General features: G+C 32.2%; 2 protein-coding genes and 1 long non-coding RNA gene across 3 annotated transcripts; 1 reads left to right on the top strand and 2 right to left on the bottom strand.

Moving 5' to 3' along the window:
* Window positions 1–16,826: 16,826 nt before the first annotated feature.
* On the bottom strand, window positions 16,827–43,187 carry LOC143062777 (endoplasmic reticulum junction formation protein lunapark-B-like). Its single transcript, XM_076234555.1, has 11 exons — window positions 43,030–43,187; window positions 41,739–41,780; window positions 40,869–41,056; window positions 39,756–39,814; window positions 36,849–36,889; window positions 36,539–36,625; window positions 32,148–32,187; window positions 20,957–21,145; window positions 19,864–20,037; window positions 18,685–18,801; window positions 16,827–17,224 (listed from the first exon to the last, which is right to left on the bottom strand). The coding sequence occupies exons 1-11, from the start codon at window positions 43,054–43,056 to the stop codon at window positions 16,974–16,976; spliced, it is 1,215 nt and encodes a 404-aa protein (XP_076090670.1). The 5' UTR covers window positions 43,057–43,187; the 3' UTR covers window positions 16,827–16,973.
* LOC143062094 (uncharacterized) lies at window positions 23,008–24,723 on the top strand. The gene is made up of 3 exons (XR_012974541.1): window positions 23,008–23,357; window positions 23,676–23,757; window positions 24,669–24,723. It is a non-coding gene; the product is annotated as an uncharacterized LOC143062094 (long non-coding RNA).
* Window positions 43,188–59,454: 16,267 nt separating the features above from the next.
* LOC143062776 (dolichyl-diphosphooligosaccharide--protein glycosyltransferase subunit STT3B-like) lies at window positions 59,455–80,962 on the bottom strand. Its single transcript, XM_076234554.1, has 17 exons — window positions 80,784–80,962; window positions 73,295–73,403; window positions 72,451–72,560; window positions 71,060–71,148; window positions 70,516–70,604; window positions 69,242–69,307; window positions 68,368–68,467; window positions 66,124–66,222; window positions 65,605–65,751; window positions 64,769–64,972; window positions 64,242–64,456; window positions 63,151–63,338; window positions 62,542–62,713; window positions 61,847–62,020; window positions 60,849–60,962; window positions 60,124–60,327; window positions 59,455–59,796 (listed from the first exon to the last, which is right to left on the bottom strand). The coding sequence occupies exons 1-17, from the start codon at window positions 80,951–80,953 to the stop codon at window positions 59,716–59,718; spliced, it is 2,331 nt and encodes a 776-aa protein (XP_076090669.1). The 5' UTR covers window positions 80,954–80,962; the 3' UTR covers window positions 59,455–59,715.
* Between the last annotated feature and the right edge of the window lie 25,571 nt (window positions 80,963–106,533).

Raw genomic sequence — 106,533 nt, 5'->3', positions numbered from 1 at the left:
TTTTAATATAAATAAGGCCGTTAGTTTTCTCGTTTGAATTGTTTTACATTGTCATATCGGGGCCTTTTATAGCTCACTATGCGGTATGGACTTTGCTCATTGTCGAAGGCTGTACGGTTCAACCTATAGTTGTTAATGTCTGTGTCATTTTGGTCTCTTGTGGACAGTTGTCTCATTGGCAATCATACCACATCTTCTTTTTTATAAGTACGAAATTCGAGTCCGATGCACTACAAGACAATATATTGAAGATTTTTGAAATTATTATAAAATATTACATAGTATTTACTTTTACGTAGAATAATCCCAATAGAAGGAATTAGTCGACCTAAGAATTAACTAAATACTGGAAAATGTTTAACAAAACTTGACTTATCCGGCGAAAACAAATATTGATGTGTTCAAGAATAGATACGATGACTGGATGATATATTCATGTTCAACTGACGTAATACACGATCTTTTCGCCTCGACCATTCACGACTCCTTGGGGACTCCACCACGACTCCAACCCGACCACTAATTGAATACATACTCGATAATTCCAACCAATTCACGATCTTTACTCGACTAGCTAGACCACATCAACTATACTCGATCTCAGCCTGATCTCGGCAAGACCAGATCGACTTGATCGCATATAGGGGTCGTAGGGAAAGTCGGGCATCGGTCGGGTATGTACAATTTCAGTATGAAAACGTCTCAATTTTTTATATCACTCGCTGCAGCGGATGGGGCATTTTAAGTAAAATAATAATAAACATAACAATAATAAATTCTTTATTTAAAGAGGGCCGGTTTACTCAAATAGAACTAGTCTAATTTTTATTGAGGCCCTCGATGTTACCCTTGTCCTTCCATAAGTACGTATACGTACATCCCAACAATTAGTGTCTGTTCTCTAATTTTATTTTGCCTCAACCAAATTTTATGAAACGTATACACAATGCTCAATACCATAAAACACAGATCAAGTGCGAATTTGGGTGTTGTCTCTTTATAACGTTATATGCAAGCTGGGGCATTATCCGTGTCCCATGGACACATTCTCCTTTTTTTTGGGGTTAGATTCAGAAGTGCACAGAAGGTCTGAGTAAAATTATACATTTAAAATATCTACATGGAAATAAAGCAGTTGTATTATTTGGCAAGGTGGTTAGAGCTCAGATAGACAGGTTTATACATGTAGCTGTGACGGAGCTTGAAGAGAGCGTAGAAGACGAACAGAAAGGGGTAGACGGCATAGGGAACCGAGAAATTTAGGTTATGCAGTGGCTGACAGGGCGACCACTGTGTCGGCAGTATAAATTATAATCACAAAAATACTTTAACTCCTAGGAAAATTCAAAACGGAAAGACCCTAATCAAATGGCAAAATCAAAAGTTTGAGAAACTCTCAGGAGCTCAACAAAGAGGACCCCAATGGTTATAAAAACTTCCTGTAAGTCAAGTAGGATGCTGATTTGTTATGGGATTTTAACTGCTCTTTTCTTGAAAAAGACACCACAAAATGAGATTTGTCACTGGATTAGTACTGATGTTTGATAGCAATATACATAAATGTTACGATTCCCTTTTCCTTGCTTTCTTGCAAGTTTTAAGTCTACTGTTCGTGTCAAATATGTTCATATGTATGTAATCAGTATTTTCCACAGATCTGATACCCAGTAGTTGAATGGTTGAAGATATTTCTTTTTGGTGTATCCATGGCAACAACCTGCTTAATTGTTTTTCCTAATAATATTGCAAAAAGTGGGTTAAGGGGTAAGATGTCACATTTTCCCAAAATTTGACTAAAAATAGAATTTCAATCCCCTGGATGATGCCTTTTCTGAAACTGTTCACATATATCTATCACGAATTCAAATAAAAATCATTTGTCTTTTGTCTCATTTTTTTATAGAATTGCGTCAAAAAGCGTACAAAAAAGTGTTTGTAAACATTCGACCGTACGGTGACATTACTAGCAGTTGTTAATTTCTGTGTCATTTGGTGTCATGTGGAGAGTTGTCTCGTTGGCAATTACACCACATCTTATTTTTATACTACAAAAATTTCTGGACTTACAGAAAATGCGAACAGTCAAACAAAAATAGCTTATTAAACAGGTAAAATATAATATTGATGTTCTAAAAAACTGACTTTGAAGGCTAAATTAGCCAACAGCGTCTAATAATGAATTTTAATGCACAATTACTTTCATATTCCAATAATACTCTGGGGACAAAATGCAACACCACATCAATGAGGGGGGGCAAGGGGGTCCCAATAACAGCAAAACAGCAAATTGATTTGGCTCATAACAGATAACAAGGAATTAAAATGGACAAAAACAGATAACAGTAAATGAAATATTAAAATAATTCGGTCTTTGACAAATCAGTATTTCTTATTACGATATAATCCTTTGTAATGCATTCCATTTTTTATGATTATGTTTTTAGTATTAATTTATGTATCTAGAATGTGTTTAAATTACTACTCAATATATTATAATATTTTTTATACGCTCGTTTACGGAACGTATTATGGTATACTGTTGTCCGTCTGTTGTCAACATGTCGGACATTAACTCAAAAACTCTTTAACCATTTGCATTAAACTTTGAGGAATTGTTTATATCTATTGACGTGAGCTCCCTTTGTTTTTTTTTTTTTGTTTTTTTTATAAATTTTAGATTTTAAGTTTCTGGGTAATGGGTTTTTATTCAATAAAATTGGTGTTTTTTTTCAGTTTTCTGATAATATCTCAAAAATGCTTTCACAAAGCAAGGAATTTTGGTGAATTGTTTATATCTATTAACATGAGGTAACTTTCAATTTTTATAAATTTTAGATTTTACGTTTCCAAGTTAACGAGTTTTATTAATTAAAAAGGTGTGATTTTCCAGTTTTCAGACATTAACACAAAAATGTTTTCAGCAGTTCTCATGAAACTTTGGTGTATTGTTTATATATATTGACTGAAGCTCCCTTTGTTGCTAATAAAAAAAGTGACCTAAAAGAGTTTGAATATTCTGACTTTTTCTAAATGACCATTTAATGAGGTGTGTGAATTTTTCTTAATAAAACTATGAGGCAAAGTGGTATATAGGGTAGAAAAATCAAAAGCACCAATTATAAGCATGCAATTTATCCAGTACTTTGAACGAATTTTGACACTCTAAAAGCAATTCATTCCACTATTTTCAAAGGCCTTATTTGAACAATTTTTTATCAGCTGAGGTTTTTGATTGTACCAAGTGTACTAGTAAGTAGAATACATAGTTTAGTAGGGAAACAATGGCTTGAAACGAAATAAATCTTTGTTTGTAATGAGTTATGTGCAGCTTCGGACCCAAGAACATGGTTGGAACTTTCATTGTACAATGCATTTGGGTCTGCTTTGAAAAGAATTACAGAGCTGAGTCTATGTACCATATTATATAAAAGGTTAAGTGGTTGTTAGGACCTAGTCCTTAATTGAGATCCTTGTCAGATATTCCTGGCCATATGTTTTCCTTTTTGTCATATTAAGAATTGTTTTAATTTAATATGTTCGTACTAAAAACAAGGAACATTATTCTCATACAAAAAATTAAGATAATTCTAAATACACATTCATAAAATAAAATGGAATTTATTACAAAGGATAATCATAAGATATACTTGAATTGTCCTGGACCTCACTTCTGTGATGGGTATATGTTAATGGCATCCTTCTCTGAATACGGGACAGACATATTAGTATTGGTAGACCCCAATGGCCAAAGTTCTTCAATTTATACCGAATATTGACTGTCAAAAAAAATGCTAACATTCCAATTTTCAATAACAGTTAACAGCAAATACATTATCACAATAACAGATAACAAAAAAACTAAAAGCCCAATAACAGCTAACAAAGAATAAGACAATAACAGCTAACAGCAAATATATTTTCAAAATAACAGATAACAAAGAATTAAATTGCCCCATAATAGCATAACAGTTAAACCCCTTGCCCCCCCTCATCAATCAAGGATCACCCCAGGTTTTATTTGGTTTCGTGTTGCTAAGTTTTTAGTTTTCTATGTTGTGTTATGTAGACTGCTGTTTGTCTTCTCGTCGGCCTTCGTTTTTTCGCTGTGGCAGAGGAAACTAAATAATTGCTTATAAAAGAAACCGGAACATATAATTGCTTTTCAATGAAGAAATACAATTGTTGACTATAAACCTTAAAATAATTAAAATGTGAGATCATACACAAACGTACAAAACTTCTAATGACTAATGAAGCCACACTGTGATATTATTTAATTCCTTAAACAAGACCGTAACACTATAAACAATGTAAGGGCTTATGGGTGCGTTCGGAAGCTTTTATTAAGACACAAGGGGCAATAATAGATATTTTTCTTATTTTCTGATATCAAAAAATCATTTCTTGATATCAGGAATTCGAATTTTTGATATCAAAAAATAATTTTCTGATATCTGTATTTCTTGATATCAAATAATCGTCAGTATTATTTGATATCAGAAAATCAATTTTTTGATATCAGAAAATGGATTTCTTGATATCAAAAAATGATTTTCTGATATCAAAAAATCGAATTATTGATATCAAGAAATAAAGATTATTTTCTGATATCAAAAAATGGATTTCTTGATATCAAAAAATTGAATTCCTGATATCAAGAAATATTTTTTGATATAAAAAAATATTTTCTGATATCAAAAATTCAATTTTTTGATATCAGGAATTCAATTTTTTGATATCAAGAAATATTTTTTGATATCAGAAAATGAGGAATAAATAGTAAAACGGCGCCTCATAAGTTTGCACTATAATAAATTCTTTTTCTTCTTCTTCTTCTTAGCTTGTATAGCTAAAAATAAATCATTGAGATACAAGTTTTGTCTATTTATATCTTGAAACCACCATAAATGTAGAAAATATGAGAGGCAGAAATGTTCAGAATGATGAGATTACAAATAACTGTCTGATGATTTCTTAAAGGAATTATTACCTTAAAAAATTACCATTTAAAAACAAAATATTACCTTGAAAATTATAAAAGATAGAAACTTCTGTTGCAAAAATAATGAGCAAGACAAGATCTACAATAAGTCAACATGGTTGAAATTGTCTGAAGACTCAGAAGAGTAAGTGTCCTGTAATGAAATATTTTACACATTTTCAGTGTTCTCATAGATCTCCCTGAACAGCAGAATGTGAACCAAAATTTATGAACCAAAACATTAACTGGATGCAGATATAATACAAATTGTGCAATGTTTCTTGCATAATTTTTGTAGCAAAAACATGGTGAGACCTTGCAGTTTTCACTTCTTTATTCTTTTTTTTCTCTAAAATTTCTATAGACATGGATGCCATTTTGACATCCTGGTGTCCTCTGACCAAGTTTATTTAGTCTGCTTCACACTTAGCCACAGGCCTAGCAGCCCAGGCTTTGTAAAAATGCTTTCAGCCTGAAAAAACATCTATACAGACCAACAGAATCGAGCTGAAATTTTCCAAAATTTGAGCACATGGCATTTAGATTTAAAAGTTTAGCTTGAAGACTTATATGGTGACAATATTATTTGGTCAGCAAGGACACTAGAATTAACAGGAATATTAACTTGGATGAGAACTGTAATGAACCAGAAGTATGACTCCATATCAGAATGTTGATGATAGGTAAAAACAGTCAATTGTAACTTTTATCTTAAACACATTTATTTTTCTCAGTTTCCTTATTTTTTAAGGCCTTTTTACATATCCCGCCATTTTTAATTGCCGTTTATTATAGATTTTTCTTGAAATAAAAAAAATCTACTAATGTTTTTTCCTTCAAACTTCTGCATTAGTTGCAGCTTCAGGGGAGATTTTAAAAGCATTAATAAAAAAGGGGTGTCACCGATGTTTTAAATCCGCTACAATTTTTTTTTTATTATTTTTTTTTATATAATAATGTGGGTTTTTTTTAAGGTATTTTGATTATTCATTATTAAACATACAGTAACAGTTTATTGAAAAGTAATTGTCAAAGTTGGAGTCATCTAAATTTCTTAATTGCATTTGTTGTATAGGAAAAACTAATGTGTGCCTCATGCCGTATTAAAGAATTAATTTACGGCTTGCAGATTTAGAATCTTCTACTTCGGAAGATTGAGGGTATCTGGGCTGAAAAGTAACACGTTCCATTTAGACTACAAACAGAATAAATTCTGTTCTAACTTGTCCATTGCACCAGGAATATAAAACCCGAAATGCCGTGTTTAAAAAGCCAAAAACTCAGCACTTTAAAAAAAAAAAAAAAAAAAAAAGCCCTCAATGACACCGTTTTCGGAAGAAATTTAAAATTGGCTAACATTTCTGTTAGTACACAACGCTCCATAATCGACACAAATTTAGTTCGAATTCCAGTTTTATTTTGTTTTCGAATATTTTTTTCCAGTAAGAATTCTAGTTTAAGCTCGAGTTACACTTAGAAACTCCCTGAGTTATACTGTTAGATAGAGTAAAAATTCTGGTAAGAGTTTAAATTTTGAGATCCGATGAAATTAAAGAGTAAGAATGTGGTTTCTATTTTCTGTTGGTGCACCTCTTTTTGTTTGAATGTATATTCTTTTATCACATTTATCTGTCATAGTGGTAAATGCACCTATTTTTGCCAATACTGATTAATGAGGGGGCAGGACCTCTTTCGGGACGTCGGGATCAAGTGATTGACCCTTTCGGGATCCGGGATTTTTTTTTTCGATGTTCGGGATGTCAGTTTTTTTTTTTTTTTTAATTCTGGACCTATTTCATGTTTTTAAGCCCGGGATTTCGGGATCAGGACCCCTCTGAACCCCCCCCCCCCCCAACCCCTCATTAATGATAGTTAATTTGAAAATAATTAATTGAATTTCTGTGCCAATATTTAAGCACTCTCTGATATATCATGTTGGCTATTTTTGTTTAAAGAACCAAAGAATAAAGAGTAAAAAGACTGGATGTCCTTTTCAGTCACTGTCTTTTATCACTGTCGACAGTGATCACATTGAGTGATCTAAACTCGAACCTACATCTGAACTTTTATTACTATTTATTAATTTTTTTACCATTGTTTTCTTGATTTTTGAAAAACTTTCAGTGGCAAATATTACATGAACATCAGCACAAAACATTTCTCTATATGAGTGGAATATTCTTTCACCAGACGGACCATTAATGTGGGGGTCTCATTGAGGGGTTCTGATCCCGGATCCCGCTTACTGTTTTGTCAGATTCCCGTATCCCGCTTACATTATGTACGTAAGCAATTCCCGTTTTCACGGCACAATAATTTGATTTTCACGTGTCACGCTTACAAAATATCGGCAATTCCGCGTCACGCTTAGACCCCAATGAGACCCACTAATGTGTTTGTTACAGTTTAGCAGTACTCTGTGATACATGTGTATATCTCTACATAAATACATGTGTGTGTGTGTGTGTGTGTGTGTTAAATATTTCTCTTGTTGGAGACTAATAAAGCCAAATGTATAGTACGTGTTGAATTATTATACGCCCGGTTACGGGACGTATTATGGTATACATCTGTCCGTCCGTCCGTCGTCAACATGTCGGACATTAACTCAAAAACGCTTTAACCAATTGGCATAAACTTTAAAGAAATTGTTTATATCTATTGACGTGAGCTCCCTTTCTTTTTTTTATAAATTTTGATTTTACGTTTCCGAGTTATCCATTAAAAAAGTTTTTTTTTCCAGTTTTCGGACAATTATAAGTTGGCTCAATATCGCTTTCATCAATTTTCATACAACTTTGATAAATTGTTTATATCTGTTGATGTAAATACCCTTTTGATTTTCATTGACATTGAGAAGTAATGAATCTTTCTGAAATTGTACCACAAGGTTCCATATCACAAATGAAAATCTGAAATTGATTTAAGGGGTACATGTTATTGCTCAAAACGTTAAGGAATTAGGGGCCAGAAACAAGCATTTTACTAAAATTACTATTTTACAATAACTTGTGTTATGGATCTATCTAAAATTATACTACAAGGTTCCATACCACACAGGGAAGGCTGGGATTGAGTTTGGTGGTAATTACTCCAAGAGGGGTGGGGGTTGCGTTTCATTTTTTTTTTTTGCAAATTTTTCGAAATATCTCAAAAAGAAATCTCCAATTGCAAAGTATTGCACAATAGATTTTTAATACCTTTGACCACATTTTTTTTGTGTCAGAAACCTATATTATGTCAAAATTTTTATCACAATCCAAAATTAATTAGACCGCATCAAGCTGTATCCAAACTTGCCCCAACTGTTCAGGGTTCAGATGCGGTAGATATCAAATGAACATTTGGGAAAGATGGACGACACTTAGATCATTTCTGTCGTCACATGTGAAATAAATAACGATTTCAAATAGGACTTCACACATTTACGTCCAGTGGCAAGTTTAGTGCATATTCAGAACTAGAACATATGAATTTGACTCTGCTTTGTAAAAACCCGACAGGCTGAGCCGGATAAATACTTATATGAAATGAGATGTTTGATGAATTATTTATACATGTAGTATAGAAGACTAGTAATACTTATGACGTTGCATGCATGTGATATGAGAAAACTGTAAGTTGAAACTGATTATTCTTATTTATAACCCTCTTTTGAACAGAAAACTACAGATTCCGATAGCTATACGCTAACATGCTGGTACACTTGGTCTATATGTACCCCCCCCGAAAACATACGCTGAACCCTACATACTGCATCGCGGCGATACGCTGACCACTTCCGGCTATTTCTTGCCATACATTTTGTCCATATCGAGTAGCATTTTCATTTTTGCACTTAAGGTCAAGATGAGTCCATAATATTTTTGGAAATTTAGAATTCAATTAGATATTGAACATATACATCAGAAAATTTAAAAAAAAATTATATGTCACCGACTTCGTTATCGAGAAAATGGTCGGAGAGGGTACTAAGTTACATTGAATATGCTATGAATTTCCAACGTTCTTAAAGTTGATTATGCATGATGATTATGTGTTTTGTATTGGTAGATCCTTTTTATCATAAGGGTCTGGATAGTGGGTCATTCATTTATTAATGTTTATTTTGTGTTTCCAATATTTTTTATTCTTTATATTTTAGCACCTCATCATTCAATCTTTTTTTTTGCCTTTTATTCTGCAGTATTTGCCCATTATTTTGTATTCCGCAGGTAAACCCCAATACAATCTAGAAACTCGCTAGTACAACATATCAGTTGTAAAAATATTATATGTCCATTCCATAATCATTTCTCCTGCTTTAGTGGAACATCCCTTCGAACGTTCGCTTTTTCATAAATTAGCAACCTTTACGGCGGAATCAAAAACGGCGACGTCATAATACAGTTACGACACTATGGCGGCGCCGAGAGCGATGCGTATAAACAATAGTGTGATTTCCCTTTAAGTGTCTTCTGTAATACTTCTTTTTTAATAAAGCCATTTTTTTCAAAGAGATGGTCAAAGTGATTGTTAAATCTTAAACTTCTGTCAGGTGAGGGAATGGCAATATGTATAGCTCTTACTGGCCTTTACACCAGATTAGCAAATAAAATATAACAATAATTGTTTTTTATATGTATTTTTTGTCAACAAAAATTACAAAGCGCACAAACAACATTATTGGAATGGAAATACATGTATATAAACAAATATGTATACTGTTTTATATCAATAAAATCCTCTTATATAGATATAGCAAATTGATGCTAAATCAATCTCCTAAACTAACTAGTGTTTTATCATCCTCACAAGAAAATTACATAATTACTCCATACTGACATGACTGACAAAAAAGGTTTCTAAAGACTTGTAGTTAATCTCAATCATATAAACTGTAAAATCTTTATCAATATATGTCTGCTGATGAATTTCATTGGCAAATTGTTCCAACAGAAAATTTACAAAATATCAAAATTATTGAAAAATGAATGTAGATTCCTCCATATGCTAGTTTTTAGAAACCTAAAAAAAAAACAAAAAAAAAAAAAAACAAATTGGCAAAAAAATTATTTCTGGATTTTTCATACAAATATTGTGTAAAAAAATCAATTAAACTGAACAAAAAAAAAACAGAGTACTTGCAAACATTTTTTTTCAATGCACTTCCTATATATCAAGTTGTTTCAACATTTGTTGACAAGAAAACATTTATATAATAGCATTAGAATATAAAAAAAATTACATCTCCCCATCTAAACAAAGGAGACGATCCCCTAGTAATAACCTGATTTATGTTTATTAGAAACTGCCCATTATATTCAATCTACATGCTATATGTGGAGTTGATATTAGTCTTTAATATTTACTATTGAATTTCAAAGATTTCTACATGAAAATAAAAAGTGACAATTTTCAATTTATTAAACATTCACATGATGTTAACTGTAACTTTTGACATCCAATACGAAAGTTTTATGAAAAAGTGCTAGATATTTAACCTATCCAACATACACAAAAATCCCCCAAAATTTGTAGCTCTAAACTTGGTTTAATTTTAACACTGTGCTTGAAATCGAAGATGTCTTACATTCCCCAATATAAAATATATTTAATTTGATGGTATAACTTTAAAATTCATAGTCAATCATTAAATGAAAATTCAACTAGTAATCTTAAAATTTGCATCACAAGAACTTGAAAAATACATGACATAAAATTCATATTAATCAAGAAATATATGCATGGAGTAAATTTTATGAAGAATTTTAACCTGATATATATGCATCTCTGAGTATACATTTTCAAATATGAGTGTGCTACCTATTCTTGCAGTATTACTTAGACAATATCCCTGAAAGACCATAGTTAGCATACACGTTACTGTTAAATAGATACAAACAATAATTATGATTTGAGACATGAAGGACTTCACTCTTGCTTATTCTTTTCCTTATTTGGCCTAAGTAGTTGAGTGGTTTAATAAGTCAAACTACTGTATTACTAGCCTATCAAAACTGAAGTTGTTACTTTGAATCCCCCAATGGGCAGGTCACTCAACTCCAATCTTATTTGACTAGGATTGTCAGTATTCATACCGAGGTTTGGTGGTTCTCTCCATGCACTCAAGCTACCTCCACAAATAATAACTGACTGCCAGGAAATAGCATAATAGTATTGAAAGTGGTGTTGAACACCAATCAATCAATTCTTTTCCAATTAACATGCTGTGGACCATAAATTATTACAACTTAATTGTTGTTTTTTTTTTCAATATCAAAAGTAATTAATATCAATACAAATTTTGAAAACAAGAATTAATATCAACTTTATCAAAAATCTGACTTGGCAAGAAATTTTCACAGGGACTCAGGGAAGCTTAAAAAGTAGGATTTTTCAGTACACAGATATAGATAATATACTGCACATAGCTATTAAACAAAAAAATATTGATAAATATATTAATAACTTAAAACAAAAAGACTGGAAATTGATTTTTTAAATATTGATTAAGTTCTGAGTCTCTGTTGAAATCATATATATTTTAAAGCAATTTAATAAACATCTGCTTTTAAAAACACTGAATATTTAAATTTTAAACAAAAATATGATTAATGCATTTGACCACAATTATATAATTTTTAAAAATGTTAAATGAGACAAGATAAATAAATGACAGAGTATTGAATTTTAAAATCATTAAAATAATGTCAAAATGTGGATAGAAAATGTCACAGTTCAAAACTTATGCGGCCTTTACATACATATTAATATATCAATGAATACACTGCTTAGATGAAAATATAATTTCTATTTTTTTTTTTTTAATATATTTTGATGAGGCCAAGAACAAAACATGTTGTGATAGCATTAACAAATCTGAAAATTTATAGGGTCTGGTGGATATTTTCATAATTTAGCATAAATTTTTATTTTTATAATCAAACTATAGAAACTCCAAGTTTTTTCTGAATCTAATATTATCGAGGTGAGATCTCATCCTCAAAATAAAGTAAAATTACAATAACAAAAATCAATGTTTATCATAAAATAATTATAGAATAACTAATCGAAGAATTCAAATAGAGAAAAATATTCAATGAGTGACCGAACAACACATTAATTTACGAATGCGCATGAGTTAATTATCAGTGCTGTTCAATCACGAGTTGAATATTTTTCAATATTTGAATTCTTTGATTAGTTGTAATTCTTTTTATTACATTGGCAAATAGCTTTTTTTTATGAAATTAAAGTAGAAAATGTAAGGAACTATATCTTTTTCTACGCATTCACAATTTATTTTGATCCGACGTTATCCACGTCTTGACAATGCCTATTGTTGTACGACATCAGAGGAGTGAAATAACCACGTTTATTTCACATGTGAAATTATCAGTTTTTATTTCACTGGGAAATCAATGTAGTTTATTGCAAACCAATGTAATAATGCTGGATATTGAAACTGATTTGGCAGATAACACATTGACCACAATGTCCAATTTTCTTTCCATTTTTCATAAATAAAAAGGTAATACACAAAAGTTTGAATGGGTGGTGAATAAAAGACCGACATACACATACTTGTACCACAACAATACTTTTCTTTTGTCTTAAACAACACTGTCAAGAATTACTAGGCCAAAAGATAAAGTTGTAGCGATACCATATACATGTACATTCATCACAGACTTAAAATTTTCAAAATCTATTCATTTTACTTGCTTAACTAAATAATAAAGAAACTAATGGTTTACAGCAACATTTACAGAATTAGAGAAAGACAATATCATTTATTACAGTTTTTTTACAATTCTTTAAATTTGTTTCTATATCTGTTTCTGGTGGGGAAATACTTTAACAAGTTTTAAAATGAAACATCTTCCCAACTACATAAGTTAATCAAGCATACATAATTAACAGAATGTATTTGTCTCAAAATGTTTTTGCAGCTGCCATACTTTCAACACTACATGATTAAAAGCAAGGTAAATGTGATGCACAACTACAAGCTACAATCGTGGATAAATTACTACGTCATCACAAAGCAAAAACAGAGGACAAATAGTTAGGACATATCATTGCATAGAAAAATCAAGACCATACATCAAATTGCTTTATATTATCATTCAATAGGTAATTTTCATGCACATTAATTCAGAAAAAAGGCAACCTTCTAACATTCAGACATTACTATTACACATAATTGTCATGCAGTCTGGTTTTATTAGTCTGAATCTAAGATTCCCATCTTTACTGTTTGATTTCTCATTTTTTAGCATTGTTGGCTTTTTAAATAGTTGTGGGAGGGTACAAAGGGATTTCTTTAATACCCCACAAATATTTTTTTTCTCTAAGTAAGTTTACATTTCATCAAATGGACTTTCCACCATAAATGACCCTTGCCCAAACATGAACTTTCCTTCATATTCTAATGAAATAATAAATATTATTTTTACAATTAATTGTTATCACCATGTTTAATTCTTTTAACCCTTTCACCGATTGCTGCCCAGACAGAAGCTACTCTGAGACGATGGCTTCCCTGGCTACTTTTACTCAAGTGGGAGATCTTCATAATAAATGTCAATAAAAACTTGTTTGTAGTTATTTGTGTATTTATTTCATTCACTAACACCATGTTCACAGTTTTGTTTATGTTTTGATAATTTTTTCTTCATAAAATATTCAAATTTTTAAATTTTCGGCATTATATAGGTGAAATTCTCAAAATTCTGCTCTTTGACCACAAATCGTAATTTTTTAACCCAAAACGGCAAAATTTTGAAAAATTTTATGAGGCTGTACAAATTCCTCACACTGAACGATGTCCATTCCAAGTGTTTTGTACATAAAACGACATTTTATGTCAAAAAAGTATACTAGTTTGACTTCAATTTTTCCATATTCTTTCAAAAAAAATGTTCCCTCATTTCAAATTCTCGTAAATTCCGTAAATTTCCTCTGATTTTGACACGGTTTTCAACAAACGGAACCACCATGTTTACACTTTCATCCGGGTATTCATCAAAGAAAGATAACTCATGTTTGCACTGTTTTGAGCGGGAAATATAAAAGATGTATTCTGATCCCGGTAAAACGGGACTCGTCGTCAGCTGTCTGAAGCGTGAATCCCGGTAAACCGGGACTCATCTGCGAAAGGGTTAATATGAACTGGGTATGTTTAAAAAATCAAAAAGACATGAATAGTTTCTTGTGATAAGTATTCTTATACCTAGGAATTCTTTCATCATATCTAAAACAAAAGTACGGTTAGAACACAACATAAATTGCACTCGGTTAGCACTATAGACAAAAACAAAATAAACACAATAGTAACAGCACCAAATCTCCCTAGTCATGGCAATAACATAAACTACTATTTGTTATATTGGTAATCTACAATGCACACTAAAAACTAGGTCAATCCACACAAAATAAATTTTGGTAAATGGGTTACATTAAAAATAAAATGTTAGTGGCATGAGTTTCTAAATATGTAAAATTGTTAAATCAAGAGTGAGAGAAAGACTATATCATGAATATATGAAATAGACATTTGATTATGATAAATCTTATTTTAAAAAAAAATTATGGGCAACTTCATTATGGTGAAATTCATACTTTTTTGTTAACTTTGATGACAAATATTGTTCAAAATATTATTTTATTGCTAGAGTTGTCTTTTTATAAAGAAAAAAAAACACACTGAAAATCCAAATCATTTCAATGATATTGATGAAAAAAATAGTTAATTCATTGTAAACTACTACAAAACCATACACATGGTCCCCAAATTATAATATCTACTGGATATAGCAAATACAATTCCTGTAAACATATTTATTTAATGTACTTATAAAAGAAAAATATGAATGTCAAAATAGATATAATTTTAACTTGATTTATGATGGACACATGAATCTGCAGTAAAAATCTTCAATTTCTTGCCTGAAGTTCAACTTAATGTACAATTGCTGCTTGAACCATATTATGCCTAACATTGTACAGACATATATGCATAAGTTTTGTGCACAAAAATGTAAACACATTATACAATAATAAAATAGTGGAATTTCACAGATTCAACCCTGAATTTTATAAAAATATCACAGTTTAAGCAAACACATGTTGTTTCTTCAAATGACACACCAACTGGATTAAAGGTGGGACTTGTGTTACAAAAACTGGCTAGGTTAAAGGTTAAACATGTGTAGTTTACATCTATGCAAACAACTCAAAATCAGGGTATTATAAACATATTTGTCACTGAAACAATAATAAATCTGAAAAGTTGGAAATAAATAGACCACAAGATGTATGTATACTGTAACTTGGAAATTTACAAGGGGTGAAAGTATCCCCTTTTGTTTATTTAACTTTTGAGGTAAAACAGAATCAGGATAAATTAAACCGAACAAACAGGTTTAGTCATATAAATCACCAAAAAAAAACAATTATGCTAAACAAACTTCATTACCATTTAAGGAATAGGTTTAAAGTATTTTTAAAAATAGATGAAATATGACTGTTTGCGTCTATTGATGAATATGACATACTTTTATTATGTAGTACACAATATAACTTCACAGACTTTTATTACATAGTACACAATATTATTTCAATGATGTGGACAAACAATAGGATTGGTATGTATTAAATAAATTTGGTTTTTGTAATCCATAACTTAGAAGGCATTTAATATCATATTTATACAAAACAAGAGTGCACACGCTGAAATGTCTCGCCTTCTTTACCAATCATTGATATTAATATTTTGATAGTCCTGAATATAAAGATTTATTAAAACTGTTGCATAAACTTAACATTAACCAAGAAAACTAAACACTAAACACTGACCAATGAACCATGAAAATGAGGTCAAGGTCAGATGAACCATGCCAGACCGGCATGCACAGCTAACAATTCTTACATATAACATGTATAACAAATATAGTTGACCTATTGCTTATAGTTTAAGAAAAACAGAACAAAACACAAAATTTTAACACTGAGAAATTAACTGTGAAAATGAGGTCGAAGTCAAATAAAACCTGCGCCAGTGACATATAGATCATAAAGTATTTCCATACAACAAATATAGCTGACCTATTGCATATAGTATTAGAAAAAAAGACCAAAACTCAAAAACTTAATTTTGACCACTGAACCATGAAAATGAGGTCAAGATCAAATGACACCTGTCAGCCAGACATGTACACCTTACAATCATTCCATACACCAACTTATAATAAGAGAGAATTTAACATTACAAAAAATCATAACTTTTTTTCAAATAGTCACTGAACCATGAAAATGAGGTCAAGGACATTGGACATGTGACTGAGGGAAACTTCGTAACATGAGGCATCCATATACAAAGTATGAAGCATACAGGTCTTACACCTTCTAAAATATAAAGCTTTTAAAAAGTTAGCTAATGCCGCTGCCGCCAGATCACTATCCCTATGTTGAGCTTTCTGCAACAAAAGTCGCAGGCTCGACAAAAAATCACACCACGTATATAATATACACATTTCAATTAAGAATAAACTTGGGATAATATGTCTGTATGTTATGACCTTATGAGTGAACCATCTTCCTTTAAGCACATAGTTATTAATCAACTCTATTTCTCAATATAAATTACAAAATAATAACACTAATTCTCAATATTAGCCATAATGAAAATATCACCCACATTTTCTTGTTATACAAGAGTCCGGCGTAAAGACAGTTACATTCTAAATATCAGAACCATAATGAACACCTACATTGTTTCAAATGCTATGCATTTATCATATCATTATATAGTGGACTATTTTCGTATGTTTGTAATAAATAACTAAAAGATGACACCAATATAATATCATTATATAATGGACTATTTTCGTATGTTTGTAATAAATAACTAAAAGATAACACCAATATATGTTTGTATGTATAATTGCTGGACTGGATATGAAGTGACTAGATGGTTTAACTGGTTCCTGTATGGACCAACTCATCTTCAACTGGGTCTGGCTTCTTTTTCAGTTTCTTCATCTGTATTGATACCATTCACTTGAGGACAACTCTTTTTTGCATCACTGTCAGATTGTCTCCCCTTATCTATATCTGCATTTGATATACCACTGTCTCTACTGTTATCAGGGGCTGCACTCCCTGTTTTATCTTCATCACTAGGATCCTGATCTTGCTCCGAATCTTCTTCCTCTTCCTCATCACTTTCACTTCCCTCCTCGATTGTACTTGACAGCACTGAAAAAGTTTGATATTGTTAATTTGATTTTCGCTTTTTGCAGATAAATGTAGGTACAAGATTCATGCAATGAAAACTGTCTCAAAACAAGTCATAGTGTACAATATAGTGGAAGGTATACACTCTATCTCATTAATAGTCAATGATTACATTAGATGTATGTTTCATTATAATACTTAATTCTGATTGGCTACACTGCAATCTCACGTTATTCCTTAATTAACTTCATTACACAATAAAATTTATCAGTCATGATGACAGAAGGTCCCACAATAAAGTGCACAGGTAAATTAAATAAAAACTTCATAAAAATTGTGTTTTCATGATTCAAGCTTAAAAATGTAATTATAAGCATTGAATGCTTCTTTTTGTAACTTCATAGGGTTGTAAAAGCGTTGACTTTGCACACATTTTTAGAATTAAGCACTTATGCTTACACCCTTCATACAAAATGTACCTAGGTCAACGCTTTTACACCCCAATGAAGTTACAAAAAGAAGCACTCAATTCTTAAATAATTAACCTAATGAAAAATTTCATTCCCAGTGGGTATAATAAAAATTTAAAGCATCATCAAACATATCAAACATGTAGCGTGTGTCTGGCAGATCAGGAATTACTTACACATTAAACTTTTAAAATATTACAAACTTCCAGAACAAATATCAAATGGTTCATCAATTTTAAGCACAAGACTAAAGCATCTCTTATATAAGTAACATTAGTTTTTTTTTCAACTTTTTATGCATGTACTATGCTCTTGAAATAACATATAGAAGAAGAAGATGCTTTTTTTCCATAAAATGGGCTCACAAGGAGCATAATATAATATTATTCTATTACAAATATAATAAACAATACAGTATACATAGTTACAAACACAAATAAGAAACAACAGTTTTCATATATTAGTTATATATAGGAGTATATATAAAACCTTCGTCTCAAGCACACCTCTAGAAAGAAACAAAAAAGAATACTGTGAGTAGGCTAAATATATCTAGCTGAACTGCAGGAGGCACCAAGGGACGGTGCTATATGGCATGGTGGGTGCATATCAAAATGTGTATCAGGACATTAATGATATGGTAAGATATTGTTAGAAGTTGCAAATAACTGGTATGTCATCCTCGTGCCTGGTGCAGAGGAGTTAGTACTATTTAAAGTGACACAACTGCAGGAGGTATGTGTAGTAAAATGCTGTTATAATTCCCTTTAATCCTGTTTTAGGTATATCAGGTATATTATTGTAGAGTCAAGACCTTCCACTTTGAAATCCCTTATAGCTATTTGTCATTTGATAAAATGAGAAATGTTAGGGGATGCAATCATTGTCCTTAGCATGGCATGTAAAATACTTATATCAGAAAAGGGTTCTGAAAGTTCTAAATAATATTTATAGGAAAGATATTACAAAGCAATAATTTCATAGCAAACATCTATATATATATATATTTACCAAGTTTATTTCCAGAACTTGTTGACATGGTTGATGGTGGAGGCACTTCTAATTTAGGTGCAAAAGGTCTCTGTTTCTTAGCCATGTTCATCTGGTAGCAGTAGCAACACCTAAAGCCTATAGACAGTATATAGAAATATTAGAAAATATTGACAATATATAGTAACATTAGAAAATATTGACAATATATAGTAACATTAGAAAATATTGACAATCTATAGTAACATTAGAAAATTTTGACAATATATAGTAACATTAGAAAATATTAGGAAGACCAACTCTCATGTTAAAATCTTGAGATCAAAGTTTTCAAGGGCTTTAAATATTCTAAAATCATCTATAAAGTTTATTTCTACAACCAAAAAAAAGGTTACTGTCGATTACTTTTATTAAATTTGCAACCAGAATTTATCATAGGCATGCTAGCTTTCTCAGCAGTTAGGTTTTTGTTTTATTTTCATATGAAATAGTGTTATACATACAATTGTAAAGACATTAAATTGGCTGCTATTTTAAATGGAAATGTGCACTGTGGATTTATTTATTTATTTATGGTTACCAATTTCAGAATATTGAACAAAACTTGTATTTTCGATTTTGTTGTTCTGCATAGAAGCTTAAGGTGGTACCTAACACTACAGGGAGATAACTCTGTAAAGTCAGCTAAACGTTTTAATTATGTTGTGTTGTAAAGGGAATATTAAGCTTCTCAATGATCAAAATTGGTGTTTGTCAAACTGCTATATAACCAGTGTAATTTTTCTGACAAAACAGTTGGTTCAAAATTTTTGAAATTTTTATATTTTTGTTAAAGGGTCAAAGTAAATACTTTGTCTTTAATTTTATTAAAATTAAACGAGCCAAATTAATTTTAGTGAAAGTGTTAGGTACCACCTTAAAGAGAATTCGTAATTCTTTTAACATTTAAATCATTGGTTCGCCTCTACCCATGAAAGTTGGTATTTAACAAATAAAATGAATCCACAGTACTTGAAAAGTATTGTTCTTAAAAAATAAATTTTAAGTATTCTTATCATGTTTTCTTAAATAATGTCAAAATTTACTCTATCTTTATAAGTGTGATATATCAGGCTTGTGATTGTGTATATTTTCTTGATATATATTGATAAGGACCTCGGTAAAAATACCTATTTGACATTCATAAAGAAAATTACTTACTTATATACTCAAATTCTTCTTTTAAAGCCATTCCATTATGAGAATGACAAAATCTACATATGAGGGCATATCTGTTTTGTGGTCCGTCTCCAACCAGGTATTCTAACACTTTATCCATCGCTGACCTCTCACGAGGCAGTATTGGTCTTGGTAAAGGTGGTCCTCTAACCTGATCTATAAAGAAACCATCATAGTGTAGTACATATATAAATAGATACAAGAAGATGTGATATGAGTGCCAATGAGGCAACTCTCCATCCATGTCACAATTTATAAAAGTAAACCAATATGTCAAAGCATGGTCTAAGACTAAGACTATTTTCCAAAAAAAAGAAATCTGATAGAATGGTCATGAATGCCAAGTAATTTTACTCTAACACCATTATTTTGACATCGCATTTTTATTCTGATTTTTACTGTCTAATAAAAAATTTATGTTCTGATTTTTAACCAGTTGACCCTTGCATAATGGCAAGATATAAAAAGCAAATTTGGGATGATATCAAAATGAGATATCACTACTGTAAATCGCTTTATTAGATAATTGAATTCCAATACAATACCAAATTGTTTATTACAGTGACATGTCTTTTTATTATGTTAAACAATATACCAATAAGCCATGGCAATAACATTTTTCAACACCCAGCCCTTTGGACATATAAGTAACTTTAGACATGTACACATATAAAAAGAATCATTTAACAACAGTCAAACTCAGAAGTCCGGTTTGATTGTCCCTATACAAAAAGTTTTTTCTCTTATTAAATGCATTGTTAAAAAAAATAGCAGTTTTTCTATGATGTTTGCAGATAAGCACTTTAAATTGCTCATCTTTTAGAGAGGTCTTCAAAAGAGTGTTCTATATTCAGTATTTATAAGTTGAATTCTTAAATTTCAGTAAAAAATTATTCTGTTTTTAAAGTACTATAAGGGCTGTTCCAAATTTTTCAAATTTTATCTCTTATTTTTTAAGTTTTAATAAATTGCTCACCATATATAATGGTTTACAGTAATCTACTGTTACAACTGTTACTTAGTAAAGACAAGACCTTAAAAAAAGACAAAATTTTTAATTATTGATATTATATACCATAATTTCCATTCATCTGAGGAGTGATAAGAGCTCTTGGTCTCATTCCAGAACTTTGAGGATGTCTAGGTGTTGATTGTGGAGTTTCCATCCTTAATCTAGGAGTACCATGTCTTGCTGGAAAAGGGGTGGCTGGTCTCATCTGTGGTGTGGGTTTAGCATTGGTAGGTAAATTTCTCTGTCGTAAAACTGAAAACAGAATTATATATGAATGCATTTTTCATGAGAATAAAACAAGAATGTGTCCATAGTACACAGATGCTCCACCCACTCACACTATCCTTTTCTATGTTGATTGGACTGTGTAGTTGGGGTCAAAACTCTAATTTGGCATTAAAATTAGAAAGATCATATCATAGGGAACATGTGTACTAAGTTCCAAGTTGATTGGACTTCAACTTTATCAAGAACTACCTTGACTAAAAACTTTAACCTGAAGCGCGACAGATGGATGAACAAACCAATGCACAGACAGAAAAACATAATGCCCCTAATTCTTTACAAAAGATTTCAAGAGATATAACGGATTACTGGCTGTTATGACTTTTTAATATACATATTTACACTTATGGGTATTTAGCTAAAGGAGTAGGGGCAATAAGGGCCAAAATCGGCCCCAATTTTCACAAAAAAAAAAAGTTCTTTCACAGTTATATATTACCAACTAAAATAATCATCATAAAGTGTGTTTTCAGAAAACATGTTATTTTCGGCAAAAATCACGTTCTGTGACGTCACAATAGAACATCGAAAACGCCATGATTTGTAATTATTGCTTAAAAAACAAAGATTTTCAGTACATTTTACGAGAATTCGTACCCTCCGCAGGTATGTGCCAAAATTTCCTTTAAACGATAAACGGAACTATAAACAAACAAAATAGTAGCAAAATATTGTTTTGGCACATGCATGCGGAGGGTATTAATTTGTTGTCAAAAGCGGAATCGTTTCTTCTCGGGAGGCATTGAACGCCTGACGTTATACCCCTTTCAGATAACCAGTCTACTCGCAAATACAACTTAACTTCCACGTGATGCAAATTAATATTATGCCTCTGAATGTGGATTGTTTTAAAACTTTTTTTAGTCGTCTTCGTCTCTTTCATGGTTTATTGTAGATATGAGTGACTGTGGATCAAAATAGAGAGGGCAAACGATGTCCGGTAAAAAATTGAAAAAAAAACCATAAATTAAATTAAATTAAAAAAAATCAGTATAGAACTTAATTCTACATTGACTTAATTGATTTGCGACATGTAAAATATTTAGATCGTCTAATCACTTTATATAACATGATCATAGAAAAGTAGTTGCGGAAATTTGAAAAAGCCGGTTCAGACGATTGAAGACCTCTTTTAGGACAACCACAAAAGAAAAGCGTCTATAGTTACCAGCAGATCTACTTAGCTCAACTTATTTAGAGAATAGCTGTGCAAAGGATTATTAATTTCGATTGCAATTCAAAAGGGTATGTTGATTATTTTACTTATCTAAACAGAAATATGCGGGGTTCCGTACAACAGTATTGTATTTAAAATATTAATCTTCTCACGGTACATATGAAACTGCAAGAATTTTCACGATCATTTCAACTTAAAAAACTTACATGAATCCGTAAGAAAATCAAAAACATACCAAAAATAAATTGGTATTTTGAACAATAAAATTTAACAGTTCGTAATATTATATTATTAATATTGCCGCGGACGATGCCAAGAAAAGAAATCATTTACGGAGTCTGAAAACTACTTGCTCTAAGAAACTTTTTTGAGTTTCTTTTCTATAACGTTATATTATAAATATATACATTATAAATAAACAATGAAAAGATCACAATTTATCCTACAATTTGAAGTTCTAGACTAAAACAGTGTAGTTTCTTAGATATCGTATGCTCAAGGACGTATATTATGTTAGTTATACGTCCTTGGTATGCTCAAGACATTTTTCTAACGTATTGTTGAATTTAAGTACCTGTAATTTATCTTCTAATAAGCAGTTGAAGCGATAGCCGTGAGGTAAACAATAAAGATAAAAAAAAAAAAAAAGGTCGTCAGTTTTGAAGTGCGAAGATACCGAGTTCGAATCTCGCGATTTTTTCAAAAATTTTTTTTTGGCAAAATTACTTTTTTAATATTGTCATAACGTTTTAAAGACAATAACAATCAAAACCAAGGAGTAAACAAAGACTCACAAAACCAAAGGACATTTACATCAACAGTTATAAATAATAACTATTGAAACAACACGAACTCCACTAAAAAGAATGATTTTTAATGATGAGATTTTTTTATAGATATTTACTGAAGAGCAGTAAACATGTGATTTTGAAGAGAGACATTATACTTCAACTGAATGTACTAGCAGTTGTCACTTACATACTTAATGGTCCCATACTTTAGGTATTACTTATCTTTTTTTTCTGATTCGTTTCTCAAAGCATTTGTGCTCGAATAAAGAGTTTAAACCTATGTTTTAATGATGATTAATTGATAACATTATATTATCATGCACAGAAACGAAAAAGACTACTTTTTGACAGTTTATAGTGTGCGGCTATAGAAGTACTTATCTTTTATTTTTAAATTGAAAAAATGGTTATTAATATTTTCATAGTAATTTTGATAAACTTTCTAAACATAAAATGTTTACTTAATACCCTGTCATATTCAGTTCAAAATAAAGAATACATTATTTTGATTATCTTTTTTTTTCAACAGATTTTAAGCTGGTTTAAACAATGCAAGTGTATGATGGATGGAAGGAATACGTCGGTTCCTGATAGGAACTCTTGATCTTAAGGTGAGAATAGAATTAAGAGAAATTGAATGCGTGCTTTAAATTCTAGTAATTATGATAAACGTAATTTGATAAGAGCATGTATTACTTGCATTTCGAGAACACTTAAGAGCTTCGCATATTGAGTAGATACATTTTTGTTTAATATTTTATGTTTCCCTCTGTTTGTCTTTGTTTGTGTGTGTTGTTATAGGGGTGGTGTTCAGCAGCTGTCCTATGAATGTTTATCCGTTATATCTTTGTACTCCTGTTTTTAGGTTGTATATCTAATATGTGAAGAGTTTAAGATTTATTTATTATCATTAACTATCCGTGATTTTTATACTGACATAAACACTTTTGTTAGTAGGTTCCATTTATAGCTAATTTCCTAATACATGTAGAGCAAGACTTTGGCTAGCTTGTTTGCTTTGTTTTTAGATTATGTAAAATTGCAATTGGGATAATGTCCAATCAAATTTAAAAAGTAATATATACATGTTTAACTACGTCTGAGTATATATATACATGTATATTGTTTGAAGATGCTAATTTTTATTACAAAACTTGATTAAATGTTTATACAAACATAGCAAGCAAGCCAACCAAAGTTTTATTCTACACGCAGTAGGAAATTAGCTGTAAACGTTAAACAATAATTAAGTATGGACAATCAGGGTTGAATACCGCATATTCTAAAACTGATATTTCGTGAAGAAATTGACATGTATTAAACAAAAAAGTAAACACACACACGTGCAGAGACAAATACACACAACAAAACTAAGAAACGTACGCACCATGGTCTTTTCAGGCTAAAACAATCTATTTACGATATTGTATTTTATGATTTTAAATCACACTTTGGATATTCTGCATGTTATTCTGATTTACCTCATGCTAAGTGTTTAAATATTTCCATTTCTAATTTTCAGAGAATGTCAACGCCCAGAAACTATAATTGCATTTTGTGTTCAAAAAGACCAAAAATTTGTAAGGGTTCCGCGGAACCCAGTGTCTCGCCTATTTTTGCTGTAAATTGCAGGCTCAACAATAATGAGGAAAAAAATCAATAAAAATATTCCTCTTGTTACTATTTTATGATTGTAAGAAAATCTAAGTCCATTTAAAAGTAAATTACAGAAAAAATGGAATAATCTTTTTACAAACTTTACTTCTGGATACAATCTAATATGATGATAAATAAGCCTCTGTCCAAGTTTGGTACAAACCCAGGATAGTTTAATTAAGAAAGTTATTAAAATTTTAAAAACTTTAACCACAGACGGCCTAGCCAAGATCAGATGTGCATTTCATATTGGGTCTATGTTATAGGCTTGTAAAGACAAGAAGATAAACTTTACATAAGTAATACATCTTTGAACTGAAGAAGAGGATGTAGGGTTTCACAATGAATATCAAATATCATGTATAGGTGTTACCGTTTTGAAAAAAAACACTAAAATACACGCTGAAAATGGGCAAAATTACACGTTATGTTGTTTCATTTAAAATTTACCTTTTTTTATCAATTGATAGTTAATAATTGAACTTAATTTGAACTACATTATTGGTTCACTGTTATAGACAATTTATTCTTCTTTCTTTTACTGGTTGTTGCAACAAAAAATCTTCAGTGGTTACAAAGTTATGATAAAAAGTTGAATACTATGCGCTCGTTATGCAATTTTGTACTTTTGTTTTTAACTTGCTCAGTGTAGTGATAAAAGAGAAAAATAAATTAAATTTATGCTATTATGTCTTTTATTTTCTCTTCTAGTATATACATTATCAGAAACTACCTCATTTATCAAAATTGCAGTACCCTAGCTGGAGATATATGCCATCAAAGTTGGATATACAAATAAAGTGAAAAAATGTCTTGTCCGTAGACATGCATTCCCTAGTAAACTGGAAGCATAATTACATTTATGTTGCATTGCTAAGTTCCTGTTCTTTTGTAGATATGAAAACACTACTAACATTTTTTTCTACCATCTATTAATAGAGGAATAAATTCAAAAATATGTCAGAATGTCTTGTCCGTAGACACATGTCTTGTCCGTAGACATGTCTTTTTATCAATATTGCTTGGCTTTATGGGTCTTAATTAGTCCTATGTGTTGTTTAAACTTAGAAATATCTTATTTTTAATAAATGAATGGTAATTTAAGTGTTCTCAATTTTTGTAAAATGACTTTACGGGAGTGGATTTTAAAAAGTGTCAGATTATCAGTCATAAAAAGCATACCTTATTTTACTTCAATATTGTTTATTCCAGTTGATGCATACCTTAAAAGATTAACTAAATCAAATGAAGAAAAAGTATTTCTCTCTCTCTAACTTTATCTTTTGCATTTCAGTATTAACAGCAGATGAGGAAGTGTCTACGGACAAGACACTTGTACATAACAAGTATTAAATTCAATTATTTGTCTGCTATGGAACTTAAATCTTATTTATAGGTGATAAAAGTTATCTATTCAAATTAAAACTCAGTATTTTCAACATGAATATAGTCACAATTAATTCTAACAGATTTTTTTTTTAACTGAAATTGTCTTGTCCGTAGACATTTACCACAATATATTTGTATCCAATTTCCTTGATTTCAGCCTAATTTGATAGGTAAAATGTATGTTATTCTTTTAAGAGAACACATTCAACTATGTCAAAATTGAGTTTTAATAATAGTTTGATTGTTTTAAACAGTCAGATATATGTATTTCAGTTAAAAGAATGTGTCTTCAGTTTGGCTTAATCAATAAATTATTGAGATATGTAAAGAATTATGGGTACATTTATGTATTTTCCAAAATTTAAAAAACACAGCTTAAAATTTAAATAGTAACTTTTAATCTTAACTTTAACAATCATCTTTGAAAGCATTTAATTGAATATCAATAAAATGTCTTGTCCGTAGACATTATCAAAATGTATGTGTTTCCATTTTCCTCGAAGTTAAGCATCATTTGATAGATAAACCTGATAAAATGTATGGTTTTTTTTTTAAGAGAACACTTTCAGCTGTATCAAAATTAGGTTTTAATAATGCATTTCATTAAATATGAATACAATGTCTTGTCCGTAGACAAAACATATAAATTGTATTGCTAAGTTTGATTGTTTATTGTAAGAATATGCATCAAGTTATTTTAATGTTCTATACACCAAAAGAAAGGGTTTTTTTGGAAGTTTTGTTATTTATAGATAATTTTAGATACAGTTTTATCAGATAAGATTAATGATCATAGAAAGCTACTGTTGTTTGAAATAACTGTGAGTTAAACATGTTCTTGTCATTTTTTTTTCAATTAAAATGTTTGATATTCAATAATTCTAAACATATTTTGTTGTCTTTGTCATTGACCAAAAATCTGACACTGGTGACCATGTCTTGAAGCCAACCATTAAAGAAAATTATACAGTTTTTAAACACCATTTATTTAATAAAAATATTAAATATTTCTTCCAAAAACTGCATGTAATTATATAAATGCTTCCAGTGTTAGCCTAACGATAGCAATTTTTCATAATTTAAACCATTTTTGAACCAAAATATCAAAAGAGTTTTTCCCTGAGGTGATACTCATTTTTGACCTCATGTGAAACACAAAATGCACATCTGATCTTGGCTAGGCCGAGAGTGAATGTAATGGTTCCCCGCAGAAAAACTAAGTCCATTTAAAAGTAAAATATGGAAAAAATGGATTTATTTATTTACAAACTTTACTTCTGGATACAATCTTATGATCGTAAATAAGCTTCGTCCAAGTTTGGTACAAACCCAGGATAGTTTAAGAAAGTTATTAAAATTTTAAAAACTTTAACCACAGAGTGAATGTAATGATTCCCCGCAGAAAAAACTAAGTCCATTTAAAAGTAAAATATGGAAAAAATGGATTTATTTATTTACAAAATTTACTTCTGGATACTATCTTATGATCATAAACAACCTTCTGTTCAAGTTTGGTACAAACCCAGGATAGTTTAAGAAAGTTATTAAAATTCTAAAAACTTTAACCACAGAGTGAATGTAATGGTTCCCCGCAGAAAAAACTAAGTCCATTTGTAAGTAAAATACGGAAAAATGGAATTTTATTTTTACAAAATTTACTTCTGGATATTATCTTATGATCATAAACAAGCTTCTGTCCAAGTTTGGTACAAACCCAGGATAGTTTGAGAAAGTTATTAAAATTCTAAAAACTTTAACCACAGAGTGAATGTTTTGTTTCCCCGCAGAAAAAACTAAGTCCATTTATAGTAAAATATGGAAAAAATGGAATTTTATTTTTACAAAATTTACTTCTGGATACTATCTTATGATCATAAACAAGCTTCTGTCAAAGTTTGGTAGAAATCCAGTATAGTTTAAGAAAGTTATTAAAATTTCAAAAACTTTAACCACAGAGTGAATATTTGTTGACGCCGCCGACGACGCCGACGACGACGGAATGTAGGATCGCTTAGTCTCGCTTTTTCGACTAAAGTCGAAGGCTCGACAAAAACCAGAGACAGGCGAAAACTCATAGGACCCAACAATAAATCACTACGTAAATGTTTACAACAGAAGTTTTTCATTGAACATGACAAAATTAATCACGCTAACAGTGTTATATGTAATAAGTGCAGAATACGATGCTCTCGAGAAATTGACACAAATGTAAGATGCCCCATACAAACTACAATATCTGAATCAATTAATGATGACACAGAGTACGTCCCTCCAGCAAAGTATGCTAGATGTCATCCATGTAAATCTCCACCAAGTATCGCACTGCCTATACCATCAGCTGGAGGTGGCCACTCGCAGTGTGTTGTGTGTAAACGCCGAGGTCCAAAGCTAGTAGTTGTCCCAACAAACGCTAGATTTAATATATTTTTGGATAAACTCATTATACTCACAGTTGGTGCCAGATGTTGTCCAGGACACTTGTGCAATGACATATTTTTACCTGATGCACTTGACAGAATTTCACATTCGCAGTCTTCGTCCATTTTCAACCGTACTGATTTAATGGACCTAATTACGCAAATCCGAGATATGGCTTTGAGAGGAAGCAAGCGGCGAATAGATTTTGATACAGAAAACGCACTTACAAGCTCAGACATTTTAAATCTAACAGGCCTTTCTAAGGAAAACTTTAATGACCTATGTTCAATTGTCCAAAAGGGTAATTTGCGAGATTCTCGGACTCGAAGTGTCCGGACATGCATTGGAATATTTCTAACAAAATTGAAGTCTGGTTTATCAAATAAACTTTTATCAACACTTTTTAATCTTGGTAAAGATTCTGTTAGACGTGCTATTGCATCAGCTAGAAAATACTTGTCTGAAAATTTTGTTCCCTCTAATCTAGGATATAATCATATAAGTAGGGAAGAGGTTATAACATCGCATACTCGACCTCTAGCGCAATCACTGTTCGGAAAAGGAATGTATCCTGCAATTATAGTCGCAGATGGCACTTATATCTATATCCAGAAAAGTTCACAATTCAAGTTCCAACGTAAATGTTTTAGCATATGCACAAACATTGACCATTGGTTAAACCAATGGTCTTTGTAACAACTTCTGGTTACATAATAAGTGTAATTGGACCGTACTTTAGCGACGGCAAAAACAACGATGCACAAATAATGAAGCACATAATTCAACATGACATTGAAGAATTTAAAGAATGGGTGACTGAGGATGACATAATGATTGTCGATCGTGGCTTTAGAGATGCACTTGACTTACTGCAAGAAATGGGTATTCAAACAAAAATGCCAGCTTTTAATAAAAAAGGGGAGTCTCAACTTCCAGTTGAAGACAGCAACGTAACAAGACTTGTTACAAAAATCCGTTGGGTGGTAGAGTCCGTTAATGGCCGCATTAAATCATGGAAATATCTTGATAGAGTTTTACCAAATAGCCATTTGTATCTGATTATGTAAATATTGCCTTTGCAATCATGAACAAATATTTACCAGAACTAAATACAGGTGACTTAGAACAAGATGAACAATTGGCGTCTAAAATGCTTTATCTTTCAAAGCAAAAGAACTTACTCCATGAGAAAATAATAGAGAAAGGCCTTGACAAACGTTCTTGTAAATGGCAAAAGATTGATGCTTCATCCGCCCCTACTTTTCCTCGTTTATCAGAAGAAGATATAAGAAATATTACTGTTGGAGTCTACCAACTAAAACTTGCTCCATGTTATACCAGAGAACACCTAGATGACGATGGTAATTATGAAGTTTTTACATGTGACCATGAAGAGAATCTTTTGTGTGCTAAAATTCAGTCAAGACATATATCATCAAAACGCTATCGTGTATGGGTTAAATATGATGACATTAGTGTCGTGGGTTGGTATTGCCAGTGCAAAGCCGGAAGTCGGGTTGTAGGAACCTGCTCCCATGTTACAGCCTTAATTTGGTATCTTGGTATTGGAAAGTACACGGATAACATTTTTGAAAACTGTCGTGATTGGAGCAAATATCTTCTCGACGCTCTTAACCTGCCAGATCCAGTTACTGTTGACGAGAGTGACAACGAGGAAGCAAATGATGAAGAGTGAATGACATGAAAATTCATAATTTGTTTTTTTCAATTTGGAAGAAATAACAAAACGTTTAATTTCTTTTTTAATCATATACTGTACATATTTTGTCAGCGGCCAACCGTATCAAGTTGTAGTTTGTGGTTTGTTTTTTTTTAATTTCTCAGACAATAACTTCATGTTTTCTAATATGTTGATTTACTAGTTCAACATATTTCTTCATATACACGTTTTTCATGTGACTATTTCTAATCAATTGTAAAATTTAACAAATAGTACCTCATTAAAACTTATGTTCATGATAAAGCATAATGACAGTGTATGTTCTTTATAGCTTTTGACTTGGGTATTTAGAGTATATCCATTCCTTGCTAAAGGAAAATTCTGGACAGCAGAAAATAAAGAATGATTTGTCACATAATGCAGAATTGATGAATATTTTACAAGATTCTTTGATAAAAATACTGTATGCATATGCCTATTGTTAATTCTATTTCCAGTGTAGATGTCCACATTAAACGGGGTCTTATGAAAGTTCTAAGTGAGAACTAATATAGATAAGGACCCAATAACAAATCAATTGATAAAAAAACAGATATATTTTTTTTTTCGAATTGGTATACTGTTCACGGTAGATCTGATTCTTTTTCTGGGCATATTTCTGGGCATCTTAGAAAATAATCTTGGTTTAAGAATATTTTAGAAAGTATCATTAACAAACAAGACTTGAAATTTAAAATTGCTCCTTTTCAAAAATTAAGTGTCTTCAAGTGTATTTAGAATATTTAGAGAGAATTATCATTTTCAAATGATCATACAGAATTTTATAGGACAATTTGTTGTTGTTTTTTCTTCATGGAAACAGGGCCTATTACTGACATTTTGATTTGATGTTTCTGAAATATTTATGAAAAACAATTTTCTCCTTTAATTTTAAACAATTCTATTATTGAATTTTTCCTCAATAAGGAAAAAATTGGTTTCTCCTATTTAACCTTATGAAATAACTGTGGTTTTGTTAATTCCAATAATTTCGAGAAAAAAAACTAAGGTCTATGACCTAGGTTTTACCATGTTTATATTGAAAATCGAAAATATATTGATCCAGAGGTCTTAAAAGAGAGAGAAAAATATATCGTCCAACATTTAAACACCAATTCCAAGCTATCTCATGTATCTGAAAGCGCTTATCTAGGATTTGATTATTTTTAGGTATGTTTCTGTTGCCATAGCAACGGTAACTATGTTATTGTAAGTTTATTGAATTGTAAACAAATATTATAAAATAGCATTTGTACACTGTATGAGTTGAAAAATAGCATTTCCTTAATCAACTGAATGTTAAAATAGTATATGCTACATTGAAACTTCAAAACGGCTACAAATAAAAATATTCCATGAAAATAGAAAATATTTTTATTTATCTGTCATCAGTTTTAAAAGTTTCTTGCGCAAAAACGGCTTGAGATATGAACAAAATCTTTTCTGTTTTATAAATTGGATAGTTTAGGCATGATTTTCAGAAAAAAATGAATTTGTTCTAGGCTGGGGCCGATTTTGGCCCTTATTGCCCCTACTCCTTTGCACTTAATGACCATAGATCTGTCTCCGAATAACCTATTTGAGTCATGTTATTACCACTTTTTTATTATGACATCAAATGTTTTGAATTGTGATACAAAATTTTGCAGGAACTTGTTTGACTTTGAGTAATGGCAGAAAAATTACATACAAACATAGACGCTTTTACAAAAACACATTTACCTCCATTCTCACATTTTATCTTACACAACAAATACTTTAAGATATACATGGTTCCCAGAGTATATATTTTCTAAAGAAATGTTAATATTCACTTACCTGATCCCTCACTAACTTTTGGTGGCGATGGTCCAGGGGTCTAAAATAAGCAAAAATATGTATACAGATCGGTAATTTATAAATACAGCAAGGAACAAAATTTCCATCTACATTCACAAATAATTTATTTTATCTTTTTTTTTATCTTGCAATGCAGGTGCAGGGGACATAGAAATTATGGAATATAAAAATTATGGAATATAAAAATAAGAGGATGTGATGTGATTGCCAATGGGACAACTACCCACAAGTGACCAAATGACACAGAAATTAATACTGTAGGCCACCATGGCCACCTACTGCATTCAACAACAAGGGGCTGTCACAACGACAGCAAACCGGATTTATTAACATTTATTTTTGTCCTGGCAATATCACAAAAACCATAACTGATGAACAGTGAAAGTGAAAATCGTCAATATATAATTTGACCTCCATTTTGTCATCAGTACCAACATATTAAAATTTGAAAAGCTTAGGTTGAATGGTTCATGAGTAAATGCAACAACATGAATGTAAAAACACCATTTTTCGATCTTTCAAGAACCATAACTCCTGAACGGTAAAAGTCAAAATCAACATTATTGAACTTGATCTCTATTTTGTCATCAGTAACAACATATGAAAATTTGAAAAGCTTTAGTGGAACAGTTCACGAGCAAATGCACGGACACTACTGGAAACGCCATTTTTCAATCTTTCAAGAACCATAACTCCTCAACAGTAAAAGTCAAAATCGTCATTATTGAACTTGACCTCCATTTTGTCATCAGTAAGTAACAACATATTAAAATTGAAAAGCTTTGGTGGAATAGTTCATGAGTAAATGCACGGCCACGACGGGAAACAACATTTTTCAATCTTTCAAGAACCATAACTCCTGAACGGTAAAAATCAAAATCGTCATTATTGAACTTGACCTCCATTTTGTCATCATTAACAACATATTAAAATTTGGGAAGCTTTGGTTGAACAGTTCATGCGCAAATGCACGGACACAACTGGAAATACCATTTTTCAATCTTTCAAGAACCATAACTCCTGAACTGTAAAAGTTCAAATTGTCATTATTGAACTTGACCTTCATTTTGTCAGAAAAAGAAATGTAAGCCATGTAGTTGAGAGGAAAAATAAAGAACTGAAGAAGGCCAATGGCCGAAACGTCTTAAAAAATTGGTTTATTTATACAATTATAACTAGAGGCTCTAAAGAGCCTGCGTTGCTCACCTTGGTCTATAGATGTGAATATTAAAGGAAGCAGATGGATTCATGACAAAATTGTGTTATGGTGATGGTGATGTGTTTGTACATCTTACTTTACTGAACATTCTTGCTGCTTAAAATTATCTCTATCTATAATGAACTTGGCTCATTAGTTTCAGTGGAAAATGTTAGTAAAAATTTACAAATTTTATGAAAATTGTTAAAAATTGACTATAAAGAACAATAACTCCTAAGGGGGTCAATTGACCATTTTGGTCATGTTGACTTATTTGTAAATCTTACTTTGCTGAACATTATTGTTGTTTACAGTTTATCTCTATCAATAATAATATTCAAGATAATGACCAAAAACAGCAAAATTTCCTTAAAACTAACAATTCAGGGTCAGCAACCCAACAACGGGTTGTCCGATTCATCTAAAAATTTCAGAGCAGATAAATGTTGACCTGATAAACAATTTTACCCCATGTCAGATTTGCTCTAAATGCTATGGGTTTTGAGTTATAAGCCAAACACTGCATTTTACCCCATGTTCTATTTTTAGCCATGGCGGCCATCTTGGTTTTCAAACTACTAACCCAAAAGATGATTGTGGCCAAGTTTGGATTAATTTGGCCAAGTAGTTTCAGAGGAGAAGATTTTTGTAAAAGATTACTAAGATTTACGAAAATGGTTAAAAATTGACTATAAAGGGCAATAACTCCTAAAGGGGTCAACTGACCATTTCAGTCATGTTGACTTATTTGTAAATCTTACTTTGTTGAACATTATTGCTGTTTATAGTTTATCTCTATCTATAATTATATTCAAGATAATAACCAAAAAGAGCAAAATTTCCTTAAAACTACTAATTCAGGGCCAGCAACCCAACAATGGGTTGTCCAATTCATCTGAAAATTTCAGGGCAGATAGATCTTGAACTGATAAACAATTTTACCCCATGTCAGATTTGCTCTAAATGCTTTGGGTTTTGAGTTATAAGCCAAAAACTGCATTTTACCCCATATTCTATTTTTAGCCATGGCGGCCATCTTGGTTTGATGGCCGGTTCACCGGACACATTTTTCAAACTACCAACCCAAAAGATGATTGTGGCCAAGTGTGGATTAATTTGGCCCAGTAGTTTCAGAGGAGAAGATTTTTGTAAAATATTACTAAGATTTACGAAAAATGGTTAAAAATTGACTATAAAGGGCAATAACTCCTAAAGGGGTCAACTGACCATTTCAGTCATGTTGACTTATTTGTAAATCTTACTTTGCTGAACATTATTGCTGTTAACTGTTTATCTCTATCTATAATAATATTCAAGATAATAACCAAAAACAGCAAAATTTCCTTAAAATTACTAATTCAGAGGCAGCAACCCAACAACGGGTTATCCGATTCATCTGAAAATTTCAGGGCAGATAGATCTTCACCTGTTTAATAATTCTACCCCCGTGTCAGATTTGCTCTAAATGCTTTGGTTTTTGAGTTATAAGCCAAAAACTGCATTTTACCCCTAAGTTCTATATTTAGCCATGGCGGCCATCTTGGATGGTTGGCTGGGTCACCGGACACATTTTTTAAACTAGATACCCCAATGATGATTGTGGCCAAGTTTGGTTTAATTTGGCCCAGTACTTTCAGAGGAGAAGATTTTTGTAAAAGTTAACGACGACGCCGGACGCCAAGTGATGAGAAAAGCTCACTTGGCCTTGTAGGCCAGGTGAGCTAAAAAGTATGTTCCCTATTGGAATTTTGAAAACAAGGATCTTCATTTTGTTGTCAGTAACAACATGTTAAAATTTTAAAAGCTTTGGTTGAACAGTTCATGAGTAAATGCACAGACAACAGTTGGTTACCGCCCACCCTACCGACTGCTCGACCGCCGTACATCCCCAAATCAATAACTGACATTTTTGTCACAAAAATCTGGTTAATAAAACCAATACCACATGGTCAGCTATAAAAAGCCCAGATATGACAAATGTAAAACAATTCAAACAAGAAGACTAAGTATGTCTCTCTAATCTTGTATGTGCTCTAAAGTCAGTTTTTAATGATTACGAAGCAAAAGAATGATATCACTTGTATGAAAAGGAGTAGGGCCTGGGGCAATAAGGCCCTTATTTAACCCAAAAATTACTGCAAATTTAAAAGTTATCATATGTATTCTTAAATAACTGAAAACCTTGCTGCAGTACAAGGTACTCATAGAAACAAAACAAATTTGACATTGAACAAGTTTCCATGGCAACAAATCATGATTTATTTTGCATATTTTGTAAAATTTCGTGATTTTCCTTGTTTTTCATCAAATTTTATGTATATTTTAGATTGAAAAAGTATGTGCGCACCCAAGAAACAACTTAATATATGGTGGGATCATGTCAATAATAATAATAAAGCTTCTGTTAAATTATTTTGTTGTTTCTTGCCTGCGCACAATGTTTTCATAACAGAAATAAAGATGAAAAACTGCATAAAATCTTTTTTTTTTATATAATAGTACATATTATGACATAATTGTGACATCATCAGGTAAAAATCTTTATGTTTTTCTATTATATTTTTTGAACCTATGCATTTCTAAACACAATGTGCCAATTTGAAATAGATATCAAACATTTATTTTTTGGGGGCCAAATCCAGGCCTTTTAAATGCCCTTACTCCTTTGTATTTAATCATTTTCATATCCTAATTTCTTGTTGAATTTTTAGGCAATTGATCTCATGGGTTTATAATAGAAAGATCATAGACAAATTCCATATTTAGTGCTGATCAACCTTTTTCCCTTTATTTTTACAGAAGTCTTTGCCCTTGGAAATAGAAATTATAAGGAAACATAGAAAGAGATCGTGTGCCTTCATTTTAGTAGGGCATTTATGAAAATGTTAAAAGAATAAAATAAATTGAAGTTATTGCCCTTGGGCAGATAAAATATAAGCTCCACATGCAATGGAATTCTGTTCTTTTAAACTGACTCTTTTCTTTATCATGTTTATAGAAAGTAAATACAACATTAAATTAATTTGCCTCTTTGACAAATAACAAGTACCTACACTGTTTAAGTCATGAGTTGGAATCTATGGATGTACACAGTTATTTAAAAGAAGCACTTTTGGCCAGTATATGTTTCCCATTCAATTTTAATACCTTGCCTAGCACATTATTTACCTACCTCTAGTTGTTTAAATCTAGCAGGGTCATACTTTTGTAGTATTTCTCTAGCCTTTTTGTAAGTTTCTTTTTCCATAACATCTTCAAGCTATAAAAATGAAATAAAACCATTTGGTTAACTGTTTATTAATATTGGTACAGTATAAATCAGGCAAAAACAGTTAAACAGGGATTCCTCAGAATTTTTTACTATCCCTCTGTATATAAGACTTTTGCATAAAAAAAGTTGTTCATCAGATTTCTTTTTAAGGTTGACTGATGACTTGGAACTTAGATAATCATAAATTTTTATGAAGAGAATGATAACTTACAATTTTCTTCTTATTTTCCTGTAGTTCATTTAAAGCCAGATCTGAAAAGGTCAAAAGTTTACAAATAAATTATATTGTACAAATCTGAATAACTAACTGCAAATATAGTATTGAGTGAGACATTAAACCTGTGTGATTATCAGAAAAATAATTTGGTTTCCAAATGTTTAGCCTAGAGCATCACTAAAGAGACATTTATTGTTGAAAATCTGCATCTGGTGCAGAAAAATTGGTATCGTTAATGTTATTAAAAGCAGTGCTAGAACATCTAAACTAGAGGCTGTAAAGAGCCTGCATCGCTCACCTGTATTTACTGATGCTTTGGAAATCGTGTAAAATAAGGTTAAAATCATAATTCATAGTATAAGATATTATGAGATACTATAATAACATCTAAGATAATAGCAACCAGATGCTCCCAAGGGCGCAGCTTAATACGACCGCAGAGTTCAAACCCTGAACAGTTGGAGCAAGTATGGACACAACATTCAAGCTTGATACAGCTCTGAATTTGGCTAAATAATTGAAACAACATACGGTAGGTTTCTGACACAGAATGAATGTGGTCTAATAACTTAACTTAAGAACTTAAAAATTCTAAATTGGACATTTACCTATTATGATCCAATATCCAAAATCTAAATACATGGTTAGATTCAGCATATCAAAGAACCCTAAGAATTCAATTTTTGATGAAATCAAATAAAGTTCAATTTTGGACCCTTTAGACCTCAATGTGGACCAATTTGATAACCAGGCCCAAATATCAAAAATCTAAATACATGGTTAGATTCAGCATATATCAAAGAACCCCATATATTCAATTTTTGTTGAAATCAAACAAAGTTTAATTTTGGACCCCAATTTGGACCAACTTGAAAATGGGACCATAATCAAAAATCTAAGTACAAATTTAGATTCAGCATATCAAAGAACCCCAAGAATTCAATTTTTGTTGAAATCAAACAAAGTTTAATTTCGGACCCTGATTTGGACCAACTTGAAAACTGGGCCCAAAATCAAAAATCTAAGTACATGTTTAGATTCAGCATATCAAAGAACCACAAGAATTCAATTTTTGTTAAAATCAATTTAAGTTTAATTTTTGTCCCTTTGGACCTTCATGCAGACCAATTTGAAAACGCGACCAAAAATTAAGAATCTACATACACAGTAAGATTCTTCATATCAAAGAACCCCAATTATTCAATTTTTGATGAAATCAAACAAAAGTTTAATTTTGGACCCTTTGGGCCCCTAATTCCTAAACTGTTGGGACCAAAACTCCCAAAATCAATCCCAACCTTCCTTTTGTGTTCATAAACCTTGTGTTTAAATTTCATAGATTTCTATTTACTTATACTAAAGTTATTGTGGGAAAAACCAAGAAAAATGCTTATTTGGGCCTTTTTTTTGGCCCCTAATTCCTAAACTGTTGGGACCAAAACTCCCAAAATCAATCCCAACCTTTCTTATATAGTCATAAACCTTGTTTTTAAATTTATTGATTTCTATATACTTATACTTAAGTTATGGTGCGAAAACCAAGAAAAATGCTTATTTGGGCCCTTTTTTGGCCTCTAATTCCTCAAGTGTTGAAACGAAAACTCCCAAAATCAATCCAAACCTTCCTTTTGTGTTCATAAACCTTGTTCTTAAATTTCATAGATTTCTATTTACTTATACTAAAGTTATTGTGGGAAAACCAAGAAAAATGCTTATTTGGGCCCTTTTTTGGCCCCTAATTCCTAAACTGTTGGGACCAAAACTCCCAAAATCAATCCCAACCTTTCTTTTATCAAAATGTATATGGTCATAAACCTTGTGTTGAAATTTCATAGATTTCTATTTTCTTTAAGTATAAAGTTATAGTGCGAAAACCAATGTGTCTTCGGACAACAAATGACGACGACGCCAACGTCATACCAATATACGACCACAAAATTTTTTGTGTTCATATATAAAACTGCAAAATGTATGTAAACTCAGGGGCAGCAACCCAACAACAGGTTGTCGGATTTGTCTGAAAATTTCAGGGCAGATATATCTAAATCTGATGACCATTTTTGCCAGCAGTCAGATTTGCTCTAAATGCTTCAGCTTCAGAGATATAAACCAAAAACTGCATTTTACCCTATGTACTATTTTTAGCCATGCCTGCCATCTTGGTTCGGGGGAAGGATCATCATACACATTTTTTAAATGAGATACTCTTATGATGATTGTGGACAAGTTTGGTTACATTTGTCTTAGTAGTTACAGAGGAGAAGATTTTTGTAAAAGATTACAAAAATTTAAGAAAAATTGGTAAAATTGACTATTTTAAGGGCAATAACTCCTTAAAGGGCCAACTGCCATTTTGGTCATGTTGACTAATCGTAGATCTTACTTTGCTGAACATTATTGCTGTTTACAGTTTATCTTTATCTATAATAATATTCAAGATAATAACCAAAAACGGCAAAATTTCCTTAAAATTACCAATTCAGGGGTAGCAACCCAACAACCAGTTATCCGATTCATCTGCAAATTTCAGGGCAGATAGATCTTGACTTAATTAACAATTTTAATTTGTATCAGATTTGCTCTAAATGCTTTGGTTTCAGAGTTGTAAGTCAAAATCTACACTTGTCCCATATATTCTATTTTTAGCCATGGCGGCCATCTTGGTTGGCTGGCTGGGTCACCGGACACATTTTTAAAACTTTATACCCCAATGATGATTGTGGCCAAGTTTGGTTAAATTTGGCCCAGAAGTTTCAGAGGAGAAGATTTTTGTAAAAGTTAACAGATGACGCTGGACGACGACTGACGCAAAGTGAAGAGAAAAAAAATTAAGTCTAAATCAATTCTGCTGTTTATACATTCAGAGGAGCAACAGGAAAAACCTCTTTTGAAAAAACATACCATTCTTTGTGATTCGTTTCACATAATACCAATGAAGGAATTTCTTCAATAACCAAATCCTGCAAAAAATGATAAATTAATTATAAGTTCATGGCACATATACAATGTATAATACATGTATATATGTTAGTCTTGTACCCAAATAATATGTATCTTTAAAGTAACTAAATACTAACTATACATCCCTTCTTCAAGTCATCTACAATTTGATCCTGCAAACTTATATCTAACCTTATTCTTTTCTATGTACAATGATGTATATTACGGATTACAAATGTGTCGAGGTTTCTGATTGGATAACAACACAGAGATGTCAGTATATATTCAGGAAACTGCCGGGGTATATACGACGTTTTTATCCCCAATTGGAACCTCAAAAACGTCATCATAACACCGGTTACTATGTGACGTAGTCATAAGCTATCAGACTGTGAGAGGTTCACAGAGGGAAAATAATGACGTGCTTCAGTCAATAATACATTTTTGATACAAAATCACCCAATTAACACTTTTAATACTTGAATTTGATGTTAAAAGTGTTATTATAAATTATTACAAACTGCCTTCGGCTCAGGGGATATAAACTCTAAGCCGGGAATGTCACAGTATACATGTATACCCTGTCTGAGACCTGAATAACATATAATGTAATAATTGCTGCTCATCGCTACATTGAAGACCTCTTGGTGACCCTCTGTTGTTGTTTTTTATTTGGTCGAATGGTGTCTCTTTGACACATTCCCCATTTCCATTCTCAATTTTATTAATATTTCTACTATATGGTTATATATCATGCATGTCATAGTACATGAACATATAAAGCATTTTGATAAAAAAAAAAAACAAAAAAAACAAAAAAAACAACATTTGAATGCATGTATACCTAATATTAAATAACAAGTCCTCATCACAAAAATCAGAAAATATTATCAAAATTTCTCCAATCACTAGACAAAGTTCTAAGCTTTCTGTTTGAATAAGCTAAGAATCAAATAGTGTTTCCGATTTTTATTGCGCATTGAAAGCTTCATGTGATTTACATACATGTACAGTTCTTGTTAAATTGAAGCTACAGGTACGAGTTACTTCGTCTTATTCTAAACATAAACTTACAGAATTGGAAATATTAGCAGAGGTGATGAATATATCAGCCTTTTTGTCCATGTGGGTGGTAGGTAGTAGAAGTAGAAAATCAGAGCTGCACCAATATACATCAAAATAGAATACAGTATCAAACGGCCAATAAACTTCTTTTGTCTCTCTTGGTTCTGTCGGCGAAACTGCTGCAAACTGCTAATTTGCTGTAATGAATTTACAACATTAAAATTAAATATTGATCCAATGATCCAAGCAAGTTTAAAAGAATTATGTGCAGAAACAAAGCAATTTCTGACACTATCGACAAAACCATAGAATTCACCATAAACGGTTTTTTAAAACCACAGAAGAATTTTCAATCATGTCAATGGGAAATCATTTCTTAATTTTCAATCATGTCAATGGGAAATAATTTCTTAATTAGTAATTTTTATCATACAATTTAAAAATATGTGTATGGCTGTATGACATGTTCTTATATCACGCATAAATATCATAAACATTACATGCATTCGTGAATGTGTTGTTCGGTCACTCGATTAATATTTTTCTCTATTGAATTCTTTGATTAGATATACATGTATATGCTTTAAATAAACCTCATAAAATAAACACTTCATACACAGACCACTTTTGGGGTTTTACTCTATTGCAAGGTTGCTTTCTAATTTATTGATGTATGAATACCCAATAGCTCTATTTAAGTAATATAAAGTTCTTAAACATCTTCACTTTTGCATGTGTCTAAAGACATGAAAGATATTGGTCATTTGTATGGCGAGACAATAATAATAAAATCACATAGCAATTTTGACAGTTTCATCTTCCATCAGTAAGGATCGATATGACAGTTATGTTCATACATGTAGTAGACATAATATTTACCTTGTCAATATCATCTAATATCTCAATGGTAGATTTCTTCTTCTACAAGAAAAAAAATACAGTTAATTATTTGTGCAAGTCTTTTAATGTTTTTTATAGTAGACATGTACCATATGCCATCTCAAAGTAATGTTAGCAGAAATAGCTTAGACCTATGTTTCAGAACATTGTAGAATGAGTCATCACTTTGATTTATATAAGATCTCAGACATTTGACTTAATTCTGAAAAATGAAGGAATGTTTGATTATTTTTAACTGAGGGATCAGACAAGGGATATTATTGTTGACGGCAAAAGGATCAATACTAAAAGTTTGATAGCACAGGGCTAGATACATTTGTACTGTGCACAGCATGAAAACGGCCTTGGGAGTCAACTGTCTAATACTCATATTATATTTTGCAGTGTGAAAGACTAGGAACAGTTAATAGTGCCATTAGTGGTGCCTTTGTTCATAATCTGTTACATGATGACTGTGAAATCATAACCAGTGGAAATAACCATTTTTTGACTCACAGTTACGAAGGACAACTTTTTCAAAATCCAATTTTTTAAATACAAACATGACAAATGAAATGCATGTATCTACACATGTATATAAACTTGCTGGATACACATGTGACAACAATTATCACAGGAAACATCCTCAAACGTTTGTTCTTCAGTGTCCTACATGTAGTTGCAGAAAGTTCTTAAAAAGATTACCTGTCGCTCAAACAAAGGTGAAAATGAAGACATACAGCAGAATCTCTAATGTTACCATACTCCTGTTTAATATTGAGATTTCCACCTGCATATTGGTAGATTTTCAATACAAACATTGTGTAGCGTAGAGTATTGTTTGGTTTCAAATTCATGTTAAAAAAGAGACGCAAAAGATACCAGAGGGACAGTCAAACTCATTGATCGAAAATAAACTGACAACGCCATGGCTAAAAAATAAAAACAGACAAATAATAGTACAAAAGAAAAATCCTAGAAAACTAAAGACTAAGCAACACGAACCCCACTAAACTTCACTTAAACTTCCTTAATCTGTTGATACTAATACCAACCCCCCTTTTATCTTTCTGTCCAACACCTAATACCCTAAAGTGAATCAATCTATAGTATTTCTATATAAGTATTGAAATGTGGCCAACGGAAAGATATCACACATTAAATAAGTAATGTTGGATGATATCATTTCGATAAAATTTCAAAATAGATGAAAAAGAAGTAACATGTTTTCTGACAGATTGTTCATTTTCTAGAGTTTTCTTGGATTTTAAGGAAAGACGACACTACATACTCTGAATCTGGAAAGAAGGACACCCATTGTAACCTCCTAAATTACAATTTATGTCTGTGTTATTCAAGTTGTCATTTATCTATACGAAATTATTGGTCCAACACACTGCACATTTCCCGTTTTCAATTTTGTGGTGTTGACGTGCTGCCCTCTGTGAGGAAACGGAAGCAGTGACAAATTGTAACATTTTGATTGGTTAATATGAGATAATGAATAACAATTAGCCATGTGGTTTTGTTTACACTTTCCAACTTGGAAAAACTATTGCCTAAGTGTCTTATCTTACATTTGATTTGCCAGGACCAGTGTATGTTTGTCTCTACCAGGACAAACAATTTAAACAAAAAAGACATATGCGTTTATTATTCCCCCTTTCGTTCAGATAATATTACTTGCAGATGTAATCGCGTGATAATCAGATAATATCAGACATGTGAGTGTAGACATGATTAATGCATGGACATTTGGTATTATAGAATTGGCAAATTATCATGCACCATAGAGACATATATACTACACATATCTATGAATACATCAGCAATTCGCTGAAGGAACTTTTTTCTCGGTTTAATAATGGTTCGGTGTTTTACATATCATTAGTATCATACCTGCCAAATGTCGATCACTATTATTACAAATAACTGAGACTACTCAGGAGCATATATATTAAGCTAGATATACTGTTCCCAGACTACTATAACACATAATAGTAGTCTCAGCATCTAATATCTATAAAGCAAAACAGGATAAAGAATTCAGTTTGATTCATAATTTTTTTTTTTTACAACAACAAGAAAAGAGATTAATTCAGTTGAGGTACTAGGTTAAACCTACAGGAATTTACTAATAAATGGTATTTTACTTCAATATTCGGAGATATTAAGAAATGAGTATGATTGCCATACGTATATGATCTTGTTGTATGAAACAATACTACTTACAACGTACAGTCACCAATATAAAAATAATATGATGTTGCACAGTGTACGTCAATCTTGCTTTCAGTAACTGCTAGCATTCGTTGATACAGCAAATATGAAATATGAAAATTTCAAGGAGAAGATAACAGAAATGAACACCGAAGAGTACCGGACTCTATTTAAAACTCACCTTTTTCAAGCAATGGACCTACATATACCATCCAAAAATCTGACATCGAGATTTAACCTACCTTGGGTGAACCAACACATCAAGAAGATGATACGTAAAAAAGAACGACTATATAAAGTTGCAAAGAAATACCAAACTAAAGAGCACTGGGATAAATTCAAGCAATATAGAAAAGCAGTAAAGACAGAACTTGATATATCACATAAGAAGTATATATTTGATATGTTAGAAGTAAGTCCATCAACATCAGAAGCTTCAACAAACACACAAGACCAATACAGAATAGGGAAAAAATACTGGAAATACATCAAATCTAAAAAGAGAGAAACAGTGGGAGTATCAACACTCAAAGTTAATGGAGAAATATTAGACAACAGCAAAGGAAAAGCAGAAGCACTTAATGCACAATTTCAATCAGTGTTCACGATTGAAGACTTTCAAAGCTTCCCTAAGATAACTGAAAATGAAACATCAAAAATACCAAGTCTACACATTAGTACAGAAGGGTTAATCAAACTATTAAAGGGAGTGAACCCAAGCAAGGCAAATGGTCCAGACAATATATCGTGCAGAATATTGAAAGAGTGTGCAGAGTCAATATCACCATACTTACAGTTAATCTTCACCAAAACACTAAAAGATCAAAGCGTACCACAAGACTGGCTTATTGCAAATGTCCTCGCACTATTCAAGAAAGGGGATAAGAGTCAACCAGTCAACTATCGACCAGTATCCTTGACATCAGTTCCATGTAAAATAATGGAACATATTATATTTAAACACATAATGAACCATCTTGAGAAGTATAATATACTTGTGGACTTCCAGCATGGCTTCAGAAGCAAAAGATCGTGTGAGTCACAACTAGTCATAACAGCAGAGGATATAACTAGAAATCTGGACAATAACCAACAGGTAGATATGCTAATATTAGACTTTAGTAAAGCATTCGACACAGTACCACACCAGCGATTGTTGAAGAAACTAGCATCATATGGTATCAATGGAAACATACTTGCATGGTTAGAAGCTTGGCTGACACAAAGAGAACAACAAGTCACACTGGAAGGAGAAAGATCAAGTACTGCTAAAGTAACATCTGGCGTACCACAGGGAACAGTGTTAGGACCATTGCTGTTTCTCCTATACATAAACGACATCGGGAATGACATAACATCAAAAATTCGCCTGTTTGCAGATGATAGCCTACTCTACCTAGCAATCTCGTCAAAGGATGACTGCAAACATCTACAAGAAGATCTCGACAAAATGGTAAAATGGACAAAAATTTGGCAAATGATATTCAATCCTTCAAAATGCTATGTCCTTACAATAACCAAAAAAAGGAAAACCATTAACTTCAACTACAACATCAATGGTCATATCCTGGAATCAGTTGCATCAAACCCATACCTAGGAGCTGAACTCACTAACACCATGTCATGGGACAAACAAGTTAACAAAGTTGTCACCAAAGGAAATAAAGCACTAGGCTTCATACGAAGAAATGTTGGATCATGTCCAGAGGCAGTTAAAAAACAAGCCTATCTTGCCCTTGTCCGACCGCACCTTGAATACGCTTGCAGCGCATGGGACCCTCACCTACAAAAACATATTTATCAGATTGAGATGGTCCAACGCCGTGCAGCACGCTTCATCAAAAGCAATTATTCAAGGGAGCCTGGAACAGTAACAACTCTTCTAGAAGAATTAAATCTAACACCACTAGAAATAAGAAGAAAAGTAGCACGTATAACACTCTTTCATAAAGCCATCCATGAAAGAGTTGCTATACCTATTCCAACACACATTATAAAACCAAGAAGAACGTCGAGACTCCACCAACCGAACACTAAAAGATATGTACAAATCAGGCCAAACAAAGATATCTACAAATACAGCTTTTTCCCTAGGACCATCAGAGACTGGAATAAACTACCAGATGAACTATTAGAGATCGAGAGCAGTGAGGAATTCAAGACCAAACTCACCAAGCTCCTCTGTAGTGGCTAGCAACACAGACAGTCGATACTGGTAGAAAATGTTTTTAACCTGCACCTGTATATAAATTTTTAGCACAATTTTGGAACCATTGTTTGTAAATATAGAAGTTTATTGTCATGTTGGAGGACGTCAAAAGTTCAAACTATACTTGAGTGATGGGTCGAAGTACCCTTTTCAGGTGACGACATAGCTCCGCTATGTCGTAGATGTAGATGTAGATACAGTATTGTTTGTTATTGTTTTCAATTTGTATATGCTTGTCACCTTGTGTTATTGTTTTGTCTATCGGCATATCGTTATCTGGAGTTGGGTGCTTTTTCTATACTAATTGTTATTGTAAACTCTGTTCTTTTAGTATTTTCTGAAATGAAAATCTTTGAAACAGAAATGCAAATAAGCAGGACATACTTAAACACAAATCCAAATTATAATAACTCTTTAATAAACAGTTAATAATCAATATACCAGGTACAATAAATACATATAAACATGTTGGGTGTATTTCAGTCTTAATGCTGTCTAATTACCTATCGAGATGACCTCCTAAAACTACCAACGGACACATTACACGGTATAATCATTAACTAAATATTAAAAGATAACAACATCGTGCAATTGATTTTTTTTTATGTCTGTTTGATTTCATATTATTATGAGAACAAGAGTGCACACGCTGAAATGTCTCGCCTTCTATACTAATCATTGATATTATGTTGATAGTCCTAAGTATAAAGCTAAGCTTTAATACAACTGTCACATAAACTTAACATTAACCAAGATAACTAAACAAAGACCAATGAACCTTGAAAATGAGGTCAAGGTCTGATGAATCATGCCAGGCAGACATGTACAGCTAACAATGCTTCTATACAACATATATAGTTGACCTATTACTTATAGTTTAAGAAAAATAGACCAAAACACAAAAACTTAACACTGTGTAATGAACCGTGAAAATGAGGTCACGGTCAAATAAAATCTGCGCGACTGACATAAAGATCATAAAATATTTCCATACACCAAATATAGATGACCAATGGCATATAGTATTAGATAAAAAGACCAAATCTCAAAAACTTAACTTTGACCACTGAACCATGAAAATGAGGTCAAGGTCACATGACATCTGCCCGCTAGATAGGTACACCTTACAATCATTCCATACAACAAATATAGTAGACCTATTGCATATAGTATGAGAAAAACAGACCAAAACACAAAAATTTAACTATAACCACTGAACCATGAAAATGAGGTCAAGGTCAGATGACACCTGCCAGTTGGACATGTACACCTTACAGTCCTTCCATACACCGAATATACTAGCCCTATTGCTTGTAGTATCTGAGATATGGACTTGACCACCAAAACTTAACCTTGTTCACTGATCCATGAAATGAGGTCGAGGTCAAGTGAAAACTGTCTGACAGACATGAGGACCTTTCAAGGTATGCACATATCAAATATAGTTATCCTATTACTTATAATAAGAGAGAATTCAACATTACAAAAAATCTCAACTTTTTTTTCAAGTGGTCACTGAACCATGAAAATGAGGTCAAGGACATTGGACATGTGACTGACGGAAACTTCGTAACATGAGGCATCTATATACAAAGTATGAAGCATCCAGGTGTTGCACCTTTTAAAATATAAAGCTTTTAAGAAGTTAGCTAACACCGCCGCCGCCGCCGGATCACTATCCCTATGTCGAGCTTTCTGCAACAAAAGTTGCAGGCTCGACAAAAACTAATAAATTTTCGATGTATCAGAATGATTTTTTGTGGAACGAATCAGTTAATTAAATAATTTACCTTTCTTTCACTTTCAGTGTTTACATCCTTTCTTATAATAATTGGACACGCATTAATCATGTGTAATCCATCTTTAGCGAAGGGGTTAAACTGAAGTTCACATGAATACGGATTTCATGAAGCCAAATTATTCATGCAGGTGAATAATTCATAATCAATGTTTCTTAGCTTATTTTGAAAAAAATGAATCATACTTGCTGCTTAAAGCGTATTATTATTATTTCACTATTTCACTTTCATTAATGTTTGAAAAAATAAATCATAATGTAATTTTTTTTTATCTCTTTCGTGGCTAGTTTCTCTTTAAAATCTAAAATCATTGATCTACTAACCAATTGACGAATTACTAGTGGTACCTCTCTCATTGGAGCATATGCTCAAGCGTATCAAGTTTTGTGAAGGTTGAACAAATCGATCAATAAATACCATTTGTAAAACAAATTTGCGGCTCAATTTAAGTGTATCCATTGCGGCATCAAAATCGAGAGGGGTGGTTGTCATCTCATGGAGTATTATCTAATCAAGTTTAGAAAATGTTTGTCATAATTATGATTTTAAAGATAATATCTGGAAAGCAAATTTTAGCAGAAATATTAGTGTAACAAAAAGTCAATAGGAGTCGTTTCCTTCCCACAAGTCATCAACAAACCAAGTATGCTAAAAGTTTGATGTAGGCTTAAGGGTTACACAAGTACAACTGGAAACCCAACTTTTAGTCAATCAATGCCTTGTGTGAATCTGACCTTATAAACATCGAACATAAAATCAAAAGGCTTCGTCTCCTTCTATAGCCTTTAACAACTAATTTTGGTAAAAGCTTGACATATGGTACACAAGGTCAATACCCAGCAAACTTTAGGTCTAAGGTCAGTCTAATTAAAACACAGAACTCTGATTCCGCTATACTCCTATCTAAAACACAGAACTCTGATTCCGCTATACTCCTATCTAAAACACAGAACTCTGATTCCGCTATACTCCCATTTACAAAACAGACCTCTGATTTCGTTACACTCCATATGAGTATAACTAAATCAGAAATCTTTGTTTTAATCAGACTGTGTTTAAGGTCACAGTACGAGGTAACTGTGGCAACTCTAAGACATTTTCTAAAAAATCTAAAGGCTTTGCCTGAAAAGTTATTTGTCATTGATTTTGTAGTCTATCATTGCCCATAATCCGTGTACAGAAAATGTCTCAGTCGTCAAAAAATACGAAGAAAAAAATAACAGTGGTCTTCCTGATTAACAGAGCCATAGATCGTTTTGATAAAATATTTGTTGTCTTGTGACTGTAAATGTTGTTATACGGTATCTGTTTCTCATCTGCTGTTTTCTTTGTTTTAAAATATGTTTTTAAATCATTTTCTTATCTGTTGTTTATTCAGTTTCTCATCTGTTGATCCATCAGTTCTCATCTATTATTTCATAAGGTTTAAACCCGTTGTTACATCATTTTGTCATTTGTTGTTTTATCAGTTTGCCATCTACAGTTTCGTTTATTTCGCATCTGTTGTTTTGTATGTTTCATATTTGTTGTTTCATCAATTTCTTATCTGATGTGTTTTACATCTGTTGTTACATCAGTGTGTCATCTGTTGTTACATCAGTGTGTCATCTGTTGTTAAATCAGTTTCTCATCTGTAGTATCATCTGTTTGTCATCTGTTTGATTTATTTCTCCTTTGTTGTTTCATCTACTTATCCCCTGTTGTTTCATCTGTTGTTTCATTAGTTTTACATCTGTTGATTCTCGTCTGTAGTTAATTGTTTCTGTTTTTCATCTTTTGTTTCAATTGTTTCTCGTTTTTTGTTTCAATTGTTTCTCATCTGTAGTTTCAATTGTTTCTGTTTTCATCTGTTGTTTCAATACACCTTATCGCTATTTGTCCGCCATTGCTGGAAATCACACAGGTTCCCGTAAAATTTTGACGTCATAAAACAAAATGTCTGACGCCACAATGGAAAAGTGATTGTTGTTGACGTCAAAAGTTCAAGCGGACGGGTCAGCCGGGAATAGCGATAAGGTGTATTGTTTCTCGTTTGTAGTTTCAATTGTTTCTCGTTTATAGTTTCAATTGTTTCTGTTTTTCATCTGTTGTTTCAATTGTTTCTCGTTTGTAGTTTCAATTGTTTCTCATCTGTAGTTTCACGTGTTTATCATCTGTAGTTTCAATTGTTTCTCGTCTGTAGTTTCAAGTGTTTCTCCTCTGTAGTTTCAATTGTTTCTCGTCTGTAGTTTTAATTGTTTCTCATCTGTAGTTACAATTGTTTCTCGTCTGTAGTTACAATTGTTTCTCATCAATAGTAACAATTGTTTCTCATCTGTAGTAACAATTGTTGCTCATCTGTAGTTACAATTGTTTCTCGTCTGTAGTTACAATTGTTTCTCGTCTGTTTCTCATCAATTTCTTATCTGATGTGTTTTACATCTATTGTTACATCAGTGTGTCATCTGTTGTTACATCAGTGTGACATCTATTGTTACATCAGTGTGTCATCTGTTGTTACATCAGTTTGTAATCTGTTGTTACATAAGTGTGTCATCTGTTGTTACATCAGTGTGTCATCTGTTGTTAAATCAGTTTCTCATCTGTAGTATCATCTGTTTGTCATCTGTTTGATTTATTTCTCCTTTGTTGTTTCATCTGCTTATCCCCTGTTGTTTCATCTGTTGTTTCATTAGTTTTACATCTGTTGATTCTCGTCTGTAGTTAATTGTTTCTGTTTTTCATCTTTTGTTTCAATTGTTTCTCGTTTTTTGTTTCAATTGTTTCTCATCTGTAGTTTCAATTGTTTCTCGTCTGTAGTTTCAGTTGTTTCTCATCTGTAGTTACAATTGTTTCTCATCTGTAGTTACAATTGTTTCTGTTTATCATCTGTAGTTTCAGTTGTTTCTCATCTGTAGTTTCAATTGTTTCTGTTTTCATCTGTTGTTTCAATTGTTTCTCGTTTGTAGTTTCAATTGTTTCTCGTCTATAGTTTCAATTGTTTCTGTTTATCATCTGTTGTTGCAATTGTTTCTCGTCTGTAGTTTCAATTGTTTCTCATCTGTAGTTACAATTGTTTCTCGTCTGTAGTTACAATTGTTTCTCATCTGTAGTAACAATTGTTTCTCATCTGTAGTTACAATTGTTTCTCGTCTGTAGTTTCAAGTGTTTTTCATCTGTTTTTTTCAATTGTTTCTCGTCTGTAGTTTCAAGTGTTTCTCATATGTAGTTTCAATTGTTTCTCGTCTGTAGTTTCAAGTGTTTCTCATCTGTAGTTTCAATTGTTTCTCATCTGTAGTGTCAAGTGTTTCTCGTCTGTAGTTTCAATTGTTTCTCATCTGTAGTTTCAATTGTTTCTCGTCTGTAGTTTCAAGTGTTTCTCATCTGTAGTTTCAATTATTTCTCATCTGTAGTTACAATTGTTTCTCATCTGTAGTTACAATTGTTTCTCATCTGTAGTAACAATTGTTTCTCATCTGTAGTTACAATTGTTTCTCGTCTGTAGTTACAATTGTTTCTCGTCTGTAGTTACAATTGTTTCTCATCTGTAGTTTCAAGTGTTTCTCATCTGTAGTTTCAATTGTTTCTCGTCTGTAGTTTCAAGTGTTTCTCATCTGTAGTTTCAATTGTTTCTCGTCTGTAGTTTCAAGTGTTTCTCATCTGTAGTTACAATTGTTTCTCATCTGTAGTTACAATTGTTTCTGTTTATCATCTGTAGTTTCAGTTGTTTCTCATCTGTAGTCAGTGAAAGTGACACACGGCTGGAAGCACATACACTCATCATAGATACCAGGATTAAAATTTTATATTTACGCCAGACGCGCGTTTTATCTACAAAAGACTCATCAGTGAGGCTCGAATAAAAAAATGTAATATTATATTTATAATTACTCTAAATATCAGCACAACAATGTAAAAACTGCAATATTTTTTTTATCTTCCCTAGCCTTGATTCAAACTCATGCTAATGTGATATCGAGGCAACACCACCTACACTATGGTCAGCGCTCTAGACCACTCGACCATCTAGGCTGAACTAATAACTCAGCATTCGATAGACGAGTGTTACCTTTCCTCCTCACTAGAGTTGTACCATTTAAAGACATATTATCAAGTCAAAGTCACTGGACAATGCCCTAGCTAGCAGGGCCTCAAAATAGTCGTCAAACTGATATGTACTAGTAGTAATGTATCTTCTAAGTAAATATCACAACATTGGCGGATCCAAGGAGGGGGGTGTACCGGGGGTCGGAACCCCCCCTTTTTTTTGGACGATCAATGCATTTGAATGGGAGCATATAGTTGGAACCCCCCTTTACTCTGGGTTGGAACCCCCCTTTTAGAAATGGCTGGATCCGCCCCTGCACAATTAGTTCCAATCAAACTAACTTAGGCAAAAAACTTTAAAATTGTTGACGCTGGAGCTGAGGCTGCGACATTCATCAAAGGAAAGACAAATACAACACATGGAATTGAAATAAAATTGAGAATGGAAATGGGGAACGTGTTAAAGAGACAACAACCTGACCATAGAACAGACAACAGCAGAAGGTCACCAACAGGTCTTCAGTGCAATGAGAAATTCTATTTATGATCACACATAAGAAGAAAATCACAACTTATTTTCATGTCACTTCCTTAGCCCAAAGTTACTAAGATAAACTGAATAGTGAGCAGATAAGTCTTGTGCTTTTATTTTTGCTCCAACTCTATGTATTACAATAAAAAAGTCATGCATATAAGTCATTAACACATATTTTCTGTTTTAGTTTTAATCCTCAATAAGTAAACAACAATTACATACAGTTTCATAGACTTTACACAAAACAACTAACAGTCTGCATTAGATCATTAAACATACAACTCTTGAAAAATTATCTAATAAAAAGAACCATATTTCTCATAATCAGGTATCCATATGTCGTGTGCTCAACCAATTACATCTCATGGCATGTGCAGATAATGGCAGATAAAACAAATGTAAGGTGTATAAATAAGAGGCAGCAGAAGTTTAATTACTTGTGTTCAAATATATACATAATTGTTATTGGGCATTTTCAAAATTCAATTGGTAATTTCATTGTTTTTATAAACTGAAATTAAGGTTAACCAAAAGGTATCTAGAATTTAATACTTAATAAGTGGCAATCATAACATTTTAGTGAAAGCCTTTGAAAATATTACCCAGAAAGCATCATATTCTGGAACAATGAATTTGGCATAACAATTTTTTGAAGAGACAGGTAGCTCAATACAAAAGAAAAGCTGGTTATACAAATGTTATTTGACATATATAAATGCTTGCCTTTTTTTACATTCTTATATTGTAACAATCATTGATTATAATCCTATCATTACAAAAAACTATTTATTCTCTTTGAAATTAGATTTTTACATGATTTAAATCACTCTAAGTTCATTAATTTCAACAATCAATCAGATTCTATAAACTACAGGTCTTAATTATGAAAAATATAACAAAAATTTAATTGCAATACAATAAAGTTTACTTGTCCTACTAGACAAGGGTATATATTAGCTAATAAACATTTAATTTTTGGTCCAAATCAATTATTTGCAAAATCATGAACAAAATAAATAATTCATTTATGGTCGCTCCATAGGGGTTTACCTGATCAAAAAAGGTGCCAGATAAGAGAGAAAGTTTTCAATACATTTTACCAATGTTACACTAAGAACTTCAAAATATCTTCTCCACCACCAAGATTTTTTTTTAAAGAAAAAGCCATAGACATGATAGAACAACTATTTTGTCATTTACTGTGCAGGTGCTCTTTTCACCAAAAAATGTTACGACAAAAATCATAACTCGGGACTTAAAAGTAAATTTATAATGGAAATAGATCGTTGAAAATTGCCTCTTCAAAATAGTAGTAGACCCTAGACACAAGGAACGTAATCATAAACATAAAATCTGTCGTTTTATGTATCCCTCTATGAAAAGAAAACATGTGTTTGTGACAAGAGACTTTTCATTTTTGTAAGATATTGGATCTAGTAAGTTTTAAAGCCTCTTTGCTTCATACCAGTAATATAACAAATAATAAATATATCTTTTTGAGATTTTTGTCTCAATTTTGGCATTTGTTGCATGTAACCTAGGAAGTATACTCAGTCTTATATATTCCTTGCATTATATAAAAAAAAAGTTAACATCATTTTTCAATTGTGACATTTCTTTACCATTGCAACATGTCCTAGTTTCAATAATATTTTACATCTACCACAATAGTTATATAAGCCATGTTCCAAAAACTTTAATACTGGTGTTATCAAAACAACAGTTAATCATGCAGCAAAAAAATGCTTTCAGCATAGATGGGGAAATTGCAAATGACGAGTAGTATATTTCTTTTATTTACCATGCGACAACGACTGTGGATTTATCATATTTGTTGGATACCAATTTTCGTGGATTTCTTGACTTAAGGTTTACCACAAATTTTGATGTTCAACAAAGTACACATATTTGAAAAGCTTGTTTACAGATTTGAGCTAACCACGCAATCAAATATCCATGAAAAAAATTACCGGTAAATGTGGGTGTTGGTGTTGTGCAATTAGCCCTTCTCCCTCTTGTCTTAAGGTTATAGTGAATATTTTAGAAACAACATTTTATATACATCATTATCACCTTGGTTTACTTGGGAAATCTGTGAAGAGGGAACAGAAAAGTGCATTAACCCACTGGCATAAAGAGGATAGACGAGATTATTTATTGTATCTGTAATAGGGATTTCTTTCCTTGGATCTTTTAGGACTATATATAAATACTACAATATAAATATATCCTAAGAAATTCAATCCTAGTACCTACTAAAAAACTTTAAATCAAACAGGCAGAAAATTGACCTTTCTTTTAATAACTAAAAATCATCTTATCCAGCAGGTAGAAAATTAACCTTTACTTTGGTAACTTTTAACATGAAAAATATTTATCATTACATACCTATAAGCAGTTTAGACACCAAATTAGCAAATGCTTATTATCATCAATCAAAGACTACAGAACAGCATCAACTATGATTGTAATCAAATTGTAATAACAATATGTTGTAAAAATATGAATACAAAAACAGAAAATTACAACACAAACATATTCTTCCACTTCCTAAACATTTAAACTGCATTACACAAAAGCTGAAACTTGTACACTAAAGACATTAAAGTCCTTACCAAATTTATTTACGTGACCATAAAAATACACCACCAAAAGTAAATGCTGCTCAACCACAAATTCCCACTAGAAATATGGGTGTAATAGAGAAAAGTGTTAAAATAATGTACACATACAACAGAATTCGAAAATATTAAAACAATTTCAATGTTCCTCAAACGTTTCTCATACAAAAAAATAGAGATCAAAATTTATCATCAGTGATATATGGAAATGTTCCTGAATTTAATTTTCTTGCCAGATTCCTGTGAAACAGTCTTTAATTTTTAAAGAGTTAGAAAAAAAAAGAATTATTGGTATAAATAGATCTTTAATGTATTAGCTCCTTAAAAATATATAAACCATCAATTTAGGCATATGTTATGTCAACTTTTCAAATATTTCTAGCTTTCAATGAATAAAAATGAAAAATCAATCAAAATAAACGAACATAACATAAAGCTAGAAGCTACCTTCAAAGCAACAAAGATTTTCCTGAACAATATTTTTTGGTTTCTACGGGTACTCTCCTTCAAGTAGTACTTTAAATAAAAGAATCTGTGAAACAAGGTGACCTGTTAATGTAAATTACTGATCATTGGTTCATTTAAAGCTCTGAAGTTGCTGTAAATACCCCATCAAGTGGTTATATTTGATAGAAAAGTATCAGCATTGTATACTTTTTCATATATGTGGCCTGTCCTTTTGTGACAACTACTTAATATAGAAAGACATTATAGATAATTATAAGTAATTACCAAAAAAAATATTTAACTTTAGTGCCTCATATCCATTTTCACACAATAAATTTTTTACACCCTTAGTGACTGAGAGAAAAAGGACCATCATGTAAGATATTCTGACTACAAAAACTATGTCTGTATCTAACCACTTGTACATACAATTAATAGATCTTATTTCAATGTAATAGAAAGGTCTAATATGCTGATGAATTGTGAACAAAATTCTTAGAATGAAGATTTCATGTCAGGAAGTCATTAATAATAAAAAAAAAATCCAAGAATCTTATTCACTTCTTCTGATAATGGAATGGCATTTAATGCAGAACTATTCTAAATAATTTAAAATAATTGCACCAAAACATAATACAGAAAAAAAGCATATTAAATTTATTGATATAAATTTAAACAAGAGTGCACACGCTGAAATGTCTCGCCTTCTATACTAATCATTGATATTATGTTGATAGTCCTAAGTAAAAAGCTAGGCTTTATAACAACTGTACCAAAAACTTAACAGTAACCAAGATAACTAAACAAAGACCAATGAACCTTGAAAATGAGGTCAAGGTCAGATGAACCATGCCAGGCAGACATGTACAGCTAACAATGCTTCTATACAACATATATAGTTGACCTATTACTTATAGTTTAAGAAAAATAGACCAAAACACAAAAACTTACCACTGTGCAATGAACTGTGAAAATGAGGTCACTGTCAAATAAAACCTGCGCGACTGACATAAAGATCATAAAATATTTCCATACACCAAATATAGTTGACCTATGGCATATAGTATTGGATAAAAAGACCAAAACTCAAAAACTTAACTTTGACCACTGAACCATGAAAATGAGGTCATGGTCACATGACATCTGCCCGCTAGACATGTACACCTTACAATCATTCCATACAACAAATATAGTAGACCTATTGCATAAAGTATGAGAACAACAGACCAAAACACAAAAATTTAACTATAACCACTGAACCATGAAAATGAGGTCAAGGTCAGATGACACCTGCCAGTTGGACATGTACACCTTACAGTCCTTCCATACACCGAATATACTAGCCCTATTGCTTATAGTATCTGAGATATGGACTTGACCACCAAAACTTAACCTTGTTCACTGATCCATGAAATGAGGTCGAGGTCAAGTGAAAACTGTCTGACAGACATGAGGACCTTGCAAGGTACGCACATATCAAATATAGTTATCCCATTACTTATAATAAGAGAGAATTCAACATTACAAAAAATTTGAACTTTTTTTTCAAGTGGTAACTGAACCATGAAAATGAGGTCAAGGACATTGGACATGTGATTGACGGAAACTTCGTAACATGAGGCATCTATATACAAAGTATGAAGCATCCAGGTCTTCCACTTTCTAAAATATAAAGCTTTTAAGAAGTTAGCTAACGCCGCCGCCGTAGCCGCCCCTGCCGGATCACTATCCCTATGTCGAGCTTTCTGCAACAAAAGTTGCAGGCTCGACAATAAAATTAATTAACAAATTAATAACAACAAATACCATTAAATGAAATATAAAGATTCTCTCAAAATCATTGTCAATTTTGTCTCTACACACATATCAACTCTTTCTTACACTGAATGTACCTTATAATGAAGACAACTTTCTCACATCAATTTTAAAGAAATTTGTATATAATATATATACACTAAGAATTTTAAGTCAAAATAAAGAATGCTAAATTATAAAATGTGACCTCTGATCATTGTGTATTTAAATAAAAATAAACATCTAGATTCTATGATGTCTTAACAGGGTACAAAAGTCTATTTTCGGAAAAAAATCTTTTCAAAATAATTTTAAAAAATTAAAAAAAAATCTTCACAATCATACAAAGGCAATCTACTTAAAAATATCCCCAGATCATCCCAATGACAATATATGACTATTTTGAATTCAATGATATGAAACTTTTCCAATTTTACAGTATGAAAGAATACAGGAACCATACGATCAATACCTCATGTATTTTTGCGACTGTAGATTCACTAAATGTGCGATACCAAATTTTGAGGATTTGATGGGAATCAGTAAATCACAAATTCAAAAGTGCAATGAGGTATTATGTTTCTATAGGCTTGGATGCAGACTTTTTAAATACCACCAAAAACTCAAATTTACCTCAATCCCAAAAAAATGGTATCCACGAAAAAAATAAAAGAATATACAGTATTTAAATGGTAGCCATTTAAAACTTAATCAGCTTTAAATCAATCTAGTACTTCCTTATAAATTTCATTCAAATACCACCATCAATATTTTAACAAAAAATTAGTATTTCTTAAATCATCGAAAAGGTATAAACCTAAAAACAAGTTAAGAAATCAACATGGTATTTATCAAGGTGAGATTTGCTGAAATCATCTGATTTGTATTTCTTCATTGATACTTATTCTCAAATTTTGACAAAATATTGATTTTAGAGTGCTGTAATTTTGTGACTTCCATTAATCTCCTTTTATCAAAGCCATACGAAATAATTTATTTGGTAAAATAAAATTTACACCATCTTCAATAAAGAAATGCATGAAAAAAACAGTTTTCAAACAAGAATGTGTCCACAGTACACGGATGCCCCACTCACACTATCATTTTCTATGTTTAAAGGACTGTGAAATTGGAATAAATTCTCTAATTTGGCATTAAAATTAGAATGATCTTATCAAAGGGAACATGTATACTAAGTTTCAAGTTGATTGGACTTCTACTTTATCAAAAACTACCTTGACCAAAAACTTTAACCTGAAATTTGCACTATCATTTTCTATGTTCAGTGAACCGTAAAATTGGGGTCAAAACTCTAATTTGGCATTTAAATTAGAAAGATCATATCATAGGGCACATGTATACTAAGTTTCAAGTTGATTGGACTTCAACTTCATCAAAAACTACCTTGACCAAAAACTTTAACCTGAAATTTGCACTATCATTTTCTATGTTCAGTGAACCGTAAAATAGGGGTCAAAACTCTAATTTGGCATTTAAATTAGAAAGATCATATCATAGGGCACATGTATACTAAGTTTCAAGTTGATTGGACTTCAACTTCATCAAAAACTACCTTGACCAAAAACTTTAACCTGAAGCCAAAAACTTTAACCTGAAATTTGCACTATCATTTTCTATGTTCAGTGAACCGTAAAATTGGGGTCAAAACTCTAATTTGGCATTTAAATTAGAAAGATCATATCATAGGGCACATGTATACTAAGTTTCAAGTTGATTGGACTTCAACTTCATCAAAAACTACCTTGACCAAAAACTTTAACCTGAAGCCAAAAACTTTAACCTGAAATTTGCACTATCATTTTCTATCAGTGAACCGTAAAATTGGGGTCAAAACTCTAATTTGGCATTTAAATTAGAAAGATCATATCATAAGGAACATGTGTACTAAGTTTGAAGTCGATTGGACTTACACTTCATCAAAAACTACCTCGACCAAAAACTTTAACCTGAAGCGGGACAGACGGACGAACGGACGAACGGACGAACGGACGCACAGACCAGAAAACATAATGCCCCTCTACTATCGTAGGTGGGGCATAATAACCATATAATAGACATTCAACTTTCTCACTTGTAAATGTCAGATACATATTAGCAAATATTTTATACAAATTTCAAAGGAACTTGTTAAATGTCTCTGATGATATGTTCCAAAATATTCCAACAGAAAACTTCAACGGTAACCATGTTGCTATAGTGTACAATGCTTGTTATGATCATAAACATTTGACTCATACAAAGCATCCGTCTAGATCAGTCAAACCATGCGTCCCAACAGCATCCATACCTAATTCAAATAACTGGTCTAATTCTTTGATTTGCTGAGTTTCTTCCCCTTCTTTACCACAGGTTTGTGTTTGATGGAACCGGTTTTCTTTTTACCAGTCTGTAAATAGTATATCAAATTGAGTAGCCATTTTTATACAGAGTTAGTAAAGCACATAAAAACTGTATTCAAAAATGTCATTTACATGTACAAATAAAAAAAAATCTAACAAACTCCAGGATTAGATTTAAATAGTTAAGCTACAAATAAAAATATACAAACTATCTTGTTTTTTAAAAGAATAATAAAATTCAGCCTTTCTAAATTCAAGCCTATATAAGTCTGGAAAGTTATCACCTTTGAACTAATATAACAAGACAAGTGTTTTATGACACGTTCCTTTAATTTTCTTATGTCCTTAAATTTCATGTGTATACAATTAATTACCTTCTTGCTCCTCTTCTTTGGTTTAACTTTTGGCATAGCTTGATTTTTGACGATATCTCTATTTGTCATATCTTTGACCCGATAAATCCTAACCAACCAATGTTCAGTAGTGTAAGCCTCTTCTAAATGTGTCAAATCAAAGTTCTTGTTTCCAATCTCTACATTTCTTGTCCTATCAAATCCAGGTGGACTTCTGAAGTCAAGCTATGAAAAAAGATTTTACGTGTTGAAATTAATACCTGTATATATATTTATCAGCATTTTCGAATGCGAAACCATCATTAGGATGCAAGCTGCGATTCCAAGTTGCTGAATTTATGCTTGATGAAGATTTATATATACTGCAGATTCGAAATGTTTCCAAAATTGTTGCCATTTTAAATTATTTCAACTGATAGTTTTGTAAGAGGTGAGTGTGGACGCTTAATTGCAATTCAGAGCATAAACATAAAAATACAATTTCACTTTTTACTTGAATTTATTGTTTAAAATTTCCATCTTGTTATTTTCTTTCTATGTTTTCATCACAACATATACTATATCTAATCCAAGTGAAAACATTAATGAACATTTTTGCCAAAAATATTCAAACAAGTCAAGGAATAATTTACAGAACCTAAATCTAAGATATTTTGCTTGTGATTTCTGTGTACAGGTAATGTAATTTTCTTAGATAGTAGGACAACCATAAAATGTTATAATAAATGCAGTACAAAGCTAGCTACCTGAAGTTCTCCAAATCTGTAGTAGGACAATTTGTACATCAAACAATTCAGCAATGTCTTAGACCCAGCAGAATCAACACGGAACTCTCCTTGTGGTGTAAAATAATCACTTTCCTGCAAATGGAAATTTGTTGAATAGTTTTAAGAAGCATGATCTGGTTTAAAGATAAGAGATCTTTTTATGCATAATTTTCTTTTGATTTTCAAAAGTTAGTAGTATATGTTTTAGTTGCCAGGGGTTGTCAGATTTGTTGATTTGTATAGTTTTTTTTAAAGTAATAAAGACGGTTGGATTTGTCCAGATTCTGGGATGAAGATTTCAACTGTTTATAACTTTTAACTGCAGAAAGGTAATGCATTGTAAACAATATGATGATGCTCTTTTAAATTTGTTTGCTAAAAGATATTCATGAGAAATTTTTCTATGTTGGTGTATAAATTCAATGCTTTTTTTCAGATTTCACTTGTACTTTTTGTTGCTTTATATGTATGGCTAATTGTAGGAACATCCTGGACAAAAATTAATATTGAGATATTTCCACTGAAATAATGGAAATATTGTATAATCTTAACCCTTTCGCCGATGAGTCCCGGTTTACCGAGATTCACCCTTCAGACAGCTGACGATGAGTCCCGTTTTACCGGGATCGGAATACCTCTTAGATAATACCGAAAATTTGAAAATTTCAATATTTTATGAAGAAAAAATTATCAAAACATGAACAAAACTGTGAACATAGTGTTAGTGAATGATATAAATACACAATTAACTACAGACAAGTTTTTATTCACATTTATTATGAAGATCTCCCACTTAAGTAGGGAAGCCATCGTCTCAGAGTAGCTTCAGTCTGGGCAGCAATCGGTGAAAGGGTTAAAAGATTGCTTTTCTTCTTGGTATTTGGTGATTATAATTTCCAGTAATATTGTTAAAAGATGGTTCTGTAAAAACAGCATGCCTATTAACTACTAAATTTTTTACTGTTCTTCTGTCTTACCCTGATATCTTTTGGATGTTCACCTTCTGCAATTCTGACCATCCATAAGAATTTGTTGATATCGTCTCCAGAGTAACCTATGACCCCACCAAATATAACCAATACATAGTCCACATCTAACGCTCTCATGATGTCATAAGCTGCTGTCTCATTGGAGGACATGGCTTTACCCACCTATATCAAATATGAAATAATAAAATTAAAACTTTGCAAAATCATGAAAATTAAAACACTCAATGGTAGACTACTGTGTCACTTGATATGCTCTTCAAAAAATATATATTGCTAAGGATCAATATATTCTTTGTTTCTTTTTCAACATCCTGAATGATATGCAGTAAAAGCTCCTATTCAAACATTTTTTAATCAATATATATGTAAAAAGAGTGAGAAAAGGGATAATTGTGGAAAATCTTGGAAACCTTTGGGTAAGATTAAATTTTGTCTCAAAACCAGATGAACTGAAAACTGAAATTCACAACAGTTTGCTTTAATTACAAATTTACAATCTTTACACTCTAACCACAGCCAAATTCATGACATCTTTTGTCTTGTTATTCTAAACTTGGGAATACAGTATTTTTCAGACCAGAGAAAAAAAATATTATATTCTGCATGACCTTATGTGCATTGTTAAATACAAATCTATTCAGTGACTCACAACAAAGAATATGATAGAACAGCAACATACTAACCAGAGCTATATGACTATTGTTCCACGTATTATTATCCACCAGTGTTGTCTTGTTCCCCATACCCGCTATCTGGTACCCATAATCCCACCATGACATTACTCTAGCTTTATCACCAGTATTCTGACGTAACCAGAAATAAGCCTCTCTAAAGTCATCCAATATTGTTCTGCTTCTGTATAACAGAAATGAGAACAATTGCATTTTAAAAAGTAAATTTGTGTCGAATGAAATAAATAATACAAATGTAATAAATCAAAACAATTTCAATTTCTTCTGTGAAATTCCTCATTTTGTATGAATGTGCATAAAATTCAAGCTCAATTCAATTAACTTTACCAATCTTTACTGTTCTGATTTCAAACCTTTTTTTACGAACTTCTTTTTATCTCAAATCTAAGACATATCTGAAAGTAAAAAAAAAAAGAAAAAAAAAAGGTATTATTCAGCTAAAAATGCATCAAAATTTTTCTCTCAAGCCTTACATTACTGGATTATTGTTACCATAACCATTTATGCATACAAAAAAGAAGATTGGTTCTCAATGACAAATATTATTCTTGCATTCCTTAAACTATAACTAAAATGAACAGTTACAAAGAGAATATTTACCCATCATGATTATAGGAAGCCAGTACAATACTTGGACTGGAATAAGCACTACTTGTGACCCATGTACAATGGACAGCAAACAACATCAACATCATCAGCAAGGCTATAACAATGATGGTTTTAATGTTCATTCCCACACTGTCCTGATCTTTTGGACGGTCTTCCTTTACTTTCTTTGGTTTGGCAACCTGTGAAAATCATGCTCATTTTAAATAAGTTTAAAACATTGGACAGTAAATTAACTTCAAACACACAAAGTTACTTGAGAATATTTCTGTTTACATAAAATTCTTGAAAACAATTTGTGTATTTTCTGGATAAGGTATTATTTCCTGTCTTGTGAATTCCTGGTTTAAGATTTAATGATGATTAATTGTTGGTGGTTAACTCCAGTTTCAGCACTATTGGCTATATGTTGGAGGCCTGCTATTGTTGGTGTTTAACTCCAGTTTCAGCACTATTGGCTATATGTTGGAGGCCAGCTATTGTTGGTGTTTTACTCCAGTTTCAGCACTATTGGCTATATGTTGGAGGCCAGCTATTGTTGGTGTTTTACTCCAGTTTCAGCACTATTGGCTATATGTTGGAGGCCAGCTATTGTTGGTGTTTAACTCCAGTTTCAGCACTACTGGCTATATGTTGGAGGCCAGCTATTGTTGGTGTTTTACTCTAGTTTCAGCACTATTGGCTATATGTTGGAGGCCAGCTATTGATGGTGGTTAACTCCAGTTTCAGCACTACTGGCTTATGTTGGAGGCCAGCTATTGTTGGTGTTTTACTCTAGTTTCAGCACTATTGGCTACATGTTGGAGGCCAGCTATTGTTGGTGTTTTAACTCCAGTTTCAGCACTACTGGCTATATGTTTGAGGCCAGCTATTGTTGTTCAGGAAGCTGGTATGCACACCAAGAACCACAAACCTTTGACAGGAAAACGAACAAAGAACGAACAAATCGGAACAATCCCACTCAATTTGGATTAATACACACATGAAACCTCAGAGATACAGTAGATGACCTAGGTCCCTTTTTAGATTTTTTATTGGTAATAAATAAAGAATTATCAATCCAGACAACTATGGAATACAAGTACCTGAGGTTTGTCGTAAAGTCTGTCGTTTTTATTGTCTTGTTTCTTTTCTTCCTCTTCCTCCTTAGAACTGGACTTTGGTGAATCATCCTTCAGATAGATCTCAAATGTTTTAGAGAATGCAATGGCAGCTAGGACACACACTATTGGGGTCAGTGTCAACATCAAACGCACCATTACTCCAGCAAAATAACTGGCAAAGATTGCATACAATATCACTGTAAAAAAAAGAAGAAATTTATGTCAAAATCCTGTCGGTACTATAGTAATATGTTTTGCCAATTGTGGGCATACATAAAAAACTAAAATGAATGGAGTACATTTTGGTGCTGAGGAGTCATATTTTAGTCATATGACTTTGTCATAGTGGTTTTTTACCATATGTGTTAGTATTGTCTTTATGTATCATATATATTGTGTATTGTAATAATTAATATGCTTGATATTTTATTGAATAAAATTTTATTATTATTATTATATAGCAAACATATAGCACAATAAACAATAAACTTAGTAAACATAAATCTTACCAAACACTCGCTCATCATTAACTTCCTTTACACAATACCACACACCAGCAGGGAATGCACACACTAATATATGAAGATCAAAGAAGAAGGAGACCCATGTTGTAGGCTGATGTTCTGACACACTGGCAATGATTGGGATGTGTATTTTAGCATATCCTGTGTCCCACAGGGAATAAAATCTGCCACTCCATGGATGAATGTAACCTACAAAGTATGATTACTTTTTCAATATTCTGTTATTAATGTAGTTAGTTGAAGTAAACAACTATATTTCACATTTTTTTTTATCCTCAGTAATTATGTATTTACATATGTGGACACACTGTCAAATCAGTCCATGTTTCATTTTTTGTCTTTTTCATTTAGTGTTTAACAATAAATTTTTGAAGAAGCATCTATTTTAGCATGATCAAGCAAATTTAAGAAAATGCCTGTACCAAGTCAGGAATATGACAGTTGTTATCCATTCCTTTGATGTGTTTGAGCTTTTGAATTTGCCGTTCAGAATTTTCCTCAGAGCTCAGTATTTTTGTGATTTTACTTTTTATAAGGTGATTAGTGGTAGCTTTTCTTAAGTACCTTATCAATTAAATTTTCCTTTTATATACAGATGTATCACTAGAAATGTTAAAAATGTTTTTATTATAGTCAAAATTGCAATGAGATGTTGCAAAATTAAAACTTACACTTTAAATGTTTGATATCATTGTTCGTATGCAGCATTTTCTGAAATTGCTACAACAAATCTCACATTTGTGTTGTCAAACAATTGCAAAGTTCCTAGAATGTATTAACTTTGTTTGCTCAAACCAAACTGAAACAAAATGTACACATACCTGCCCACGTTAATCCTACGACAGTACAGAATATAAAGCCTGCAGCACTTGCTGCTGATACTAAGAAAAAATATTTAAATTCTGCTTTGCTTAAAAATGATTGTGTATACTTCAATGCGGAATAGGCTATCACTAAGGCAAATACACCTGCAATGAAACAAACATAGGAATAAAAAGAGGTGTTAGTATATATGTCAATCAGATGAAACAAACATAGGAATGAAAAGAGGTGTTAGTATATATGTCAATCAGACAGTAACCCCAACAAATACACTGTAACACTAAAATTTTACACTCTTAAAAACACTTTTTTTTTTAATTTTCAAGTTTCTACCAACAATTTATAATTATTTGACCATAATAAAACAAGATGAACACATTATGTAATGTATAAAATAAAATTGACTAAAGAGTGTCACACGTCTATAATTACTGCTCTTTATAAATTACAACAATTGATTCATAGGAAACCCTTTATCAAACAGAATGACGTTCTGATCATGTGACAGAATTAGTTACCTGCTGATGCCATATGTTCACTTGTTTTAATTGGCTGGAATCCTACAAATGGTATCTGCATGGAACATATTAATCCTACGATGAAAAATGATGTATATGCTGAAAAATAAAGAAGAATTAGCATGACTATGAATTCAGGATATCACGAATATATATAACTCTAACACTTCTATCTTGAGAGGGGGTAGGAGGGGTCCTGATCCCGAAATCCCGGGCTTAAAAACACGAAATCCTTAGGTCCCGAAATTCAAAAAAAGAATTCCCGAAAGCGTCAATCCTGAAATCCCGAGCTTAAAAACACCCGATCCCCGAGTCCTGATAAAGGTCCTATCCCCCCTCTATCTTAGTATTCAATACATTTTTTATCAATTCTTTTTCATGAGTAACAGTATATATGTTTCAAAATCCATATTTTGTGAGCCTTGCCAATTAAACAAGTGTATGTGTTATAAAGAACATTGAAATTAAGTGTAATCAAATTGACGAGAGACAGGCATTCAGACAAACAAACAGAACAGCTCAAGTATATTTTGCTCCCAAAAACTTCCATCATCTTTGATAAATCAACAAATTTAATCAAAAGTAAGATTTTAGAACATGCCTTTAAACTCTTACAATTATCGGCGAAAAGAACTGAGGGCTGTTCCATTAAACCCTACAAGTGACTCAGGGAATGCACTTTTAAACCTCAACTATAGGTGGGTGTCATCTATGTTTTTGCATAGTGGAAATGTAAGTGAAATTCTAATTAGCCTCTATAGATAATTACCCCATTTAAGAGTATCTTCCCTGGGTAAAATGTAAGTGAAATTCTAATTAGCCTCGATAGATAATTACCCCATTTTAGAGTATCTTCCCTGGGTAAAATGTAAGTGAAATTCTAATAAGCCTCGATGGATAATTACCCCATTTAAGAGTATCTTCCCTGGGTAAAATGTAAGTGAAATTCTAATTAGCCTCGATAGATAATTACCCCATTTTAGAGTATCTTCCCTGGGTAAAATGTAAGTGAAATTCTAATTAGCCTCGATAGATAATTACCCCATTTTAGAGTATCTTCCCTGGGTAAAATGTAAGTGAAATTCTAATTAGCCTCGATAGATAATTACCCCATTTTAGAGTATCTTCCCTGGGTAAAATGTAAGTGAAATTCTAATTAGCCTCTATAGATAATTACCCCATTTTAGAGTATCTTCCCTAGGTAAAATGTAAGTGAAATTCTAACACGTGAAACTGCGAGCTACTGCTCACTGATGATACCCCCGCCGCAAGTGGATAATATTAATAGTGTAAAAATATGCAAGTGTTCGGTAAACAGGAAGTTGTCAAGTGATGAATCTGAAAACGCATCACACGGTATAGCTGACTTATATAAATCCTGAAACCAAATTTCAGAAATCCTTGTATTGTAGTTGCTGAGAAAAATGTGACGAAAATTTTCAACTTGGCTATCATGTGTAAAACCATACAAGTGTTCGGTAAACAGGAAGTTGTCGAGTGATGAATCTGAAAACGCATCACACGGTATAGCTGACTTATATAAATCCTGAAACCAAATTTCAGAAATCCTTGTATTGTAGTTGCTGAGAAAAATGTGACGAAAATGTTCAACTTGGCTATCATGTGTAAAATCATACAAGTGTTCGGTAAACAAGAAGTTGTCAAGTGATGAATCTGAAAACGCATCACACGGCATGGCTAACATATATAAATGTTGATACCAAATTACAGAAAGGGTGGATGTGTAGTTCCTGAGAAAAATGTGACGAAAGTTTCATGGGACGGACTGACTGACGGACTGATGGATGGACTGACTGACGGACGGACAGACAGAGGTAAAACAGTATACCCCCCCTTTTTTAAAGCGGGGGTATAATTAGCCTCGATAGATAATTACCCCATTTTAGAGTATCTTCCCTGGGTAAAATGTAAGTGAAATTCTAATTAGCCTCGATAGATAATTACCCCATTTTAGAGTATCTTCCCTGGGTAAAATGTAAGTGAAATTCTAATTAGCCTCGATAGATAATTACCCCATTTTAGAGTATCTTCCCTGGGTAAAATGTAAGTGAAATTCTAATTAGCCTCGATAGATAATTACCCCATTTTAGAGTATCTTCCCTGGGTAAAATGTAAGTGAAATTCTAATTAGCCTCGATAGATAATTACCCCATTTTCCCTGGGTACCACATGATTTAATGCAAAAGCCCTCATGAAGTTTTAAGTAAATGATGTAAGTCTTACCTATAAAGATTCTTCTAGAATATCTACCCATGAGTAGTAACACAAACACATGAAGTGGTATAAGATTTATAATGAACACATAGCCTCCCCATGCTGAGACCTGGAAAAAATAAATAACTGGTGTGTATTACAACTTAACTATTGGAGTATGTTATCAGTACATAGAACAAGTTTACTATTAATTTGTTTAGTGAACTATGCCATGGTTCTACAGGCATCCAAATAAAAACTTTTTTTGGTAATGAACTCTTACAACAGGAAGCAAACAAATTTTGTTGGTGTCTTTTAGTCATTTTTAACTGATTTTTAGTTTGTCCTTATATTGTGCTGTAACACTACCATCCAATATAAGTTGAGGATTGGGCACCTGCAATCATGCTTAACACAGCCACTCTGTGAGAGCCTGTCCCAAGTCAGTAGCCTGTAAGTCAGTGGTAAATTATTGCTGAATATCCTATTTGTTTTTTTGTTTTCTACATATTGTAAATATTTTTATTTGTATTTGTTATCTCTGTACCATTGTAATGCATTGGCTTTTTGGGAATAAAAGATATCTTGTTTTCTACATAAATCACACTGTCAGTTTGCTTGTTTAATTGTTTTACATTTGTCATGATGAGGCCTTTTATAACTTGCTATGCTGTATGGGTTTTGATCATTTTAAGAAAGCTGTACGGTGACCATTATCTGTTTGCAGAATATGTCAAAATAACATTATCCATTTTTCCTGGACATACTATTCTTTTCCATCCACCAAAATAGGTACTCACAAACAATTAATTAATGATGAACTGTAAACATATTTGTACAGCTATAATTAACATTTTTTTTCACTGTATAAGATATGGAAAATTTAAAAATGTCTGAAACTTACCATATAAAAGTAAGATAAAGCTGTTAAAACTGCCCAGAACACAGATCCTGTTTTTACTGCTTTAATCTGAAACATAACAATTATTTGTTCTATTTAACTCAATTATTAATGATAGATAATTTAAAATTTTATTTTTTGTCTATAGTATCTTGTGACATTTTTGTAACTATTTGGAGAGTGCATGGAAAGCTAGATCTGATATTATTGGTTTGCTACAACATCTATGTTATTATTGTATTGTTCTCTGTTATAAGTCTTTTGTCACATTATGTATATATTATGTATTGCCATAGCATGTTCTATATGCTTTTGCAAATAAAATAAAAATATTCATTCAACATAATTATTGTCCATAATTTCATTGTATAATTTATTTTCTTCATATATCAGTAGAAATCCATTTAAGTTTATTTGTATGAAATCTTGTTACATTTAAGGTGGTACCCAACACTTTCACTAAAATTAATTTGGCTCGTTTAAATTTCATAAAATTTTGACAAAGTATTTACTTTGACCCTTTGACAAAAATATAAAAATTTCAAAAAATTTGAACCAACCATTTTATCAGGAAAATTACACTGGTTATATAGCAATTTGACAAACACTAATTTTGATCATTGAGAAGCTTATATTCCCTTAACAACACAGCATAATTAAACCCTAAGCTGATTTTACAGAGTTATCTCCCTGTAGTGTTAGGTACCACCTTAAATAGCCAAAAATGTTGATTCCATCTTTTAATGATTAGTACTGTGTATTCCTGATTGGTTGGATACCAATTTTCAATCATTTCGTGGGTTTAGAAAAACCATGAGTTTAAAGTTCATCAATGTACACATTTTCTGAAGGTTTGTGTGCCGTCTTGAGTTAATATAGCAACAATTCAAATATCCATGATATAAATACTATCTTTCCTCATTCCACAAAAATTGGTATCCAATGAAAAAGAATCCCCAGTTGGTTATTGCAGTGTTTATCTATTCCATCTTCACCAATAATCTGTATACCTAAATTTTTCTCTGTTACTTTTTCTGAATGCATTTGCCCAATAGTGCTATTTTATAGTCAATACCAGTTTTCAATTTTCTGTTAGTATCCATATTCATGTATAATAGATACTTTATGTGTATGCACACTTCCAAACATTTGTTTTATAGTAATACAAATTTAAATAGTAACACATCAAATTCAAAAGAGGAATGTTTAATGTTTAATGTTGTGCATACAATTTATCAATGTATAAATGTGTGTTGTATACACACTAATTCACTTACCCATAAATAATATGTAAACATTAAGGCAAATATAGCTATTCCTTCATTGTCATAACTTCCTGCTACAGAACGACTGATATAGCCTGGCACTACAAAAGTAAGAAAACAACTAACTATTGCTCTAAGGTACCAGTCCATTTAAGAATCATGCAACATCTCATTCTTGATTTGGGATGCATTTACATTTATTTTTCTTTCAGTTATTTTATTTTAATAGGATATAACAATATATTGAAATGAATGTATATTTTCCCATATAAACCCTTACCAGGTGAGATGTGAATTCTATAGAATGCACCATAAACTTGTGTTAGGGGAGACAACTATCCTGTTTTTTTAACAATTTATGTGATTTCAATGACACTGTATTAACAAATTACTTTTCACGACTGAACATCTTAATTTAATGTATGCAAAAACAAGCTACCAGCATATTTGTTTTCCTTTAATGTCTGTAGTTCCAGTACTTTATCATAAATAAAATCATAATTAAACCTTTTATCTAGTTTCAACCCAAAATAAAAATGCCCAGTTGTGTACAAACCTATAGCTATAAAGCATGCAGCAAACAGCCCTGCTCCCTTACTCCAGACTTCTTTGGTGAAAAAGTAAGTTGCCAGTGCTGTTAAACCACTGTAAGAAAATAAATGTTTATAAGTCATTTCATTCCATAAATATTTATTTTGTTAATATTTTTCATATACCTGTTGCATAAATGCAAAGTAAAATGAACTCCTCACAGAACTATTTGCTTTTATGTTTTTGTTATTTTTTTTGTGTTTAGTACTGATTTGATGTGTCAAAATTGTATTTTTGTATTTAGTACTGATTTGATGTGTCAAAATTGTATTTTTGTGTTTAGTACTGATTTGATGTGTCAAAATTGTATTTTTGTGTTTAGTGCTGATTTGATGTGTCAAAATTGTATTTTTGTATTTAGTACTGATTTGATGTGTCAAAATTGTATTTTTGTGTTTAGTGCTGATTTGATGTGTCAAAATTGTATTTTTGTGTTTAGTGCTGATTTGATGTGTCAAAATTGTATTTTTGTGTTTAGTGCTGATTTGATGTGTCAAAATTGTATTTTTGTGTTTAGTACTGATTTGATGTGTCAAAATTGTATTTTTGTATTTAGTACCGATTAGATGTGTCATGTTTAGTACTGATTTGATGTCAAAATTGTATTTTGGTAGCTATTTAATTTTGTGGTTTTCCATAATTGGAATACAAGTCTATGGAATATCTATACTCCGTTGGAATACAAGTCTATGGAATATCTAAACTCCGTTGGAATACAAGTCTATGGAATATCTATACTCCGTTGGAATACAAGTCTATGGAATATCTATACTCCGTTGGAGTACAAGTCTATGGAATATCTAAACTCCGTTGGAATACAAGTCTATGGAATATCTATACTCCGTTGGAATACAAGTCTATGGAATATCTAAACTCCGTTGGAATACAAGTCTATGGAATATCTATACTCCGTTGGAATACAAGTCTATGGAATATCTATACTCCTTTGGAATACAAGTCTATGGAATATCTATACTCTGTTGGAATACAAGTCTATAGAATATCTATACTCCGTTGGAATACAAGTCTATGTCCCATCTAACAAATACAACAGTATTTTTGGGTCAGGCAAATTAATCAATGAGTGATAGATTTCTCTTGCAAGAAATTTAAAGGTCCCATTGAATAAACTAAACAGAGAACAATAGCTGTTGTATTTGTTATATGGGACAATAGGACTTACAAAAGTTTAAATGGACAGGTAATTATATAACTTGCAGGTGAATCTGTGGAAAACTATGATAGGATTCGCAATAATATGCATCTGGTTTTTGTCTCTAGTGTACCAGAATTAACTTGATGCATGTCTCAACCCAACAAAAACATGTATCTTTTCTTAAAATAGCACAAACTAACCTGAAAATTGGTGCTAAAAATACACATACATCTCTAATGTGAACTGGTATATTGAGGTGACTTAAAACCCAGTGAATAGTTCCTGATGTCACCATCAACCCAGGGTACACCTACAATAGTTAAATAAATTCAATTCAGTTCACCGTATGTGTACACTTACAATAAATAGATAACATGGATACTTTCAATTCAATTCACAGTACACTTACAATAAATAGAAAACATTCAATTCAATTCACAGTACACTTACAATAAATAGATAACATTAAATTCACAGTACACTTACAATAAATAGATAACATTCAATTCAATTCACAGTACACTTACAACAAATAGATAACATTCAATTCAATTCACAGTACACTTACAATAAATAGAAAACATTCAATTCAATTCACAGGACACTTACAATAAATAGATAACATTCAATTCACAGTATTCTTACAATAAATAGATAACATTCAATTCAATTTACAGTACACTTACAATAAATAGATAACTTTCAATTCAATTCACAGTACACTTACAATTAATAGACATATCCAATTCAAAAATATTGTCAGGATTTAATTGACATATTTTGTTCCTTCATTTTCTATTTCATAAATATGTCAAAGAATGTAAACGTTATAAAAATACGGTTTCTTCATTGTGTGACATGTTTATTTTGTTTTTGTACTAGTACTTCATAATGAGATTGTAGGGCATCCAGATTTTGACATTTGTCTACATGCAAGACAATAGAAAACTCGGACTTTGTTGAACAACTAAACTGATGTTTAACCTTTACCAACCAATAAATATGAGTCTACAGTAGAAAAGTGATAATATTATGTCTACTCACAGTACCCCCTACAATCCTCCCTAGAGGATACCATGCTCTGTCGTCAAACCAATTTAGAAAATTATAAAATCCATTTTCTACCATATAATGTGTTGCTCTGTAGTTAAACCTACAAAATATACAAGAAAATAAATAGCAACAGTTACATGTATCAGTTATTCTTATTTGATTTGTATATCAAAAAATACCTGAATGTGATTGGTCTTATAAAATATGTTTCATGGTTTACTTGTGATAGACCATGTACATGATGTACACATAAAACCCTATGTTAATTTCACTTTCATGTATAAATGAGTGGAACATATGAATTTAAATTCTGGGGTTGTAAGCAAACATTTTGGTTGAGAATTTGAAGATAAAAGATTAGGATTTCAAATATCTTCCTACTCAAAAAAGTTTTCTCAATGTCTTCAGTATGTACAGAAAAGTTAGTTGTTATCCTGTTTTCTCTAAACACGTGAAAAAAGGCTGATATTTTTGTTTAAGGCAGATAATTGGAGGCACTGAAAACAAAGTTACTGGTGGATGGTCATATTTTACTAACAACAATTATAGATTTACATAGAATTTTTAAAAAATCACTTTTTTGGATGATTCATTGTGGTTCTAAAAATTGAAAAATTATAAAAGCTGCAATTTTTTGTCATCAAGACAAATATACAGAAAAAATAAACATTTGGGGACCTTTATAGTTCACTGTCGGAGAGTACCAGAGTTTTCATTGGTAATAAAATGGTTTTTTATTTATTTATTTTAGTGTATTTATAATGGTGGACCATTGGTGGTTATAAACATGATAAACATAAAATTTAATCAGATTTAAATTTAGTTGTTCTATACTGTCTGATATTCAGCTAGGAAGTTGAACAAAGTCACCCCTCCGTTCCTGTCCAGCGCTCTCTGTGAAAGCAAAAATATTATAAAGATCATTTAAATTGAGTGTCATACATGATCACAAATAAACCACGTGAGAAGATATCCCTGCTACAAGACTGTATTCGATACATATTCAAAATTGACCTCTTCTACAAAAAAACATCCATTACAGAGATCTTTACCAAGAATAGTCTTGAAATCCCTGATACAATCAATGAGTCTACATGGTCTAGGGATTGTCTAGGTAAGGGACGACATCAAAAGATCAATTATGTAAGATAAATCAAAGCGCTGTAAGCGTTGAAGGCAGTTAACCAAAAACCAAGGCAACCGTAATTATGAAAACTGTGGCAATGTTGCCTCAACATTAAACATTCATATATAGTACATCAGGGATCTCCATGGCCTGTTTAACGATGGCGCCCCGCCATCGTTCAAATGTCTTGCGCCATCGTCAAATGACTTGCGCCATCGTTAAATTGTTTTGCGCCATCGTTAAATTGTCTTCCGCCATCGTTCAAAACTTCATCGTTTTTTTGCAGCCCGACGCCATTTTTTTTATCAATTATTATCAAATGCATGTAATTGCATAACCCTTAGGCTTTTTATGTTATAATCCAATACAGTTCTAACGCCTGAGGGTTATCCGGATTAAGATCGCCAATCAGTTGTACATGAGCTTGTACAGGTAGATCAACAAACCACACAGGAGAATACTTATCTGAGGATAGACGATCCATTTGTCGAATTAATCAACTAAGTTTTAGCAAATGATTATGATATTTTGGATTAAATAAAAAAATTCATAATCCAGTTACAAAGAAAACAGTTTAACAAGTAGAACACGTGCTTTATTTTGACTTACGCAATCAGCATCCCCCTTTTTTAAGAAGTACAAAATAAGACGCAAAACAGTAAATATTATTTCATTGCAAATAACTTGAATACTGCTGTAACGATAATTTAGAATTACTTTAAAAGTTTAAAAGTAAAAACTTAAATATTTCCTGTAAAGGAATATCGTATCGTAATTCCGAATTCATTTCGTATATTACAATCAAATTGATACATCCGCGTTTCCGGTTTCTATTCAGACTCGAAAGATGCATGTTGCACAGCATCAATTTGACAGATAAAGTCATTAAAAACGTTTTCATTTGTCAATGTTTGCTTTACAAATCTCTTTAACCTTTTACATAACCCGTACGAATCGTTTTGTTGTTGCTGCAAATCAGCCATACCGGTAATGGGTTCTGAATTTGACAACTGTCCATGAAAAATAAGCTCCACATCATTTGATTTTTAACCCCCATAACAATTACCAAAAATACAAGAAATCTACATGGGGACCTTCATGACAGCTTTTGGTCATTCTCGACTAAAGGGGGACCATGAAGACTTGGCATTTGAATGGTTAAAAACGGCAATAAATGAAAATATTGATACTTCTAATTCTATAATGAAAATTCAAATAAATATAATTTAAATAAGCAATGATTTAGCATGTTCACCATTCCTTGTATAGAGAGATAAAATACTTCCGATCGCGCTACACTGTACAGCGTAGACACGGTTTGTAATGTGTAAGTTCCTCCATCGTTCAATTTTCATCCATGGAGATCCCTGGTACATTCATGTTTTTCTAATGATTTATTTATTAAGGCAAATAATTTATATGTTATCAAGGTTTCAAAAGCAATGCATATATCAATGTATATTTTTTATGGTGAGTCTGCAGTAATGCAAGTTCCCAATGATTGCAGTTGTTCTACTTGGTAGTTAACCTTGGTTTTATTCGACTGCTAGAAGTTCAATTTGACGTAGTATGAACATGTAATAGTATGAATGGACTGGTTTCCCTGGAAAGAAAACTGAGTTTGTGTTCTATAGTACAAAAGTTATGAGACACGAATCAGACAAATGTTCACTACAACAGGGATCAAAGATGAGGTCTGACTGACTTGCCCATAGTAAATGTAAATGCTTTGTTATTTTGTCCAATACATATGAATATATATAATTTAGGTGTGGGAATCTCAACGGTTTTCAAGTTCTCAAACAGGTAGGGGTAGGCAGAGGATTTAGGGGGCAGGGGGCCCGGTCCCTCCTTTTTGGGAAAAAATTTGGTTGCTTATATAGGGAATCACTGAAGCCTGACTGGAGCGGGCTCCTCTTAGGTCAGTCAGTGGGCCCCACTTATGAAAATTTCTGGATCCGCCACTGGGGGTAGGGTGACCCTAGGGACTTCCCCTACATTTCATTTTATTTGTTAAATTATCCCATACATGAATATATATGGTTTAGGGGTGGGGATCTCATTGGTTTCCAAGTTCTCAAACAGGAAGGGTAGGGTGACCCAAGGGACTCCCCCTATATTTCATTTAATTAGTTATATTGATCCATACATGAATATATATTGTTTTGGTGTTGGGATCTCGATCGTTTCCAAGTTCTCAAACAGGAGGGTTGGGATGACCACAGGGACTTCCCTTATATTTCATTTGATTTGTTATATTGTCCCATACAGGAGTATATATGGTTTAGGTGTAAGGATCTTGACCATTTCCAAGTTCTCAAACAGGAGGGTGAACAGTGACCTCAGGGACTCCCCCTATCTTTCATCTGATTTGTTATATTGTCCCATACATGAATATATATGGTTTAGGGATGGGGATCTCGACCATTTTTAAATTCTAAAAGAGGAGGGGTGGGGTGACCCCTAGCGACTTTTCCTATATTTCATTTGATTTTTCATATTGTCACAAACATGAATATATATGGTTAAGGGGTGTGGATCTAGACCGTTTCCAAGTTCTCAAACAGGAGGGGGTGGGGTTACTCCAGGGACTCCCCCTATATTTCATTTTTTATTTATTATATTGTCCTATACTTGAATATATGCAGGGGCGGATTCAGACGGGGGAGGGTTGCGGGCTTGCACCCCCCTTAAATTTGCAAAGCATGGGTTGTTCTCAGCTTAATAAAGAAAATTCCGATAATTTTACGTCAATTTTATTTAGCCTCGCTCTACTCGGCGAAAATTTAAGTTTGCGCCCCTCCAAACCTAAAATCCTTGATCTGCCCCTCATATGGTTTAGGGGTGGGGAGTTCGACCGTTTCCAAGTTATCAAACAGGAGGGGGTAGAGTGACCCAAAGAATGCCACCTATATATCATATGATTTCCTAACATTAAGGTATATATGATATAGTTGCATTATTTGTGAAAATAAAGAATGAAACTTTCAGCTACTTTAATTGACCCTTCAAAATTGAGAAAAAACAAATAACCCCTCGAAATTGCAGTAATATGTTTACACTTTAAAAGCATCTCACATGCATTATCATCATTTATCATATATAAAGAAAATTTAGACTGTGACCATGAACATGTATATTGTTAGATATACTGTTCCCAGCTGTCACGTTGTATTGGATTTTTAAATTAAAATTTATCAAAAAGTAATTTTTAGTTTCTGAATAAAATATTTTTCTGCTTTTTCTTTCTTTTACATATATCTTTTGGTTTACAATACTAGTGTTTATATTCATTTACCATGCATAGATGTATTTTTTCACCTGCTTGGATTTATTTTGTAAATGATCGTCAAACCCAGAATTACCCTTATCCGCTTCCGGAATCGGATCCGATTTTGTAAAATTTTGTCTTCACGGCCGCCATTGTTATGTGTTTACAATGTTGTTTTTGTCAATCAGATACGATTTTACTCGAATTTATACAATATTTGTCGGCGATTTTCTGTATAAAGCTAGCGGTTGAACAAAATGAACATCGCCGTCATGAATAATAATGATAAAAATAAGTTTTAAGCTCGTTTAATTGGAGACTTTGGTGAACATGGTGAAAAGGTTTGCAAAGTAATTTCTTATCTTCTTTCAAATGTAAGGTGACTACGTCGGGCGTAGCTAGAAACCAACTATCCTAGTCGAAATTCCGCTTGCAAAAGTGGAAGGTCTCGGACCACCGCTAATTTGCACACCTACCTCCAAATTGAAAAGCTACGAAAATTTCTTTTTCTAATTTGAAATTGCCGCCAACAGCATGAACAGTTGAATTATATAATAGACTACTGACGTATTGATGACAAACAATATTCCTACGACTTTTGTCATTTGGGAGTCTAAACTCCTTGTCTTAAGAGATTTTCGGCGATTAAATATTTCATACAATTGTTCTTTGACATCTTAGCTAAAAGCACAAGTCATAATGAACTACACAAGGATTTTTAATAAGCACTACTTCCTATGTGTAACTTTAAAACTTTTGGATAAATCGACGATCATTTAAGGTTTTTCTGGTCATTTTTTTTGTAATCCAGAATAAAAACTATTAAAAAAGTGTTCAATTAGTTATATATAACATAGTAACAAGCTAGATAATAACAATGGCAAGTATTTCAGGATTTGTTGGGTAGAACACAAATCTAGGGTGCTCGCATAATGCAGCTTAACTGCATAAAAACTTAATTCAAATAGTTTGGGGGTGGGGGGTTGAACTGCTGCAAGATTTGGTTATCCGACATTGATTTTTACATACTGTATAAACATTAATTTTTCGTGGGGTTAAAATTTCGTGGTTTTGCATTCAAAAGTAAGTTTGTGGGGATTAATTTTCGTGGTTTTTAAGATTAGAAAACAGTTATGTAAATGTCACTTTATAATTGACAATTTCCACTTTAAGTTATAATTTATCTGAACTTTCGCTGAAGTTGGGAAAATCAATAATTGCATTGTAATAGTAACAGTGAGCACTAATCAAGTGTTGTAAACTGCACACGCTAATTGGCTTTTACACACCTTTGATGTTTTATCAAAGGATAATGATTGTGTAATAAATGTATTATGACTTGATGGTATAACAGACGCATTAGACTGTTAAATGAAATTTATTGACATTTCTTAATCATTATTAATTACTGTAGAAACAAAGAATTAGGATTATCATCTGACTTATAGAAACCTTTGAATGTCGATGTCTAATCAATTAACCTATTTATTTTAATGTATGCATTTATGTTCATCAATTATATAATTGTCAATAAGATTTTGTCAGATCATAAAATAATGTAAATCTACAGTTAAATTTTCATTGGGGTTTTAATTTCGTGGATAATTCTCATTCTCATCCACGAAATTAACGAAATTAAACCCCCCACGAAAATTTCTGCTTCTACAGTATATCCATATGGGTCAATCAATTTTTCCCAAATTAAGTTAAGAGGGGGGTGAGGGGGTCAGTGAAAAAACTATGTGAATTAAGTTTTTTATCCTTCTGACATTGAACTTTTGATGTCGTCCCTAAGTTGAAAGGATCTCTGAAACTAAGCAAAAACTTAAAAAAAAATGGGTTCTATGTATTGCAGCACTCCCCATTCATATGCTGTTTTAATAAGCATGATAAGTCATATATATGGTAAAATACAATTATATACCAAAGACAGAATTGATTTGCCTGGGGTCATAAAGGTTGACAAGTGTATTGTATAAACCTCAACATTTGTAGCCTGAGGTTCAAAACAGATAAATAACATTTACATGTATGCTTCCTGATTCAACACTGACCATCCTTACATAGGGATCTACAGTCAATGCAAGGTGACATGGTTAATATTATGCTGTTGGTATTGTCTATTGACTTGAATAAACCAAAAGTTATAATTTCATTGATATTATAAAATATCAACCCATGTAAATAATGATTATTATCATGATTATAGACGAGTTCCAATTTGATCTCATGGGAAAATTAGACATGAAATTATTTTCTTTGAGACCTCATTTTTTTAATGGAAAAAGCACCAGTTGATTTGATTTGATTTTTTGTGTTTTAACTCCACTTTTAAGCAACGCAATAGGCTATTTTGTGGCAGCCAGTTTTTTATTTGTGGAGGAAGCTGGAGTGCACGTAGAAAACCATGACCTTCGATAGGAAAACTGACAATCGATCTAGTCAATTAAGATTGGAGGCGAGTGCACCTGCATGAGCGGGGTTCAAACTCATAACCCCAGTGTTGACTGGCTAGTGATTACAGCAATAACTACTTAGACCACTCAGCCACCAAGGCCCCTAGCACCAGTTGAGAGATCATGTATACCAAATATAGACTAGCATGACTAGTGCTTAAAGAACCTGTTAAACAGACATTGTCAAGAAAAGAAAAGATTTCAGTGATGAGGTCATATAAATCCTGCCCAGGCAGCAGACATGAATGTAGTCCAAATTATTATGACGTCTTGACTTGAAAGGCTATTATATTTTTTTTCTTTAACGCCTTACATCTTCGCAGGAAGGCGCCAAAGCAAAATTTAAATTAGCCTTCCAAGACCTCATCACTATTTGGACTAAATTGAATGTGCACAATGAGACATTTGATTTTTATTAAATTTTTAATTATTTTATTTGGAACATTTCATTGACACTTGACTTACTTAAAAACAGGGATTTCAAAAATTCTACAGGCATCTTTACTCTACATAATCTATACACATTCTTAATTGCAAATCAAAAGAGCAACGTCTATAAATAATTAGCATATGTGTGTGATAATTATGCTGTTGGCACATGCAGGAAACCGCAAAACGGTCACTTACCACGGATCAAACTCGTGAATTATACTTTCGAAACGAATGACAGCAAATAAACGTGAGCTAAAAGCCACAATCCAAGTTAAAGTCAAAATAACAAATGTCAATAAGCTTTGTAAACCGCCGGGATTCCACATTGAAGATCTGATCTCTGTTTTCACACCGGCGTCCGCCATGTTGATTTATGCTAGCTTCCGCCACGTTATTTTGGTCAGCCAATCACACTATGGCATGTGCCATTTACACAGTGTGCTATGCAATAGTCGACAAAACATTTTTCGCCGGTAGTGACTTACCCACAACAGACAACATAACAATCGATTTTTTTTTTCAAATGACAATAAACAGTATGAAACAAAAAAGAAAAAGGAATAGAAGTAGAAAATTCTAAAAGAAATAGAAAAAAATAGAATAGAAATAGAAAAAAATAGAATAGAAATAGAAAAAAATAGAATAGAATAGAAATAGAAATAGGAAATAGGAAATAGGAAATAGAAATAGAAATAGAAATAGAAATAGAAATAGAAATAGAAATAGAAATAGAAATAGAAATAGAAATCAAATCAAATCAAATATTTTATTGGACAAAGCACATATGATACAATGCGTATTTCAAGATACAAACACATTAAACATGACAATTTATGTAAATACAACATAAAGAAAGCATTTCAAGTACTAATTATATATATAATATCACAGTATTACACAGTATTATACTTATGGTAGACCAACTGACATTAGATTTTTATTACGAAGTTCAAAAGCTTGACTTAAATAATTACCTATTTGTCTGGTGTCAACCATATTTACTGGGTTAAGTAAATAAATCGTTGATTTAATATCATCATCATTATTAAGGTTTTTGAAAATATCAAACTTGTCTCAAAGGTCTTTATATAGAGGACAATATAAAAGAAAATGAACTTCATCTTCCACTTTATCTTTACAAAGTTTGCAGTATCTTTCACTTGCTAAAATTTTTGGTTTGCTATACCTCCCAGTTTCAATTGCAAGTGAATGTGCACTTATTCTAATTTTTGTAAGCAGTGATCTATCATATTTCTTAATATCAAATCTTAAGTAAGCTTTTAAGTCAAAAGATGAGGACATTTTACTATAAAATCTTAGTTTACCTGTGTTATTAGATTTGATATGCTCAAGTTGACCCAAAATCTTGCATTTATAAAAGTTTTTTAGTGAGTCCTCAAACACATTATGTGATATTTGAAGTGAATCAAAGTTGATTAACTTTTTTAGTTTATGTAATGATTGTACCCAGCAAGAGCTCTTCTGTGTATACAATTTTTTATCTTCAATGAATGCAGATTTTAATAAATCAAATTTTAGGTTGTTTCCAACTTCAATGTCAGTTAATCTAGCATAGTATTTAAACATTAGTTTATATGATATAAAACACACTGGATATAGCTCAAGTTCTGTACGTAAAGCTAAATTGGAAGCCTTACCATGAACACCAAGAATATTTTTCATAATCATATTCTGAACCTTTTCAAATGGCAGTTTAAATAGAAATAGAAATAGAAATAGAAATAGAAATAGAAATAGAAATAGAAATAGAAATAGAAATAGAAATAGAAATAGAAATAGAAATAGAAATTGAAATAGAAATAGAAATTTGTTTCACTATAATTTTGATCTTGACATATATACTCGTATACAGTTCGTAGTCTTCAATATAAATGAAGCTTTAACTGTTATATCTGATGAAGAAGAAATAGAAATAGAAATACTTTAGTAACCAAATTATGGACCCTTAAATTTCCTAAAAATAATACAGCCCGTAACAGAGAAGTGATCGAATTGGTGTTTCTTTACCGTCAAAATTAGCTACGTTATCGACAAACTTAATTGGGTAGTGACCGAACTATTGGTACTTTAACGTTAAAAAGATTGACAATACTGACAAACTTTCATATGTCGATAATGAAGTTTAATACCGATAATATTGAAAATAATTCTAATAATATGAAACAAAATATGTCCATGCATCATTTCGATTGGGCGAAAAGTAGTCATTTCTTCAATGTCAGAACAGAAAAAACAGACGTCTTGATAGTACAAAAAAAAATGTATTATTTCCTTTACAATTTTACCCAAAACTAAAAGAAATATACTGGTAAACAATTAAAAAGGTTTTTGATAGGAATGAAGTCCTTTATTATGTGTGATGGATTTGAATTCAATCAATAACTTTGAAATGTTTTCTCATATGTATACACAAAAGGGAGGACTGGTATTTGTACTTCTGTTAGAATATTTCTTCGTCCGTTTCACAATTGCCAAACTTTTTTCTAGTACAGTTTAAACGGGAAAATTTTGTTAAGAATTTTTTTTAATATGACAAAATAACTAGCAAAACTATTTCTTGCAATGGCACACACAGAGATCATTTTTTTAGTAAAAATCAGTAAAAATAATTTCTCCAAAATATACCATGGCCAGGAACCTGACAGTTTTTAGCAGTGTACACATAAAAATCGTCTGCAAAACTGCGCTTGCTGTCATTTTGATGGATCATGCAACATTTCACCTATTACCCATAAACAACATAGGTTCTCAATTACTAAAAAAATTCTATAAGATAGTTCCAAATCAGAGTAAGAATATTAACTCCCTTATATACAGTCGAATTTGTCTATAGGTTACACAAAGCTAGTTCTTAAAACGTTTGTATCAGGGAAAACATCTTTCTTTGACCTTTAAAACGTGTAGGGAAAACGGATATCCTAACCATTCACTTATAATATTCCGTATTTCTGATTTTTTGTTCGATAACGTAAATTATACGACTTTTTTTATGACTACGTGAACTTGTGCCATTTATTTTTGCTGGTCTTTTAAGAAGACAATTTACAATTTATAGTGAATGGAGGCACTTAAACATAACCTTATAATTCTGCTTGGAAACAAAAATAAATTTCCAATATATAAATAAACATGTATGAATATACATGTATTATATGTCGTGTACATGATTGGATTTTGTAGATATAACTACCGCACAGAAAAAGTATCATGGATTTCGAGGCTTTCATATTCAAGGTTTTGAATTCTACCCTTGTTGAAAACCTGTGGAGTTCTCTACAGTTCCTTAAAACATCAAGTATTTTTTAGTAAATTGGGTGCCGTCTCTCTGAACATGCTAACACTTAATTCATATCTTTTCATTTTCATATTTGTTTCCCTGTTTGTCTATGTTGTCTTGATTGTTGGAACGATTAGTGGTATCTAACAATATTTACGAAAACTTTCTGAGAATTATGAATATTTCTTCTCTGTAAGATATGGATCATTACCAATGATAAAATGAAATGCCGTACATCACATCTTATAGAGGTTTAAATTTCAAATATTCGTCAATAACTTAAGATAAAGAGCAATTTTCAAATGTTAAAGGGTACATTTGTATTTTTTGCTTCGATTTGAAAGAAATTTATTTCAGTTTTTTCTGTGACCAAGTACAAGCATAACCGTACGGTTACCTATAGTTGTTAATGTTTGTGTCATTTGGGTCTTTTTGTGGATAGTTGTCTCCTTGGCAATAATTATACCACATCTTCTTTTTTATATGTCGGTATTGCAACAATGTATGATTGACATAATCCCAAAGACATAATAAACTGATAGGTATGAAAAAGAAAAGATATGGGTATTCTGCATCAGACGAAAGACAAACTATTACAGTGTTGAATCCCATAAATATTCACAGTGCAAGCAGTGTATAATAAGTAATCGGTGATTTCTAAAATTAAATGAACCTGGATAAAGTGATGCAAATAATTCTTTATACTAGTAACAACTTTCAAAGAAACAATGTATAAACTACAGCATGTACAGTGCAATTCGTTCTTCTTGTATGTAAACGTAAGCTATGTTTGCCTTTTCATGGAAACGAAAGTATAGATTATAGACGAAATAAAGAAAAAAACTTCGACCTAAACAATGAAAGCTTACACATCGGACATGAAATATTTAGTCGATGAAGAAAATTAAATTATGTCACTTCTGAAATAAGTTTGTCGATAAGGTAACTTATTCTGACGGTAAAGAAACGCGAATTCGATCACTTCTCTGTTACGGGCTGTAACAATGATTTTTGTTTTGACAATGAAATACGTCAATGAACGAACACTTTCAAAAACAAACAAAGTCAAAAGCTTTATGTTTAGTATGTTTAGTTGGTACATATATTTTAGTATTTAACAGTATAAATTTTAAGTATGTTCAACTTGAAATAATTAAAAACGTTTTAAAAGACGGATAAAAAGGATTTTTTATATAAAATAAAACTTTTAAAAGCCGAAAAATGCAAGGTCCGTGTGCTTGTTATTCAGATATAGACCATTGAAAATTCGGCAGAAAATATGATCTCTACAAAAGAGGGACGAAAGATACCAAAGGGACACATCTCAGTTTAAGCCTAAAGATATTCTTTATCCTGAAACTTTCATTCAGTCTTAAAACCTGCGACCTGAGACGAGCGTGTTAAAGTAGTCTCAGCTACGACACATAAAACTGAGGAATGGTTTTTTAAGAAACAGGGCACTTAAACTAAAACGTCTGTTTGATGCTTTATTTTAGCTTGAACCGGCGTAATTTTTCTTCGCTATGAAACCACCACCCTGTGTCAAGCATATGTAGCATCCCGCATATGGCGTTTTTTACGGTTTTACTTTAAATACTATTTTTTTTAAACTAACAGACTACAGAAAAAGGTATTAATTTGACTGCTTTAGTTATAGGCGAGTGACTTTAACCATAAAAATAAATTTTTAATGCACCTACCTAACACACGGCTAAATTATATATCATTTGAAAGCTACACATCTGTACTATCTGTTTTGCCCGGTCGTAAAAAAATCGTACGGTGCAATTTCCGTCAAATCAAGATCAAAGGCCAAGGACGAATAAGTGCATATTTTCTAAGATTTCAGCCTGATTGCATAATATGACTTTTATATACTAAATTCACATATGCAAACAATTTAAACTTTTAGCAGAGAGATTAACAGTCATTATTCAAAGGCATTTTTTTAATATTTAAAGCGTGTTTTTGACAGATAGCACATGTTTCCTGAAATTCGAGCAAAAGTTAATAAAATGTGTGAAAACCCAAATTTTTCTTTCTGGTGCAAATGCTAATCAATTAAAACTAAGTAAAACCCTGTAATGACTATCAAAGAGGTTTTTTACATCATAAAATTTCCTAAAATTGTGCTTACTTCTAATCAAACAGCAAATCATAACAACTCATACAGTTGCCCAAAATACCGCCATCTGCGAAAAAACAGCTTTTAAGCATTTCTTCCTATTTAAACATTGTATATGGTCAATATAAGATTTAATAAACAAATTCCTAAAAATCTGAAAAATCTAGAGTAGAAAAAATATGTGCGCGAATCATCTTATTGCTTGAAATAAAGGGGGGGGGGGGAACTAAGAGATTGCAATCTGCATTGTAACTACCAGACTGAAATAAACATATTTCAACTTTTCTAATTGTTTGATTTGTAGCTTCATTATAAATATTGATGTAGTGAAAAGACCTTTTATTTATTTAATGTGAATAGAAAATTTAGACCAAAATAAATAGAAAATAAATTGATAAAAATTGAAATTTCAAAGAATTTCAAAAACTAGTAAACACATTATAAAACTTGACTACTTGATTGCTTAAATTGCGTTGTTGATTGTTTACATGCATTAATTCGTCAAATAAGAATAATTTTGAAGAAAAAATATCCATTAATACGCAACAATTCTAGTTACAACTAGACTTCCTGAATAGCTTGAATGACTAGTTCATTTTTCATACGAGGATGACTTCATGCAAGAGTTTCTGATGACGACTGCAAAGAAGCTATGATCATTATCATGAAACTTCACGTTCCATTATATAGATGATGTCATCTCACTGAATATCGCAAAATTTGTGACAATGTTGGACTCGTATTTTCAATAAAAATAAAAGACTCAAAAGATACAGTTTACTCTATCACGTATCTTGAAATCGATGATGAGGGTTGGTTGAGAACAAGTTTTACGACAAAAGAGATGAGCATAAAACAACCCATAAAAACACCCCTTACTACCAAATTATAAACTTTTCATTTCTATGTAACGACATTATAGCAACGCCTGCATATCTATACTACTAAAGGAGAGACCGATATGAGCCTCAACTCCTCTGAAATAAAGGCAACTATAGTATACCGCTATTAAATAGTCATCAATCGATTTACTAGTAACTGAAATAAATCCGGGTCACAAAGCAAAAACTAGGAAAACGCATCAACTATAAGATCTAGAGGAACACAACGATATAACAGAAACATAGAACTGCTACAAAAACAAACGCCAACATACAAAGAAACAGATTATTCGATACCAACTGCCATATGCCTGACTTGGTACAGGACATTTGAAGAAAAATGGTGGTTTAAACATGTTTTAAACCAGAGTTCAAATGCAAAGTTGAAATCATCCCTTTGAAAATTTCATGGACGCAACTACGAGTTGGTTGCAATTATGAGATATCTGTTTCGCCAGATGACGACTGATAAGTTCCATCGACGTAACCAAATTGCCGTCATTTCTGAATGTCACCAACCGAATAAGGCTTGGCACCGAGTTAGGAAATACATGAGCCACAAGACGGATAAAAGAGAGTCGTGGTGTAGTGGTTAGTGCATCGGACTACTAACACAAAGGTTGCTTGTTCGTTTCCGTTCCGTGATGAAAATTTCAGAGACTGAATTTTCGGCTCTTCCTTGACACCATTTGTGAGTATGGTCTTGAGGAAACGATGAAAGTCCGTCGGAAGAGGACGATAAATGGCTGACCCGTGTTAAGAGAGAGCCATATCTCTTGCACTTTAAACACACCTTTGTAGATTTCGAAAAAGAGCAGGCTAATGCCGCTACAAGGCAGCACTCGCACCCACAAAGTGGAAAGCGATTAATTTAAGTTTCAAAACTTGTTTCCCAATCCACTATAAATAAATATGTTTAAACTAAGACGAGTGTCACTTGTGGAACATGATCTGCCTACCCTTCGGGAGCCCCTGAGTTCACTCAAAAAATGTTTTGGGGGTTTGTGTTACTCAATCTGTAGTTTTATATGTTGTGTTTTGTATACTGTTGCTTGTCTTGTTCGTTTTTTGCCTGGCTTTGTCAGTTCGTTTTTAATTATGAGTTTGATGTCCCTTTGATATATTTCGTCACTATTCAAGTAGTAAAAGGTTTAAAAATTGTAGATCAGTGTAGCAAAATGTATCATGATAACGATTTGGTTCTATATATATATCATCGTGAGCAAATTAAGTTATTTTCGCGGATATTTGTCTTATTGCGTTAATCTTCTTCACTTTACTTTGAGGTGATTTTTTGGCTGATTTTCATTACTGCAAGTTAATGTGTTTAAAGTAAAATAATACCAAAGGGACAATCAACATCTCAAACCATGAATCAAATAAAGTTAATTAAAACCATGAACAAAATAAGATTGAAGTCCAAGAGATAAACAACAGTCCAAAAAACACAGCATACCATGAAAACGAACACTCCTAAAACAGCGAATGATCTTATGAGGTCAGGAAGGGTATTTAACTTTTTCATTTTGTTATTTCACAACTGCTTATAGTGTTATACATACACAATGACATGCATTTGTATTTTTAAAGCTTATGTAGAAAATACTCAAAGCATATTTTATTCAAATAATTAAAGCGATTAAACTTCTAAACACATTTAATATGACTTACTATAACACGATTTTAAACTAAATAAGAAGCAGCCGCATTTCATTTAGTTCGTTTACATCCCGCTTTAGACAACCAAGTGTTTCTAAACAAGGTTACTTATTTCAATGTTACCTACGATTTAGTCGCAAAGTAATGTTTGCATTTAAACAAGATTACAAAAAAGTAAAACAGTTTGACTTCGTAAAAAACATATTTTAACCTCAATTACCTCGCATATATTCTTTTCTTACTTTAAATACCCCTTCTTTTATTATGGAAAATCATTCTCCTCCCTGATATTCACAATTAGCGATGTGCTATTTTAACATAGATTAACAAAATGATCGCTATTTGCAGATGGCAGATTTTTGGGCAACTGCAAACACTTCAATAGAAGGCTGTTCCATGAACAATAATTAATAATTGCATCTTAAAATTACAAAACAAATATTCCTTGACCTAAAACATATACATTTATCTATTTTTTTAGCATTCAAATATCGATTCCCCAAGATATATTTTGCTTTTTGAATAATTTTTCATTTTTTTTAGGATTTGTGATAAATTTCAATTTTCGGGAAACTTTGCGCATCGAATCTCTTATTTTTTGTTTGATTTGGAAATTATGTATCATGTTCCATAAAGTTCATATGATCTTCTGGAAAATTTTATGGTACAAGAATTAGAAAATGGCGTTTGATTTAGTAATCTCAAAAATTGGAATTTTTTTTCATGACCTTTGACCTTGATTTAACAAAAATTGCACCGTACGATTTTTTTACGACCGGGCAAAACAGAAAGTACAGATTAACAGCTTTCGAATGATGTATAATACAGCCGTGTGTTAGGTGGGTGCATTAAAGTCGTTAACTAAGCGTCTTTTTGAAATACGTCACTCGCCTATTAACAAATAATCAGTGTGAAGTCCCATCAATTTAATTGACCATAAGCCTGAAATTATTGTCCACTTCTCGCTTTACCTTTTCTGATTGAGCTGTTAAAAAAAATGAATTAAATTCCTAAAAATGGAAGAAATGCAAAAACTTGAGTTAAAATTGAATCAGCTGTACCCCAAACTTATAACATTTTGTATCCATCGTCAATGAATGAACCGTAGACCACCTTTAAAAGGGTGATTGAAAAATCATGAATACACAGCCGAAAGTTGAAATGCAAATGATACATACATTTTTGAAAATTTAATATGTCTTTTCAAAAGAGAAATAGATATATAATATCAGGACACATCAGAACAATATAAATAGTCAAGACGAGACAATGTCGTGAAAAAGTTCATAACATACGAGAGACGCACTTCTAAGACATAGATAAAACAATCCATATACAAATAAATGTTTTCTAAGAAGTTGACTTTATTATAATCTTCAAAAGTATACATTGTGAATTTAAGTCAGTATCTTAGTGTACTTAAGTAAAAATCTTTGGTGAACATAAGTTAAAATATATCTATACAAGTGTCAGTTATTTATTGAGTAACCTCCCTTTTGCCTCAAATGAACAAAAATGCACATTAATAGGTTAAACATAGGATAAAAAGAAGTGGAGATGTACAAACAAATCAGATTTCAAATAGATATCTTCATAACTATTTTTCAAAAAAACTGAGCGTTTGAAAGCGGTTGATTTTCAAATAACAACTTCTGTATCTTTGCCATGTTGGGCTTCATTGTTACACATTTGCATGTTTATATAGTGATTAAGATTATAGCACAATGTTGACTGCTGTAACCCTATTGTTGACATTTTTACCTATTATGTCTGTTTGTATTGTTCACACACGTTGTCAATTAAATGGAACTGTCATAAGAGATATGTTTTGCTAGCTATAAAACCAGGTTAAATCCACCATTTTCTTCATAAATAGATGTATGTACCAAGTCAGAAATATATAACAGTTATTATCCATTCGTTTGGTGTGTTTGAGTTTATAATTTTCCCATTTGATTAGGGACTTTCCGTTTTGAAATTTCCTCGGAGTTCAGTATTTTTGTGATTTTACTTTTTATTAATTGAACTATTTTGCATGAATACTGTCAGCCAAAATGTAATAATGTGGCGGAAAATTAAGTGGATCTCCCAGATCCCATGGGGCCTATACGATGATATACATTATAATGATTGTCATGTCTGAGAAACCCTGTGTGAATATAACAGATGCAACTTCACACAAATTTTTATCACTAATGGTTTGCATAGATTTGGAAAACACCTAGAATTATTCGAATTGAAAACATTATAAATATGATATCGAGTTGCATAATGATATTTTGAACGAAAGATTTTGACGTTTATGTCTCATCAGTGATAGCTGCGGTACAAATATCTTAATCCAAAAACGTTATACAAACGTTGAAGAGCTGATAAGATCAACATGTGACGATAAGGTATAGTCCAATTCGGACAAGCTTCACCGAACTCATTCCAGTGGTGTTAGAGGTTACAAGAAGCCTATGCCATTTTGCAAATGTTGTATGTTCAGCGTATATGTATTCAGAGTAAATAACTATAAAAATAAAAGTTTACTTTAACAGTACAAGGTTCCATCTTTAAATCTAGCAACTACACCATCTATGCCAGCAGAAAAATCCATAAAAGTTTAAGATGTATTGAACAGCTCTAATATTATTTATTACGGTTACCAATGTAATTACATTAAATGAACACAAACAACAAAGAAATCTACTATCAAATTGTTAGTTATCATGAATTGTTCAAAAGTTTCTAAAGAATTAATGTATTATCCGACTACCGCATAAGGGTAAATATGTGGTAGACAAGGTACATTGTTTAACGAAACAACTGATAGACATTTTCGCAGGGAAGACAAGATGGAGTGAACTGATGGTAAATTCTAATTGTAATACGAACAATTTGATCAAATATGTAAGTGGTTATTCGATATTTTTACCTGAGCGATCAAATTATCAATATCGATAATAAAAATAGAGTTAAACCTTTGAGATGTAATTTTGTCTTAAGTATATGATATCACATGAACTCCTTGGCATCAAACGCCAAAGAACAAATATCAATTGTCAAAATTTGCATCTGATGCTTCTAACGAACTCATTAGAGATAACAGGCTTGTAATTTGATGCACCATACACCCCGTTTCGTCTACATAAGACTCATCAGTGGCTCTCAAATACAAACAGTCGGAAACCAAATCATATTTGAACAATCCAAGGCATTCTGATAATACATGCTATCTATTTAGGTATTCGGGGACATCATTAGCGCTTTGATAATAGTTTAAATGATACGCTTGGTACCTTTGATAGTATGAAACTCTTGTATTTCACCAGCACTAATAAGCCCTGCTTTTGTAGTGGAAGATATTAGCAAGCAAAATCGAGGGAATTGTGCAAATGATGATACAAGCATGAAAATTACCACAAAGCATCATTATTATATACTTTTTAAGAAATAACTGCTGGCCATTAAAAAAAATATTTTTTTCAAGATGGCCACGGCCATTTTCTAAAATGGCCGTTTTCTTCAGTTTGAAAATACTGATTTTTCTGGAAAACTTTTCTTTGAACTTCTTTTTAGTAAAACCCAATTATCAAGTTTGGCGGCTACCTTCCTTACATCACATATTTATTGAAAATGAATATTTGACACATTCAGTATTTGCGCATGCGCCAAAATGTTACAAAATTCTTTCAAAAACAGTTGAACTATTTACTATATACATGTATTTAGTGTTTTGGGATTTCTAATGTCGATATTATGAATTGGTTTAATAACATTTTTCAAGGTTATGATACACATGTGTTTAACACTTTTGCGCATGTGCAAACTATTTATAGACATCATGAGCGATTTGTAATTTGTATGCACCACCAGGCAATTCTCAGGTATTCGATGGATAAGGTGAAAATGTGGTGAATCCCGGAGAAACATCAATTGAAACTGCAGATCAGCCACTTTTGGAAATGCCTAAGCAAATTCACTGGGAATGGCCTGATTTTTAAGGAAAAGATAAACTTATTGTAATGTTTGGTGGATTGCACATTGAAATTACTTGTTATAAAACTCCGTGGGTGATATATTGCGTGATAGGGGATAGAAATGATGTCTTACTGAAGCCAATATTGCAACACCAAGAACTGCATTCTTTTTATGTATATATAACTTCAAATGTACTTAGGACTAGACAGGCGCATCAGACAACTGCATGTATTTTGCTTGAACTGTTAGTTTCGGATTATGAAAGCTAAACACAGAATGTATTATTATGTCATGACTCTGTGATATTCAATGATTTAAAAGACTGGTGTATATAGTCATCTCGACCACAGTTTCATTCCTGGCGTTCAATTATAAATTAAGAACTTCTTCTGATTTTGGTATTATGCTCATTTCATGAGTGAGATTTTGTACTTTACAAACAGTCTATATAAAGTATGATAGCGTATTGTTTTAGGTCTTGATCGTGTAAATTATGCTCGATCGTTACTGACCCATCTCCAACATATGACTTCCCTTCCCGAACATCACCCACAGGTTGGCAATGGAATTTGAAAATGATAATTTCACTGTACACAAGACCAGCAAATTTCTTTCTTATAACACAACTGATCAGGCACAAAAACAGAATAATACAATTGTGAAGGGCGATGTTGGTGCCATAGGATTAACCGACGATCCAATTTAGACAAATGGATGGTAGCTAGACCAGGAGTCAGTATACTAACAGATGAATTTGAAAGATTGGGTTTGGGTCATTCGAAAACAGATGAACGACCTAATGAAGACTCAACGAAAACACAAAGAGATGTCTTTAAACAGCTTTAAAGACTTCGTAAGGTGATGAACGAGTTTGGAAATTCATTTTATTTGTAAAAAAAATACTCCATTTAGGAAATTGTTGAACAGGTAAGATATGTAAGTAAACCCAAAGATATTTGTCCAAACAATACGAAAATCTTTTGAAGCAAATGCAAAACGAACGACAACCTGCTTTTTATAACCAAATAAAAAATAACAACTTCTCATTTTGGCCGCAAAATGAAACTGGAAACGTCTTTGTCAAAAACAAAGCCAGAGAACCTTAAAAGTGATTGCGATATCTTTTCTAGACTTTTCATTTCTTGTCACAGTAGACAGTTTTACTTGAAATATTTCTATATCCATAAAAACCAAACTTCTCCTCCGTCTTTATCTCAGGATGTTACTTGAAATAGTGGTATTAAATCGATGCAAATGGGTTTACTTGAAACATTCTGCGATTTTCTGATCCAAATTCGGACGCAGTTATCGTTGTTGGGGCAGCAATGGTTAATTCCAGGTCACAAAGTTGGGCAACAATATTTGATGATTATGCAAATGATGTCATACTGCCCTACATAAAATCTTGCATCGATAAGTATTCAAGAGTAGACATTGTATTTGATGTCTTCATATAATGAATAATTTAAAGGCTGTGACAAGACAAAGGCAAGGTTTTTGTGACAAAGGAAAGGTGTTGGTTCTGGTAGAACACCAAGGGTTTGGAGTAGTTTTCTCTGTGAAGATGACAACGAAACGAAACTGTTCAAGTTTCTTGCTGACAAAATTGCTTCTTAAGAGACTAATAAAAATGTGTATGTTACTCATGGTGAAAATATTCTTTGCAATTTCAATAAGGATACTTCCTATCTACCCCTTGTAATCATGAAGAAACAGATACAAGAATGTTTGTCCATGTTCGGCATGATTATGAAAAGTGTTGTAAAATGTAATTTTAGGTAGTATTGACACAGATGTAATAGTATCAAGAATTACCGCAATCGCAAAACTAGGTAGAACACATTGTGGATAGGTTATGGAAGGAATAAAAACTTTTGATGGCTTCCTGTACGTGACATATCAAATGTGTTTGGTCCTTGTGTAGCTGCTCTTCCTTTCGTCCATGCATTCGGTGGATGTGACACTTTGTCGAATTGTCGTGGGAAAGGGAAGAGGTCAGCTTGGCTAACAATGGAATGTTTTACAAAACTTTGAATTTTTCGAAAAACTAAGGATTTTCTTACCCCAGGAGTAGATTACCTTAGCCGTATTTGGCACAACTTTTTGGAATTTTGGGTCCTCAATGCTCTTCATCTTTGTATTTGTTTGGCTTTTTAACTATTTTGATCTGAGCGTCACTGATGAGCCTTATGTAGACGAAACGCGCGTCTGGCGTATAAAATTATAATCCTGGTACTTTTGATAACTATTTACACCACTGGGTCGATGCCACTGCTGGTGGACGTTTCGTCCCCGAGGGTATCACCAGCCCAGTAGTCAGCACTTCGGTGTTGACATGAATATCAATTAGGCCAATTAAAATTAATTGATAGATTTTCATCCCCGCCCGCCCCGATTTTTTTTATTTTTGAAAAAATTACGATTTCCGGATTTCGTTCATTTCCGTTACCGGTAACCGTCGATGATTTCGTTTCATGTAAAACTTCCTGTTTCAAATTTCGGTTATCGTATTTCTAAGAGTATTCTTACTGAATGATTAAGTCGATATATTCTGCTGATCTATGATGACAACATCATTTACCGAGAATAGAGATTGATTTCGAGAAGGACGTGAAATATTCGGGTTACGAGTATTACGCTGTGTCCAAGAACGCAAATCGCCGTATGTCAGAAATGATACAAATGTTTGTGAGTAAAACACCTTGGATTTGTTTTATTTATACAATGACTTTGTGTCAAGAAATTTGGACTGTGAATGAAACCCAAAAGCGTAAAAATCGTGGAACACATTTGACTGGAATAAAGAATTTGACATTAGCATGAACTTTTTAGATTGGTGTCAGACCGTATATTGAGTTCAGAAAATCAACAAACATACGCATTTTTAAGTTATTAATTTCTAGCAAACTCTTAGATTTAACTTTAACCATGCCTTTCGATTATTTTGTAGAAAAACAGCAAACATCCTCTGTGCCAATACCCACGATAGAGTCATTAAACAACTTTATGTTCTACATTGTATTAATTATATTTGCATCTTGCATATTTAAAAGGACCAACCCTATTATTTCAACACTGTTTGAGTTTTCATTTTATTCTGTACTTATCGTACTCGTGTTGCATACCAATGCACTTGCTTCATTTTATAAGGACAACAAAATATTGCTTAGAAAGCAAAATACACTTGATGTAGGTAGTCCAACTGAAAAGAGCATTTCTCCACATTTCTGATGTTTACTATAAAATAGGTTTCTAAAACGGCAATTACATGTAGAATAGTGGTTGCTATAAATCAGAGATATATATTTACGAATTTGAAAAAGCGGCACCAGCATATGGAGTATATTTGTCTCAATTGATACATTACTTTAGAGCTTAAGCTCAACGTACATTGATTTTGTTGAACGAGGAATACTGCTTACTCAATAGTTGATAAGACAGGACTAAGAATCAATCAAATTAAGGTCATCGCTCAAGCAATTTTATGGTCGCCATCATGAGCTGATTGGCTATCATTACAAAAGTGTGTCAGAAATCATATCTTAGTGATATTTTTCCTCAGTCGTAACAACCTTCCGTCATTACCGAACTGAACAAAGAAATAACATGACGGGTGCCGTATACAGTGCAGGAAATGCTTACCCTTCCAGAGCACCTGATTTCACACCTGGTTTTTAGTGGAGTTGTTGTTTCCTACTTATTATTTGTAACTGTTGATGTAAATGTCTTTTGGTTTCATGAGTCTTTGGTTACTCATTGGTTTTGATTGTTATTGTCTTACACACGATACCTTATGGATGTATTTACATGATATAAGCTTAGGATGTATTTACATGATATAAGCTTATTATTACACTTGCATATATGAATAACACGTGACAAGAAGGTTTCATATGAAATAAAATTTAAAAAATAAAATCCTCCCACCCGCCCCATTTTTTTCAAAAATTTGGATGAAAATCTACTAATTAATTTTAGTTGGCCTTATATGGTCATTTTTATAAATTTTCTGTTTACAAAACTTTGAATTTTTCGAAAAACTAAGGATTTTCTTACCCCAGGAGTAGATTACCTTAGCCGTATTTTGCACAACTTTTTGGAATTTTGGGTCCTCAATGCTCTTCAACTTTGTATTTGTTTGGCTTTTTGACTATTTTGATCTGAGCGTTACTGATGAGTCTTATGTAGACGAAACGCGCGTCTGGCGTATAAAATTATAATCCTGGTACTTTTGATAACTAATTTCAGATGTAAAGGACGTTTTTTTTTTTGCTTAAGTATGAAGCAAGGCACGATGTGAATTGTTTGCCAGGTAGCAGCGGCATTGTGATGCAATTCCGCCTACAAGAGGTTCTTTTCCAGAGCACATCAAAAGAGAAGTAAATCAAGGTACATGTACCAAGTCATGAACACTGGGGTTGGATGAAAGAAAGAATCAATGACAATTGGAAACCGAAATCGACTTCTGTGACTGCCGTTGCATCCTCGTGTCAGGAACTTTTGAAATGTGGAGACAAAAATCCAGCTGTGTTGGTAACTGTAAACGCTACCGTTCTGGCCTTCCTTGTACGGGTTGTTGTTTAGGCAACTGTCAGATAATTATTAGATAAGCAACCTGTCTTTCTAACCAAACTAGGCATTTAAACATAACAAAGACTGTTATCACTTGTTAAGTTGATGGAAATTATAAAAATATTTTCAAATATTTGCCTCCAATTTGGAACCGGAAATCACTATTTTTCTTCATTCATGTGTTGTTTGTCGTAGTACTTAGGAACTGTTTTTAACGTTTTATGATAACTTACATTGGATTATACCTATAACACATCTTTCAAGGGTTTACATCCCTGTGAAGTTGCTTCAAAGTATAAAAATTGATTTTTTTTACATTTTTGTCGGCATTTTGAAACCGGAAGTCGCCTTTAATTTCATTAATGTATTGTCTAGTCGTAATTGAGGACCTGCCATTTACTTTTTATCAAATCTAACATTGGATTTCACATATAACACACCTTTTAGAGTATTAACGAATTATTGACAATTTGTAATGACGCCATTTTCAAAATGTGTGGTGGCCATCTTGAAAAATTGATTTTTTTTTCTGGCCTGCAGCGGATTTTTTATAAGTATCATTTAGTCAACCTTTATACCAAATTTCATGCTTGTATCACGATTTGCACAATTATGTCCATAACCCACTATTGATGCTAATTTACGATTCACGATTTAAGTTGTATCAAATTCATTATTTATCAGATTTAAAATCAATTAACGATTGGTTTTTTTTTCAGTGATTTAAACATCAGTTAACTACCATTTTTTTTTAGAGTTATCTAAACCTCAGTGAACTACTGTTTTTTTCAGTGATTTAAACATCAACGAACTACTATTTTTTCAGTGATCTACTGTTTATTTCAGTGATTTAAACATCAACGAACTACTGTTTTTTCAGTTATTTGTAAACAAGTGAACTACTGTGTTTTCAGTGATTTAAACATCAACCAACTACTGCTTTTTTCAGTTATTTAAACATCAACGAACTACTGTTTTTCAGTTATTTGTACATCAGTGAACTACTGTTTTTTCAGTGATTTAAAGGTCGGGGAACTACTGTTCTTTTATATGACATTATTTTGTTTTTGTCCTGCTATCAAGGGGAATGTCTAATTTCCGATTTCAGTTAAAGTTAAAGTGAGTGAATATTTATATGATTTATAAAACGCGAGGTTTGACTAGCCACAAAAACAGGTCCAACCCAACATTTTGTCTTAAAAAGTCCTGCACTAAGTCAGGAATCTGGCAGTTGTTATCTAATAGTTTGTTTCTATGTATCACTTATAGGGTCTTTGCATCGGAACTAAACACATTTATTCAAAAACCAGTTGTTGGCATGACACGGGTTATGTTCTTTTCATATATGTTATGATGGTATGATACTAAACCCCTAACGGGAAGGATTGTGCGTGATATTCATATGATGAAGACATAATCTTTCAATCAGTTTAATTGAAGTATGGAGCTGGCATGTCAGGAGACTGCTAGTAGTCTGTTGTTATTTATGTATTATTGTCATTTTGATTATTTTCTTAGGTTATATCTTCTGAGATCAGACTCGGACTTCTCTTGAACTGAATTTTAATGTGCGTATTGTTATGAGTTTACTTTTCTACATTGGCTAGAGGTATAGGGGGAGGGTTGAGATCTCATAAATATGTTTAACCCCGCCGCATTTTTGCGCCTGTCCCAAGTCAGGAGCCTCTGTCCTTTGTTAGTCTTGTATTATTTTTAATTTTAGTTTCTTTTGTACAATTTGGAGTTTAGTATGGCGTTCATTATCACTGAACTAGTATATATATTCGTTTAGGGGTCAGCCGAAGGACACCTCCGGGTGCGGGAATTTCTTGCTGCATTGAAGACCTGTTGGTGACCTTCTGCTGTTGTCTGTTCTGTGGTCGGGTTGTTGTTTCTTTGACACATTCCCCATTTCCATTCTCAATTTTATGTTGCCTTGTCGTTTGTTTTTGTTGCACTTTAGTGTTTCTGTTGGTTCGTTGTTTCCGTCTTAAAGTTGACGTATTTCACTCTTATATTTGATGTGCTCCCTCTTATAGTATAATATCCTCGGTATTAGTTTGTAATCCGGATTTGTTTCCTCTCAATCGATTTATGACCTTTTAACAGCGGTAGACTACTGTTGCCTTTATATGATATCATTTTCAATTGATCTACAGTATTCCCCCTTTAAACCAATAAAATGATGCACCTTTATAACATGAACTTCAAAAATGCATGTTACTACCAAAGTATACATGAATGTCTCGCTCTCAAATACTAAACAAAAATACTTCCAGAGTCTGTAAAAGTCATCGTTCATCTACAACATACCAAAATTCATAACCATACTCTATCGATGTTCCCTTGTTACCATCTTATGGTGTTTATATATCTCAACTTGTTCGATTCGCTGGTGCATGTAACAACGTATTTGACTTTACCAAAACAAATCTACGAATTACAGAAAAAAACATTACACCAGGGTTTTCGATATCACAAACTAGTCAAAACATTGACTAAATTTTATCCTCGGTACAAGGACATCATTCGTAAATATAAATCAGCATGCAGTCACCTTTACGTTCAGGTATTTATCATCCAATCTTTTATGGTAATATTCTTTACAAAGCACAAAAATGTCGGCATTCACATCAAAAGCCAAACAAACCTTTAAAAAGACTCATTAAGAAGGAATGTAGTTACGATACTGTTGTCATTTCATTAAAGATGGCATATTCTGGTGTTAATATTGATTCACTCATAGGGTTTGGCATGATACCGGTTATGTTCTTCTCGTATATTTTCGGAAGGTATGATACTAAACCCCTAACGGGAGGGATTGTGCTTAATTTTCATATGAAGACATAACCTTTCAATCTGTTTAATTCAGGTCTGGTGCTGGCTTGTTAGTAAATTCTAGTAGTCCTTTGTTAATTTATGTATTATTGTCATTTTGCTTAGTTTCTTTTGTTATCAATTCTGATATCGGACTCGGACTTTTTTTAAATTGTAAAATGAGTTTCACTGTATGTATTACTCTGCTTGTTTTGTCTACATTGGCTAGAGGTATTGTGGGAGGGTTTAGGTCTCGTCGTATTTTTGCGCTTGTCCCAAGTCAGGAATCTCTGGCCTTTTTTTATTTAATCTTGTATGATTTTTAATTTTAGTTCATTTATATGTTTTGGAGTTTAGTATGGCCTCTATTATCACTGAACTAGTTCACATTTTTGTCGAGGGGCTAGCTGGAGAACGTCTTTGGGTGCCGGATTTTCTTGCTGTGTTGAAGACCCATGTTTTTGCTCTTTGGTCGGGTTTTTGTCTCTTTGGCACATTCCCCATTTCTTTTCTTATTTTAATAAGTACTTGAGTTTCTTATATTCCTGTATTTGTTATGTCATTCGTTTTTTCCAATGTGCATTTTCGCAAAAAAAACATTTGACGACTGTGTTCAATGACTCAGAATTTCTAACTTTCCGATTTCATCAAATTCTTTTAATCATATGCAAATGCTTTGTAGCTGAATTTTATTTTATTGTATCATTTTATAACATCATATCTTATGATAAAATTTAATTCAAACTTGTGTATCGTTTCTTTTGTTGACTAGTATACATGCCAAGACAAATCTCAAATGTGTGTTGAAAAAGAATGATTTAAGCCTGGTATTTTTTTTATTTATCTTATTTAAATAAAGGCATCAGCAGTATACCGCTGTTCAAAAGTCATAAATTACATGAGAAAAAAAATCCGGGTAACAAACTAAAACTGAGGGAAACACACCAACTATAATAGATAAACAATGAAACAACAGAAACACTAAAGTGATTTAATAAATACAATGCTATTTAATGGTAAGAAAATCAAATATTGATTATGCATATATCATTATAATATATATCATACAACGCAAATTTTACATTACTTATTACTATATGACATTTTTAAAACATGTTTAAAAGATTGTTTACTCATGTTTACATATAAATACATCATATCTTACATACAACGAACCTTTTCACTTTCAGGTTTGACGCAGGGTTTTATATGGTCATTTTTTTTTATCCTACAAGGGTATTAATTTAATAGAGAATTTACAATCATTTTTTTCGTCTTCATATACGTAGGACTCAAATCTATGGCGGGTTCTAAATCTATGACAGAGTCATAATCTATGGCAAATGTGACGTTATAAACGCCAAACAACTCAAATCTATGGCAGATTTTTGTTTACACCAAATCAATGGCAGATCTGGGGGAAAGAGTAACATATAACGTCACAATTTAATGACGCCATATAACATCATCGCCGCCGCTATCAATGGTGGAAACCATAGATTTGAACCCTATTCAAGATGAAAGTAATTTCCTGACAACAATTTGCGGGTGGTTTAAAGAAAGATGTGACCTATTTTCCCGAAGAGGGACAAAATGTGCTGTACCGGATGAAGCCTGCGATGAAAAAGGGCACCACTATTTTCAGTACCGGATATTTCAGAAAGGAGTTTTAGTAGTAGTTTACTGTCTACGGCTAGCACAGTTTATAAAGTGGAAGATAAAATTACCGGTTTCAAAGGAGTAGGTTCAGTAAGACCCCTTTTTGGCCCCAAAATATAGCAGTTTTACAAAATTGTTAAAATGTAAACCTTTAGTTATTTATAGGACAGTAAAAAGCTTCTGCTACATAAATATGGGCTGTTTTTGACAATACAATGCACATATATCCGGTACTAGCACCATTAAGTCATGCTAATTTACTTAAATCCTCATAATTCTAGCATTTTAGTTAAATTTTAGACGATTTTCGTGTAAAACGAAAGTGGCCGCATTCGTGTTCATCCTTAATATTGAAATGTAAGTTGTATTTTATGATAACACATAACATATATAAAGGTTGAGGATGAACACGGATGCGGCCACTTTCATTTTTACCAAAAACCATCTGAAAAGTGACATTTTTTGGCATATTTAATTTAGGTAGATTTTTCATATTTGAGCTTGAATCGGATCGTTTTTAATGACTAAATCTGTTAAAATCTTTCACATAAACTAATTAATTCAAATAAAATAGACACTTAAGTGTTTAAAAAGTGGTCAAAATCTTTCGTCAGATGAACCTGAAATTTGAGGCCAAAATCGGTCCTTACCGGACCTACTCCTTTGATTTAAATCGTCATCAAATAAGAAAAAGATGTATTAACGATATCGTTGAAATAAATATTACTTGAAAATTCAAACTGTTCATTTTTAGCTCACCTGGCCCGAAGGGCCAAGTGAGCTTTTCCCATCACTTTGCGTCCGGCGTCCGTCGTCGTCCGTCGTCGTCCGTCGTCCGTCGTCGTCCGTCGTCCGTCGTCGTTAACTTTTACAAAAATCTTCTCCTCTGAAACTACTGGGCCAAATTGAACCAAACTTGGCCACAATCATCATTGGGGTATCTAGTTTAAAAAATGTGTGGCGTGACCCGGTCAACCAACCAAGATGGCCGCCACGGCTAAAAATAGAACATAAGGGTAAAATGCAGTTTTTGGCTTATAACTCAAAAACCAAAGCATTTAGAGGAAATCTGACATGGGGTAAATATGTTTATCAGGTCAAGATCTATCTGCCCTGAAATTTTAAGATGAATCGGTCAGCCCGTTGTTGGGTTGCTGCCCCTGAATTGGTCATTTTGAGGAAATTTTGCTGTTTTTGGTTATTATCTTGAATATTATTATAGATAGAGATAAACTGTAAACAGCAATAATGTTCGGCAAAGTTAAATTTACAAATAAGTCAACATGACCGAAATGGTCAGTTGACCCCTTTAGGAGTTATTGCCCTTTATAGTCAATTTTTAACCATTTTTCATAAATCTAAGTAATCTTTTACAAAAATCTTCTCCTCTGAAACTAATGGGTCAAATTAATCCAAAGTTGGCCACAATCATCTTTTGGGTATCTATTTTAAAAAATGTGTGGCGTGACCCGATCAACCAACCAAGATGGCCGCCACGGCTAAAAATAGAACATAGGGGTAAAATGCAGTTTTTGGCTTATAACTCAAAAACCAAAGCATTTAGAGGAAATCTGACAGGGGTAAATATGTTTATCAGGTCAAGATCTATCTGCCCTGAAATTTTCAGATGAATCGGTCAATCCGTTGTTGGGTTGCTGCCCCTGAATTGGTCATTTTGAGGAAATTTTGCTGTTTTTGGTTATTACCTTGAATATTATTATAGATAGAGATAAACTGTAAACAGCAATAATGTTCATCAAAGTAAGATATACAAATAAGTCAACATGACCGAAATGGTCAGAGGAAAACAACAAAACAACAAAAACACTGAAGTGCATAAAAAACAAACGACAATGCAACACACACAAAAACGAACTATCAGATAACAATTGCCATTTGCCTGACTTGGTACAGGACATTTTAAGAAAAAATGGTGGGTTAAACCTGGTTTTGGTGCTAGCTAAACCTCGCGCCTTTATGGCAAAGTTAAATATACTAAGTACCACTAAAATGACAACACTACATGACAGGAATACAGTTGAAATAAATGCAAGAACATTCAGGACAGGGAAATATACAAATAAACAATACTATACAATTACTGTCTTTTGATGAGGTAAATGTGTGGTTTTATTGACTTTTGAAAAACTGATATTCACTGAGGCCAACGGCCGAAGCGAATATCAGTTTTTCAAAAGTCAATTAAACCACATATTTACTGAAGCAAAAGACAGTAAATGTTTTATTCCATATTCCGAGAGAAATGAATGTAATGGAAAATATTTACCAAAATCAATTGTACATCAAACGTTTTTTACCAAAATTATACACGTAAAAGCACGCGACGTTTTGCGCGGTGAATATCCTTTTTCCGCAGGTGAATATGCTTATTTGTTCAAAATCCAATTCATATAGAAAAACCTACTAATATTTTATCAATATGGAATAATATAGTATATTTCGTCATGCTAACCGGAGAATAACAACGAGCACGTAAAACAATCTAGGACAGCACACACAAACCTGTATTATTACACCAGCTTGTAGAGGTTCCCTTTCTTTGTGAGATTTTTGTCGTAATTTCCAAATCTAAAAATCAAAATGATCTGGATCTACATTTACTGTTGTTGTAGGGACACATTGTATGATAATTAGCATGGCTTCATTGGACAGTGTATGCGAGTAAGTACTTTGACAGTTAATCGTCAGTTGTTCATATTGCAACGTTTTTGAATAAATTAAATAATAGAGGCGGAAGATACCAAAATAAATTAAATTCAGTTTGCAGAAAGTATATATAAAGCAGCTGTCTCAGAAAACTTTTGTTCATTAAATGGATAAATATACAATATTGTGGCAGCTGATTTTTTGTTTTTTTTTTGTTTTGCAATATTGTTTCATTGAGTTGGAAAACACCCGGATTTCCGATTATTTCTATCATTGGCGATACAACTACAACAACTGTTCATCAAAGCACTTTTTGCCTCTGGTATCCTTAGACACAACATAATAGGATATAATGCACCGATCATGAATTGTGCTGTAGAAGCAGTGAATGCAATTGAACCTACGTACGTCGGATCTACACATGTGAACTGTAGAACCATACCCACAATACTAAATGGACAGTAAAAAATGAAATATAAAACTATAACTATTGAAGCTGTGCAAGATTAGGATTTTTGTGATGCAGACTGGGTTAGTCTTGATGAACTATACCCTTGAACTATTCCAGATAGTTAACCGGCTAATAATGAAAATACTACCATCGAGTTAAGAACAATAAAATCTGCATTGGTCTTCAAAATAGATGATACATCATTAGATCCTTCACTGACAACGCAATCCCGTAAGCCTTGAACGACCAAGATCAGTTCAATTAAAACACATGAAATGTAAATACCCAAAATGCAACGACGAATATTTGTCTTTGTGTGATATACATGTGCTTTGAGGGGAAATAGAAACAACGACGAACATTTGTCTTTGTGTGATATACATGTGCTTTGAGGGGAAATAGAGACAACGACGAATATTTGTCTTTGTGTGATATACATGTGCTTTGAGGGGAAATAGAGACAACGACGAACATTTGTCTTTGTGTGATATACATGTGCTTTGAGGGGAAATAGAGACAACGACGAACATTTGTCTTTGTGTGATATACATGTGCTTTGAGGGGAAATAGAGACAACGACGAATATTTGTCTTTGTGTGATATACATGTGCTTTGAGGGGAAATAGAGACAACGACGAATATTTGTCTTTGTGTGATATACATGTGCTTTGAGGGGAAATAGAAACAACGACGAACATTTGTCTTTGTGTGATATACATGTGCTTTGAGGGGAAATAGAGACAACGACGAACATTTGTCTTTGTGTGATATACATAATGCTTCGAGGGAAAATAGAGACAGATACATACGTTGACAAGCCAGTAGACATAGATGTAAGCTAATTACATTTGCAATAAATCCCTTAACACAGCTAAATACAATGCACTCAAATGTTGACTTTAATCTGACATTAAACACCAGCGAACATTGCGCAAGAATCAATGATATGAAAGAAAAACTTAAAATTGTCGAAAATATTGAACTGCTAAATGCTTCTGAAATCGAAGGTTATATTAAAACCAATATGTTACCAATAAATATCAGCATACTGAAGGAAATAGACATGCCTATGTGAGCAACTTTGTGGAATTCACTTTGAAACATCGAGTCTTATGTACATAGCCTGCTGCTTGACTTTGTTCGGAAACTGTTTTATTTGTTACCGGTATATCATCATAATAATCTTCAAAAGATTTGCCTGGAGTTATTAAATCGGTAATGGTTCCAGTCGTAGTGTTTTCCGGAGAAAGGAACTTTTAGAGTTTCAATAGCTCCACATCTAGATATCCATATATCGGTAACGGGAATCCTTCAAGACACCAGGCATTTTCTAAAACGCCAAAGGTGGCCTGCTAATATATTTAAAGAGAATGGGACATCACTATCAATAAATAAAAGCACCAGTAGTATTCCGTGCTCCAATGGTCATACTCCGATTAAACGAAAACATATGCAATTTACTATAATAAAATAACACTGATGAAAAGAGTACAAGCCGAGCCTGTTGTATTTAAAAACTGCAGCTCTGCTCAGTAGACTAGATATGGTTATGTCATATAATTCAATTCTTCTTCTTTTTCTTATATCATTTCAGAATTAGTAGGGTTTTTATTATCATCAGAATTTGTTTATTTTTTTTTATATTTTTCAATATGTTGTGATATTAGTTGTTAGCAAACTGATACTTGTCCCGGTATATCCATGTAACCTGCAATGTTTTGTTTGATTACGTGAATATCCATGTACCTATATATGTACTTTAAAAAGTTGGTAAAACAAATGATCGCTATGTGCAAGCGCGCGGCTGGTCATTAGAAGCAGAACAGATAAGCTTTAATATTTTTTTGCAC

Source organism: Mytilus galloprovincialis, chromosome 2 (genome assembly GCF_965363235.1).
Source record: "Mytilus galloprovincialis chromosome 2, xbMytGall1.hap1.1, whole genome shotgun sequence".
Classification (NCBI taxonomy): Eukaryota; Metazoa; Mollusca; class Bivalvia; order Mytilida; family Mytilidae; genus Mytilus; species Mytilus galloprovincialis.
The sequence above is the reverse complement of the archived record's forward strand: the minus strand, read 5'-3'. Positions and strand labels throughout refer to the sequence as shown.

What these genes read in the sequence shown, in the direction of transcription:
- LOC143062777 (XM_076234555.1), bottom strand. Translation starts at nt 43,056, where the DNA reads ATGGGTGTCCTTCTTTCCAGATTCAGA. An exon ending in AAAAGTTAGTGAGGGATCAG is followed by an intron (nt 21,146 to 32,147) that starts GTAAGTGAATAT and finishes TTCTGTTTTCAG; the next exon opens with TTTTACGACAGAGAAATTTA. An exon ending in TCAGATGAATGGAAATTATG is followed by an intron (nt 20,038 to 20,956) that starts GTATATAATATC and finishes GTTTCTTTATAG; the next exon opens with ATCAGGTTAGAGGACCACCT.
- LOC143062776 (XM_076234554.1), bottom strand. Translation starts at nt 80,953, where the DNA reads ATGGCGGACGCCGGTGTGAAAACAGAGATCAGATCTTCAATGTGGAAT. An exon ending in TGTTTACATATTATTTATGG is followed by an intron (nt 69,308 to 70,515) that starts GTAAGTGAATTA and finishes GTTATGTTTCAG; the next exon opens with ATTAAAGCAGTAAAAACAGG. An exon ending in CTTTATCTTACTTTTATATG is followed by an intron (nt 68,468 to 69,241) that starts GTAAGTTTCAGA and finishes TATTTTTTCCAG; the next exon opens with GTCTCAGCATGGGGAGGCTA.